General features: G+C 43.2%; 2 protein-coding genes across 4 annotated transcripts in view; one reads left to right on the forward strand and one right to left on the reverse strand.

The window, feature by feature from the left end:
* Positions 1 to 4,850: 4,850 nt before the first annotated feature.
* Positions 4,851 to 77,549, forward strand: sema3b (sema domain, immunoglobulin domain (Ig), short basic domain, secreted, (semaphorin) 3B). Of its 3 annotated transcripts, none has more exons than XM_084553445.1 (18): positions 4,851 to 5,429; positions 54,793 to 55,309; positions 58,391 to 58,548; positions 59,749 to 59,811; positions 67,288 to 67,407; positions 68,184 to 68,277; positions 68,405 to 68,524; positions 68,622 to 68,764; positions 68,859 to 68,973; positions 70,896 to 70,965; positions 71,053 to 71,197; positions 72,234 to 72,453; positions 72,552 to 72,643; positions 72,977 to 73,018; positions 73,339 to 73,496; positions 74,066 to 74,121; positions 75,169 to 75,308; positions 75,844 to 77,549. In XM_084553445.1, the coding sequence occupies exons 2-18, from the start codon at positions 55,111 to 55,113 to the stop codon at positions 76,354 to 76,356; spliced, it is 2,448 nt and encodes an 815-aa protein (XP_084409571.1). In that variant the 5' UTR covers positions 4,851 to 5,429; positions 54,793 to 55,110; the 3' UTR covers positions 76,357 to 77,549. The 3 variants fall into 3 exon arrangements, with proteins under 3 accessions (XP_084409571.1, XP_084409570.1, XP_084409572.1); XM_084553444.1 differs by lacking the exon at positions 4,851 to 5,429 and adding an exon at positions 47,870 to 48,555; XM_084553446.1 differs by lacking the exon at positions 4,851 to 5,429 and adding an exon at positions 49,286 to 49,926.
* Positions 77,550 to 99,916: 22,367 nt separating this feature from the next.
* sema3bl (sema domain, immunoglobulin domain (Ig), short basic domain, secreted, (semaphorin) 3bl) overlaps positions 99,917 to 144,179 on the reverse strand; it is a gene marked incomplete at its 5' end in the record, with an annotated part of 50,895 nt that continues 6,632 nt past the window's right edge. Inside the window, 14 exons of the mRNA XM_084552537.1 lie at positions 99,917 to 101,979; positions 103,764 to 103,894; positions 106,732 to 106,957; positions 107,057 to 107,098; positions 107,404 to 107,495; positions 107,745 to 107,976; positions 113,442 to 113,586; positions 113,879 to 113,948; positions 114,418 to 114,532; positions 116,105 to 116,247; positions 117,214 to 117,330; positions 119,571 to 119,661; positions 131,323 to 131,442; positions 140,579 to 140,641. Of these exons, the coding sequence (XP_084408663.1) occupies positions 101,467 to 101,979; positions 103,764 to 103,894; positions 106,732 to 106,957; positions 107,057 to 107,098; positions 107,404 to 107,495; positions 107,745 to 107,976; positions 113,442 to 113,586; positions 113,879 to 113,948; positions 114,418 to 114,532; positions 116,105 to 116,247; positions 117,214 to 117,330; positions 119,571 to 119,661; positions 131,323 to 131,442; positions 140,579 to 140,641 (2,100 nt within the window). The 3' untranslated portion in view covers positions 99,917 to 101,466. The remainder of the gene's footprint in view (positions 101,980 to 103,763; positions 103,895 to 106,731; positions 106,958 to 107,056; positions 107,099 to 107,403; positions 107,496 to 107,744; positions 107,977 to 113,441; positions 113,587 to 113,878; positions 113,949 to 114,417; positions 114,533 to 116,104; positions 116,248 to 117,213; positions 117,331 to 119,570; positions 119,662 to 131,322; positions 131,443 to 140,578; positions 140,642 to 144,179) is intronic.

Raw genomic sequence — 144,179 nt, forward strand, 5'->3', positions numbered from 1 at the left:
TTGTCAGTGGGGGCCTTTGAGGGGAGGGGCCTCTGTGGATCATCCCACAGATACTTGATCTAGTGAATTTGGAGGCCAGGTCAACACCTTTTGTTGTTCTTCATGTTTTTTTTAGTTGTTCCTAAAGTGTTTTTGAACCGTCCTGCTGGGGATGGCTGCTGCCATCAAGGAGTGTCATTGCTATGGGGTGGGGGTGCCTGGTCTGGTCTAGGTGGGTGCTACATGTCTAAGTAACATCCACACCAATGAATGCCAGGTCCAGAAGTTTCCCGGCAGAACATTGAATTGTCACAAGATAGTCAATGTTATTTACTTCTCCTATCAGTGGTCGTAATGTTGTGGCTGATCGGGTTATGCAATACTCATTTGATAAACATATAGCAGGCTGATATAATTTCATTAACTGTACGGGGCTTTGCACTCTCTGCTGTTCAAACAGTTTGTATGTTCTGGTAGATTTTCATGGTTGCATGACAAGAACAAGGTTTGCTTTTACACATTAAATTGAACTTAATCCTCAAATGAAAAAGAGATGATGTATGTGTCACTAAGTACACCGATACTATGCAGAGGCTCTAACACTGTCTTTAAAATAACTTGTTTGTATCATACTTCATCCACTTGACTACCAAGCTTTACACTTGAATGTTCTTCAGCTGGTTTCCACTCATATCAGCAGGCTGCGAAATCAGACTTCACTCACTTCATATTGTATGCACGTATGCATCAGCATGGATGTTTGCATTTGGGTCTGGGCTGGAGACAAAACTCATCACGAGAAACATCCGTGTTCATAGATCTGCATTATTATCAGTGGGAGCTGTTTGTTCTTTTATTAAATATTTAAAACAAAATGGTAAATAGCCAGCAGGAAATATGCATACTTTTATATGGGGTTGTCATGGGAATGGTATTTAAAAAAAAAAAAAACAACACAGTTTAAACCAGGGTTTTTGCATCATTCGTTTCTTATATCAAATTTTCAAGCTGAAAATGCAAAGACAGACAGAAATGAGTCTAATGAATAAAACACAGATAAGAATTGCATGTCTTTAGAGTGTAATGAGATATGTGAGAAGGACTGGGCTGGTTTCATCTGCAGACAAGTGATGACAAGAAATTAACTAATATTGTAAACACATGCAAAATCATAGAATCGCTCTATAAAAAATCATTAAAGCTCTTTGATAGAAAACCAGTGTCATTCCACATTTGCTTGTTTGATGGACAAGGTGTTACATGGACTTGTCCCAACTCCCATGTCTGACTTTATTAAAAAAAAAAAAAAAAAAAAAAAAAAGGGCTCAGGACCAGGGCCTCCCCTAGAGGGGACTGGGAGGTCCCACAAAGAAAAACAGCCTTTGGACAAAAGTCTTCCACCCTCCATAAGGGAGTGTCCCACATTTACAAACCTTCAAAACTTACCTCAAGCGGTGGTTGAAAGCAAACCAGTCTTGTAACCATTGACTTTCATCTTCATGTTCTGTCTGGTGATGTGCTTTTATTGAGATCTACTGTCCTGTCCTATGCAGAGGTTGCGCTAGACTTTTTCGTTGTCTGTCATTTTGACTGACAGGGTCATAAAAATCCCGTCATAATATATTTTTACCTGTCACTTTAATGACATATTCAGTAGCATTTAATTTTCATTAAATTTTCATTAACTTTAAGTACTTTTTCAGAACAGTACTGACTTTAAATGTTACAAAAAAATGAAAAAAATGAAAAAAGTTTGAGCTGCCAACACATCTTGTCCGTACTCGGACCGGGACTGCTAGCGCTAACAGCTCTTAGATGGCACCGTGGGGTTGGAGTGCTTCGGTGGTATGCAAACTCTTTTATTTTTGCAGAATTTGCACAAAACTCAATTTTTATCAAGGCTTTCATCAGGTAGTTTTTTTAAAATAAAATTTGCCTTCCATCAGTCCTAGCAACGTGCTTTCATCCGATTCCTCCATTTTCGTAGCTGTTAGCCGCATAGACATAGACACATATATATATATACATATATATTGTATATATGTCTATGGTTTAGCCGAGCTCTGACGTGTGCAACAGTGTAATCGGTGTACCAGGAAATTGTGCACTGACAAAAGTTCTGCGATGTTTGGAACGCAAACTGCGATTGGAGACAAGAGCCAATTAATAACGTCACTCGCCACCAAGTGGTCAGGGGTGTGAATTGCAATCTGTCAAAATGACAGATGGCCTACAGATTTTTCCGTCACAGTTTAAAAAAAACGGTCAGTGACGGAAAATATTCGGTTAACGCGACCCCTGGTCCTATGTCTTAGCATGTTTTTGTGTTACCTGCCAAGGGACTGCGGATGAAAATTAGCATTCTTGCTATAATCCGGCATATTTTCGTCTATTGCTGTCTGAATAGATGTTCATTAGTGTGCACTGTCCCTATCAAATAAATAAATAAGTAAATTGCTGCTTAATCTGTTTTATGGAGCTAACGACTCCATAAAGCAGAAACTCTGGCCGGTCCTTGTCTGCTTTATCCAACACAGCTCTGTAAAAACTTGATTACAGCGCGGGAGAGAAAATCAACAGCAGGTAAAAGAGGACATTGTTGCTGATAGCACGTTGCTACAACATTTAAAGTTCAGTCTCGGTTTCCTGCGGTACGTTTGTCTCATTATCGCGAGTTACCCCGCTCCCTTTTGTTCTCTCATTTGTTCAGTTTTATTAAATACAAGCAGCAGCAGCAGCAGATTTCCATTTGAACACATACGCACACACATAAGTGTGCACACTTCTGCTGCTGCAAGTGTGGCGTCTCCAAGGACTTACCCCTGTGTTTGTGATTGGCTACTTCACAGCCTCTAGAGATGGCCGTCTGAACGGTGCCAGCTAGACGCCAGACAGACGACACACAGTGTGTTTGTGTGTTTGTGTGTGTGTGTGTGTTTTCTGTGTGCGAGAGGGCATTACCTTCAGCAGGTGTTTGTCTGATTGTGTGCGTCACTGATACCGCTCTGCGTCCCACAGTCTGGGACCTGATTATAAATACGATAAATATATGTTTGTTTGTTTTTTAATGAGACTATGCAGTAAGGTTTTTTTTACCTCGGTTGCATTTTCTCTCTGCTGTTATTCCTTCTTTCCCTCCGCCTGCCTCACTCACAGATTCATCTTTATATAAATAATTCCATTGCTTCGGTCTGGAATGTGGGAGTTGTATAAGTCAATCAATAACTAGTGTGCAGATAATAAAGTGTCACTATAAGGACTTACCCAGGCATGTATTATTTAGCTTCTGATTCTTGATTTTCCTCCATTCTTTTCCACCTTTCTATAGTTTAGAGCCGACACCGATTCTGTGATTAAAATTAGACACTTCTCGACTAAATTGTATATTATTCTGCACCTATAAGTGCATTTTTTTTGTATTTAGTTGTATTTGTATATGACTTTCTTGGTCTTATTGAATTATTATTGAATAAACTATAAACTAACCTTTATACTAAGCTATTCACAAAGTGGTTGTAGTATGAAGAGCATGCTCTCTACTTCACCGGCCGGACAAGGTGACACAGGTGCCAAATGTAAGAAAACAACTCCTGACGTGCTGACCAAGCGTTTTGTCTCACCTGAACCGCACCACGCCTCGGTTTGTTTGCCACTACCACACTCCCACATGCGAGCGTTAAGGCCTGCGCAAGAAGAGGTCAGCAGCAGAAGAGCGCGAAAGGAAACTGAGGTCGAACGACAGAGAAAGATGCAATAATGTCTGCATCTTTAATGAGTGTAGGCGATCGAAGACGGAGGAGAGGAAGAATGCCCCGGCGTCTGGTTGCCGGTCGTGGGCGAGTTGCACAATCGCAGCGATTTTTATAGAACAGCATCCGACTTGTCTGGTTGAGGAATGAGCGGATTTTGACGGCAGCGGAAAAGCAGAGGGCTAACGGGAATTTCCAAAAAGAATAAGACGCGAGGGAGTGGGTGGGAGATCTTTATTGATGTTTCTTTCTTCAGAATGTCAAAGAGCAGATTCCAAGGTGTTGCAGGATTGTCCAGTTCAGTGCTCTTGTCTGCTGACAGCGCTGGCCGTGGGTGATTTGAATGCATTAAAAGCGTAAGGCAGTTTATCTGGTATTGTTCAACAACAGCTTATCTGGAAAAAGTTGTTTGCATGGTGCTGTAGGTCGCCCTCGATCAGTAGTAGCTGTCTTTTGAGTTACTTTCCATGCATGTAGCACCCAATCTTCTTTAACCGCGTCGGGGCTCGAGCCTATCCCAGCTGTCATTGGGCAAGAGACACAGAGAGACAGACAACCATTCACACTCACACCTATGGCCAATTTAGAATCACCAATGAACCTAACATGTATGTCTTCGGACGCTGGGAGGAAGCCGGAGAACCTGGAGAGAACCCACGCAGACACAGGGAGAACATGCAAACTCCACACAGAAAGGCCCAGAACCCAGAGCCTTCTTGAATGAAGGTTCTGAGTTGCAGAAAAACAGCTAAAAATGTACGGTGGAGGTGGAGTTGACACTTTAAAGAATGTGTGAACTTTGCGGTGGAACTTCAAACTGTAATTAAACCCGAGTTTTTAAGTGCACCCTCATCCAGTCTCACCCTGATCTCCTTATCACGACTAGATCAGCCAAAAACAAAGCAAAAAAAACTTGTGAAGGATCACTGAGAGACACACATGCACCCACACGGAGGTGAACCTGTGAGGGGGAGGAAGCGTGTTTGAACCACAGCAGTCAGAGAGAAGGCAGGGACACGGAGCGACTCTACCTCTGGACTGTGGCAGAGGGAGCGGCGCTGAAAGAAGGAGGAGGAGGAGGAGGGTGTGAGCGTGAGTGTGTGTGTGTGACGGACAGGGCTTTGCTTTTACGCCTTGCCGAGCAGTGAAAGAGTATCTGTCACAGAGGACAAGCAGAAAGACTGAGCGGAAAAAAGTTGGGGAAGGAGAAAGGGACAAAGGGAAAAGGACACGGGAAGGGGAAAACAGAAGGAGGAAGAGCAGATAGAGAAAGAGTTGGCTGAAAGCGGCTTCTGTCTTCCGTCCCACCCCCCTCTCACGGTCTTCCCCTCCTCTCTGCCCGGACGGGAGGAAAAAACAAAAAGGAGTGCACACTGAGAGAGAGAGAGAGAGAGAGAGAGAGAGAGAGAGAGAGAGAGAGAGAGAGCTCAGCCACGCTCGCTCTTTAGCGCAGGACTCAGGAATTCCAGGACCTTTGGAGTTGCAAGCGCACACACACTCACACACACTCAAACACACACACACGTGGCGATACAGCAGGAACTCAGAAAGGGAGTTAAAGAAAAAGAAAGAGAAATTTAGAGAACCGTCCTCTCCAGAACCTTCACTGTGGACTATTTGACCGTGATGGCACCTGCCAAGGGGGAAGTGACTCGGCGGGGCTGAGGACTGAGACGGGACAGCGGGCAGAAGGAGAGCGAGGTGAGATTAAATGACACTCCTGAAGCTCCAGCATCCTTTATTTATTTTTATCCTTTCTAACAGCCACCACTGCCCTCATTGCCACAAATTAAAATGTTTATTAGGGATTTTAATTTGGAGAAGAACTAGGAGTTGTCTCCTAGTTGACCGTGGGGGCAAGTGTGCTCATGTGTTCCTCAACAACTGAATCAGTTCCTTGTATAGTCTTGAAAACTGAAGCTGGAGGGGGATACCACGCGCAGGTGTTTGTGTTGGAACAGATTTTTGAATGTGGGCTCATATCTGTGTTGATCATGAGGGTGATTTCCGTGAGTAACACCAGCCTGGGCTGTATGTATGTGTGTCTAAGTCAGAAGTGTTCAGAAGTGGATTTGATCAGTGGGTGATTCATCGGAGCATAAATAAAGAAAGGAAAAGCTTGCATGTGGGTGCGTGTGTGTGTCTCGGATGGTTTATTTCCTGATTTTTTTGTTATTTTTCTGGGGAATGTAGAAGATATGATTGCTTCTGCAGAAAACCTCTCTTTTTTTCCAGTCGGCATTGGTAATTTATGCTGAAGTTGTGGTTTTGAGCCTGAGAACAGTCTTTGAATATATAATAAAAAAAGCATTAGATGAATTTAAACAGACCATGAATCAGAGGTCCTTTTTACACCTGCTCTTATTCTGTGCCTCATCCGTCCTCTCCTCCCACTAACCTCCATCCCGCCACACTCTGCCACTTTTGTTCTCTAATCTCATTTACTTCTGCCTTTCTGCGGGTTTTTCACTCAAACCCCACAACTAATGACAGTGGCTTATCCCTCTCTCTCATCTTTTCACACAGCCTTCCCCTCTTTCTTCTTCCCCCTCTTTCTAACTATTCATCTGACTTTGTAAATCTTTGTGAAGCCTCTTTTAACTACTTAGCCTCTCTTTCTTATTCTTTCTCGCTCATATGTTTTGTGTGCGAGTGGGCGTGTGCATATTCAAGCTAACAGGTGTGCGTTCTGTCTGTCATTTCACCTATTCAGTCCTGTAATCTATGGTGTCCCAGGTCTTTATAACCCCTCCACCCCAAATCCACAGTAACCCTTCCCTTGCCATGCTGTTGACAACCCACACATTAACTCTTAACGTACCACTGCAGTGAGGGTGCAGCATTGTGCGGTGTGATGTGAACACTGTTGAGTGTAGTCATACAAAGCCTTATTTTTGCTTTTGAGCATGAACGCAGTGTAGGAAGTGGCCACTGGATTCAAAGATGGCACCCACCAACGAAAACTGTGTCTGCTACAGTGTAGCAGATTGTTGAGTAACTGTTTCATGGTTATGAACCTGTTTTGCCCCTAAAGAGTTGTATAAAGCATTTATTTAGAGCATAAATGTATTATGGAATCGAAGATGGCACCCTATAATGAAAACTGCGTGTCTTGGGCGTTAGCCAAAACATTTTTTATTGCTTCCGGGTTTACTTGCACACGCGCCGCCCGCGTTATCGCTAGCGTTAGCGCTATCGCTTGACACAAATTTTATTGGACTGATTGCGTCATTCAAGTTAAACTTGTAAGCTTACGAGAAGGAGAATTGTTTACGTGAAATTCTTGAGATTCATGTTGTTAAGATCAGCTCTAAGTCACGCGTACACCACTGCTAGTGAGATGCTAGCGTCTTGTAGCTTCAGAGGCTAACAGTTTAGCAGACTGTTACGTAACTGTTTCATGATTATGGACCTATTTTGCCCCATTTGCTTATCTAAAAATGAAGGCTTGTATAAAGCCTTTTATTTAGGGCATAAATGTATTATGGAATCATCAATTAAAACTGCGTGTCTGGGGCATTAGCCAAAAGGTTTTATTGTCTCCAAGTTTACAGACAACATGACTGTTAGCGTTATCGCTTGGCACACACATTTTATTGGAATGACTGCGTCATTCAAATGAAACTTGTGAACTTGAGAAATGCTTGCGTTTCATCTGGTACAATCAGCTCTAAGTTGCTTGTCAGTTGTTGGCGTATAGAAGCCATGGAGGCTACCATTTTAACAAGCTAATGAGCTGGTAACTTAATGCAGGAAATACAAAGGCCAAATGAAATGATGTATTTTCAAATGACAAAAAAAAAAAAAACTCTATGCGACTAACTTGCTGTACAAAAAAAACTTCCATGATGTGGTTGTAAACAGTGTTGCCAGATATCCGATAATTAGCGTGTTTGTACGATAGTTTCAGGCCCTATAAGATATAAAAGGCCAAATATACAAAATTTAGCCATTGGACTGACAATGAATAAAGCAGTTGTTTCATTCAAATGGCCAAGCCTCCCTATTTATTGCAGTTACATGCACATAGAATTGCTTTGATTTTAAATGCAGTTTTAGTACATTAGTACAGTTTTAGTTTAGGCCAAAATACGACAGTACCATATTTCTTCATTTCCCATCTGGCAACACTGGTTGTAAATACCACAAGAGGTCAGCATTCAGATGAACTTGAAATGGGAGCATGGTAAACATGGACCCATTTGATGGCTCCAGATGTCATGCAAATATGACACACCTAAAAGAAATGGGGATGTTTTACGAATATGGAGCATCCACAGATTCATAATTTCCAATCAAACATGTTAAAACTGCTTGAAGTTGGAGGCATCTTGTCATTAATTAATTATAATTGTATAATGGTCATCTTTGGGGATTTTTTTGTTGACTGCAGTGAATTTTGTCGTTGAAATACCAACAACCTAAATAAAATGGTGGAACATTAGCAGTAAGGCAGGAAATCTGACAATTAAAGTAATTTGAGTTGAATGTAAAAGCAACAAAAGGAGTAGTTAGGTATAAAACTGAACAGAATGGTTGAGGTTTGATTGAAATGCAAATGGTATTCCCTATCTATAGTTTGTGTTAAATCTGGATTGGTTCCATCTTTCTCCTTCTGTTTGAGTTTCTGTCACTAGATGCATTGTCTGTTCCACATGGTAGCTATTGCTGCTCATGCTAATTACGCCGCCGTCCTCCTGTGCATTACAAACACACTGCTGATGATGTGTCAGAGGATTCTTCCCCAGGACGGACGAGCAGCGTGCGCAGAACAGCAGACGTTGTTTGTGTGATCACTTTCACCACCAGGTCACAGGTTGCATTCGCTCCCGTGTGCCATCATTTTACATCAGAGAGCAGCAAAGTGGACTTTTCATTTAGCTTAACTCTTCCTGCGGGTTCAAGGTGGGTTTGCTGATTGGTTCCTGATGTATGGACCACCGAGGTAACTTTACGTTTAAGGTGGCTATGCACCGAGCCACTGCCACACCTTAAAACCCATTAACCCCATCTCAACCCCTTCCTGAGCGGAAAACACATTAACCCTCCTCTTAACCTTTTTTTCTGAGCCTGGAACATCTACCAGACCAGCAGAAAGTAGGAAACAAATGTTGACGAAGATTTAGAAAACTGTGGAACTAGACCTTATGTGTCCGTGTAGGTCATAAATCCAAATCTTATAGCTTTTATATGTCGTATGTTTATATAGCATGGAGTTAAGAAGGTGAAGACAAGCCATGGCTAGGTGTGCAAGTGTGTGCAAGAGAGAGAGAGAGAGAGAGAAAGAGAGCGAGAGAGCAGGCTGCTATGTCAGTTTTCCTTTGTTTGAAATATTTAATGAGTGTCTCTGCTCTCTTGAAATATTGACTTTTTTCCCATATAGCCAGAGGGGACAGACGGGGGAGTGGAGGTTGTTCTCCCATTCAAATAAAAAGCAAAAGGCTGTTAGCATCAAACTTTCATCAGTTTATTTTTATATATATATATATTTTTATATATTTTTTTCTTTTTCGATCCCTCTCATTAAAAAAACAAACACGATTCTCACCCTTCATTTGCAAGCCACGGCTAATGAGGGGTATGATGTGTTGTGGGTGTGTGTGGGAGTGACAGATGCGCACAACAAGCGAAGAGAGTTTGTGCCCTCTTACAGTATGTGTGGTGCGAATGTGGGAATTTTTGTAACATTTCTATACGAAATCTGTGCAAGATGCGCAAAAAGTCTTCATAGCGGCTGCATATATTGAGATCTGCTCAGAATTTTCTTATGAATACAAAGTGAAGCCAAAATTAAAACATAGATTTTGTAGTATGCTGCAAATGTGCAAGAGAATCTTCCAAGTAATAAACAGATGAATGGTTAAATCAAACAAACTAGTGAGCTGTTTACAGAGGTCCAGTTTTGAGCACACTTTGTCTTTTAAGTAGGATAAGTGTATTAGTGGATAATCTGGGGCCCAAGTGGTTTATCTGCAGGTGTCATCATGCTATTAATATATGATCTTTTTCTGCCGCTGCAGTTAGAGAACACATATATATACCATAGAGGACAATCGATTTCATGTTTTAAAAGTGTTATTCGATACGTATAGGCCGACACAAAAGGATGGATGAATGGATAACAAAGGGGCTGAACCTGAGGTCAGTGAAGTGAAGCTTCTCAAATGTATCACTGAGTTAAAAGGTTAGTTAGAGGATAAAGATAAATTCTTAACTGATCTTCAAGACATTTTTTTTTCACCGTGAAGAGCTCTCAAAAGACAACAAAGAGAGCGTAGGTGAAAATGTGTTGGGGTGGTTCCTCTTTTGAGGATGTTATTGTCATTGAATAAGACAAGGCCTACAGTGGAGGTTAAGGTTGATTTCAGGTGAAGGGGGTTGTAAAGAGAGGGGGAGAGATCATGGATTACAGGACTGAAAAGGTAAAAGACGACGGTTGTTGGCAAACAAACACTGGAATGGTAGAGAAACAGAATATTATACACTTTCCTTACTTGATAGAAAGTAGACTGGGTCCAAATGTGAGCTCAATGTTATGGAGCAGAAACTATTGAAGGTCATAATTAAAAAAAAACAACATATAGATAAAAATATAGATTTTGCATTATTGTAAAGAAAATTTTTTTTTGAATGAGATGTTTTCACATTTTAAGTTGTGATGTCTTGTGACAAAAATCCCCTGACCTTCAGAACATCTAAGGGCCCTTAGTGAAAAGGCAAAATGTGACTGATGAGAGGTTAATTAGGATTCTGTTTCAGCACAGATGTTGGAGATATGGGAAGGCTAATGGGAGCACGGCTGCGTGTCATCAGATAAAAGCAGATCACTTAGATACCCTGATGGCCCTGAAGTAAGGGTTAGTCTGAGGACAGGACGGTCATTCTCAGTTCACTATGAGTGGACTGTTCATGGTGAATGGATGGGTGGGTGACCTGGGCCACTGGGTTAACGGGTCTAACACGTCCCAACCAGCCAAGCTGTTTCCTGGTTGGTCTTGTTCAGTGAGATGTCCTATTACTTTTGCTTTTGTATATACACTGGTATACTGATTACCAATGACTCCCCAAAATATCAGCGTTTGCATACGAGTTGGCAAGCGTGGTGTATTGTGGGAGTGCTGCTTTTCAAAGTGTCCCTAAACTACTTGGTTAGGCAGAAAAAAATAGTGGTTTGATTCAAAATTAACCTTTGTTTACTTTGTTGTTACCTTACTTTACCTTGTTACTAGTCTGGAGGCCAGACCAACTTTACCAGTAACTTATTTTTTCTTCCCTGCTCTGCTGGGAACTGCTCTGGCACATACTGTACCTGCCGGGCCAAATCACATAGTTGGTGCAGTCTTTATTCGGTGATGGACAGAAGAGTGACAGCAAAGTAGGTATACACATCATCTGAGCGCTGTGGAGTTCAATTTGTTAACAACAAAATGGCTCTGTCTACTTGTAGGACTGTCCAGTTCATGTGCAGACATATTTTTCTCTGTATCGGTTGAAACCATAGACAGTATAAAGATGGACGGCATAACTGCTCCTCAAAAGTGAAGCCAAAGCAAGTCGAGCTCCCCCTGGTGGCTGGCTGCAGTATAGGTCATAATAAGCTCCACCCCCTCCATGTTAGTGGATGGGACTTGGATCAACGTAAAACACGAAAATAAATTCTTTAATAAAGGATGGTTTCTGTCATTTTAGGTAGTTAATATAATACTGATGCATATTCAAGTGTCCATTGTTCTGAGAAGTTTCCTTTTAAAAACGTTTAAACGAAAACGGGTCACCAATATCGTGGTTCCACTCTCGGACTGCACAGACTCTAGCTCCAAACTCGCAAGAGGGCGCCGCCCGTATCCCCAGGAAAATAGCGTCACTTTGGCCAATGCAAGGAAGTGGGGACGCATTGTTCATATTTATATACAGTCTATGGTTGAACCACATCTCGTAATGAAATACAAATGGAGTATAACTACAGACAGGCTGGAGACTTACAGGATCCTGTTTCCCTTAACTCTCATTTTAGAACCAACTGAGACTAAAGCAAGTCAAATTTAAAGATGTTACTCTTCGTCATTGCAAGTATCTATCCCTAATATGAGTAAAGATCACTATTACCACCATCTCTACCACACATTGCTAAATGAATGCACTATTCTTTGACACACAAGATGGTCTAAAAGCCTTGTTACCTTCCCCTTCCTTCCACTGCCATCACTTCCACTTCCCACTCTTGCAGAACAGCCTCTCCTCTGCCAGGCTGACCTGTAATTGCACCCTCGAACTTGCGCTGATGCGTTCGGACTCGGGGCCCGTCCCGTCCTATCACCTTGAGCGGTCATGCAGTGTTGAAGGTGAAGGGGAATTAGTGGGCTTTACGCGGGAAGATGGGAAAATAACGCCATCCCCTAACTCCCCTCGCCGTCCCTGTCACACACACCATTATAGTTTACCGTCTCCGCCTCTACACACACACACACGCACACACACACATATACACACACACATGTCCCAGAGGAGTGCTTGAGGGGCTTATGCAGAGGATTTTGCCGTTCTGCAGTGTGCCTGTCAGATAAGGAAGGAGACGCGGGCCTGCCTGGTGACATGCTACTGAGCTGGCGCATTACAGCCTCTTCTCCTTCACCTTCCCTCTTTAGCTTGTCACTCAAGTGCCTGCCACACTCGGCTGCCAGCGGTGATGATACCGCACACAGGGACCGTCTGGCATCTCATTTGTTAAACTCATAAACACACACACACACACAGTAACAATTTTTTTTACCCACTCATACCTCCTTTATCTTTTGACTCGCTGCCTCTGGATCAGCCGGTCCCAGAGACTAGATCAACGAAGAGCACCAGACTTATGTTTTAACATTGCAAACGCTCCTGATGTCAGTATTTGATTAGATGTATTGTAAAAGTGTGTGATTGATATTTTAGACAAAGCCGTTTGCTCTGCCGTCCTTCATTTCACCTGACTGTCTCTTTTTGTTGTGTTCTCATTTTCTTAATCACCTCTGGCTTGGAACATTTCCTCCTCCTTTGCTCCCCTCTCCTGCAAGAACACCCTCCACACGTCTTTGTCCTCCCCCCTCTCTCTTTCCTCACCACCTGTAATCCTGCTTTCCGCTGTTCTGCAGCTGCTCAGGATCCCAGATGGGAAAAGAAGAAGAGTCACAGAAATAAAAAGCACAGTTAGAGAGTCGGCGATGCATATTTGTTTTTAGTGCTGCTACCGATGTTTCAGTGTAATTTTCATTACTGACACTCTTTAGAGGTTCATCTGTGTTGCCAGCAGTGATTTGACACACTGATCTGGTGCGTGGAGCCTTTCGGTAAGAAAGTGGCATTCTGCCATCCATCTACTCCTGTTAGACCCTCCAGTACAGCTGCTGCTACACTTACACCACCAGACTTCTATTCCTATTTATTCTTCATCACTGCTTTATTGTGTCTTCCAGTCAGCCCCAGACTCAACATGAGCTCTCATGGTAATTAGAGCAAGGTTATCATGATGAATTTTCATGGTATATAACGTTACTGAGTAGTGGATTTTCTCCAATGTCAAATAGTTGGAGAAAATCCAAGATCTTTAATCCATAGCTTAAAAGCTAGAGGTGTTTTTCCCTTCCAGTTAAATAATATACACCAATCAGGCACAACATTATGACCACTGACAGTTGAAGTAAATAACATTGACCATCTTGTGACAATTCAATGTTCTTCTGGGAAACTTTTGGACCTGGCATTCATTGGTGTGGAAGTTACTTAGACATGTAGCACCCACCTAGACCAGACAAAGCACCCCCACCCCATAACAATGACACTCCTTGATCCCCAGCAGGATGCAGCCTGACACAGGCACACACACAAAAACACTTTAGGAACAACTCAGGGTAAACAGCACAAGGTGTTGACCTGGCCTTCAAATTCACTAGATCCCAAACTGATCAAGTATCTGTAGGATGATCCACAGGGGACCCTCCCCTCAACCCATAGGATGAAGGGAGGGGACAACTGTTCTGGAGGCACAAGGGAGACCTACACTATATTAGGAAGGTGGTCATAAAGTTGTGGGTTATCATATTTTTTACCTGGTAGCCCAGGCATGTATCTTGTGGGGCTACTCCAAATATTGTTGAAAAAGCCGATGGCTCCATGGATACTAAGGTTATCATATTTTCAAAGGAAAGTAAAGAATAAAGTTGTGACAAAGTTTATATGTCATGTTCAGCCGGGCGTGTGACAAAAATGCCCATCACTGATGCACCTGTGGTTGTGTATAACTGGTCTAATGTTAATGAAAAGAACAAAGGTGATGTCTTCTTCAAGATGTCTCAAAGGGTTCCAGCAGTTGGAAAATGAAGTGCACGTATCCTAAGCTCTGCCATTTGCTCTCTCATGCACACACTGATGGTGAGATATGTGCCGGACCACTGGGAGCAATTTGGAAAACAGTGAGCGACCTGCAGAAACATAAGACAGGCATGATATAGTTGCTCAAGGTGTTTAGACATCCAACTGAAATGAATCCAAAAAGACAAACAAACCCAAACCAGGCAGATTTCTGGTACACTGATCCATCCTTCTGCAGGTATTAACCCCTCATCCTTTCACTTTTACGCCCTTATCCGTTATGTCTTACACAATACCCAACAAGTTACAGAGTGTTCGATTCTGTCAGCATCAGCTCCTTTCCTATCCCCATACGGTCTCCTGTCGACGCCCTTGGCCTTGCCTCGTCTCAGCCCGTCACCCCACCACCATCACCACCACCACTACTACCTTTTTTTTTTTTTTTTTTTTTTTTTTTTTTACCAGCACCATCCCCCAGCCCCAGCCTCTTGGCAGCTCCTCCAGGCAGGCTAATTGACTCAGTCCCAGGAGGGGGGGAGATCATGCCACATTTCTAATTTGGCTTCCCCTCCTCCAGATAAAAGCTATATCCCTCCATCCTTCAACCCCCCACTCTCTATCAAGCTATCACCCTATTGCTTACAGTTCTTATTTTACAGCTGAGACAACTAACATTACAATATGAAAAACATTTGTTTGATTGGTTCCGGGTAGGTCTCATTTGTACTATATTTCTTTCTTTCCGTCTTTCTTCTTTTGGCTTTCTTTAGCTGTGTGTGTACACGTCTGCCAGCCCCAAATACAGACATTATAGACAACTGAATACATGAAAGGACAGACACACACACACACAAACACACACAGAGCACGCCACTGGGTTCACCTTCAGAGAGCCTCCATCTCGACAAACTGCACCTGGGGACTCGGATGGGTGTGCCTCAGTGTGTGTGTGTGTGTGCATATATGTGTGTCTAAAAAACAAGCTTCCTCCCACTAACAAGCAGACAGATGGAGAACAAAGACATTTTGCGACTGATTGTCAGAAATAATCAGAATAAAGGTCGCAAATCTGTAAAAAGTCAAAGTAACCTCAACTTATGCTGCTATTTGAACTACAGTGTACTGTGTGGATGCAGGTGTGGACACTATCGCTGGATGTTTCCATCTGTTCGCGCAAATCCACTTCGTACAATTTAAACGCGTGGCGCTGTGTGTTTGCACGTCCCTGCAACAGAGAGGCGGAGAAAAAAAACCCTCAAGAGCGTTGACCCAAGGCGGGGTTCTAAAAACAGCGGCAGATATTAAACGCTAAATGCGCACACATACCGATAACGCGGCAGCACAGCACAGCACAGCACAGCGGCGCTCTGACAGATTATGTGTAGGAGGCATGATCGGTATGTAGCAGTAGTGGTGGCCGGGCCATTAGGAGAATTTTCAGATGGACAGATAGGTATCTTAGCTGGAGGCCTCGTCTCGGCTGCTGTTGTGGAAAAAAAGATTGGACAAGTAGAGAACTGTTGAATACGGTACAGTGTGCCGAAAGACTTCAGGCCTACATGTTTGCAGAAGAGTGAAGAAATGTAGGAGAGAGCTGGTTGGACCGATAGCTTTGAACTTTTTAAGCAGATCTGCTTTTAATTTTACTAAGAGTTAGAGTAGAGGTACGTGCAATAATGGAAATATAATGGGTCCTAGATGCCTTTACCATGTGATCCATTATAATGAACCGAAATAGGTTGAACTAAATGTCTAAATTTGCCATTAGGTGGTGCTGGAAAATTGACGGAATTAATACTTTAAAACTAATTGGATGGATCATGCCTTTGGAGGGTTAGGGTTAGTGGAAACCACTAGCAACTTTAGCGATTACACTGGAGATATAGTTGCTCTTTAACCACATGCTCGCACAGACAGCTGGCTACGTCTTGAACACACTTGCCTTTCTACTACAGATACTACAGGAGGATTCCACAAGAGAATACACCAAACAGCTCAGACCATACAGAGCAGCTCTTCCGTATTCACTTATTTTATTATTTTAGGGATATAATTGGTCCCAGTGGGCAGGTGTCTTGACAAAATTTCTTAAAGTTCAGGTGTCTGGTGACTAGTGCTGCACATAACACACCACTGGTACGATCCCCCGACACGGATGCAGTATTCTCAGGACTTGTTTACGGGTATTTCTGCAGGTTTCCCTGTTGACCTCCAAAATGGTACCGGCACATATCTCTCGGCAGCTACTTTGACAAGCGCATTGTACTGAACGCTGGCAATCCAATCTCCAGGTCAATGGACCAACCTCCAGGCGCGTTTTGAACCATTATGATATTGGATTTTACTTCTAAGAGATACAATCTGGATTCAGGCTGTAAAGTACTTGTCACCTCCTAATAGCTGATTGGAAAAATGCTTAGGCCACTTCTAAAGGGCTATTTCAAGTCCTGCTTATTTTTCAACCTCAACACGCCATGCCAATCAGTGAAGTGGGTGCGGACGTCTGATTGTTAGTCCTGGAAACTTACAAAAATTGCCTGATGCAGACCCCCGTTTAGGCATTTGAAGAGCTGGAGACTTCGGTCTAACCATTCCACAGTAACTTCTGTTGGAGCATAGTAGCCTGCCCCTGAGGGACACCATTTTAGAGCTTGGACATCTGGAAGGTGCATGCTGAAGAACCCTACTGATAATACTGAGGTGGTTTACCATCTGATTTGGATGGGTCTTGGAGGTCAGCCAGGTCCATAATATTTTATATCCCATGCAAGCTTAAGTAACCATTTCATTGACGTTGCAGATCCATCTTTCTAAACTGTTTATAACAACATAAATTGGCATACAGCATCCAGTATGTGGGATGTTTAGCAGAACAAAAGCGGTTCCTTTCGCTCATACTCCCTTTGTTCCTATAAACGCCTAGAAATGTCATTAAACACCCCAGATGAGCAGCAGTGAATAAATACATGCTGGAATTAGACAGAAAATCACATTCTGCACAGTCTTTAATGTGACCACTGATTATAAAAAATGGAAAAAGAGAGTTGGCAGGTGTCTTATGTGTGGGTGAGGGGGCTTCAAACGTCTGCCTTTCATGTGCCAGACTCCATATGTCTATACGCTGCTCAATGCATCCCTCGTTAGTCGGGGGTTTTCTGCGCCTGAATGTCTTTAGATGAGAGTCTAAAATGTGAATTCTCACGTCGATAAAAGAGGGACACTCTTTTGCAAAACATAGTATCGTGTGCATTTTATTTTTCCTCACGCATAAAACGGCATCCATGTCCATGCACAGCTTTGTGATGTGGAGCGGTACGTTTGACTGATCACTCATGTGTCGAATGTGACAGCGCACAGTTGTACAAGTGGAGGAAGATTTGAAAAGGAGGTGGCGGATGAGAGCTGGAAGAGAAAGAAAAAGAGAGGAATAGATTGTACCAAACAGTGATTGAATTGAGACTTAGACAAACTTAGAAACTGAGAAACTTAGGGTTAGGGTTGCAGGAGGTTGTCTTTGGTCAGGCAGTCCTTCCTATCTACTTCTTTGAGGTAATGACATGCAGTGTAATTAGAACTTCTGATCTGAGGAAAGGGGAGGCAACAGGTTCACCTGATGTGCCAGGTGCTTGGCTACACCATCAGACCATCTGAGAAGATGGCCTTGGAAACTATTTGGAGAAGAGCTGACTGTGGTTTGGTCACAAATGCAAAGCTTGAATACAAATGTACGCTTGATGTGGTGATTTTGCAACCTCGCAAGAATCTAACTGCCTCCAAAGTTAATAAGCAAATCACTCTATTCTCCTTGTTTGGGCCTCTTTAGGTTCTTCTCTTTGTTAGTTTCTCTTTACTCCAAAGGTCCTTCCTCCCGCACCTTAAATCCTTTATTGCTTCTCATTTTCGTTTTACATCTTCCTGTAACCTTTGCCACCTTTTTGATCACATAATGGAGGTGAATTGGATGGTTTGGGAAGAGCTAAAAGAAAAGGAAGGGGCAACCGATGAAGGATGGAAAGAAGAGGTAATGAGGCAGGTACAACCGGGGTCAGAAAATCCACATTTGTTCCTGTTTGTTGATAAGGTCAGAGGCAGAGGTCGGCAGCCCATGGCGACATCCACCTGAGGGCAAAATAAACACACCCATGTCCCTCCCTCCTTCTACCTCCTCTCCTTCATTCACAAACCAAAAGAACTTTTCATTAGTCTAGTCGTCAGAAGCACCACGTGTGCACAAATCAATGCTCGGGCTCGTTGTGTGTTTTTAGGCGTGTCTTCCTTTGTGTGGCTCCGTCTGTCTTTGGACAGCGATGGACATAGATGAAAGCCGGAGACACAATGAGTGACCGGCATTCTGCAGGGGGTTTAGTCTGTGTGCTGAAAATATAAGTGGAAGGGGGTGTAAAAGGAGCGAGCTGTGACATGTTGAACTCCAGTATCTTTAGACTAAATACCTGGACACACATTCACTCTACAGACCAAAATAACATCTGTACACCTCAAACCTCCTTAGTGTCCATGTCCATAATCATTACCCCACTCTTTTTGGGCTTGCAAACTACTTCTACTACTCTACAAAATATGAAGGAGGCAACAGTTTGTGAGGTTATCGGTGGGTGACACTTTGATTTCTGATAGCTTAAACTGGTCACAGCGAGTCAGTGGGAGTCTTTTAAACTAGTACAGGAATATACCTATCACCAATAAAGGAGCCAGTGCTCCGTGTCATCAGTCCTGCAGGGCTGACGTGTTCAAGTGGAGGTTTTAACAGCAGGATCTAACTGCAGGCCGACACACTGATGCTAACTCCCCCCCCCCCCAGAGAAGAAACTGTCAGTCACAATTATTAGCCAAGCAAGCGAGACCTCTCTGAAAGCCACTGAGCTGTAGGGTGTAAATGTAAAACCACGTCCAGCCCGTGCTGTGCTGTCATGATTTCTCAGCGGGCTGCATGTGAGGTCCCGCCGTCCGTCCTCCGCGTGAACGAACGAGTTAGGATTCTGTTCATTTCTACGACTTTAGCTGCAAGATTCTCTGCTCGAACAGCGACTAACAATAGCTTTGTTGGCTTTCATTTGCAAACAACACTTGTTTTTGACATTTTCGCAGCCAAATTGTGCATTAATGAATTTACATGTGCCCCGAAGCACCCATCGACTACTACTAGACAGTTACAATCCGCCAAATGATTAGAGGAATTCTGAAGCTTGAATGTTTGACATTTTAGTCACGGATCAGTGAGTTACGTATGTCAGCTGCTTTAGCACTCTCAAATTCACAACGCTGTGTCTTAAAGCAGGAGTCTTCAACGTTTTCCAGGCCAAGGACCCCCAAACTGATGGAGAGATGCCCCTACTTATGTGTATTTAAAGACATTTAAATTTAAGGAAAAAATTGCAGGGGGGAAAATAAAAAAATGTCTTCTCAACCAAAACTTTCGTGACCCCCCTGCAGTACCTCCGCGGATGCCCTAGGTGTCGCGGACCCCCTGTTGAAGACCTCTGTCTTAAAGTGACTATATATTTGAATTACCCTATAGTATAACATGGTAAAAACAAGAAAAAAAGTAAATGTAATGATACTGTACATAAATTGAAAGCCTACTTTTTAGTTATTTTCATATGTAAACAAACTTGACAGAACTGAGATATTAGGAAGGTGTTCAATATTAGGAAGGTGTTCATAATGTTATGCCTGAGCTCAGACTTTAAGAGGATAGTCAAAAATGTGCAGTGCAGCCCAACTCATCTGCAACAAGGCTGTCAGTTTCCTGCAAAAGACAAAGGCAGAAGGGCAAGAAAAAAAGGAAAGGTAGGAGATCTGCAGTCAAATCTCCTGAACCCCATATTCAGTTTCTCTCGTCCATCTCGCTGCTCTTCTTTCCGTCCTGACATGAAATAGTCATTAGGTGTAGTGGTAATTCAGCCCAGCCGTCTTTCCACATTAGCTAATGTGCATCAGAAAAGTGTGTGCGTGCGGCGGTGTGTGTTCATGTATACAGTATCCGGAAACCTGTACATGTGGGTCTGTGTGCGTCAGCATCCAGAAGCGTGTGGCTCTGTCAGGACGACAGCTTCGGCGTGAGTGTGTGTGTGTTTGTGCGTCAGACAGCTCGCAAGACATGGTTTTTCTGTTCTATGGTCGACAGGTGCTAAATAATAAAAGCGCCAGGAGCAGGCAAGGAGGAGAGGAAAAGACAAGACAGCAGTACAGGAAGACGGGACAAGGGGAGGCAGAAGTGAAGAAGCAAAAACAGAACTGACGAAGAGAAAAGTGCAGTTTGTTCAAGTATAAGCCTCCAAACATCACTTTCTCCTCTGAGTGTCCTGCCTTTGTTTAGGCTGTCTCTCCCCCCGCTCATAAAACACATTCCTCCTCTTCTTTCCTCCTCTCAGCTGCAGTCGGGCGAACCGCGCCAAGCAGCAGATTGTCATTACAGAAGAGCGCAGAGGTTTGGAGAAAGGGGAGGGAAGAGGAGCGCTGTAGGCCACAACTGATGGTTTGTCGGTATTGTGTGTCTTGCGTATGAATAAGGTAATTTCCTCCTTTGAAACGTGACCTCCCGCCCCAAAGAGAGAGAGCAAGAGAGATTGAGTAATGGCAGAAAAATGAAAGAGACACAAAGGAGAGAAAGACAAGTCAAGGTGACATCTGATGTCAGGTTTCTGTGACTGTCGCCACCGTGTCTGCAGTAGCCGTGTGTGTACAGTGTGTTTGTGTGTTTGCGCGAGGCACCAGTATCTTTTACTTACAGGTGCGTTCACACAATCATCCCATTTTAAACGTATGCGCGCGTCTTAAAAGCAATAAAGGCACCTGCGCCCGGCGATGCGGGCGCGTCCTCCGCCCAGCTCTGAGATGAGTGTGTGATGACAGTGTGTCGACCGGGAGTGTCAGCTATCTGCCAGTGTTGCGTTTCATTGATTCGAGCAGATCAGAGACAGCTGTACTCAGGGGCCCCTTGGTAACTCTATACATAGCACACACAGACTCAGAGGCACACACCTGGGCACGGCGAATCCGGCCCCAAGGGCAGCTTTGAGTGGGACGGACGAGCAGGGAAAGAGGGCAAGATGAACCACAGCAAAATATTACTGCAGCTCAACGGTATGAATATGAATATGTGTGTGTGTGTGTCTGTGTGTGTGTGTGTGTGTGTGCTGTTTGATTCACGAATACATCAAGGCTGCTGATTAAAGATGCTAAGTGAAAACTAAGGGTGCTCCAATCAGCATTTCTGCAGCCAATACCAATCACCGATTCCAGAGTCTGTCTGAAGCCCCTTCAAAAAATACTTACTCATTTCAGTGAGTGTGGTTCCATTAAGGGCTTCATCATTTCCTCAGGAACACTGAACCTGGATGGGTGATAGAAAGTAGAACAGCATGCACATTTGTAACGTGTGAAAGCAGAACACGTATACCTCTGCTTTCAAGTGGAATAAAATAAATTCAACATGAAACAGTCTTCTTCGGCTGGAAAGTCCATCGCACCCGCGCAATGCGCATGGGCCTTTTATTGTCCCGATTGTGAGCCTATCCCAGCTGTCATTGGGCGAGAGGCGGGGTACACTCTGGACAGGCTGCCAGTCTATCGCAGGGCACAGAGTGACAGACAACCATTCACACCTACAGCCAATTTAGAATCACCAATGAACCTAACCAGCATGTCTTTGGATGGTGAGAGGAAGCTGGAGTACCTGGAGAGAACCCACACAGACACAGGGAGAACATGTGAACTCCACACAGAAAGGCCCCAGTCGGCCCATGGATTCGAACCCAGGACCTTCTTGCTGTGAGGCATTAGTGCTAACCACCTTTCCACTTTGCCGCCCGCACCAGGAAATTATCTCACAATTCTTGACTCATTTGATCGCCTGTTTAAGATACTATTTAGGTGGAATACTGGCCAATAACGCTAGGTGGCCAATTGATCGGACCACAACTGATACCCTCTAATCATTTAGTGAAGCATGCCGACTGCTTGCTTTCCTCCACACTGGACAAATAACACACTACTTCCTATAAATGGTTCGTGCCGAACAGACAGACGGCTTTGCGTCCTCCGATCACCCGCCGCCTCCACAGGCTTAAGAGGGAAGACCAGGACAGAGCCGGCCTTCTTCACCAATCTGTTGAGCCTCTTTTTCCCTGGCGCTGAGATGCTGCTGCTCTGGCAGAGCACTCCGTAGTAGATGGCTGATGCTACCACAGAGTCATAAAAGGTCCTCAGTAGTGCTCACTGTACGCCGAAGGACCTAAATAAGTAACTGGCACTGCAGTTTTTTGAAAAATCAGACTAATATATAATGGAATTTGGACTATTTCTTGTAGTGTGGGTGCAAGATTTAGAAAAAGACACACAAACCGTTTGTCAGTTACTAAACAATCGCTGAAGAAACTGGATTTACTTCTAAAACATCCGTAACATTGCAAGAAATGTTGTCTTTCTGTGACAACTCAGTTTTACATAAAAGAACGGCAGCGAGCTGAAAACCAAAAATGAAGTCAAAATTCTGTCCTCTTTCCTGTGTTTTATGACGAGCAATGCGGTGTGAGCGGGGTCCCGTAAATCAGTTCGACCAGACTTTGGAGAAGGCCTCGGAAAAAATATTTCATCCAGTCATTTTTCTGTCCCCTAGCTGAGAGCGCAGGTCGGCCAGGGGATCGGAGAGACTGCCGGAGGCGGCCAGTGGAGGAGCACTGTGCAGACAGAATGACTGGTATGTGCATGTATGCATGTATGTGCAGTGTTTATGTGTGTGTGCGTGTGTATGTCAGGATGGGTGAGCAGGCTGAGCACTGAGGCGGAGTTTGGACAATTAAAAGAATTCCTAGCTGCATTCCTTCTCCCATGAAGAAACTCCCGTAAGCATTAGCAGCGGCGCGCATGGGACACTCTCTCTCTTTCACACTCTCCCCGTCTCTCGGCCAATTAAACTGTCAGCTTGTCTCATGATCTGGTTCCCTGTCTTCCTTGTCTCAAGCTTCTTTTTAGCTTGTTTTACCATCTCAGTAACCACATCTACTACCTCCCTACTTCTACTACGACAGGGCGAGAGTGCACAAGTGACACTCAATATCTCCTAATCCGTCCCCCCGTGTGTGTTTGAATCCTTTTACCATGACGGAGCCACACACGGTGAAGCTTATTACCTTCTTGCTGCGTTCCTCTCTTTGCATTCCTCAGCGACTGTTTGTCCAAATGCATTTTCCCGCTCTGCGTTCACGTACGCAACAGCTCCACGAGTGTTTGCGTCTTAGCAGCCTGGGGGGGGGGGGGAGATTTCAGATCCCTTTACAGTCCAAGCGCTAAGGTGACTTTATCTTTTAAACACATGCTCATCTGGACACAGGATATTCCCAAACTGCTGACAGCAAACACCCTCTGCTGCTGCTGCTGCCGTTGCTGAATTTCGTTGCAACGCAGCGTGAATATTCCAGCGTGCAGGGCTGGCTGATCGTCAGTAAAGGCACAGGGGGGGACGCGTATTTCTTGTCTGATTCAGAAAACTCCTGCGTCGAATCTTTTTTCTGCTATAACTTCCTGTCACTCTACAATATTCCAGACATGTTGACACTTATGGAAATGAAGCGAGCTGAGGATAAGGGGATTTGTTACCAATCCCATCTGTCATCTTCCTAAGTGGTCTCAAATCCCAGCTTGCACTGTTGGATTATTAAGTGGTTCTTCTGAGAGGATAATAAGCTGCAGAATGACTGAAGCCTTTTACAGGTTTCACTTTTTACTGCTTATACGAGCAAAACTATTACTGGAACCTGGCTCCTTCCCTTTAACAGCTGTTGCAATGGCTTGCTACGGATTGGTTTTAAACTACCACACCTGTTCATTATACAAATTGTGCTCATTTTTTGGCATAAAATAAAAATTTCACCCCCAAAGCTGAATGTTGCAGTGCTCTTAACACACACACGGTTGTGTTTTTGCTCCTAATTCATCACCCTCCTAGGTCAGATCCCACGTGGTGCAGCTTCTCAGAAGACGACCACACTTCAGACATGTTGTCACTTTAGGAAATGAAAGGAGCCAGAGCTGCCTCGGATTTGTAACCAATCCCATATGTCGTCTTCTTAAGTGTCTTCATATCCAAATCTGTTGATCCTCGCTGAAGCAATTTTTTTTTCATTTTTTTTTTTCCCCTTCAGTTTTAATCTTGGTTTTTATTGTTGGTGTTGATTTTATTGACAGATTCATGGAGTCGCCATGAGACACTTCTTAGCTTCCCTGCCGAGTGAACTTCTTGAACGCTGCACAGGTTTTTACAAAGAGAAAATCTTTGAAATCTTCACATGCACATAACTTCTCTCATCAGTTGGTAAGATCTGAGAACTTAAAAGTAGTGAATGCACACAAAATACCAGTCTGTCGTTTGCATTTTGGAACCGTATACTACACCAATTAGCCACAACATTATGACCACTGACAGGTAAAGTAAATAACATTTAAACCATCTTGTGACACACAAAAACGGTTTAGGAACAACTAAAAAAAAACATGAAGAACAGCACAAGGTGTTGACCTGGCCTCCAAATTCACTAGATCCCAAACTAATCAAGTATCTGTGGAATGATCCACAGAGGCCCCTCCCCTCAAAGGCCCCCCCACTAACAACATACTGTCGCCAGACACCCTCAGAAGTTCCCATGACTATTCTCTGATGAGTCACAACTGTTTTGGAGGCACAAGAGAGACCTACTGGTCATAATGTTATGCCTGATTGGTGTATAGTTTAATTCATTATGGAATCATGCTTTAAAATCAACCACATAAAGAGAAAGATCTAAAGGATTCCCAACTGGGGTGTGTTCTGTGTATTTGGGACTGGACACATTTCACAATGTGTTTCCACACCGTGGCACTTGCTGGCCACAAGTAGCCGCAGATGACCTTCAGTTTGTCTATAAAGGCTTGCACTCATTGTTAGCATTCCTCATGGGAAGCCAAAGTGACAGCCGTGCTATGTTAGCGTCTGGCTGTCCCGTTTGGTTTCAGTGAGGCATCTTGACAATACTTATGGGGAAATGTGAGAACAAACGGATTTAAACCTTGCAGAAGAAGAACTTAAAGAACTTCTCTAACCCTTTCACCCCTTTTATTGCATATCATCCCTCTCCCGCACATAATTAAACGTTCTCATTTCAGCCAGCGAAATCCGAGCTCCTTCTCCCGCTGTTCCCGTTTTCTCTCGGCGAAGCGGCGTCGTTTCCAGCCTTTTTTTTTTTTTGCACCAGCGTCTGATCCGCCCAAAATCAGGGACATAAGCCACGGCGAGGTGGAGCTGGCAGACTGAAGTGGTAAATTGGCTAATTAACTCAACGAAGCCCCAATCAAAGAGCCAATTAGCATGGGACACACGCAGTTTGACATGGCCAATTAGTGGCAGTGTTCGGGCTGAACTCGCGGAGTATGAACTCGTTAAGTGTGTTAATTAATTAGGCAGGGTGATTGAGGGGAGCGGCGAGGATGGTGCACTCCCACTGCTTTGTCTTAGGAGTCTCTCGGAGAAGCAGATGCTACGGAGGCCTCTGGGTGTATGTGTGGGTTAATTTTAGACTGCTAGATGACTGTTAGTTAGGATTTCAGCTTAAATACAGTGTAAAGATGTATATTATATAAAATATTCTTGCCTCTGTGCTGTGAATCTTATACGTCAAGAGCTACAGGTGCAGGTATCTACTCTAAAAGTAGGAAAAATAAAGTAGGAAACTGCAAATACATGGATCAGATATAACATTATGACCACCGTCCTGATATTGCGTAGGTCTCCCATGTTGTTAGTGGGGGGTCTTTGGGTCCTATGGGTTGAGGGGAGGGGCCTCTGTGGATCATCCCAAAGATACTTTATCAGTTTGGGATCTAGTGAATTTGGAGGCCAGGTCATTTTCATATTTTTCGTGTAAGTGCACTTTTCTGTAATGTGAGCTGAGTGGAGGTTGCAGGGCATTCAACTGTAGTAAATTGGTAGCTTATGTATGGGAAAAGGTGAAGAATATCATATCATATGCTGTAAATGTGTCCTATTTTTATAGACCTGGCAGAAGCTGACAGATTCAAATTTCTGGTCTGTGAATCTCCTTGTGAACTACTCATGTGAGAAAAATGTGAGTGAGTTGTCTTTAGTTCGTCAGTTTAAAGACGACGTCATCCCTTCAACCATGCCAGGTTATGTTGGGGTTTCTCCTCTCTGTGCTTGGCACCGGCATTGAACTGGTGGTGCAGTACTGACATCTAAGAAATAACACTCTCACACAAGGAAGTGAATGAGTTCAGGATGTAGTTGTTTTTTTTTTTTTTTTAATCCGAGCCCTCATTTGTCCGTCACCTGTCTAGAAAATACTGGCCAATATTTTCAGAAGGACAATCCTCCCTTAAGCCTATCAGACCCACAACACTCCAGCAGACCACTGCACTAATTACGCATCCGGGTGCAAATGTTGGAATCTGAACTCAGAGTCTCAAAGAGCAGCTCACTGCCCGTGTACCAGCTGGTGAAAGAAAACAGAAATCCGGTTCAGTCCTCAGTATAATGTCACAGATCGTTACTTTAACTGGTGCAATTATGCGACGTTCCAAGTGGGACTCTGGTATTTGGCAGGCCCGGGAGCGGCAGTGTGGCAGAGGAGTGAGAGGTGTCGTCAGGAGGGAAGGGAAAGAAGAAATGATTTATGAGCCGGCGGTATTATTCTTTCCTCGGTTATTCCTCCGGGTCTCCCTCTTCATGTTATTCTGCTGTTTTTATCATCCGTCCCTCTCCTCTCTGTCTCTTCTTTCTGCATCCAACGCCTCTCTCCGTCTACAGTCCGTGTGATGTTTGACTAACCCGATTAGCTGTGCCAAACTTCTGTTAAAATACACTCTCTAGTCAGTGTTCATCCTAGTTCCATCACATCCCACCATTTAAAAAAAAAAAAAGCATGAGTAATCAAATTACAGAGAACAGCAATGATCAGTATTTCGTGACAGGCTGCCACAGAGAGGAAATAATTATAGCGTACAGTGGATTGTCTTGCTCCGGTTTCTGTGGCCTTTGGTGAAAGAAGTGACTCAGAGTCCTGGGAAATGATTAATTGCACCAATTTGGTGTAATTATAGTGCACTTACAGGTTGAGGTGATTCTCGTGGCAGCTTTCTGCCGCAATCCTGGTACTCCTGAGGTTCCTAAATATTAAACGTTTTGACACGCAGATGAGGACTTTGGGTCAACCTTAGAGAGCTGCTTAAAAAGCTAACCAAGCTAATTATCTCATGAGCAACAATCAAAAATAAAGTCAAAGTCACGGAGATCTGAGGGCATACAGAAAGGTTTCTCAGGGCAGAGACCTGAGTTGTTGTAATAGCCAACTTTAAGCTTTAAGTCTGGTGCAAACAGTGGAACGAGTTTCCACCCAAAGAAGAAATAGTCTGTTCAAACAGAGTCAGCCGAGTGGTTGCTAAAAGGTTTCTAAAAGCCTGTTTAATCTGAATTTCGACTCGAGCTCTAGTGCCGATAGCTTGCGCATACGTAAAGTTAGCTTAATGCGGTGGTCAGAGAAATAGTTTGCAGCCGTGCACAAACAAGAACAGCCACAAAAATGATTCCCTGTTTAAGCAGCAGTGACCAGATTCATGTCAGCATGTGCATTGCTTTGTGACAGAACGCACCACTACCCTGGGTTTCAGTGCCAACACGAATGGCTCCCGTGTCTTTTCTGTAGTATGAAAAAAAAATCTAATTTTGTAAGAAAATAGTATCTTAGGTAATGCGATAAATGGGGAAAACTAATGAAACCATATAATCATGAAAATAAAAATTTGATTATAAAAAATTCCAAATATTTGCCAGTGCTCAGAATCCATGGGCCTACTGGTTCCTTTCTGTGAGGAGTTTGCATGTTCTCCCTGTGTCTGCGTGGGTTCTCTCCAGGTTCTCCAGCTTCCTCCCACCGTCCAAAGACATGCTGGTTAGGTTCATTGGTGATTCTAAACTGGCCGTAGGTGTGAGTGTGAATGGTTGTCTGTCTCTCTGTGTTAACCCTGCGATAGACTCGAGACCTGTCCAGGGTGTACCCCGCCTCTTGCCTGATTACAGCTGGGATAGGCTCCAGCAGACCCCCGCGACCCTTAACAGGAACAAGCGGTTACAGAAGATGAATGAATGAATGAATGCCAATGCTCAATTACCACATAACGTGCAATATGGTCAATGTGCAATCATGCGATCTGCTAACACTCTCTTTATGGAGTGTGTTTCAAATGATAGAGATAAAAATCCTTGGTGCACAAATTTAATAGCCCTAAAAAAGATTCATTGTTAAATTATCACAGATAATTGTTCGTTCTTTAAAGTTATTTGCTGTCAGTATCTTTAATAACAGACAAGACAGTGGAGTCTATACAGCTTACTTCTTCAAATTCAACCCAACGGAGCTCAGATGACACGTAACACCACATAAGGCCCACCCAAATGATTTGAGCGGTCTGGCAGAGCGTAGTCGGTTCCCAACTGTGGGGGTTCCAGACCAACTTTCCACCATATACTGTACTTCCATCTCCCTTCTTGGTCGGTATACATGCGAGAGATGCGAAAGACCTTGCTTGCTCCTTACCCTCCTACTAACCCTATCTTATCATGATCTGATTCACTTGTTTGATTCGACTTTTTAAACTAATTTCTAGTTTTTCTAAGTAGAACCAGTTGGGAATTGAGGAAGTCACAAAATCTAAAGCTTACGTTACCTTGATCATTTCTAAGCTCTGAGATCTTTCTATCCCATGTCGATTCCTCAGACAGATCTTTGTTGCAGGTGTGGTGTATTTATCCAGCTTTAGACGGAGCCCAGATACAACTGGTTGCCAGTGCAAGCAGATCTTATGCTGTCTGATGCGTTTCCCATCTGAGGGATATCGAGTGCACGGCCAGAAGCTGCACACGGGGAAATCCGCAGCAATAAAAAAAAAAAAAAAAAAAAAGGCAAAAATAATTAACCGCAACGGATAGGGGCTGCAGTTGCAGTTAGTTTAATTTAGACTTATTTTATTTCATTTTATTTTATTAACTCTAAAAGAGGAAAAAAAAATAACAAGGAGGAGAAGACACAGGTCATGGAGGATGGAAAGATGATCCGTCCAGGCAGAGGAAAAACGGAGGCGGAGGACGGATGAAGGGGGAAAAAGTGAGAGGGAGAAAATAAATTGAATGATTTGTGCAGAAGAGGTAGCAAAGGGACGATATAGTGCATCAGGACATAAAAAAATAACAGAAAGGCAAGGAGAGGAGAAGAAGGGCGGCAGTCCCAGTCAGAGCTTCTTTATGGCATCACGCTCTTGTGGTTGTGGATCTCCGCCAAACTCTGCATGTGCGTGTGCGGCTTCCCTGACCAGCGAACAACTTATTCACAAGTTCGCTCCCTCATTTTTTCCTCTAAGCAGCGCTTTGCCGAAGCCCTGACCACATATTTACAATGCTGAAAGGCACAACCTATTTTACAATCTTCCCTCAAAAGAGAGGCCGCTCACTGTCGTGCGGTTCCGCCGACGGACCGCGGTGTAGGGTGGCCTCGACACGTGGGACGAACCGTGTGACATCTCCCATCGTGCATCTGTCTCGCGTTAAGAATAAGACCACGGTGTGTGATTTATTTCGCACTGATCTTAAGGCGCGGGGAAGGGTGGGAGAAGACATTAACACGCTAACATTATAGCTTACTTTTTCACTGTTTATAAGTCTCTTTAGCAGCCAAACCACTTGTTTCTGCTGGCAGACCGAACGTAAACCCTCGTGCATCTATAAAAGTGGAAGCAAAGCTCCAAATTACCGAGCTCCAACGAGACCTGAGCGAGTAAAATAATCACAGAGCTTTGCATTACACAAAGAGTTTGAAGGCGAAAAAGAATAAGAACATGCCCAGGATTCAGACTCTCAGTATTTCTTTCTTTCGGTGATTCGGGCCAAGCTTTGGTAAACCACAGGCAATGTTCTTTCAATATCCCAATACATCCACTGGATAAAACACTCAGCCAATGCTGGGGTCATGCGAGGTCGCATGCAACACGAACTCTGTTGGTCACTGGAAATTTCAGTTCATGTGTATGTGTTTGATCCTCAGAGCTGCACGTACACCCACACTCATTTTATGGTAGAATAAGATTTGTGAAAACTGAAGGTCCACTTTAATGTAATGATATCCTGAAAAGCTTGAGCATAAACCCACATTTGGGTTTATGCCAAATATATATCAACTGAAAAAAAAAAACTGAAAGGAAAATAACATCTTATTCATCATATTTGCTCCTCTGTGTGATTCCCGCGTCAGGCGGCTTTAAGATGGTAAGCCTCTGGTTACTGGTCGTCAGCAAAAAGTCTTTGCATTAGATATTATATTCTTTATTAAATATTTTCTTTGGGACAGTTCACACTTGTCGCTTTTAATCCTTCCTTAAATTCGTCACAACAAATTGTGGTCTCGGAGAGAGCGGGGGATCCGAGGGAAAACCGAAAGGAGAAGAGAAAAGGTTTAAATATGACATCACCCATTAAAGTGTTTTAAATGTGATGAATGCTACGGAGACTAAAGGGGAAAATGAGGATAAAGAAAACTGAAGCAAGCAGAGGAACGTGCAGCGAGACAAAAAGCAGGACAGAGAAAGTTTCAGAGGGAGAATCCCACTAATGATTAACAGATGCATGAGAGGAATCACACATGTCTCCGTTCAGTCTTTCACTCTCAGCTGTACACACACACACACACACTGGAAAAACTTAACAAGTGATCGTCATTTTGCTACGGAGGTACCCCCCAAAAGCCTTTGATAACCCATGAAGCTTTGATTTGAAGGTCTCAGTTTTCTTCTCTTTGGCGACACCTGTGGCAATGATTAGTAATTGATTTTTTCCTCCTTGTTTCCCAGAGATCTAAACAGTGTGATGTTGTTAATCTATAAGGCTGCTGGCGCCTGGGTGATGCCTCCGTAACGGCAGCACAACAGCAAACGCTCTTTTCTTTGCTCGGCCGCAGTAACGTTTACTTGCGACTTCAGCAGAGGAAAAGCACCACGCCTCTTCACACACACGTGAACAGAGAGTCTGTTCCTGCGTTAGCTGTGCTTAGCCTCCCTGGCAGACATACAGTATAAATGCTGTGTGATGGAACACGTGTTACTCACTGCGTGCAGCTTGTGATTCTGCACGGAAATACTCTCATCCCTAGGCCACAGGCTCAGTCACTACCTTGTTGCCTCACTTGGCAACAGTGACTTCTTTAACTTTTGTTTAATTGAAATGAGTGGTGACGTGTCCAGCCATGCCTGATTAAGTCAATCAAGCCTGTGCAAAAGATACTTGCACTTTCGAAAGATCAGTGGGGGTGCAGAGAGGCAGATTTTTGTGAACTGGTGCTAGCCTGGAGGCCAGATGAACTTCCCCACCTATGTATTTTTTGTGGCACAGAGTTGCTTTTTTTAGTTGCTGTTTATTGGCACAGGACATGGGGGGGCAGGACGATGAAAAAAAATAACTTTGATGAAAACGTACAAACTCTGGAACAAAAAGCGCTGCAGGGCAGGCACAAAATCAAAAACACAAATTCAGAAATGGGTGAAATTAAGTCAGAAAAAAAGCAAAAACCAAGGTACGAAGAACAGAGTGGAACAAATAGGAAACAAACAGGCTGCTGAACAGAAGACTTGACAAGAGACAAAGAGAAAGACTGGACAATATACTCACACGGGACACGGGTGAAACTAATGAGGGAGGAACACGCAAGGAGAACCCAATACTGCAATCACAGACAGGAAGTAAAGAACATCAAGGAAGAGGATTACAAAATAAAATCAGGAAACACTAGAAAAACCAAACAGAAACTATAACATGGTATATACCCATGTTTTTATAGGAACTGACTCTGGCTACACCAGGCCAAGTTGGCAGACAATTTGGATTGATTGTACTCGTTGTTCTTTAAAAAGGTGGAATGCAAAGAGAGTCTGTGTTTCAGATGTGGATTCAGGCGGAAGACTGTCCCAGAGGCAGGGAACTGAGCAACTCTGAAACTCATGGTAGACAGTCGGCAGGGGGTTTAACGAGGTGAATGTAGAGGAGGATCTGAGAGTGCTGGAGGGTTTGTATAATTGGAGAAGATCAGGCAGATATGACGGAGCTCGACTGTAAAGAGCCTTAAAGGTAAGAAGGATCTTCTACTAAATTCTACTGGACCTATGGAGGGGGTTTAGGTTATGATGGAAGCTGTGTCGTTTTGAACCAGTTGTTTTTGAACCAGTTTATTATAACTCACCTCGGCGACAAACAACAAAGTGCAGTTAGAAACTAGCTAATGAATGCAGTAAAGCATTTAGAAGTTGAAGAGGCTGCTGCTTCCCCACCTCTCGCCCAATGACAGCTGGGATAGCCCCCCCCCAAACCCTAACCCTAACTGTGACAGTTACCAATCCAACTAAATCCAAAACATTGCCAGTGTTGCTGAAGTTGTCCATATGAACATCAATGGCAATAATATCCTGATGTGTTGGGAGTCAAAGCATCGATGTACACACATGACCCTTAATACTATTATTAACTTCATGTACACACTACCTTTAACTGAAATAATGGTTAACGTTATCGACACCAACTTTATTGACAAATGGAAGATGATCCTCTCAGTGTGACTGAACAGCTTTACCCTAAAACCAAACCTCAACCTCCCTTTCCAACGGTGCCATCAGAAGTCTTTAGACAACCTACCACCACCGAGACGCCACCCACTGTTATCGCTTTTTTTAATTCAGATTGTTTGCCCCACTTTGGAAGTGTTAAATGCGATTTAGCCAACATGGCAGTTAATATTTAAGCTAATAGAAGTACTGCACTGTTCTGTTTTTTTTTTTTTATTGGAACGGGCGTGCTTCGGTTGCAGCAGGCTGCGTATTTAATATGTTCCGGGAGTAGTCACATCGGCCAAGTTGGCTGCGGTGCGTCGGCGTAAATGGCCTTGTGGTTTTCGTTTACACAGATAGAGGGACCGTGTGCCTATTTATCTGCCATACGAGGCACATCAACACTGCTGGAAGGCGTCTCGGTTCACAGTGATGGGTGACACATGCTCGCATTACTTCATAAGTGAGGAAGGGGGGGCTTGTGTGTGAAGGAGATTTAGAAGGAAACAACCATTTAACGGATAAGAAAAAAAGTTTATTTTGCTACGGTGCAACTCACCTGACAGACTCAAGCTATGGTGCTAAATCAAAAACAGCTGCTGCCGCAGGATGAAACAAAGCCTCGGTACGCGTCCTCAGAGACAGAACAATTAATACAGAACAGTGGCCTACAAGTTCCACATGTTTACCCCGCAGAGAGTAAGCTGACTGATGAAGTCATAACAACTGTGCAATGAATCTTTTTAAGAGCTAAAAGAAAAGAGGGAACAGTGTGTGTGTGTGTGTATGTGTGTGTGTCAGACTTAGCCGAGGTTTATAGAGCATTAGCTTGATCCATCATGTCAGCAACAGTGAGTGTGTGCGTGCTTTGTGTCCCATCCCAGTGTGTACTGTACTTCCTTATCAGAACTAGCTTTGATCAGGGCCTTCAGTTATTATTCTGTTTTTGTTTCATCTGGACCGCAGCTTTCCGCTCTCCTATTACTTTCACCGTCTTATACATGCACGTCCAAGATATTGCTCTAGGACTGCTTAATAAAAATCAACCGAAGTGCAGACCAAACTCACTAGCTGGGAATGCCAGAGAGAAGTGGAAATAGTCAAAACAAGGTGCTGCAGACTGTTAGGCAACACTTAATGTGGCTGTTTTGTCAGGTTTGTGGAAAGTTATGAAGTAATACTGTTAAAACGTGTGTATAACTGCTGCTTTCTGTGTCACCCCAGAATAATGAAGATAGTTTAGTGTACACTGATCAGCCACAACATTAAAACCACTGACAGGAGAAGTAAATAACATTGAACCATGTTGTGACAATACAATGTTCTGCTGGGAAACTTCCAGACCTGGCATTCATTGGTGTGGATGTTACTTAGACATGTAGCACCCACCTAGACCAGACCAGACACCCCCACCCCATAGCAACGACACTCCGCAGGATGACAGCAGCCATCCCTGGCAGGATGCAGCCTGACACGGGCACACATACAAAAAAACTTTTTGAACAACTCAAAAAAACATGAAGGACATGTGAAGGTGTTGACCTGGCCTCCAAATTCACTAGATCCCAAACTGATCAAGTATCTGTGGAGGCATCTCCCCTCAAAAGCCCCCGCTAATAAAAACAGAACACCCTCAGAAGGCCAATGTCCATTCTCTGATGAGTTACAACTGTTTTGGAGGCACAAGGGAGACCCACACAATATTAGGAAGGTGGTCATAATGTTATGCCTGATGGGTGTATATTGTCATGTCATATCAACATCAGTACATCGAGTCATTTCATACCCAGGTTTAACATTAATCATTATATTAAAGCACCATTATTTCAGGCTCTGGGTTATGTAAAACCTCTTGAGGCAATTTGGATTGTTATTGAAGCTATAAAAATAAAATTGAATTGAAATTGTGTTCTTAAAGAGGTTCTTCTTCTGGAGACACGATGCCAAGTACAGGCATCAAACATCAATTTGGATCAATTTGATTCTGGCTTTCATAATAATAGACTGGGCCATGCATGGACGTAGAGTTCCTTGGGATGACTTTGTTGTTTACCTATTTAGCTGCAGGACGTCACTACTGGAGATTAACAAATTTGCAGGAACATGCGTTTCTTTCACGGGATCCGTAAGTTCTTACTGTTTGTCTCTCCGTCGCTGCCTCCCTCTGTCTCTCACTCCTCTCGTGCCGCTCGGTTGAAACAGCTTTGTTTTTTTTTCCCCCCGCTCCTTGACACGTTGGCTCCGCAAAAGCAGGGAGGAGTGGAAGGAGGGAAGCCGAGGACGGGTGGAAAGAGAGGATGAGTTGAGCCAAAACAGAGGGAAATGACAGTTTGTTTGGTCAAGGCAGCCTATTACTTAGAACACTCTAATCTTCCTCCACTTGGCCGACTACCTGTAACCTCAAACAGGACGGCTGAAGGGAGTGTGGAGACGAGAGGCTGAGCTGTAGGAATGACTTCACTGTATTTGTGGACTAACTTGTATATTTGGCCCAGTTTAAGACCATAAATAGAATAAACTAAAGGACCGGCTTGAAATAGGCACGCCGCACTGTTTCCATCCTTTTTAGTCTTAAAATAGGTGAGCTAGTTTTTTATGAGCTAGTCTAATGCAGGAGAACAGATACTTGAATCTGATATTAAAGACACACCAGGTTGCTGTGTGATATCTTAATAGCATCTGCTGTTATCCAGCTGTGACTGTACATCTTGGGTTGACGTCCTGGTCTAAAGCAGAGCGGGTTTTCCTATCTTCATCTGAGGTTGGCATCAGATGAAAACAAATCTGTGCACATTTCTGGAAGGATGCATTGTTTCCAGATTTTATTTTAAGGGCTTTGGGACATTTTTATTTGATTTGTGAAGTGTGTGTGTTTGTTCTCTGTGATTTGGGGGCTATGTTAATGACAGCTGTTGCCTCTGTGATATAAAGAGGTGGTTTCCCATGTTTCCCTGGTAACCCAAAATCATGCCCCATGTCATCTGCTGTTAGTGTGTGTGTGTGTGTGTGTGTGTTGCGTGTTTGTATGTGTGTGTGTCTGGCTGACACTCAGACTCCCATTTGCCCTGCTTTGTGTCTGGAATAAATATGGACCCAATTGTTCCTCAATGGCCCTTCCATTCGGCTGCCTGTGTGCTGTTGTTAAAAAGGCTTTGTTCTCCAATCAGGATTTGTGAAAGGTCATTAAAATTTAGAGGCCTTCAAATCCTAAACGAGGTAAAATGTTGTGCTTGGGAGCCAAATTCGCATTATGACCCCAAAGCAAAACTCTCATTGTTTCTGTGAGAAGTAGGTCTTTGCACCTCGTTCCAGGTCAAGAACATTAGCAGATTTTAATTTCAGTAGGATTTAAAAGGAAATGTTAAAGGTATTTTGCAGACTTACCAAACTTATCTAAATCATGTACCAACAATTCCTATCAGAATACACCACTCAGCCACAACATTAAAACCACTGACAGGACAAGTAAATAACGTTGAACATCTTGTGACAATCCAGTGTCCTGCTGGGAAAGTTTTGGACCTGGCATTCGTGTGGATGTTACTTAGACATGTAGCACCCACCTAGACCAGACCAGGCACCCCCACCCCATTGCAATGACACTCCTTGATGGCAGCAGCCATCCCCAGCAGGATGCAGCCTGACACAGGCACACGCACAAAAACGCTTTAGGAACAAGAACAGCACAAGGTGTTGACCTGGCCTCCAAATTCACTAGATCCTAAACTGATCAAGTATCTGTGGGATGATCCACAGAGCCCCCTCCCCTCAACTCATAGGACCCAAAGCCCCCCCCCCCTACATAACTACATTCTGTTGCCAGACACCACAGGACACTCTCAGAAGTTCCCATGTCCGTTCTTTGACAGGTCACAACTGTTTTGGAGGCTCAAGAGAGGCCTACACAACATTAGGAAGGTGGTCATAATGTTATGCCCGATCGATGTATGAATCTGGTAACACACCATTTAGATTTCATTATGGGGCATATTTCAGCCAATACAGAGACATAAATATATCTCTGCATGTAATTGGATAGTCCTACAAAACAATCAGAGCAATTTTTGTTGTAAACAAATTCAACTCCACTGTGCTCAGTTCCCAATGGAGCAACTGCAGACCGACTTTCTGCCCCGAAAATTTTGCGGCCCCGGGAAAGTTCAGACTGACCTCCAGGCCACAGCAAAACATCAAGACTCTTGATATCATAACAACACTCTTGTTGATTAAAGGTTTTGTTATTTTTGTATAGTACAGTACCTTGGTTTGTTCCCTGATTTAGGAATGTGGCACCTTAATATTTCATGCTGCTCTTAAATACAACATATCTGACTGCTGTCGGGTCCAGCCACAGGCAGAAGTTTATCGGCCTTTGTATAGCCTTTCAAAGTGTGGTCTGTATTGAGTGTGTGGTTACACTGCAGTAGTATTTGGAGTCAAGTCATAACCCTAACCCTAACCACAATAAAATGATTCATTCTAAATAATGAGGAACAATTTCCTATTTACAAAATGCCTTTGTTTTTCTTAGTTCAACCAAACAAGGAGCTAATGTTTGAAGACCTTATGCATCATTTTGCAGCTTCTGTTGAAAGCAAGGATCAAGTGTTGCACTGCTGTGTGAACAAGAAGGCCTTCTGAACTCCACAGCTAACACACAAGGAGACTTTAAAGTAGTCCGAAGTGCAAGACTTAGAGAATTTACTTTAAACTTAAACGCACCTCTTTCCACATCGTCAGCTTGGACTTGCTACACAGTCCTGGTTCATTTTTTGGGAGTGGAAAAGAACAGTGTCATCTGCATACATGAGGTAAGGCTGTACAAAGCATTTGGAAAACACGATCAGGATGCCCTAGAATTTAAGTGATTTCACTAGCTGGATCCTTGCGAGATTTGTGAGATCACAAGATCACAGGACAATACGTCTTACCTGGCTTCAAGCTATGGATATAGTGTTTAAGTTTGACTGACGGCAGTAGTAGTATTTTTCTGCACCATTTTCACCAAAAGTTCACCAAAACTTGCAAGTTTTGTGCTACCTCTTTAGCACTCTCCGACTGTGACCTGGTTGTTTAAAACCAACTCACGACAGACAGATGGTTCATCCAATCACCTCCAATCCAATAAGCGCCTTCCCTTTCAAAGCAGTTTCTAAAGACTCCTCCCCAGATGGTTCTCCGCAACAAAGCATCTGTTGCACGAGGTTAACATTGTCAGTCGCTTTATGAAGTGCAGACCCTCTCTGAACCAATTTAGTCTGGCAGAAGGATGGACGGTAATTTGCTGCCTTAAAAGGTTCACCTGATACTGATTTGATTATCCTGGTGGAATAAAATAAATAGAAACTGAAGTGTTCTAGCTTTTGAAACTCTCCAGACGAGGTTAAGTCCATGACCGCCATTGCTGAGAACTGGGAAGTGATTTCCTGTGTAACCTGGCTGATTGCCTGTATAACCATACGCACAACAAAGCTAGTTGTGTCATCCGAATAAACACAATGGCCCGTGTGTATGTATGTGAGATGAAAACAATCAAGGACAGTCCATGTATCATCGAGCAACGACGCACTTGCAACCTTTTGCATTAGAGGTAGCAGTGCAAACGAAAACTGTTACTATCACTATCCTTAGTTTTGCCTCAACTTTTGAATAATTGAAATTTCTTTCTAGGTTCCTTATGAGAGGGGAATCAAATGTTAAACTGGCAGTATTTCTATCCTTGTCTAACAAGAGATATACAAGGAGATTAACCCAAAATACTATCATCCGTCTTTCCAGTCAAATGTTCCTGCACCTCTCCTCTTCTGAGACGTTATTCATCCATTCATCCCCCTTTTCTCCTCTCCCCTGTAACTATACTCAATTACTGGTTGGCGGTGGGGATTTCTGCCCCGCCAGACACAGACAGACAGTTGTTGGTACACCTGAGAAATATGTACGTTTGTGCATGTGCCTGGGAGCTAAGCGTTTGTCTGCGTGAGCACCTGTTTTGGCAGCCTCAGTCTAAAAAAAAAGTGAAATCGCAATTATGGGGAGGCTGAAGGTGCTCCGGTGCCGAGCCGCATTTTTTGGATGCCTCACTTTGGGAAAGTTATTGTAAGTGAAGCTTTGTGCAGTCTTTGAGGTTTTGTTAACTGTTCTTTGCAAAGATCCCAAACTGGCAGATATATTCACAAACATTTCAAAATGACGGAGACTTTCGTGCAGAGGTTCATTCAACAGCTGCTTTTGCAATGTGTGACTCACTACTAGGATTATTTCTGCCTCCAAAGCAGCTTAGCAGAAATATGATGTGAAGTGACTTGAGAAATTCCTACAGTGCTTACGCCCTGTGTGACAAGTTTCATTTTTTTCCTTTTAAATTTTGCTCAAATGCTCAACAGAAAAATGCGAAATGGCAGCAAATGAAACCGAGCGAGGACTAAATAATACACTTTTGTATAACGTGATGTACAACTCAGTGTGCTCGTGTTGCAGCAGGTAGTGTCAGACAGTGTGTGTGTGCATGTACGATACGTATTGTGATAAGCAGAATCGCGGGTGAGAGCCAGCACCACCAGTGCTCTCGTGAAATCTGTTTCGATGCCGAGCTCGTCTCAGATTTCCCCCGGGGGGCGTGTGTGCGTGCGTACTCGCACACTAATAACTGCACAATCTACTGTTTCAACAGCGCCTTGAGGAAGTGTGCATTTCCGCGCGGCCGCGTGTGTGTGTGTTTGCGAGAGTGTGATATTAATCCTCGATGGTGCTGAGAGCAGCCTGTCTGGTTGGATCAGTGCCCATCAGGATCAGGAATCATTTTGTCGGGTCGGCTCGCTGCTATCACGTCTCAGGCCTTAATGAGGCAGCTCGGTGGTGTGCAGCGCCTGTGTGCATATGTGTTTTTTAGTGACTTTAGATGCGGCTTATGCAGCACATATATCTCATTTTTAGCAAAAGCCTATCCAAGTGCAAATATTTTGAAGACGATCCCACGATTGTGGTAAGAAAATATCTGACATTACACTTTTCCAATGCATTCAGCTGTTGTTTTTGATGTATTCAGTCCAGCATTACTGTAGAGAAAGTGTAGAGTCAGCCATATTTGCAAAGGACGTGCTGACAGATATTCTTGTTCAACAACTAATGGTCTACAGAGCTGCTTTTGTCCACATTGTACTACACAACTTGCACATAATAATGACTCGTTAGAGATCAATCTCTATCCTACTTCTAAGTAGAGATAAAACATGAACCATGTTTTGGAATACACCGATCAGCCACAACATTAAAACCACTGACAAGAGAAGTGATTAACATTGACCATCTTGTGACAATTCAACGTTCTGCTGGGAAACTTTTGGACCTGGCATTCATTGGTGTGGCTGTTACTTAGACATGTAGCACCCACCTAGACCAGACCAGGCACCCCCACCCCATAGCAATGACACTCCTTGATGGCAGCAGCCATCCCCAGCAGGATGCAGCCTGACACAGGCACACACACAAAAGCGGTTTAGGAACAACTAAAAAAAACCATGAAGAACAGCACAAGGTGTTGACCTGGCCTCCAAATTCACTTGATCCCAAACTGATCAAGTATCTGTGGGATGATCCACAGAGCCCCCTCCCCTCAACCCATAGGACCCAAAGGTCCCAACTAACAACATCCTGTTGCCAGACACCACAGGACACCCTCAGAAGGCCCATGTCCATTCTCTGATGAGTCAAAAGGCAAAAGGGAGACCTACACAGCACAAATCACAGGAAATGGAGCTTATGAGATGGACCAGTGTGGCTGGGGTGCAAGCCAAATTTCGTGCAACGTGTCCATAACACTAAGGAAATAACTTGAAATCTGCCACATAGATAAAAATCAAGAACTCGGCTGATGTGGTGGCATGGAGGAACTGACGTGTGTGGGCTTTTTAAAAAACTGTACATTTAAGTGTGCTGTCTGTGTGCGGGCTGAAGGTTTAAAGGTTGAGTTTTACAAGGTGATTTCCCTGGTTTTTGTCTTTTATCAGCCCTCGCTGTGATGTGTGCTGAATTCCCTGGGAGATAGCAACGGTGCACCGACGGCAAAGGTTTGATTAAAGCGAGGCTCAGAATTACAGGGGCCTTGGCAGTGCACCAGCCTATGCCTGCTTTCTGAGCACACTAAATTTGATAAAAAAAAGGTGTGGTGTTCTGCCGGAGTGACAAACGCAGTCAAAACTTAAGAAATAGTTAAAACGAAAACAACAAAGCTGCAAAAAATGCTTGCAGAAGAATAGCAGCTGTCAGGGTAAGAATATAATCTCAACACACTCATTTTTGGTTTAAATGCATTATCATTCTTTTTGCTTCTGACCACAGCCAGTGGAAGCATGCCTTCATTATCTGCTGACCAGTCAGCTAGATTTAATTGCGGTGGGAACTAGTGCAGCAGTGTGCATTCCACCAAGAAATACTGCCATTGCAAGTGTGTGTGCAAATGCATGTTTGTGTGAAAGAGACAAAGCCGCGGTCATGCAAGGTGCTGCAATCCACTCGGTGAACCTGCTCTCCGTCTGCGTGTGTGTGCGTGTGTGAAAATGCGTCATTAAGGCCTGTGCTTATGTTTGAAGGTGGTCCTATCCGCCCGACGACCCTCTCTGAACCAGATCGCGTGTGACTGCATGCCTGCGAGAGTGTGTGAGAGTGTGCGTCCCATCTCTGGGCCGCCTGGCACCGCGGTCTGTCCCCTGCACCCGCTCACACCAGTCCACCCCCCAACTCCCCCCACTCCCTCCTCCATCCTTTCAGTTGGGTGTGATCACATCAAAGTGAAACAGGGAGGATTACAGGTTTCTGTGCCTCGGGGGGATCCCAAGTAAGACCCCTCTCCCCCTCTCTAACTGTAACTCCCTCTCTCTCTCGCTTTTCCATTCTTGCCACTTTCCACTGGGGCCCCTATAATCCCTTCGGTGTCAGGAGGTCAGGGGACGATGTCGTGGACGCCACATCAGGACACATGCAATAAAGATAGATGCGATATGTAAAGCTAGCTGGAGAGAAACAAGGAAAGACTACATGACTATCTTTTCTATTTTTTTGGTTTATTTCAAGCTGCAGCTTCAGCACCAAAACCATCCAAATGGCTCTAAAAAGGCATAAATGAGATTAGTGCAATTTCACAGCTGCCAAAATAGGCTGCGTAGCTCGATGCTAATGACCACTTAGTGCCGGAATTCTTTTTAAGTTCGGGTCAGCGTGCAACACCCACAGAGGCCTCGACACACTCGGAGAAGGGGAAAGGTTCTCGGCTGTGGTCAGCGCTATTTCATGCGGCTAATTTTACGGGCATGGCATCCAGGCCCGCGTGGAAATTTCTGCATCTGTCGAGCAAATGTTAATAATGCAGCTCTGCTGGCAGGTCTCCTCGCCCCGATGTCAGAATGGTTTTATGGGTATGGAGGGCCTGCTGTAGCCGCATGTCATTTGAATCCATTGTTCCTCCCTTGCTTTTTTTTTTTTTTTTTTTTTTTCGGGGGCGCTCGCCTGGCTCGGCATCTGTCCTCCAGGACTTTGCAGGCATTCCTCATTAGGGTGTAGCAACAGTGTAATGCGCTTGTGCAGATTCATCACCGCGATCCGGCTAAATCGGAAGAGACGTTATGAATAGCATATCTATGCATGAGATTCTAATAACTAAATAGGATTGAGGCATGGGTTTAACAAAGCCAGGAGTGGATGCCAAAAAAGTACTCTATGGTGCATTCAGGGAACTTAATTCTATTAAAGCGATAGCTCACCTTGAAATCATTTTTTTTTTCCCCCCTCTGACCTGTAGAGCTTTTATCCAGGCATGTTTTTGGTGTGGATTGGACATCATCATCTCTAGAGCTTTCTGCCTTCTCTCAGATATAATGGAACTAATTGGTTCTCTGTGCTGAAAGTGCCAATAAGTAAGTAAGTAAACTCAATAGCAGTGTCTCTTTCCAGAAACCCTGACCTGCAGAACTTGTTGTGAGCAGTTTTGTGCTGGAACTGTTAACCTAACTGCACCCGCCAAGTGTATCACTGCACAGGAATCTTAAATCTCCACGAACTATCCCTGTAATCAGTCCTGTGGTTTGACAATTTCCGTATGACAAAGCCATGTCCAAATTGTGGCCGAGCGTTCAATGTAGCTGTGTGCAAAACATTACTCAGCACAATGCTGAAAGACTCGTATCCAGTTTGCGTTTCCTTTGCAGGAGTCTACATGAATCTCCATGTAGCTACGGTGTGCACTCCTTCAGCAGTCAGTCCGAAATCCAGACTGGATGCAGCTGCTTAAAATGCGTGCATGTTGTGCGAAGACTTGTAAAATAACCGCTTGGATTCAACATTTTACCGAGGGAGTTCTCCTCCAAAGGCAACACCCTGCCTCCACAGTGCTCGTGTTAGCGGGCGCAGTTTTCAAAGTCAACACGGTCTCGTTAACGCCAATGAAGCGTGAACTTTCGACACTGAAGCACCAGTGTTTTCCTTTTATTCGGGGTATTTTGTTTAAACGGGGCCTGCCATCTGAAATGATTCACCGCTACATTAATATTAGTGTACGGTAATACGCGCACACTGGGCATGTCTAACGTCACTAAATAATCAAAATACCTGATACAATTATTCCAGGGTGTGGACTGAGGAAGCCTGACTGTGTTTTTCTAATAGCACCAGAAGCAGCAGCTGCCTTTGAACAGTTATACTTGAACAGTTGGTGTTACTGAAGCTGCAGACTAATGCACTGATCAGGCATAACATTATGACCACCTGCCTATCACTGGGTTGGTCTCCCTTGTGCCTCCAAAACAGTTGTGACACATCAGAGAATGGACATGGGCCTTCTGAGGGTGTCCTGTGGTGTCTGGTTACAGGATGTTGCAGGTGGGGGGCCTTTGGGTCCTATGGGTTGAGGGGAGGGGCCTCTGTGGATCATCCCACAGATATTTGATGAGTTTGGGATCTAGTGGAGGGATCTTTGGAGGCCAGGTCAACACCTTCATGTTTTTTTTTTAGTTGTTCCTAAAGCCTTTTTGTGTGTGTTCCTGTGTCAGGCTGCATCCTGCTGGGGGTGGCTGCTGCCATCAAGGAGTGTCATTGTTATGGGGTGGGGGTGCCTGGTCTGGTCTAGGTGGGTGCTACATGCCTAAGTAACAGCCACACAAATGCCAGGTCCAACACTTTACCAGCAGAACACTGGATTGTCACAAGATGGTCAATGTTATTTACTCTCAGTGGTCATAATGTTATGCATGATCATTGTAACTGCTACAAGCATGTCTTAATGCAATGAAACCAACCGAGGTATTTTTGCCTGACGTAATACAGAGAGTCTTTGGTGGTGTACGTTGTTGTGTATAATACATACCGGCATTACATAATGCAGGGTCAGTACATGTGTTAAGTTAAGTTAATCATCTTATTGCTCCAATAATCTCTGGAGTCCCTTTTACAAATCCCACCCTCAACAGCAGCAGAATGACTTAATTCAATGTAAAAAGAGCAAACTCTTGTACTCACATGTTTCCATTGCTTAAATAATCTTGTACAGTGATTAGTGCTGCCATGTGAGCATTCCTGGTCTTCTGGTTACACAAAATAAAATCCCACCTTCTGTTTTTGAAACACAACCCACTTAATACACTTCAACAACAAACCCATTGGTTGTAGTCAAGTTATTTAATGTTTAAGGTTGGTATGCATTGTGTATGACCATATTCAACTATTTCTGGAATGTTTACATGAATAATGAATAGATTAGATGACCACAGGGGAGATTGCTATACGGGAGACTCTGGTCTGATGTGGACCCCGTCACAATATAAAGATCATTTCGGTTCATTGACTCAGAATAAAACAAAGATTCACCAAGACGCTATTAGGAAACTGAGCCCTCATCTGTTTCAGTAGGGTTTAGGTGAGACAAAAGCCTTTGTCAGGATCTCAGAGCCCACTCTGCAGCCTGTAGAGACATCAGACTGGTTTATGACAGACAGGTCAGCAGGGGGCGGGCCGTAGGCTGAAAACATACACATAGGGCTAGCTTTAATTGTGCACATGCCCGAGAGTTAAAGCGCTGAAGATAAGTGTGCATTGTGAGTAAAACCGAGGGCGAGCTCGGAGACAACACACACACAGACTTCGGTGAACCCCCTAATGTGAGACCCTTGACCTGGTGAGAGTGGGTTTCTAGGTGTGTGTGTGTGTGTGAATGTGAGTCTGGGTTGCCGGGCGCAGTGCCACACCTGCTACTGGAATGAAGACCATTGGAGGAGGACAATGGGAGAAGGACACAGCACAATATGACACAGATTTTGCGAGCGCTACAGAACACATTTTGTACGAGTGACGGACAGATCTAGACCTCCGGCCACAGTCCACATGCAAACCAATAGCTGCACTGTAAAACTTACTGTGTGTTAGATTAAGGCAGAAGCACAAAAGTACACCAATCGGCCACGACATTAAAACCACTGACAGGAGATGTAAATCAAACATTGACCATCTTGTGACAATACAATGTTCTCCTGGGAAACTTTTGGACCTGGCATTCATTTGTGTGGATGTTACTTAGACATGTAGCACCCACCTAGACCAGACCAGGCACCCCCACCCCATAGCAATGACTCTCCTTGATGGCAGCAGCCATCCCCAGCAGGATGCAGCCTAAATGGTTTAGGAACAAGAACAGCACAAGGTGTTGACCTGGCCTTCAAATTCACTAGATCCCAAACTGATCAAGTACCTATGGGATGATCCAGAGGCCCCTCCCCTCAACCCATAGGACCCAAAGGCCCCCACTAACATTGCCAGACACCACAGGATAGCCTCAGATGGCCCATGTCCACTTCCTGTCAAACTGTTTTGGAGGCGCAAAGGTCATAATGCTATGCCTGATCGGTGTAAATTTTGTCATAATCCGGATAAATCACTAGAAACCCTTCCAAAATTTTGCAACCATTACAATCTGTTTATAGTTTGCTCCCCGACAGGCCGCCGCGAAGTAGCAACACCATGTAACCCTATCACCCTCTACAAAGCTCTTAAAGTCCCTCAATGAAACTAGTGTTTGTGGTGTACTGAGTGTCCTGTTTTAATAGACGGCGGAGGAGTGCATCATGCTGCAGGAGTTGTTTAACACATTGAATGGAAGCTTTCATACTTTCCTTTCACCTCGTGAAAACATATCATCAAAGGACTACACTGCAGCTGACTTACAAACAAATAAAAAAAAAAAAACAAGCTTTCAGAGCCAAACCTTACATAATTTTGTGTCCATGTGTCCGTTCTCTCCCTCCTCCCCGTGCTTCTTGTGTATTCAGAGGCTGGGTATCATGAATAGCTGACCCATACTTCAACTCTGATATGTGCACAGGATGATGTAAACCCTCATGTGCTATAAATGTACCTCAATTACCCTCTTACAGTAGATACGGTAGCTTATCTGGCTTCAGGTCATTCTTATGTATCTGGAAATCTTTCCGTCTGTTTGTGGTGATTTTTATCCAAACTGCCGTGCTATCTAAATACATCAGTATAATAAGTCTTCTGAGGTGAGGCATGAGTCAGTAAATTGGCGTACGCACAGGATGACACTCGCAGCCACGAGAGTGATCATAAAACCTTGGAGCTGTAGCAATGATAGGTGAAAAAAAACCTCAGTGACACAAAGTGGGCAAGTACCAAGTAATCCGAACTTTAAAGTAACAGAATTAATGCAACAAGAGGGTCTTATAAAGTTTATTGACATGTGACGCACACATAGAGTTGCCCGACTTTTACCTCAAGGAAACACCATCCAAGACTTTGGTTCCCACCACCTAATTTGCCATGCCGACACCAGACTTGGAGCATTGTGTGAAACCAAATGGAGTGGCGGCGCTGATGGCATTTTCTTTTCACACAGAGAGCACTGACAGTAGCTTTATGTCGGACGGAAGCAATCATAGTCATACGCGTCTTGTGAACACTGTGAATTTGTTGAACTATAACTTCAAAACTAGAAGCTTGAGTGACGTTAATGCCACATGATTTTTTCTATATACACGGATCAGCCGCAGCTTTAAAACCACTACCAGGAGAAGCAAATAACATTGACCATCTTGTGACAATTCAGTGTTCTGCTGCATGGGAAACTTTTGGACCTGGCATTCATTCATGTGGATGTAGCACCCACCTAGACCAGACCAGTCACCCCCACCCCTTGATGGCAGCAGCCATCCCCAGCAGGACGTAGCCTCACACAGGCACACGCACAAAAACACTTTAGGAACAACTAAAAAAAAAAAGCATGAAGAACAGCACAAGGTGTTGACCTGGCCTCCAAAATCAGCAGATCCCTAACTGATCAAGTATCTGTGGGATGATCCACAGAGGCTCCTCCCCTTAACCCATAGGACCCAAAGGCCCAAACAACAACATTCTGTTGCCAGACACCACAGGACACCCTCAGAAGGCCCATGTCCATTCTCTGATGAGTCACAACTTTTTTGGAGGCACAAGAGAGACCTACACCATATTAGGAAGGTGGTCATAATGTTATGCCTGATCGGTGTATGTCAGCCTAATTCATTCTAATGTTTCAGTTCTCTTGGTCATATTTTGCTTTCACTGGCACGCAGACTTTTCAGCCTCAGCTAAGATCATTTTAAGTGTTTAATGGGCAGCAGCAGTCACATTATGATCATTTGATCCTTGACACGGGCCGCCTCCGTCACCAGAATCACACAGCGAGTGCCGGGTTTTCAACAGTGACTTCAAGTCCAAGTCACAAATGTGGACTGTGTTCGTCTGTTCTGCTGAACCAAGGTTTAGTGTTCTCAACAACAGCGTCGGACTCCGCGGAAGAAAAACAGTTTCACCCGAGCACCGACACACAGACTGTAAATACAGTAGCATGCACACACATTCTGACAATACCACAGTGCGTGTCTCAGCCCCTTTCCACGCCTCTGTTCTCACCTCCCACCTCTTCCCTCCTCCCTCCAACCCCTCCCTCCCTGCCTCTCTCTTTCTCTCCCCCTTCTTGAATTAAGTCCATTATTCCAGCCTGCTCTCCCTCTGAGCACATCTACTCCGCTCGGCTCCTGTGAAAACTCTCCGTGTGTGCGTGTGTGTGTGCGAACTCCTTGCGCTTGTGTGTTAAGAAGAGTTTTATGTGTGTGCATAGGGTTTGTGTGTTTTTCTAAGTGGAGCTGAAGTGCAGCCGTTCATCAGTGGAGCTGACGGCAGACGGGGGAATACTCAGATCTGACTGCGCTGCGCTACTAACACACCAGCTGCTTTTTTTGACTTTAAGACTCACTGGACTTTTATTTTATTTTTTTTTATTCTTACTTGCACCAAAGTGGGACTCTGCTACTGCTACTGCTGCTGCTGCTGCTCTCCTTTTGCCCTCCAGGCACCATTCCCATCACTGGAATTACGGATTTTCACAGGAATTTCTACCTGCCTCAAACTTTTATTTACTACTACTACTAGTTTTTTTTTGGACTGTGAAACTGAACATTACTCCCAAACTTTTCCACGCTTCCGCCTTGAATTCGGACATGCCCCGGCTTAATAATGGGTATTTCGGAAGCACACGGCAAGAGCCCGGTGATCGTGAGTAGATGTGCATGCGACACTCTCTGTCCTGCGAGTGAGTGAAGCGAGAAGGGTCGTCTTTCGTATTGGCGACGAGAAGATCATGAGAAGTTGAAGGAGAACAAAACCGTGCTGTAACGATGGAAACCGCCGGTGCTGTCAGAGGCATGTTGGGCTCAGGTGGATGCTGATCCCGGAATAATCTGAACTCTTGTGGAATTTGGGTCGCCTAGATAAAAAAAAAAAAAAACGGATGGTGCAGGTGAGTTTGCGTGGACTAGGATCACTGCTTACATCCCTAGAGTTTGCCCAACTATAATAAGATACATGTAACTCATTTGTGAAGGTGAACAAGAGAGCATAAGATGACAAGATGATGAAATAATGACTTCTGGTGATCCGTGAAGTTCATGCTGTCCCCGTCCTGCTGTGTTTGTGACCCGATCTCATGTAGCCGTGCTGCTCCCGAGCCATTAAAAGCCCACATATCTCATTTTAAAAGTCATGCCGACGACATGTGGGCTTCTCCCTTCAGAGAACCGGGTTGAGATTTTGCTCTGTTGATTCATTTAGGAGAGTCGAGTGAGTTGTCTTTCCTCAGAGAGCAGTTTGGAGCAGATCCAGGCAGGAGACCCGAGGCTTCTCTGTTAGGTCCTGACTTACTGCTGCTTCTGGGCCTCGCAGCCAAATGGCCGGACACCAGCATGCTGCCCTCGCCCGAGTGGCTCCTGCATTGTCTCTTATTGACAGAGTTTCTAGCGACAGACGACAAGTTCATTGACACACAGCGAGGCGATATTTTTATATCACTTCATCTTGAGCAGCCTCGTCACCTCTCTCTGGCCTGACTATGCTTGCAGAACTTCTAAAAAAGATTCAGAAGATATCCGTCCTCATGAGTAGGACTTCTAGAAGCTCAAGCTTGGAGTCATTTTCCTGGCATTACGGACACCAGCTGAGCAGGATCCGCTGTATTTCTTTGCACCGTCTTGAATAGTGAGAATAGTCTTAAACAAATGGTTGGTCGGCTGGGAAACTTTCTCCTCACGATGCTGGCCCACTCCCAGCAACCAGCAGAGCGCTGCAGCCTCCCTGGCTCCTTCATTCAATCGGCCCCTTTCAGAACGGCCGGTGTCTCTGCCTCGGGTTGTCTCGCTTGTTTCTTTCCCACTGTTTTCTCAACTTAAATCCTATAAAGACTGGTTGTCACTTCTGGCTTTGCTTGTTTTGTGTGTGTGTGTGAGAAACGTAAATTTTCTCTTTCATTGTCCCAAGACTCAACTGAAAATAAGACTCTACTTAGGCTGCTTTACACAGGGGATACAGAGTCTGCTTTTAATGTCTTTGTACCTTGTATTTCTGTGTAAATCACTCTCAAGGCTTTTGTGTAAGTGTTAATTTCACTTCAGTTCTCCTACAAAACCTTTTAACATCTATCTAAATAACATGCACGGGTCATTTGACTTACAGTTGTAGCAGAAGAACAGTTTTTAACCGACTTCTTGCTCACCATTGGTGGTCTTGTCTTCATCAATGCCTGTTTATTTTTCCATGCTTTTCAGGGTTAATGAGGCAACGCTCACCTGGTTGTTCCTCTCGGGCACAAAGCGAAATTCTCTCGAGCTATAATCCGGTAACCCTGCAGCTGCAGTTGCTGTAAATATCACACTTTTTTCTTTTTTTTTTTTTGCATTCTCCTGCCTCCTCTCGACTCATGTGCAGCCATGCTCCCCTGCATCACCTGCTTCTCTTTGCACATCTGAGATTTTCTCGCCTTCGTACTTGTTCCTTTTTTTCCCCCTCTCCGGGAGCGAAACAGTCAGATGCACGAGCCAAGCATTTCTTTATCTGAAGAATCATCTGAGCTAAATCAAAACACGGCAACTCTTTCCACGGCGCGATCGCGGTTGGATTTTCTTCAGCAGCCGAGGCGGGAATGTTGTTATACTCGAGGTCCAGCTTTTTTCATGCTCTCTGCGCTTGTACTACGCTGTGCTTGTGAAGACACATTCGGCCTGTGGATGCTCTCCCTTCACTGTAACCATCACAATTACATGGCGAACAACCAAGCGTAAAAAACAAGATGTGATTTCCACCCTTCACCCTGAAGCCGAGTCTCAAGATAAATGATTAAACTTCATATCTGTACTGTTGTCTCACGGTATTAGGTCTTTGGTTTATGGCAAGGAACTTATGAACTGCTGTAGATTACAAGAAGGAAGGCGGGAGGTGGTATAAAACTTCCAATTCAGATGTGTTTTGGCAGAACTGAAATGATAATTAACTCTTTGTTAGTTAGGTAAAGTGTTTCCCAACAACTGGCATTTAAAGGAAAGCATTTGGTTTATAGATCTTCCTCTTCTCTTTCTGTTTCACTCTGCTTCCTCATCTTAAAACTTGGTTCACTAACAAACGCCACGCCTTCATTGATGCAAGGAAGTTTACTGGTAGACAGGAAGTGAGGGAAATGGACGGACGGACGAGAGAGGTCGAGTGGATGGATGAAAGGGGTCAAAAAGAAGAGATGGGATGGATGATGGTAGAGGAACCCAACTAGAGAAACGCAGGGCGGGGGTACATCTCGGGAAGCCTCAGCTCCCGGTTCCTCCGGTTTTGTAGTGAAACATGGAAGAAGAGACAGGGATGGGGATGGTAGGGGTTAAGAGAAATCATTATAGGGAAGCATGGGAAATGGAATGACATCGGGGAGTGGTCATTTTTGTACTGGATGTATCGCTGCAACTGGTCTACACAAGCGTCCAACGATAGCAACTTGGGAAGAACTGAGAGGCTCGTGTTGGAGTTGGACCTGATAAAAGTTGAACAGTTACTTGTACTGAAAGCACTGCAGTGCAGAAAAGAGAAGAGAAGCCGGAGTAGATGGTGTGCAACATAGCCATAGACTAAAGACATATCAAGTCCTACTCAAGTCTTACCCCCCCCCCCCCAATCAAATGAACTGGTGCAAAAGCCACCAGTTACCTGCTGTTTCCAGTCATTTTGCTCTGCAGCCCTCCCTCATTCTTCCCCTTCATCCATCCATCCCTCCCGCCTTTCATTTCTCAGTTGCAGGGAGGCTTAGACTTGTTGGTCACAGGCCAGGGAAATGCTTTTCTCCGCGCAGGCGAAAACAATTGACTCCTTTCTCTCCATCACCTCTCGCCTCGTTTTCTTCTCCCCCTTCCCCTCCCTCACTCCCTCCCTTCCTCCCTCCATCGAATTCTCTTTTTTTTCTTCCGTGGGACTTTATGCATGCAGCATGCCTGCTGAATGTCTATATTTTGTCCTTTCATTCATTCCCTCCACTTATACTTTCACTCCCTCCTTTTGTCTTTCCCCTTCCCCTTCAGCGTCCCCCTCCTTCCTGTTGGATTTCTAATACCTCTTTCTTTCCATCCTTTCAGATTTTCTCTGCGCTTCATCCGCAGTTCATCTTCAAACTTTATCCACATTTTGTACTTTTGTGTCCCCCCTTTCCCCCCTTCTTCTTCCATCCCATCTTCTCCTGACTTTTCTCACCTTCAGTGACTGCACGTTAAAACGGCTGACATCTCATTCATTCATTATCGCTCGCGGTACTGTATAGCTGCACTCTAACCTCGCTCTGAAAAGCCCGTCTCACCCCGGAGGTGGGCCGCTTTGTGCGCCCGTCTCTATTTAGGCTGGTTTCTGACAGGACGGCTTGCCCCCTGCCTCCCCCACCAGGATCTCTCCCTCTGTCTTTCTCTTTAATTTTAATCCACTCCCTCTTGGCACGCTGCTGCTCCATGTCTATTGAAGCTGAACTGAATGCAAGTGTCAGCGGCCCCAATGGCTTTTTTATTAAGATGCATTATGGAACATGCACGAAGTTTGTGTATTTGTGTGTGTGTGTGTGAAAGAGAGAGTGAGTTTGCAGATGTAAGTGCTGAGAAGGACGGGCTTGTAGACGAGGATATATGCTCCTGCATCCATGTATACGAAAGTGTATGGTCCCTGCTCAGGGCCTTGTTGTAAGATGAGGATGTGCAAGGGACAATAACGCTCTCTTAGGCTCATGATGGCAATTGAGAAGACACTCACATTGGAGACACTGCAACACACACACACACACATATACACACAGCCCAGAGAGACCCGGGAGGAACAATGGGACCGGTGGTTCCTTTTATAGCAGCGGACAGGAGTGCGAGGGCTTCACTGCAGCCACTGTCATACCCGGGAACTGTGATGTGAATCATGCTCATGTGTTTCTGTTTGCGTGTCACAGAGCTGCAGCTGACGAGAAAACTGATAACTGATTCCCATAAAAATACCGCAGCGTCCCAGGAAGACACGCAGAGTTACTTTTTTTTTTGTTTAGCCCTAAACCTGAACCAGGACACCATGGTAAAAGCACCCTGTGCCACGGTCCATTCACGAATGTGTGTGTGTGCACTTGTCAACCAGCATAACAGGGGACTTTGGCGTCGTTACACATTCACAAACAGGGGACTCCACGTTGAACAGGGGACATTTTTAAGTCCTCTGTTAGGTATGCTTTAAATCAAGCTAAAATCATTGTGTGTGTGTGTGTGTGTGTGTATGTGTGTGTGTGTTTACATACTGCAGGGTATGCAGGAGTTTATGTTCCTGTTAAGCTCCGTCCTGTTGTGTTGTGGCCTCGGAGCCATGAGCTTATGAGAGCTCTCCTGTCTCCACGCCTCAATAGCTCCATTATTCATAAACCACTGTGCCAACAGCCTAGATGGGTCTGTGTGTGTGTGTGTGTGTGTGGAGTCTTTGTGCAATTTCTCATCTTAGCGTGTTTTGGCATTCATATTTGGACTTTAAAGTGGTTGAACCAGAAACTTAGAGAGTAATATTAAGTTTTACCAAGGAATGAGAAGGATTTTGGAGGATTTATCTGAAAGCTTGGCGTGCTTTAAAGAGGGCTGAGACCACACTTTCCCCAGTCATTCTCTCTGACCTTAGTAAAGCAGAAGAAGTCCATCACATGTCAGTTGAGGACACTGATCATCAATCTGAGTTCCTAAATGAACTGCAGAGATTCAGCATAACTTGATAAACAAACCAAATCTATGGCATCTTTTCTGGCGGAGCATCATTCTGAAGCTTTTCATATAAAACAGATGTCACATTAACATAGCGCACTGAGTTGAGCCGAGCGTTGGGGTTCTCCTGTCACATGCACATCGGGCGTGTCCCACATATGGCTTCAACGTTTCTAAGGTCTAGGGGCCCCGTTATAGCTGAACGGTTTGAACGATTCATCTGAGAATCAGCTACGGAATCAGTTGAGGACGTTTGGCCGACATTTAGAATGCGCTCACATGTTCCTCTTTAGGCACGTGAAGCCTCTGATTTGGAAGAAATTGCTCCTTTCATCAATAGACAGATCCAGTCGCTAAGAAACCAGAGCACCGCTGATTTCTCTCCAAGACACAAGAGAGTTTTTTTTTTTTTTTTTTTTTTTTTAGGCTAATAGATGAAGTGATTGTTGCTGAAGATTGAAAATGCGAAGTGGGGGAAAAGCCGACTGTCTGCCTGTTAATGAGTGCCAACTGTGAGGTGCAACATAATAAAAGGAGACTGTTGCTAGTGAAAGGCTTTATTGTTTATGGTCCGACCACAGGGTCCAAAGTGCTGAATGAGAGGTGTGTGTGTGTCCCATGCACACTTTTTACAACATTCATACATACGTGGGCTTACGAACCTGTGACCTCACTCCTGCTCCGGTGCAGCGGTGGAGTTGCTCTCCGCTTGCAACCTGAGCGTCAACTTATTGGGGAGAATCTGTAGGGTTAAATCGAACTCACCAGCTCTCTAATATTTGGTTCTACTGACAGGAAGCCTTCATACACTAAAGCAACTGAAATAAGATCATAATTAACGGTTGTACCTGCGTATTCAACTATGCAACTGTGCCAAAAGTCCGTCCCGCTGTGCCGCTCAAGCGACTTTCAAGTCGAGCCCCGGTGCGCCCATGCGCTCATCCATTCAGCCGTCCATCCATCCACGTCACCGTCGGCTCATTAGACCTCAGCGACGCAGAGATCTCACGGTGACACGGTCTGCCAGGGCGGGGGTGGGGGAGCGAGGAAGGGAGGGGGTGGCGGCGGCACTCTCAGCTGGCAGGGCCACAGACGTGGAGATTGTGCTTGGCAGCGGGCGTATCTCTATCACACACACACACACACACACACACACACACACAAAGTCTTCATCACCATGGTCAGTGTGTGTGTGTGTGTGTGTGTGTTTTGGATACTGTCCCCGAGTCTCGCTGTAATGTGAAGAGATTATAGTGTTGTTGCCATAATGGAAGCTGGCATTAACAGAGCCTGGCAGGGGCATCAATCTGACTCTGACTAAATATACCTCAGACGCCAGTGTTTGTGTGTCGTGGTGTGTGTGTGTGTGTGTGTGTGTGCATGGGGGCATCCCTGGCACAAGCAAACCGTTTTATGCTTGCAGTGCATATTTCTAAATCCTCTCCTCTTTCTGTCTCTATTTTTAGTGCTTTGATGTCCTTGTGTGACTGTCCTGGAAGTGACAAGTGAACTTCACAAGAGGAGCGGCGGATACACCGAGAGAGGACGTTTCAAAAAGGTTACCCTCATCCTTACGACCTTAAAAGGAAGACTGGGAGAGGCATGAACTAGAAGCCGCAGAGCTTACAGAGGATCCTTCATAAAATCCTTAAAAGGCAGGATACGTCTTTTAATACAACACATTCGGCTGAATCAGAGCAGGACTATTTAAAAATAACGCCGGGCAGTAAAACTCCCCACAAAAGTTCCTTCACGGATTCCACTTCTGAAATAAAGGAGTCAAGATGATGACCATGATGATGATGATGGCGGCCATGATGGTCACCTGCAGCTCGCTGTTCCTGCTGGGGCTGGCTGCTGCCCACGCGTCGTCCAGCAACATGCCGCGCGCCGCCGCTCCATCCTCCTCCTCCTCCTCCTCCTCCTCCCCCTCCCCCTCCTCCTCGTCTTCCTCCTCGCCGCGCATGAAGCTTTCATACAAAGGTAAGCTGCAAAGGCTTTGAGGATACGATTCGCAACATTGCAGAAAACTTTCTGAGAGGGTGTTAGCCTGCGTCTGCTCCAGTGAACCACAATACCTAGAAACACACACTTTCCTTTCCTTTCTTTATTTCATTTCGTGTGATATTCAGCCATATCGTTTGCAAAGCAAACACACCTGAACAGGAGCCAGCAGTAATTTGCGGTCGCCGTGATTCACCGCCACACTCGAACAGATGCACACACACACTCACAGGGGGCTTAAAACACAACGGCCCGGTTTTGTGTTTCATCCCGAGCATGGCACGTCAAAGAAAGGAGGCAATGCCCAACACAACCACATAAACCAGGGATGTGTTCCATCACCAAAAGCTGGCAATTACAGGCTGAACTAACTCAGCAAGGACGCGAGGCTCGCTGAGGGCCGTCTGCCCCGCTGAGATATGTGCTCAAGGTAATGCGTTGTAGCCTACACTGTGGGAAGACGTATAAACATTTTGGTTTCATTTGCCCCCCGAAGAACGAGAAGAGAGAGCTCTGCACCGACCTGTAAGAAGTGAGCAGTTAGCAGCTGCCGGTTCCAAATTTAACTGTTGAGTTGCAAGAGGAGGTCATTAAAATAGTTCTTTGATGTGGTCAGAGCCGATGCTAGGTTCTTGGGAGTCCACGGCGCAGACATACGCGTGCTCCCCAGTCCAAACTTGCGGAATCCGTCATAGGGTAGACAGAAGGAGGCAACCATGGTGAGTGCCTGGTTTGTCTGTCCTGACAGTGGATGTAATATTTGAAGTCATAGAGAGAAACAGCTTCGTCGCTAAAGCTCGACTGGTTTATTTGTTGATTAGTTAACATCAACTTGATTTACATGCTAATATAATACACCGATCAGGCATAACATTATGACCACCTTCCTAATATTGTGCAGGTCTCCCTTGTGCCTCCCAAACAGTTGTGACTCAGAATGGACATGGGAACTTCTGAGGGTGTCCTGTGGTGTCTGGTAACAGAATGTTGGTAGTGGGGGCCTTTGGGTCCTATGGGTTGAGGGGAGGGGTCTCTGTGGATCATCCCACAGATACTTGATCAGTTTGGGATCTAGTGAATTTGGAGGCCAGGTCAACACCTTGTGCTGTTCTTCATGTTTTTTTTTTTTTTAAGTTGTTCCTAAACCGTTTTTGTGTGTGTGTCTGTGTCAGGCTGCATCCTGCTGGGGATGGCTGCTGCCATCAAGGAGTGTCATTGCTATGGGGTGGGGGTGTCTGGTCTGGTCTAGGTGGGTGCTACATGTCTAAGTAACATCCACAACCACACATTTACTTCTGCTGTCAGTGGTTTTAATGTTGTGGTTGATCAGTGTATGCTAAGCAGATTACAATAGGCATTAGTTCATGTACAGTATGTTGCATGTGTGAGTGGAACTTAGTTTTACAATATGTCTGAGGAAAATGAACTTCTGAACTCAGAGATACCAACAGCTGCCCAGCAACGAAGCTCTCATGTGTTACAGCTGATTTAATTTTATTTCCTTTACTGATCCCTCATGTGGAAAGTCTTTCTTTTTCATTTAACTCATCCATCCATTCAACACCGCTCTGTGTGGCTCGCAGGGAGTGGTTTGAGTGTTGCACTAGGGGGATGTGGACCTGTGATCTTACAGTACCAAAGGTCCACTGCACAAAAAGTTCAATTTTCCCTCCCGAAACAAACCTGGGATCAAACCAAGGACCTTTATATCTTGAGCGTAACTCCCTCCCACCTGAGATATTTCAGCATGACGCGATGACTAGAACACTGAGCATTTTGTCTACACGACTTCCCACAGACCAGTGAAGCACAGTTTATCTTAGGTGCAGCTGGAAGGTCGATTTAGGCCGGTGAAATGTGATTTCTGGTGCGTAGTAGGCATCACTGGGCAACTAGAGAGTCTAGAGGGAGAGCCCTTTGTATTTATACCCAGGAAATAACAGCAGACATCACTAACACAGAGACACTTGGATTTTTAACTGTCAACTCTGTGATTTACTAGACATTAATTACCTTCACCATGTCTGTTTTTTTAATTGGCTTCATTAGGAATCTTCTTTCGGCCCAGAGTTACTGTCACCATAGTACGCTCGGACAGCAAAAAAAAGTCCCTGATGTCATGCAGGCGGCTGCCGGGTGGCGTCAGAGTCCTAATTAAAGTTATAAATTCACATTAGAACAATGGCAGACTAATAAAGCCGATTTAATGTGTGAGCGAAGAGGGCCTTGGTTTTGTTTTCTTAAGCTCCTGGTTTAAGCCGGGCCAGCAGGGGAGGATGCAGCGACTTGATTTTTTTTTATGCTTTCTGGGCCAAGAACACTGTTTTTTAGTTTTTTATTCCATTGGCTTGGGGTAACTATATTATAGCTTAAATTTACAAATACAAGCTGAACTTTCCTAGGCACTGTTCCCTTCCGAATTTGCTCTTGCCAGTTTGGAAAAAAAATAAAGCAAGGACGCTCAATTTTTCCATTAAAACCAATACGGTATCATTACTGTCAGAGGATTTTTTTATTTTTTTTTTACCCTGCCTGTTCACAAGTAAACTGGCCCTAGGAAACAGAAACACAGAAAATGTTTTTTAAATACACTCAAATGACGTGGTAATCTTCTTTATCAACCGCATGACTCATTGTAGGCCCCGTAGCGAACTTGCTGATTTGGATCGGATGGCTGTGATGGTTCAAGTTTGCTTTGGCATCGATACTTGGAGTGTTTTGAGGTCATTCGCAACACTTAAGAATATGAAGAATAACCATATAATAGGTGTTTACAGCACAATGTGTGTGGACATGACTTGATTTGGGATGCAGCGAGAAGATGGCATCTTCTGCTCGTTTGAAGACACTGAAGGACTTCCACTTTCCAACCATGAACTTAACTCGGCCGGGTCAATTTCTCCAACTATCACGTACAGAAACTTTATTTTCAACACAAAGGCACGTGCGCATTATCTCAAATTTGTGCACGCAGGCACACCTACACACAGTTTATTTTTTTCTCCCCTGCAGAGATACATTAGCAATACATCTAAAGCGATCAAACTTCCCATTTTTCAGAGCTGCAGCAGTTCCACGGGGTGCGCCGCTTCGAGCTGGAGCGCTCCTGCTGCTTCAGCGCCCTGCTGCTGGACGAGGAGAGGGGACGCCTGTTCGTGGGGGCCAAGAACTTCCTGCTGTCGCTGTCGTTGGACAACATCGCCAAGCAGGAACACAAGGTCGGGCCAGAAACGCTGCCCCGGCCGAACTCGTAGAGCTGTAAACTGTGTCGGGGCTGTGTGAGGGGTTTGTTGATCGATTCTAATTTACTGCTGCTGAGGTTTCAACACTTTCAGCACTCCCTGTTATTGGACTGGAGGACATGTTTGAAATTCCCAAGAGCTCAGTTGTTTTTTTTGTCTTCCAATAAGAGAAGTAGTATTATATTAACTATATCCTCTGTGGCACAATGCTGCATCCAATACAAGATATACAACCTTATATGCAATCTTATGTAATTTAAAATATTACTGTGGGTTGTGTTCGTATTGCAGCAATAATATACTGGCAACAGATACATGTCAAGAGGGGGGTCTTATTTACGACCAGTGCCTCACTGTTTGGTTCCTAAGATTCATTTACCACCGTTGTTATTAAAGTTGGACCACAAGTAGATTGCATGTTTCAATTCGGACCTTAAGAAATTATAGAAATAGGGAATTTCAGAATATGGAAAATCCTCGCACACATGAGTCTAGTCAAGTTTGTGACCTTGGAGAAAAAAGGAAAAGAAATGTGGGATGAATAGAGAAAGGTAGGGCGTCAAAGAGCTGGCCGGAGATGAAAATGGTTTTGACTGAATCCTTTCATTAGAGTATGTGATAGTCCACTCTTTTGGGATGAAGAGGTGCACCTCCACTGGCCTGAAGGTCCGCACAGGAGTACAGAGTATATACACGCAAGTGCAAATGCACGGAGACGGAGATAAAACTGCACAAGCGAACGAGCGCTCCACCGAAAAACATCTGTGCACAGCTGTTTGTAGTAAATTACATGTTTGCTGCGTTAGATCTGAAACCTCTGTTGGTTTTTAGATATACGGCGGAGTTTGATTTATTACTTGGGTGTGCAAGATTCACCGTAGTAGAAGCTGTTTTTCCAATGTGGTCGGTGGGTGGGGGAGGGGGTGGGGGTGGGGTGGGATGAAGAGGTTAGAACAGAAGGGGGAGAACAGACAGAAGTAGAAGAAAGAGAAGCAAGTGAGTTGAGTGAAAGAATCAGATTCTTGTGTTATGTGAAGCACAGTGCCTTGCCCAAGAGCTTTAAATTGTGATATTCTCATTGTTTTTAGGATCGTGAAGGATTAATATCTTTTGGGGAGATTTATATGAACCAAACTTTGACTAAATGCTAAATGCTAACAGGATTTCTTGTTTCAGATCTACTGGCCTGCTCCAGTCGACTGGAGGGAGGAGTGCAACTGGGCTGGAAAGGATATCACTGTGAGTCTCTTTACACCTTATCTCGTGTTTTCTTTCCCATTTCCTTTTTCACTTTTGTTATAAAATGATACAGTTCTATGGAAGTCCTGTATAAAAAAAAAATATACGAATTAAACCCCAGCCAAATATTTTGTCCCAGAAAAAGATGGCCCCATGACCCCAGATGACCCCAAGTTATCACCCAAACAGACCTACAGCATAATTACTTCCTGTTTCAAACCCGTTTAAGCCTCAAATAAACTTCTAATCAGCCCTCAGACATGATCATACTCTGAAATGAAAGGGCCCCAGAGGTAACCGTCCACTCCCGCCCAGCCCGACACAATGGTACCTTTTGATCCACTGCAGTCATGGGAGTCATCACAAGGCAGGAACACCACATTCAAACAGACAGCGTGTAATAATAGGTGCAGTGCTCCCACTTTTTGGGACCTGCCGTGCGGTGAGATCACTTCCTCAGAAATCTGCTGTCTTATAATTCCCATCTGGCCGGGGACGTTCATTTCATTATTTTATTTTGTCCCTTCGTGCGCCGTTATAACCGGATTTCTTTTGGCTTTATGCAATAATTTAATTTCTTTTTAAAAAGGTCATATAAATTTAAAGAAATTGAACCCAATGAGCACATGATGGCCCCAGAGGAAACGTATTAGTTATATTGAACCTTTGACATGATAGAAGCACTTTAAAATGGTGCATTGTTTAATACTTTAACTGCTTACAGTAATTGCACTGTAAAACATTACAGCCCCATTAAGTTATGTGAACGTTTTTCTTCTTTAACTCCAGTCGTAATGACAAGTTTTTGATATTGAACCCAATTTAATAAGTTTTCTCAACTTAAACTTAACTTAATCCATTGTCTTGACTTCTTGTGAGTTTTGTCTGTGTGGTCAATGTTTGCATTGAACTCACCTTTACGTTTTGAGTCGGAAAAAGTAATGGAGGAGGAAGAGGAAGGGTGACATGATTTGAATACTGGGAAATATAGAGACTGACGGAATTTTCTCGTTTTTTTAATTAGACAGAACTATTACGATAAAATGGCAAAAGCTTTGAAACAAGGCTCTACAACCACGGCATTACAATGCCAACATAAATATTGGCACCATAAGTGTAATGGATGGGTGGATCTTAGAAGCCATTTCTCTGCCAGGAATGAATCTCAAAGTGTCTGTTTTTGGTGGATCGGATTTTAATTTCCTCGTCTCTAAGCGACCTAAATAAAATAAATGTTAAATTTCTGAACGAACAAGGTGTGAGCTGAATCTGTCTGCAGTTTAAGTTAACATTAAAACGTGCCATTAGTCGCCAAGATGAGAAATCTAAGCAGAAACTAAAGCGTTAGGGAATCGTAAGTTCATTTGACAAGATAAAATGAGTTTTATTCGATGGATAATTTAACCTAATAAGTTGTTTTAACTCATAGAATCAAGTTGAAACAAGAAATTATCATTAGTTATATGATATGTGAGTTCACTCACATTTTTAAGGCAGCAGGTGCACTTTCCTTTTCCAAGTTTTACTGAACTTAAATGTTTTACAGTGTACTTCCAATAGAAGATGGGAAAATGTAATCACTGACGTGCTGTAAACAAATGTGTGTACGTCGCATTAGGCTGCAGAACATGTCAATTAACTTTATTAATAGAGAACGCCTGTCTGAGGTTTAATGAGAGTATTGTGGCCGCGGTGAATGGCTAAAACAATGAGCTACAGACCGGAATATAAAAAAGTCTCAAACAGTTTGATTAAATTCTGTTTCGATTTGGATTTGATTCCATACGCACATTCTACATAAATGAACTTGTGATGCTCACAGGACAAACGTAAGACATAAGGAACCCTCATTGCTCCCTTGGTCTTAATTCCTGACTGCCAAAAAGAGTTTCAAAATAAAGATCTTCTATTTTGATGAGCAGTAGTGCCTTTAGTTTCTAAGAATACGCTGGGTAAATACTGTATGTGGTGATTATGTGTCTAAATGCGATGTTGTGAATGAAGCCTGGCCGGTGTAGGCTCAGCCTCACTGACCGACATGTAAAGGGCCACCGAGAGCCTGCAGACCACCCAGACTCACGCACGATCAGCGATTTACGTTGGTGTGTATTAGCAAAACGTCCCACTACGCGCGCAGACGTGCCACTAATTTGTCTGCATATACTGTATTTAATCTCATGTGTTTGACAGTGAGCATGTACATTTATTCGTGTTTATGTACGTAGCCAGTGTGTGTGTGTATAAAACAAACCCTTCATCAGTGTGATTACACAGCTGTAGCAGACAGACAACGAGCTCCATTCATACAAAAGGCCCGGAGCTCCGGTTTCACCTGACCGGCAGACTGTCTGCATGTGTGTGTTCAGGTTTCTGTGTGTGAGAGTGACAGTGGAGACGGTGAGCGGTGACGAGAGTTACTGAAACTGCTCCAAAGGAAAGAGAAAGATAAGAAAAGAAAGGAAAATTTTTGAGTTTTGAAGTATTTTCTTTCCTTCTGCTCAGTTGTTATTCCTGTATCCCTGGCCTTGGAAATGTTATTTTTAGCCTTTGTTAAACACTCTTACTCTCACTTTTCTTTCCTGGGTGAAATCTCAACCCACACACTGAGAACTGAGCTGACCCTCACACAGTTGACCCTAATTACAGAGGTGTGTTTCTACAGAGGGATGAGGCTGATCGCTCGCCCCCCACCCTCTGGATCTGCTAATCTTCCTCTCCCCTCTCTTTCAGTTTCTATACCCTACACCGCTTCTTCCCTGGGAACCAGAAGTTTCTTGTGATATATTTACGACCACCTCAGCCCTTTCATTGTCTTTAAGCACGTTTTTTTTTCGCACCGTTTTTCAGCTTTGTCTTTTAAATCTAAATAGAACAATTACACATCTCCCTCTTTGCACTCTCATGCAAAGCATACTGGACACAGTGCTGCCATGACTTCACATCATATTAATTGCCTTTAAAACATGGATGAATTTCCTAGAAGCTTCTGGTTTGCCTACACCGATCAGCCACAACATTAAAACCACAAAGTAAATAAAACTGACCATCTTGTGACAATTCAGTGTTCTGCTGGGAAACTTTTGTACCTGGCATTCATTCATGTGGATGTAACTTGGACCAGACCAGGCACCCTTCCCCAGATGGCACACACAAAAACACTTTAGGAACAACTCAAAAAACACGAAGAACAGCACAAGGTGTTGACCTGGCATCCAAATCCATACATCCTAAACTGATCAAGTATCTGTGGGATGATCCACAGCGGAGGCCCCTCCCCTCAAAGGCCCCCCACTAACAATATTGTGTTGCCAGACACCACAGGACACCCTCAGAAGAACCATGTCCATTCTCTGATGAGTCACAACTGTGGTCATAATGTTATGCCTGATCGGTGCATATGCTCCAGTGTGCAAAGTTTTGAAGTGGGAAGCCATAATGAGTTGTAGTTTGCCAGATATTCAAATAGTCCAGATATTCAAACAACATGGCTCTAGATGCTTCCAAATACACTCTGCGTGCTGCATTTTCAAGTGTAAGTCAAATAAATTAATCGCTTCGCTACCTCTCGCAAAAAAAAAAAAAAAATCAGTTCTCCGGTAAAGTTGACCACATCACAGGAACTCAACAAATATACATACAAGGCAGGTGATGCATGGGCTTAACAAAGCAACCGCATAAGTGGCCAGCAGTAAACACCTCATCGCTCACACGGGCGCGCACACGCCACAGGAAAGCCAGAAAACATGCACACGGACACACCAAGACAAACACAGACACATGCACATAAACACAGTCAGACAGTGGCGGTAAACAGTCCACAGTTCACCCAGACGCTCTGTCTGACTCAGCATCGAGGCGTCACCGTAAAACGAAATGATAGATAGCGAGTTTGTGCTGTCATCTAAAGCGCCCTGTTTCCTGGTTGAAAGACGGAAAAAGTGCTGAATCATCATGTCGAAATGATTAATACGAATTATTTTTGGTACAATCTGTCAAAATCCTTTTGTAACTTTGAAACAACTCTCAAGTATCAGGCGTGATTTACAGTTTTATGATCCATCCATCAGCCAATAATTGTGTTTGCAGAGTATCTTAAAAGCAGAATTCTACATGCTAGACAATGAAACATAAATATAACTACTGGCTGATAAAAAAAAAAAAAAAGTGACTTTGGAAGACGTTTAAGGTTTCAGTTGATGATTTACCTCTAAAATCGGGCTGTAAAGATAATTTATTCAGTAGAACATACCAATATTGTGAAAGCCTCGTGGAAAGCTGTACGAATAACTTGACAGGAGCCATTTGTGTCTGGCGCAGCCCTAACCCTAACCCTAACGTACAACCACACCAGAACTTTGCGATAAATGCTAAAATGTGCACAGTGACTACATGCTTGGGTTGATCGGGTACAATATTTACTATCTGCAGTGTCTCAGCATAGCGTTAGCATGCTAATATTCGCTAATTAGCACTAAATGGTGTAGCTGTGACCGATGGATTACATTTATAAAGTCTGTTTGGTCTTAAAATAAATGAATGGAAACAAAAATGAAATGTGGACCTACTGCTGGAGTTTGGTAATAAATGAATGAGGTTATTAAGTGATTATATATAATTTTGCCACTTGGGTTCATGACTGAATAAATTTCATGCTAATCCAGCCAAGTCTCAGACTAACCAACCAACATATCACCATTTATAGATTTATAATGTGTGGATCAGATGCACATCTACTCTCTTCACCTACTCCCAGTAAATGTGTAGGCCTACATTATAAAAAGAAATAGTCACATTGGAGAGAACAGAATGATTTAATTAGTTTTAATTAACTAAACCTTCACTGGCCACTAAGTAAATGCAGTAATAAGGAACGGGACGCGGTTGAAAATCAAGTGTAATCACTGTGTAGATATCTCAGTTCTTGTCAGTGTATAAGTCTGTAACACTCCACTTGGATTTTCATTTGTGTATCAACCAATGAATGGAAGCAAATCGGGCTTCTAGGCTATAGATGTATGGTAATTCGCTTTTGCACATAGGAACTCAACGCCATCTGTACAATTTGTAGAAGGACAGAGTCCAGGAATTAGGTGCTTCTATACATCCTGCTAAGCACAACTAATCAAAGGCATTCCTGAGCTATTACACTGTGCTGTGTTGTGTATCTAATGGACATCTACTGTGTACCTCCATTCCAGTCCAGTCAAACCCTGTCAGCCATTAACTTTAATAAAGTCTGAGAGCAAAGAGTCATTCGCAACCTTTGCTCCGAGACATGAAAAATACCACTGTAATGATGCAATATATGTCAGGTCAAAGCAAAGCTTTATAAATCTCTGCAAAGCTAAATAAATCGTATTTTCATTTTTGCTTTGGTATTAGAACATATTTCTTGACATAAAATCCTTGAAGTGTATGCGAGAAAGAAAGACGTGGCTGCAGTGGGTGGTGAAGTAGCTAAAGGAGATGACAGACAGTGGCCGAAAAACCAAACAGTTAGATCAGGTTAATCATCTCCAGAATAGAAAAAGAACTAAGAGGAAAAAGGGGAGAAGGACGTCAGCATCAGAACAATGCAGCTTTATAGAATGAGATGGCAAGACGTAAAGCTCGGGCGGCACTGAGGTCACAGCCTGTGTTTTGCTCTCACTGTTTCGACTAATGAGTCAGTAGTAGGTCATAGGTCGGCCGGTGAACCCTTAAACACCCCAACAGCAACACACTGACACACACACACACACACACACACACACTCTGAGGAAGTGTGATTGCCGGCGTAATTCAGCTTCCTTGTTCTCCTCGTTCCTTTCAAGGTCTTTCAAGCATCCTTTCCGTACCCTCCCAGCTCTCTTTTGTCACATCAAAGAATTTACTTTGTCAAACTGTGACTCCTTCACCTTTATCTGACCCCTGACACACACACACACACATTCCTAACCTCACCAACAGTCCATCATTGTAGACTGACCAAAAATGGACTAATGTTTCTGGTCATTTGGAAGACACAAGACTCCAATAAAGCGTGTTCTTCAATTTAGAAAATGCCAAAAAGGGGCCAGTCCAAACATCAAACAGGGAACCTCTGTAGCCTGCAGCTGTGAATTAGAACTTCCTTCATGAGTATAAGAATATCTAAATGTTATGGAAAAATACTGTATATAGAAGTGGAGTTTGTGATAATGAATTTTAAACTGTCTAGATGATCCAAACACAGTCCGTGACAGATTGCGATAATGAACAAGTGTATCTTCCTAAACCTCCTGTGACCTTCAGGGGGTCCAACAACATTTGTAACTTAATCAACAGACAGATGTTAGTCTGGCTTCTCTGGGGACAATAGAGAAAGGGAGGGATCCTGAGGCTGTACTGATCAGGTGATGGGCCATAATGTAAACGCAGCACAGACAGTCAACTCCATTAGTCCATCTTTTATTATAACACCCTAGGAAAGATGCTAAGCTGCCAATTATGGCGTCCACTCTCACTTAAAGGGGCCAGTCGCCTCAAAGCCATGCATCTGGAGATCAGACAGAAAGTGTGCTATCGGCTCTCTTAGTGTACAGTAAATCTTTTTCCAGCAGTCTCTCGAGATGCTGCTTACTGTAACCCGACTCCCAGATGGACAGATGTGTCTGTGGGTCAATAACAGGCTGTCCTGATGAAGCAGATAGGGAAGAGAAAGAGGCCAGGAAGCTGAAAACAAACCGTGAAGGAGTACAAAGTAATAGAATACGTTGATTAAATGCTTTAGTTTGTATTTGTACAGAACAGGTCAAAAGCAAATTTCCAAAGTACTTCATGGAAATTAAATTACATTGAATAAAAGACAATGAAATGTAATTAAATAGGATAGTGGTGTAGCTTAGTCTTGATATTTCACAGTTGTGGAGCTTTTGCACAAAGGCCCCCCACCACCATCTTTCTCAATCTTGGCCCCTGGGACCGGAGAGCAACAGCTGGTCTGCAGATCAATAAGATAATCTAAGACGGGACAAAGATGCTGGATTTAAAAATGAGCTCTAAATGCATCTCAGGTTCAACTTATCATCATAAAGCAAATACTCTAAGGAAATGTTCAGTCGGTTGTTGTTGCAGAAGCAGTTTGACATGTTGGGGAAAGAGGCCCCCGTGCTCATGGAGGTTCACATCATCATTTTATGTCCCTACGAACACAAAAACCTCAGGCATGTGTGTGCTCAGCCAGGACACAAAGGCTGTCACAACAGTGTGCCGGGAATGGAGCTCAGGATTTGACAGAGGAGCCATGTGTGGAATGTACCATCACCAGACCAAAAGACTGAAAGTCAACGATTGGCATAACATAGTTAACAGTAAACAGAACAGATCTGAATATGCAGCAGATGCATTTTTCATGCAACGATTGTATTCCTGCAGGGTGAAGCATGAGTTACATCATGCATTGTTTAGTTTTTTCCATTCTTTAACCGACACTGTGCCACTGTGTGTTTCTTTCAGTCCGACTGTGTGAACTATGTGAAGATTGTGCACCACTTCAACCGCACCCACTTATACGCCTGCGGAACCGGAGCCTTCCATCCCACCTGTGCTTTTGTAGAGGTGGGACACAGGATGGAGGTGAGGAACGTGCAAAACAAGTCCAACACAAACACACTGTTTGTATAGTTCTCTAGCAAGACCACACCTCAGTACCTGCAAAGAAGTTTATTTTGGCCAGGTTAAGGGGAGGGAAATGTAGGGGATGGGATGAGAGGGGTTGAGGGAATGGGATGAAGGTGTCGAGGGGATGGGATGAAGGAAGCTGTGGAAGGAGTTCTGATGGATGAAGATCTCTGGAAGCTTTGGCTCTGGACTTGAACCTAAGTTATATAACTTATTCATGTGCATTGAAGGCACAACTTATTTTGCATGATTGCAATAACAATGATTTAAAAAAATACATGTTATTCAAAGTCAGACATGCACAAACTGTGTCCCACTGACTAGCAATTTACATTCTGTTTAATATAAATGAGAACATAGCAAGATGGCATCGACAAGAAAGAACCTCCACACTCGAAGTTTAATTTGTACAAAGAGGTGAACGTCGACATCTGATATCCAGCTGTTACTCTGTTACGCTTTGAAACCTTAGCAAAACAAACCTGACTCGAGTCAATCTGTAGTCTGGACCGCTGCTGCGCCAAAAGGTAAAGGTGAAGGTAAATTAGTCCCAGAGAAAGCCATCGTGCTTAGCTCAGCTTCCTGCTCTTTAAATTAGTCTGGAGTTCCTCGTGCTGCCAAAAATCTCCAACCTCAGATTTCAACCCCCGAAATCACCGACCGTGACGGGACACGGGGCGATATTCGATCTCACATTTCATCCGTTTCTTTCCGTCCTCGCTCTCCATCAGGACCATGTGTTCAGGATTGACCCCTCGAAGGTGGAGGACGGGAAAGGGAAGAGCCCGTATGATCCCCGACACAATGCTGCGTCTGTTCTCGTCGGTAACTGAACTCCTGATTTGGAAGTGCATAATTACAAATGTATTGCTGTTGTGTTTATTTTGTGCTCTACTTTAATCTTTATACTAATCATTACCAATCAGAGTCACTGATTAAATCTGTCTCACAGGTGATGAGCTATACGCAGGGGTGGCTACAGACCTGATGGGACGGGACTTCACTATTTTTAGAAGCCTGGGGAAGCGGCCCTCCATCCGTACAGAACAGCACGACTCACGCTGGCTCAACGGTGAGGTTAAACACGATAATAAGTCCTGTCCACTCCTTACAGGAGAAAAGGCCTTTACTTACAACCGACGCTGTTCTTCTTTGACTCTATCCACCAGAACCAAAGTTTGTTGGTTCCTTTTGGGTCCCTGAAAGCGAGAACCCCGACGATGACAAGGTCTTTTTCTTCTTCCGGGAGACGGCGGTCGAGGCTCAAGGGTTGGGAAAGTCCACCTACTCCAGGATCGGACAGCTGTGCAGGGTGAAAGATTGTTTAATCTCTAGACAAACCGACAGTGTTTCCAACAGGTATTCGAAGTGCTTTAATGTCCTGGTAATGTTCTGTCTCGAATCAGAATGACATGGGTGGTCAGCGGAGTCTGGTGAACAAGTGGACAACATTCCTTAAGACCCGTCTGATCTGTTCGGTGCCTGGAGCCGATGGGAGCGACACGTACTTTGACGAGCTGCGTAAGTCCTGTAGACTGAGTTAGTGGCTCAAATACTGTACTGTATCAGCTGATTTATGACTGAAAATAATAAATGTAATGCCAGAAAAGCAATGGACGAAATGAAGGCCCTCCGGGAAACTCAAGTAAATCTTAAAAAGTTGACTTTTTACCGCATCCTTGCTCTACTTTCCCATCAATGCCGTCCCGATTTCCGACACTGTCGCTCCAAAATATTCTGCTGTATGATTTTACTTTTTGGAAAACAGAAAAATATTGGTTTCCCCCAACCCTTAGTTATGAGACAGAGACTTATTCTGTTGGAGCACATGGTGAGAAGAAGTGGAGGAAAGCATAATAAATGAACCAGGATTTCTGACCTCAGTTGTAGATTACCATTCAGTCCCACATTCCTGCAGACCTGGAGCGAGCATGACTGAGAGATTAATCGGAAATACATTCTGGCCTTATCCTAAGTCGCTGTTTTTGCTGTGAGGTTATATGTTGCAGTCTCGTCTCTGTTGAGTCCTCGCACGACAAAAATAAATAATGTGTTTTCGTTAGCAAGAGTCCTGAAGTGAGGCGGGATTTATGAAAGCGTGGCTGGCGGTAGACACAGATTCACATAAATTTAACTAAAAGATTGTCCAGAGTCAACATTTTCACACATAAATACACCAATTAAGAAATGAAACTGTTGAAAAGTCTACAACAATAATTGTAAATCATATTTCTTTGGCTCTGCACAAAAAGGACCGTTTGATGACCCTGAACAGTTGGTGTCCTTGATTAGCACCTACAACAAGGCATGGTGTGTTCACCAAGCTGCTGAGTTTGCTCAATGGAGCAATGGCAGGGAAGTAAAAAGATACTGTGTTATTTTAGCCTTTCATAAACCACAACACAGAGCATTTCATTAGCTAGATAAAGTTTGCGAGGCTAAACAAGACCAGTAACAGGCCTTTACTCATCCATTGTGTATTGCCCCGCTATGCAGAAGCGCACCGATGCCTCACAGCAAGAAGGTTCTGGGTTCTAATCCATCGGCCTTTCTATGTGGAGTTTGCATGTTCTCCCTGTGTCTGCGCGGGTTCTCTCCAGGTACTCCAGCTTCCTCCCACCGTCCAAAGACATGTTCGTTAGGTTGATTGGTGATTCTAAATTGTCCGAGTGTGTATGATTGTCTGTCTCTCTGTGTTAGCCCCGCGATAGACTGGAGACCTGTCCAGGGTGTACCCCGCCTCTCGCCCCAATGACATCTGGGATAGGCTCCAGCGGTAGAGCTATTATTAATGAATCATGAAATGAACGGAGGATGCCTGGTTTGAACGCCTTCCAGTGCTGTGGAGTCATGTGGTTTGCACAGCAGCTGCAACTGCTGTTCCAGCTCTGTGTCAAGATGTTTCCGATAGACCTCCCTCGACCATTTCATTCATATCCGTCGGCCACAACGTGATCCGTCTTTGTGCTCTTCTCACGACGCAGCGAAAGGTTAACTAAGTAGAAGAATTTGTCCAAACTCCAAGCCCACCTTAGGCTACATCTGTCCGTCCCTACATTGTCCCTCCGGTGGACAATGAGTCTTTTATCTCGACCATGAGTTTTCCAATCACACCTGAGGCCAAATGTGTTGTCATTTGAACCAGTTATTCATCCAAAATACATGCACTTTTTAGCAGGCTAGTACTAGTGAGCCTTCTTTTCATTACGCATCAAGACTTCAATCTGACAGGTGAAACTAAGTATTATGAGATTAACTTTTGTTAAAAATGTATTTAACCAAGATGCAGGGTTTTTAGTTACATGTCATGACCCCTAGTTATCAGAAACATGTCTCTTTAAAGTAGTTAGACATGGCTGTAGGGCTTTGTTTATCTTTCTCTCAACCTTTGACCTCTGGACTACCACCACCTGACTCGAGTGCGTATGTGTGTCCGTCCTCAGGCGACGTGTTCCTGCTACAGACGAGAGACAGAAAGAACCCTCTGGTCTATACCGTCTTCTCTACTTCCAGGTCAGAGCGTGTTCACATTATGTGTGTGTGTGTTTATGATATGCTTGGGTTTGCCTGATCTAACCAGCACTTCCTGTCCCCCAGCAGCAGTGTATTTAAAGGCTCAGCTGTGTGTCTCTACTCCATGAATGACATCCGGAGGGCCTTCCTGGGGCCCTTCGCTCACAAAGAGGGTCCCAACTACCAGTGGGTCCCCTTCCAGGGAAAAGTCCCCTATCCACGCCCAGGAATGGTATGTTAATGACCTTAACGGCTCATCAATAGAGCAGTGTCAAGACTTTCTAAGTGAAATGCAACCTAGTAAATGTACACAAGTAGACAATTTGTGTACATTTTCCACTTTTTACTACCAATTAATACCCATTTTTTCCACACGGAGTACCACATTTATTTAATTCTTAAGCAAGTTCAGAAAGTAAAGTCTGAAGAAAAAGAAAACAAATCTGTGATTCAAATAAAACGTAATGGACTACTCTAACACCACAGTAATCTCACGTAATATCCTTGTGATCCAGGTCTTACAGACGCTTCCTAGGAGTACTCAGACCTCATTTTCCTTTCGTAAAACCTCTCCTCAGTCCTCCCAATCAATAGGTGCTTACATTCCGCTAAGCACACAAGTGTAGCGTCAGCAGGATTCGTCATGCAGAGCTTCGGCTGTTACTGCCACGGCAGAACAATCCCCATTGTATGGCTGCAGAATAGTTAATTGTATTTAGCCTACAGTAAACTCTCCCTCACGCCATCCTCACCTCACTGGCTTGTAAAATTAGCAGAACGAATCAGGGTTTTAAGAAAGCGGCCGGCCGTGCAGGAAATTATGCAAAACTGCACATCATGCAGATTCAACATAAAATGCATAAACCAGATGGAACTTCATGAATACATAGACTGAACTACTTTACATTAATAAAAAGAAAACTTGCAATGATTTTTTTTATAGTATAGATACCACTTAATTTTAAAGTACATTTTGCTATTCTTTAAATCCATGCATGGCATTTTAATTAGAGAGAAATGCACAAAGACACAAGTAATTTACTCATCAGAGCCATTATGGTACGACTAAATCCAGACAAAGTAAAGAGTCTTTACTTAGTTGGCAACTTTGCAGTATTACAGCTGCAAAGTCCTTATATCCACAAAGTCTCAAAGTGTGTTATTAAACTAGTTTTAGTTTGTACAGTTTGTGTTTTAATGTTTTAAGTTGACTTGCTTCGCCAAAGTTCCCCTAAACTGAGTACCAAAACTCAACTGCCCTCCATTAGTGTCCCAGCAAGACATTCGGCAGCTTCGAGTCCACAAAGGGCTTCCCAGACGACGTGATCCAGTTCGCCCGTCACCACCCGCTCATGTACAACCCGGTCTACCCCATGAGCCGGCGGCCCATCTTCGTCAGGACCAACGTGGACTACAGCTTCACGCAGATCGCCGTGGACAGGGTCAACGCTGCAGACGGACAATATGATGTCATGTTCATTGGCACAGGTGAATGGGCCGTTTTCACTTTAAACTCCCAGACTCAGGTTTACATTTAATACTGATGCAGTAATGGAAAATTACATTCTAAAAATGTAATATTTCAGACAAAGGGACAGTACTGAAGGTGATCAATGTCCCCAAGGAGAGCTGGAACAACATGGAGGAACTTTTGCTTGAAGAGCTGGAGGTTTTCAAAGTAAGATTATCGTAATGCTAATTTCTTGTAGATGAAATCACTCTTTATACTGTAAATCTGTTTCAGATACACAGCAGTATGGGCATTCAAAACTGCAAAGTCAGAATCACGGGACTCTTCAGTTTTATAATCAATTAGCCTTCTGACACAAGTAATTGAGCAGTCAAAAGATGATCACCAAGCATAAAATCTGCAAGATCATCTCCCAGCAGCTAGGCCTCAAGGGCAAAATTGAACTGAAGGATGTTTGAACTGAAGAAAGCTGAGATACATCTTGACCAATCTGGATGTTAATACATGTCAATTAAATGCTGCATCTCCTCTGCTTTTCAGGATGCCTCGTCCATCATCAACATGCAGATCTCCTCAAAACGGGTAAGTTTGCTTTACATGTTAAAAACATGCAATATTCTTTAAGAGATTCTTGATATTTGCAGCTCTAGGTATCTGGATCTGTATAGGTCTGGATTACTTCCAAAATGCATCTGCATATTTATTTGCACAGAAATATATTGAGTTGACCAACAGGAAAATATGTCGTTGTGCGCTCAATGGAATCAAAATGTCGTATTGCATACTTGTCACAGTCACAGTTGGATGGTTAGAGTCATCGTGCAGAAATATCCCAGCTGTTTTTTAACTCGAGCGCATTCCTGAAGCTGAACTATTTCCCTCCACTCTCTGTGTTATCACAGCAACAGCTGTACATTGGCTCCAACACAGGCCTCGCTCAGGTTCCCCTTCACCGTTGCAGTGTGTACGGGAAGGCCTGCGCTGAGTGCTGCCTGGCCCGGGACCCGTACTGCGCCTGGGATGGAACTTCCTGTACTCGCTACCTGCCAAACACAAAGAGGTCTGCGACACAAACAATATGAGACACGCCAGACAACCGCTTGTTACGGGAAAATATGCTAAAACTTTGTCATGCACTGATCAGCCACAACATTATGACCAGGAGAAGTGAATAACATTGACTTTGTTGTGACAAAATAATAGTGTTCCGCCGGGAATGTTTTGGTCCTGGCATTAGACATGTAGCACCCACCTAGACCTAGACCAGGCACCCCTACCCCATAGCAATGACACTCCTTGATGGCAGCAGCCATCCCCAGCAGGATGCAGCCTGACACAGACACACACAGCACAAGGTGTTGACCTGGCCTCCAAATTCACTAGATCCCAAATTGATCAAGTATCCGTGGGATGATAGACAAAGGCCCCTCCCCTCAAAGGCCCCCACTAACAACATTCTGTTGCCAGACACCACAGGACACCCTCAGAAGGCCCATGTCCATTCTCTGATGAGTCACAACTGTTTTGGAGGCACAAGGGAGACCTACAAAATATTAGGAAGGTGGTCATAATGTTATGCCTGATCGGTCTACCTCCTAATCTTATACTAAACTGCATAACTCTTCACAGGCGTTTCCGCCGGCAGGACGTAAGGAACGGAGACCCCAACACCCTTTGCTCTGGAGGTAAAATTGCTCTGTATTCAAAACATTTTTGCAGCGTGACGATGTGTCAGGGAAACTTCACTAGGCATGGTTGTTATAAATAAACCGCGCGAGCTCTGCAGGCTGCACATGTATATTTAAGTAATAAGAACAAAGTCTCAGTCCGATCCTGCTCTAACTCACTTGGGACTCTTGGCATCCGAAAACCCACTGTCCACATGCCAAAAAATTCAAACTACCCCCTTCTTCACCCCGGATGACCTCTGTCCTGCCAGACTACAATGCCAGCTTTCTGCTGCTACTGCTGCTATCTGTCTTTCTGCCACATAACTGAATCAGGCTAATCGCTAACACTGAAAGAGCTCCTGGTTAATACGATTACATCATGTGGCATGCAAGCCCAGTTGTGTAAAACTAATAAAGGTCAGAGTAATTGTCTCTGATGAGACTGGCATTGCCCCAGAGTGCTGATCGGTGGTCCGTTTGGCAGTTTCGATACCATTGTTCTTCTTGTATTACGTGTAGTGCGGGAGGTTAGGAAATTAATCTCCGCTGGTCTTGATCTTAACAAGTACTTTAATACACATTTGTTGCTAAGATTAAGATTTAGAACAGATATTAATCCTGTTAGCAATGTGTACGACTGCCAAGGCAACGTATTATTGAAATGCAACTTCTATCATGTGATGAAATGGTCACTTCAACTCCTTTTTATTGACAAGTAGTTATCTAGGAGTCATCATTATGAGTGGCTGTCGTGAATTGTCATTAGTGTCGACTACGGCACCATTAAAAAATGTGGTTTACAGTCTTCTTGTGATGCCAGCGCATAAATGACCTACTCACAAGCCTAGGAGATGCAAACTCAATAGCATCAACCTAAATTTGTCTATTCTATCCTTGTCCAATCCCTGTCTTCTGTCGCCGACCATTTCTACCCTTTTGTTTCTCTCCTGACATCTTTGCCCTGTCTTGCCATTTTCTGCACTTCCCAATCTTGCTCCGTCTTCCCTCACATCCAGAGATAAAGTCGACCTTTAATATCTTTGTCTCTGCTGCCCCCTGCAGACCACCACAAGCACCGCGTTACAGAGAGGAAGCTGTATGGAGTGGAGGGAAGCAGCACTTTCTTGGAGTGCATCCCCAAATCCCTTCAGGCCAGAGTCACCTGGACCTTCCAGAAACATCCACAGAACCCAAGAGAGGAGGTGAGACACCAGAGAGAGTAATAGAAGAGTAATTTGGCAAAGATGTAGTCCAAAGACACTAATAATGGTTTACCATTATAAACCATCTATTTTTTTTTTTTTTTACTTTTTATGACTAGAGTGAGCATTGCATAATACGATTTTCATTCAGATCAATAACTGATAGGGAAGAAAGGAAGAATGTAAGTTTCAAAATCTGATTAAAAATCATTTCTGTTGCTCTACAATGGAAACCTAAGTAGACAGAGTTGCCAGCCATGAAAAGTCAAGTTTTAAATGCAAGTCACTCTTGTATTTACAGCATATAGTATGGTTTACACCAATCAGCCACAACATTATGACAGGAGAAGTGAATAACGTTGACCATCTTGTGAAAATTCTGCTGTGTGTCAGTGTTGCTACATATACAGCACTTCCTTATGTTCCTTCATTTTATCAGGGTCTGAATCATCTTATATGGAGAGCTAAAATCCTATCCTACAGAAAGTGAAGTGAGAGGGGTGTCTGAGACTAAAATCATGTTTTTATCTTCCAGGTACGTCTCGATGACCGCATCCTCCAGACGGACAGAGGCCTCCTGATCCGTCGTGTCCTAAAGAGAGACGTCGGCATCTACCAGTGCCACGCCATGGAACACGGCTTCACCCAAACATTGCTCGGCATCACCTTGGAAGTTGTACCCTCAACATCCTCCTCCACTTCCAACATGCCCTCCGACGGCCCCGTTCGATTAGAACCCCGCAGCGGAGGCGGGTCCCCGATGACCAATCAAAAGCTTTGGTACCGGGACTTCATGCAGCTGGTGGACCACCCTAACCTGAGCACCGTTGACCAGATTTGCGAGCAAGTTTGGGCGCGCAAGAACGGCGGCAGCGATCAGGCGGAGAAGAGTTTTCCCGCTCAGGCAAAGGACCTCCCGCCTCTGGGCCCCGCCGCCCGCCCGCCCAACAAGAAGTGGAAGCATCTTCAGGAGATAAGGAAGGGGAGAAACCGCCGGACCCACGACGGGAAACCGAACCCTCGGGCGCCGCGCAGCGCGGGGGAGTAATGTAGACAAAAGGATGGAGGGAGAAAAGAATGACTGATACGAGAAGAAAGGGTGGGAGGAGGGTGATAGAAAGAGACCGAGAGACCAAGAACTCATGGAGGTGTTCACACACACACACACACACACACAGATGCACACATGTACATGAATACACAGACACATGCACACAAACACACACCTCCTCTATTGTGTATATTTACCTATGGATGCCCCCACTATATGGTACCCCCAACCCTGATCCCACTGGCCAGCCCCTGCATGTGCTGCCTTACTGCCCAAATTGATTCTGCACGATCCCTTTACACTGTTCCACTAGAGTAGTCGAGTGTACTAGCAGATATATGTGGTGGAAACCCACTTTTTATCTGTGGGCAATAAACTCACACTCACACGTCATTCCCTTTGCCACTCACTGTATAGTAGTCGGAAGGTGGCCTCATAGCGCAGGACAGCCACATCTTAAACTTTACACGTGGTTAGTGGGTCACAATATGCACACCTACTCTCGGGACCGCACCACTCAGTAACAAAAAAAAAACAAACCACAAAGTTTTGGATCGACTCTCCTCGCGGCTTTTCTTACCCGATTTCACGCCGCTGTAGCGAAACGGATGGACTCAAGCGTGCACAGTGCAAAGACAATGGAGCGACAATACAACTGGAACCCAGTGAAAGTAACGGTCGAACTGGAAACACGTGACTATTTATGATTAATTGCACAAGCATGCAGTTTTTTTTGTTTTTTTTTTTCTTCCGACACAAATTTACTAAATGAATTGGTCCTGTGGTGCCGTGGGTCGGTGGAGAGATTTTGATTAACCTCGCTTTTCATGGGTTTTCTTGTGCATATTAAAATGCAATCACTAAAGAGATAACGATGCCAGCAGATTTGGGGAACCTGTGGAACAGATCAGCATGTTGCAAAACTGGTTATACTGTAATGTGTTTTTTTTTTTTTTCCTGATAGGCACATGAGGCATGTCGCAACAAAATCAGTCACACGGCAAAATGCCAGAGGTCATAGTTAGAGAGCAGTCATATGTGGCCAGATGTGATTATATCGCTTTACTGGTCCAAACCACTCTCTTTCCATGATGCAATAGAAAAATTAGATGTTTACAGCACACAGAAAAAAAAATGCTGGAGCACGAAGAAGTCCATCTCTGAAAGCAAATAAAGGCCCAAATAAGACATTAAGACCTAAATGACATCTTTTACACATATCATGAAGTGCTAGAAGCACATGATTCAAGGTCTCTCTTCTAAAATTGGTCTAAAATTTGCTGCGTTTGATGTTTTGTGCGTTGACATCAAGGGGAAATCGCGATCGCGGTGGTTTGGGTGACGAGCGTTATTAATAAAGTGGAAAGATTTTAGTGAACCAAGTATGACAACCCATGTTCCTGGGCTACAGTACAGTACAGTATATATATTAGCATGATATTTATGAGTGAGACTGATTTTTTTTTTTTATATTCTAAACGGTACTTCATTTCTTTTACACTGTTCTTGCATATACATTGTTTGTGACAAATAGATATGCAAATAATAATAATGAAATGTCGCAGAGAATGCACAGAAAGCTGCTCTTCTGCTATTCTACCCACAATGCATTTTCACAGTTTGCAAAAAAAAACTAAATACAAAAAAAAAGCAAAGAAAATCCAGCCTGACTTCACACACTGTTGTAATCACTTCTCAGTGTAGTGTCACGAATCTCATCGACTTCTGCTGCTTTATGATGTCATCTCTACATAACGGACGGTTAGTACTATAAGGTCTTCCTTCTCATGTCTTAGTCCAATCTTTGTGTGTATTAAATGTAAAAAACAAAAACAAAAAAAAACATGTTTGTTGGTTGTCTGTGCTAACATTGTGTTGTCTTGACTGCCCCCTAGTGTCCATCTGTGTGTACAGCCTCCCTGTGGTACAATAATATATCATAGCCCATCCCCCGTGAAAGAAAGCAACTGGCCTGCCTTGTAAGATAAACGTGCGTTTATGTTTTGCATTCATGAAATCTCGGTATGATTTTTATGATAAATGTCGAGTCTGATTTGCGCCGCTTCCTTCAAAAGAATCTTGGTTTTAAAGGTAAACACTAAAATGCGTTTTTTGGTGAGTTGATGACACACTCACACAGGCCTGGCTGAAAGGAGGCAGCACAAACTAGACCCGTTAGTGGATTTTAGATGTATGGAATCATTGTCGTTATTTATATACCTTCTTTATAGAGATGTAATTAACTCTTTAAAATGAACTGACTGACGCTGTATAAAAAGGGGCACTCCGTAATTTTGGCATCACGTCGAGGAAGAGAGAGTTCGCCAGCTAAAAAGGTGAAAAATCTGATCTAAGCTGCAGGAAGATGTTGTTAGTGCCACTGCCCGCATTTAAACCACATAACTTTACATTTTAGAATTATCTTCCCAATGATAAAACTAATAATTTACATTGGGAGTGATGTCAAACTTGCCAGAGTGTCCCCTTTTTTTAAGCCAGCTGTTGTTTTGTGCTTGAAACTGCATGACCAATGTTGGTGGCTGACGCGTTTGACAATGGTTTAGTGGCAAGAAAGAGCTAGAGAGAGAAAGCACAATGTTTAATATTATTATTACTATTATTATTATTATTCCTCCTCCTCCTATGTATTTATGTGCAAAGATAAGCTGATATGTTGTGGTGGATTTTTATTTTTCTTATAAATGTAGATTTACATCTGTATCGTTCATGCTCTGCTGATAAGGTTTCATCCTCAACGTGTTTTTTTTTTTTTTTTGTACATCGCAGCCAATGGTTAAACTCTTCCCGAAGCCAGTGTCCAGTTCAAAGTCTTCGTCGTTCTATCAGTCCCGTTGTATCCCGTGCCCGTGTGACGCACCCCCTGTTCAGCAGCTCACAACGAGACGCTTGTGTGCGAGTGTGAGTGTGTGTGAGTTGAATGCATGTCTGTGTCTGGGTGTGTGTGTGAGTGTTTCGGGGACAGCAGAGCTCTGTATATAATGGCAAAGGAGCATTTGAGGTGTGTAGAGGCGGTCTGGGGCTGAAAGTTCAAAGGTCGAAGGCCAAAGTTAACGTGGTGCACTGTAATACTCCCAGGTCTTTGTGAAATGTCATGTCAGATTGTTTTTGATTAACACAATAAAAAAATATGCAGTTACTTCATTAGGCGTGTCGTCTCTGCTGAATTTCTTGGAACTCTTGTCGGTATACATGTCAGGAGTTAGCTGCTTAGGTGTAAAATATTAAATCAGTATCAGTAGTTGCAGTAACAAAGTACAGATGCATCTCACAGGGGAAACTATTTATTTCCAGCACATTTACTTGACATGTAGTTAATAGCTTAGTAAATGCTGAGGATTAATGCAAAACCATACTGTACGATGCATTGCTACAAATGCAGCTACACAGCAATATACACTGATCAGGCATAACATTATGACCTAATGTGGTGTAGGTCTCCCTTGTGCCTCCAAAACAGTTGTGACTCATCAGAGAATGGACATGGGTCTTCTGAGGGTGTCCTGTGGTGTCTGGCAACATAATGTTAGTGGGGAGCCTTTGAGGTTAGGGGCCTCTGTGGATCATCCCACAGATACTTGATCAGTTTGGGATCTAGTGAATTTGGAGGCCAGGTCGACACCTTGTGCTGTTCTTCATGTTTTTTGAGTTGTTCCTGCTGCCATCAAGGAGTGTCATTGCTATGGGGTGGGGGTGCCTGGTCTGGTCTGGTCTAGGTGGGTGGTACATGTCTAAGTAGCATTCCCATGAGTGAATGTCAGGTCCAAAATTTTCCTAGCAGAACATTGAACTGTCACAAGATGGTCAATGTTATTCACTTCTACCGACAGTGGTTTTAATGTTGTGGCTGACTGGTGTACCTGTAAAGTTTCTTATCTAAAAAGGAGCTATAAGATCGAATCAGTGCTTACGTATTAATGCTTCAAGTTTTTAAATTTAATTCAGCTTTGAATCTACTTCGTCCCAGCCCTGGATGGTACATCCATGTTTTAACCACATGGTGGCAGTGTGAGAGCAACCATGTATTAAAGCTATTGGTACAGATTCATTAAAACATTAAACTTGGATCTGAAGTAAAGGGAAATAAACCAAACTGTTCTGTGTCTTTTTTAGATGCATTTGTATAATACATAAAAACATATTATGGTGTTTACAGAATCAACTCAGTGACTTGATAGTAAACCGTGCAGAAAGCACAACTTGCAGAAAAAGGGAACTGAAAGGGAACCACCCTTTGCGTTACTCGCAACTTTGACCCCATGCTTTTGTTTTCTATAACAGTAACTGCATGAGCACACCGTATACCCACTATACGACTAGATTGTTGAATGAAAAACACCATAAAACACCATAAAAGTATTTTAGCTCCCCCAAAAAAATCATGCAACGCAAAACGAGAACACAGGTACGTATTCTGTTACTCCATCCCCCTCTGTTCCATGTTTCTATCAGTGTCTCAATCTTTGACATCAGGACCTATACATTCTTCACACTAATATCATCGTGACCAGCCTGTCAGCACTGGCAAAGCACACGCACATGCAGAAATAAGTGACACCACTCGCATTCCTTTATTCCTGAAAAACATTCACACATGTTTAAGTTTCCACTTATGCTGACACACACACATATACACACCCATATGCAGTGTGTAGTCAGCAGTAATAAACACATAGGAAATGAAATTGGGTCCGTATTACTCAAACTGGCAACCCATAAGTTCCCCAGTGTTTTCAGTGGCCTTCAGTATTCTGCTTGTGTGCTAAATAGGGCTGCAGGGGTCCGTGGGGTCCTAATTGAGGCCTCATTTCCGTGCACTGATTTTATTGGGTTATAACTTGCCATACACAGAGTGTTCTCGGACATATGTCATTGCGAGGACTGAGTGTCAGACGTTAAGAGTGAGGACAGTTTTGAAAAACTGCTATTGTGCCCCATCAAAAAGGTTAAGACTTGGATTAAGTGCTACACACAGGGACTTTTGTCTAAACTTGGGACTGAAATACCACATCTTGTCCTAGTTTCCTTTCACAATTACAGGGTTCTATACAGTGAGTGTACTTGTGAACTTGTGCGTCTATGGATACGTATTGTATCTTCCTGTGCGTGCGCCATGCAGGTGCCTCTGGGCCTCTCTCAAACAAAGTCAAACAAAGACGCTTCCATATATAAACCACTGCATCATGATACGGTGAATGCAAGTTGGCACACAGTGGCCGCTATATGAAACATGATAGGAGTCAGACCCGTCTACTTGTACCGCCGTGTTTACGTTCAATTTGACGCACCAATAAACGAGAATAAAGAAGCTTTTCTATGTCATTCCGTTGCCTTTCAAAACCATGTTAAACATAGACATATATGGAATAAGTGAAGTCCAGTGCTTCAGTGAGCTCATAGCAAACGTAAAAAGAAAAAAACAACACATTGCGACCTGAAAGTTATTAAATTGATGATATTTTAAGACACAGCTTTTGAGCACTGAGGGAAAAAAAAATTGACTATGGAATCATTGTTGGAACATCATACACTTTGTACAATCTTATAGTGTAACTAGCAAAGAAATTTTACTCCAATAGTGGGAAACATCCAAAAAGATATTCAGTTTTTAGCATGGTCTAAATGTGAGGTCCAGTCCTTGTTGTTATATTTCAAGTCCATAACAATTATGCTCATAGCTTAATATATTTTACTTTTCTAAAGGGTTTCTTCTTTTGTGGACATATGTAACGTCCAGTTGTTCTCATGTTAATTTGAAGTTATATCCGTGGAACCTTTTGCACTATTAGCATTTCACAGCAAAAATTATGAGGTTTCGTAATTTCATGGTATCACAGCATCAGAAAAGTACAAATTCTGACTGTGTGTGTTAACTCACTGAGCCATTCCTGACTACACATGTGATGTTACACTTCGGAGAAATTAAGTCACATTAAAGCTACATTTACTGAAACTGAACTGAACTAAAACAACCCACTTCTCTGCCAGAGACATTAAATAATAATTTCATTATTATACATTTCCTGTTCATTGCTACAACTAATTATCAAAATATTGCTTTAGTTTGACTGGCATGCTATCTTTCTGACTTTTACTGCATAATTTACAATTCTGTTGATAAAGTAAAATTAGCCCTTCCTCACCAATCTTTCCATACAGATTAAACATACAGAGTGAACTCTCTCTCAGTCAGTCAGTCCCACACACACACACACACTAGCAGGCAGTACAGCAGCAGCAGACTGACACGTTTCATGATTAATGAGCCTAATTTAATGTAATTACTTTGGTGATTAGCCTCATGTTGACACAAAGGAGACAGGCCTCGCACTAACTAACCGCGTTCGCTCACACAGACCCAGAGTCAGCACTGGATTTGCAGTGATAGAAGTCTACCACCTTGACAGTCTAAACACGCAGCTAATTGTTTCTGTCTATAGGGCCCAAGTGGTTGAGACACAAGGAGAAAGAAAGGAAAGCAAGCAAACACTTAGAAACGAGAAAGGATGGGGAAGGAAGCAAAAACCTCCCGAAGAAAGTTCCTATACGGGTGGGTTTATGCTTCTCAGATATAAGCATAAATAAACTCCAGATAATATCTACCACCAGCCAAGTCATTGCATTACACTTAATGTAATTACTGAAGAACTTGGTGGACAGGGAGCTCATTCCACCGTAAAATATGTTTTAGCCAGAAGAATGAACTTCGCTGTAACAGATTCCAGTAGTTGATTTCAATAAAATTTTTTATCTTATTTACAGATACACAAATGAGCAGACCACCTGCACCTGGAGGACAAGGGACACTCTTTTGAGGACAACAATGCCCACATTTTAGCCAGAGAAGACTGATGGTTTGAAAGAAGAGTAAAGGAAGCCATCTATGTAAAACCTGAAAGCCCTCTCTGTACAGAGGAGGTGAACGGAGACATGATCTGCCATGAATTTATAACAGTACATATTGTTAATGGTTGGTTCTTTTTTTTTGAAACATTTCTCTACAGTGGGAGACTATTCATGGAATGAGTGCATTTCACTCATGGTTATCGTTGTTTTACCTCAACAACAAGCCACAGCTTTGGGTATTATTATGTCAATGGATATTTGAACATTCATTCATTCATCTTCTGTAATCGCTTGTCCTCTGGAGGGTTGCAGGGGGCTGGAGCCTATCCCAGATGTCATCGAGCGAGGGGTGGATTACGCCCTGGACAGGTCTATCGCAGGGCTAGCACAGATCCAACACAGAGGTGCACGGGTTCAAGTTTATCAGCCTGTACCATTTTCAAGAAAGAAACATCAGACTGGGCTCTGTAAGGTGTGTGGACTAGTAATACGCATGTCCTGCCAAAGTGAAGTGTCCCCTGAGCAAAATCATGTTGTTTAATCACCTGTGCCAGTGTAGGGTTGGCTTTGTCCCTGCATCACACCTCATTTGGTCACCTCTTTAGCAAGGAAAATGGGGTTAAGTGAAGAGTTTGTACTTCATACCAAAAGGGTGAAATAGGTGGTTTGTCGGAGCTTTCCGAATTGGCACGAAACAGCTCCAAAAATGACTCATCTACCTCTATGGTAGAGAAAAGTGTAGACTATTGAAGCTTCTCAGTTTGTGTTTGGCAAAATTTATCAGCATAAAAAAACTGAACATCACTCGAAACTGGGTGAAACCAAAGATCTGGGGTTTACCAAAGCTAGTAGGGTTCGTCTTTTAAGGGATAAAGTAAAGCGGCGGCATAGTCAAGGATCATGAAGGTCTGTGAGGATTATTCTCTCGGTTGACTATCATCTAATAGCTTAATAGACTTTTTGCACAGAGGGAGGGAGAAACTGAAACTAAGATCATTGAAATAATTATTTGAAGAAACATGGTACGCATCCCATACACTGTTCACGGTGGACACATGGACAGCTCTGTATAAACAGGACACCACAAGGAACAGACATTAATGGAGTTGGACAGTCTTTTGCTCCAGGATGTCCGTGTTCAACTACCAGCATCTGACTCGGATCAAAGTGCACAGGAAATGCATCTCTTGTTCTGAATAAAAGGTGAATTGCATTCAGGAAATCACAATAAAGGTTAAAACTAAAATAACAATGCAACAATGCACTTTGTAAGTCAACAAACAACTGTTGACAATGCTTCCTACAAAGGCTTGTGACTACCATGGCTTCCTGCTGCTTAAGGTATGACCCGACCTTTAGGAAGGAAGCAGCAGAGTGACCACTGTGTTTCATACAAGACACTTCCCGATGACAAACACACAGAGCATGAATTATCCCGAGTGTGCAAAGCAAGTGAAGAAGTAAATAACATTGACCATCTTGTGACAGTTCAGTGTTCTGCTGGGAAACTTTTGGACCTGGCATTCATTGGTGTGGATGTTACTTAGACATGTAGCACCCAGCTAGACCAGACCAGGCACCCCCACCTAATAGCAATGACACTCCTTGATGGCAGCAGCCATCCCCAGCAGGATGCAGCCTGACAGACACACACACAAAAACGCTTTAGGAACAACTAAAAAAAAAACAAAAACATGAAGAAGTGTTGACCTGGCCTCCAAATTCACTAGATCCCAAACTGATCAAGTATCTGTGGGATGATCCACAGAGGCCCCTCCCCTCAACCCATAGGACCCAGAGGCCCCCACTAACAACATTAGTTATACACCACAGGACACCCTCAGAAGGCCCATGTCCATTCTCTGATGAGCCACAACTGCTTTGGAGGCACAAGGGAGACCTACACAATATTAGGAAGGTGGTCATAATGTTATGCCTGATTGTTCTATACACACACATATAGGGATATATGGAGTTGATTTTTACGTGCATACTTTGGAAACATGTTCTCGATCAAAACGCCATACCAGTAAAGTTTCATTGAATCGAAAGAGAAGGGGGGGAAGGGAGAGGTAAATTGGCTTTTTTACAACATTAGCTATATTGTTTGGAGGAGTGTTTGAAAAGCTTCGGTCCCAGGTGGGCAGTTCCAAAAGTGACTGGCCTGCTCTGTTGCCACGTACAGCTGCTGCGGTCATCAGATATATAGCCAGTCGTCTCATTACCTCTGGCATAATCAAGACAATCTGGAAAAGGGCCAGTTTCAACTCTGATCCTAAACAGGAAAAGGAAGTGAGGCGTAAGTGTGTGTGAAGATAAACAATCGGTGGTGTGTGAGTCACTCACCGGGACTCCCAGCGATATTCAATTAACATCTGACATGTTTGTGTGTTACTATGCAGTTCAATTTTTAACATAACTAGGTGTTTTTTTCTTTTCTTATTACTCTCAGTTATTTAATCCACTCTAGCTAAAAAAATAACCCTATTTCCATTCAATCCAATACATACAGGATGATGGTTCCAGCAAGGCCACATAAACACATGTTTCTTCAAAGCATTCCAACAAACATCTGCTTACAGTCAAATAATGTCCCTGTATTTGTTGAAGGATCTTGATAATGCCAGGAAATTAAAACTGAACCGAAAAATAAAAAGAACTGGAACTTCCAAACCTACACTGTACGCAACGTTATAAGAAACAACTGGAAAGCTAATAACCATTTGCATCATCATCCCAAAAACATGCTTAAACAAGGGCGACTGGTCTTGTTGGGTTTCTTGAAGACGTTTCATCCAAGTAGCTTCTTCAGTTCTAAATGACTCGTGGGGCGATGGGGTTTAAGCAACATTTTTATGTGTTGCCCACTTGAAAATCACATGACTAGGGTGTGTTCGTGATCAGATGGAAATGGCAGCAACCTATTATTGGCTGAAGACTGTGGAAGCCAGAGGGAGGTTTGGAAGAGAAATAATAAGGAAAAATCCCAGTCTGAATGGGCTCTTCAGATCACCTTATCATACATACCTAAGTCTGGCAGTTCTATTTTGTAAAGACTTCACCCTTTAAGGCTATTGCTACTTGGTTTAGCTCTTGCTCATCTGCCTAGTCCTGAAAAAACTTTACACCCACTTGCTTTGGTGTGGGCCTCACCTTGGTCTAATATGGGGGTATAAATTACCCCCATATTAATCCAGACAACTGGCTCCTCTGTCTTAGGGGATACATTATGGCTCTTACCCCCTTGGCCGAAATAACCAATTCATACTACAAGCTCCTTCATCAAGCAAAACATCACAGAGCAGATGCCTGTGCTGCCAAGGAAGTGTTTCCTGTCCCTAACACCTATCAGCTTGATAAAGCTCTTCCCTTTTTCCACCCTGAAGAGGCTGGAGCCCTACAATCTGCTGGGTGCACACTCAGGAATGCCTCCTCCTACAAGTGCCTTGCTAGGAATACGTGCACTTCTCCATGAGGTCCCTGGTATCATTGAGAAGGCGGCGGCCTTCCCCCACCACAAGCATGACTACCTGTCGATGACATGGCAGAAAGCTTCGCCTCAGTGCAGGAGTCTCAATGTGATCCTGTCTGGACTCACTTTCCAGCCGTTAAGCCTCATCAGTCTGGGAAATTAATTCCAGTCTCCACTTATGGTCCCATTACCAGCGTGAGAGGGTTATACGGACAAAGGTTTTCCTCCTGTCCCGCTTCTGGACTTAAACTTGACATCCGTTTTTGGGGTGAAGTCCAATGTGCTCAGTGTCGCTCTAGAGCAGGGATCAAGTTCACACACTGAGCACCCCCATCAGTGTGTGTTCTAGGTTTCAGCTTCAGCCAACAACAACGCTCTGCTCTCCTTTTCTATCATTAAAAAAAAAAAAAAAAAACCTTGCTGAACCTGAGCATCTGCCTTAAGGGGTACAGGAGCCTGGCAATGCTACCAGACAGAGAGGATTTGTCTGAACGTCTGGATCAGATTCAGCGGAAATTTCTTTCCATCAAAACAGCTCTGCTGTTGGCATTGACATCTGAAAAGGGATTTAGTGATTTATCTGCCCTCTGCATGGTCCCTTCACATCTCAGAATTCAAGGAGATGGTAGCTCATTTATTTGCGTTTTAACCTGGCTTTTATGTCAGAGAATGTCAAGAATCAAGAATATTTTCAAAAATTGTTTAAATCCATAAAAACACACATCCACTATACACATCTTACTGTCCTTTATAAGTAAAGTACAGGCAAGTTTTCTTGAAAAATTACCTGTTGATAACTGAAAATAGACCAAAAATATCATCAAAACATTTCTACATGTTTCCTTTTTTACAGTTACTTCAGAAATTAACGCACAAATGCATTTTCTGAATAACAACCCACATAAGCACAAATAAGTTACATGCATGTATGCACATTAGCAACCTTACACTGTATGTGTACAAATATGATCACTATATCGATGAAAAACAATATAAATACAATGTTTAAACAATTAAGAATACATGTATTGTTTGTACATATGTTTACTCTAAAACAGGGGGGAATATCACTTAAGAGGGCTGATGCTTTCCCTTTGATAGCTTTATCAAGAATGAGGCATCATGGCAGAGAGCTGGCCCTTCAAGCTTCAGCAGGCACGACTAATCAATCATAGGAGACTCAGTAGGGAGATCAAAGATGAACTCAGAGCAGATTTTGGCCATATTTAAACCTTTTTTAACCATGTTAACCTTATTTTAAAGTTTTACATTTGCACATGAATTAACAAATGTTATACATCTTTTTTTTCAATAACATTGTTTGTCCATTTAATTGATGAATCTCATTTCTGTCCATTTTCATTTTCTGATAAACTAACCAAATGATAAAAAGGACAAACAAAATCAGTCTATCACACATGGTCCTGCTATGTCATGCACACAGACGCATTTTTTAAAAAACAAAGATCTTGGACAATCAGAAACATCACCGACGGCTGTGACTATTTTTATCAAATCATGTGAACTTGTGAACCAGACTTGCAAGTCCTTAAATACAGTTCCAGGCTTGATGGGATGATTGGAAGCAGGTGAGCCGGCAGCCCAGCCCCACGCCCAGCGGCAACTCCAATTAGCAGACATGAGGCAGAGAGGAAACAAAGACAGATGATGGAGGCCAACAGAGGGCGACAAGTTTCCTCTTGACAATTCATACGTATAAAACATGAAAGGTATTGGGAATTTCATCATAACCAAATCTGTTGGTTAATAAATTGGGAAATATTTCAATAATTACTAAATGGATTTTTCTTTTTCCCTCCGGTAGCAATCATGTCATTTGGAAAAGAAGTGAAGCATTTAATGGAGATTGTGGTTGTGTTATGGAGCCAATACATACTCCACATTCATCATTTTTAATATAACAAGTTTGTGCAACTTTTGACGAACTAATCTTACCACATGGAGGAGCATGTGTTTTCCTACTTTCTGTATTAATTTCACTTGGGAAGAAGTTTATAAACTGACTGAACATTAATAATTGCACAGGGAAGGATGCAACAGTGTATTTCTTGGCCAACAGCTCCTTTCCACCGTTGCAAGTTGCACAGGAACAAAGCTAGAGCCTTTTTCCTGTTATGAACTTTACAGCTAACATCAGATCTTGAACTCTAATTGTCTACGGGACAGACTGAATACATTTGGGAAAACCTCCTGCAGAGTGCCGTCTTATTTTCCTAAGAAAGTCCTCGTTGGATTTAAACATTTTCCACACTATTTTAACCAAGCGCCGTTTCAATCTGCAGCGGTGAACTCTTCTGCGGTTTGTGTAAAGGAAGCGTGAAGGAAAAGCACATCCAGCCCTTCAACATGACGGAGGGTGAGGTTTCTGTGGTTGTGTGGAACATAAAGGAGGGTCAGCGAGTGATAGATGGTGCTGGTCTGAATACTGAAAGATTAATAATATATATAGTTCTGCTGAAAGTGGGTCATATGTTTAATCTCGCGCATGGACTGTGTTTTCCTGTGAGATTGTGTCGTAATGACACTAATGAATAATGGGTTTTTATTATTAGGAGGCCTCAACTACCCCAGTTCAGACTCTTAACAGGTTTTGACACACCAAGAAATGTCTTTATTTTTCTACTTTTTTGTTCCCCCTTGAGAATTATTGGAATGAACAGATAAAAGATTAATGCCCAGACTCCACTCTTCCCAGGAGACCTCTCTCTACCTCCAGCCATTACTTTGTTTCTTTACGCTCCTCTTTTCCACCCTTCATCAGCGCTTTCGGTCCACTGTGCAATCTTGTCCTTCTCCCCCCCTTTTTTTTTTTTCTACTTTCTGCCATTTGTCTCTTCAGGTCTCAGTCCACCACCTGCACCATGACGCTCTCTGTTCGACCTACCATCCTCCACACTTCAGTATTTCCATTCCTCTTCTCACATCCTGCCCCCATTCTCATTTGTTTCCCCTACACTAGATAGATAGAAATGCCATAAACCCATACTGCATGCTGTTGGTTGTGTTAATGACAGTAATCTGTAATATTAATGCTATTTATATTTCTAGGTTGTAGAAGATTTTTGCCTAACCCTAACCCTAACCTTTCATTTCAGGTCAAGCTTATTTTATCAGACCATAATTATGATGATGTACCAGTTTGCGCAGAAGAATCTGGGTTTTTTGCAGTTTTACATTCTAGAAAAATGTAAACTTTCCAGAGACACTATACTGGCTAATGTCATGGTTTTGACTTTTAAACACTTCTTTTTGTATCCTCTTTGGTTTTCTTTCTGTTTTAATAGTTTCTTCCTAGGCATTCTGTGTCTTGCTTTACTTCCAGTGATTTCTTTACCCCCTTGATTGTTTGATTGGTTCCTCCTTGTGTGCTCTGTCCTCATTAGTTTCACCTGTGTGTTTGTGTGTCAAGGTATGTATATATACCCTTGCCTTTCCCTTTGTCAGGTTTTCTGTTGAGTACCCTGCTTGTTTCCCAGTTGTTCCAGCTTGTGCCTTTATCTGTTCTCTTATCTTGGCTTTAACTGCTCATATACCCTCATTTTTCTCTTCAGCTTCTTGCGATTCCTTCTTTTCCAAGTTTTGTCTTGCTTTTGGTTCGTTTGATTTCACACTTTGTTGGCCTTGCAGCTTTTGTTTCCTTTACTGTAGATCTTCATTCATTTTGAGTTGCTAACCCTGCCTCTCTGGACTGTTTGTGTTGTGTTTGGGTTCTACCTCCTTGCTACACCTTGTGTCCACTAACGGCTCAATAGGTAGAACAGGTTGTCCACAAACCAGACGGTTAGCACATGGAACAGTTGACCAGTACTTGCCACTGGGAATGTGGGTGTGCTTGTTTGAGCGACTGGTAGATGTGTCACTGTGACTGTAAAACACTATATAAATGCAAGACCATCTACTGTTTTTAAATAAATAAAATTAGTAAAAATTTAAGAAAAAGCCTAATGCTTTTTCATTTTTTTATTTTTAAATCATCAACCTAGGAATCTGACTAGGGGCATGTGGATATCTGCACAACCTTGGCAATTTGAGATTGAATTAAGCTTTTTAATATATAAATAGTGACTTCAAGAAGTATGAATAGTACAGACAATAATAGTTTTATTTGTTTGTGGGTCTTCTTAAGGTCTAACTGTGAAAATTCATTTTAAAAAGATTATTACAGTAGTAGGAGAATCAATTCAATGAAATCTCTCATCCTTTCAAAATAAAGCAATGTTAAGCTGCTTGTTGAGATACTGAGACATTTACGTCGACTACACAATGAGTGCAAAGGCTTAGAATGAAGACAGACTGAGAAAAATGTCATCCACTTCAGCCGACAAATACACGTGGATGTGGATTTCAGACTCGGTTTTTATAAGTGCCACTGACTTTCAGGTCCCCAGGGCAGCCTGGTTGAGTGGTCGACTGCAGATGTTTTCCTTTTGAGGGAAGTTCTACAGAAACTGGAATGTTCTAAAGTGAATTACCACTTCAGCATCGCTCCATCACAGCCAGTACCGTCTCTGTAGATTAATCTTCATCACTCAGTGTGGAGCCTTTACATCTACAGCCAAGTCCCTGTGGATTGCTTAGTCATGCCTGTCTCTTACACATTTGCGTGTGCACATGCTCCAATCTTTCCTGCTTTGAAAACTTAATCAATACCAGTCTTATTGGACCTTAAAATACCCTCTGATCTGCTTTTAACAAATTGCAATCAATGTAATGTTTCTAGTACTATACTCTGAATACTTAGTTCAAATATCAAAGGCTAAGAGTTGGGCCTTCAAGTCAGGAAATTAGGAAGACCTGAAGACTGTGCAGAGGGAGCTGAAGAGGAGGTTCAGAGAGGGCAAAAGTGTCTAAAAGATGAAGCTTGTGAACCAGGTGCAACAAAACAACTTCAGCAGAGACTGGAAGGACTTGGAAATCATCTCTGATATCTCATAATGTGAGCAACTCTCAGCCTGTGGGGGACCAAAAGTGGACAAATGACCTGAAGGCTGGGAGCACTGTGAGAATCGTACAGCCTGTTATGCTGAGGGACAAGCTGGTGCTCACATTAGTGGACCACCACCTCAAATCAGATGTGGCAACGTGGGTCTGACATGGTCGTCCACAGCCCAGAAGTTCCACAAGGAACTGTCTTGGCTCCCCCTTGTTTTCTCCATTTACATCTTCTTACGACTTCTGGCACCTTTCGGCCAGCTGTCATCTACAACGATTTGTAGACTGGTGCCAGGGAAACTGCCTTCAACTAAATCTGGGAAAAACCAAGGAGCTAGTGGTAGCTTTCCGCAGGCACAAACACACACTGGTGAACATCCAGGGATTGCACATTCAGATAGTGGATCTGTGTTAACGTAAACCAGAAAATGGAATAGACAAAGGGCTAGAGCAGACTCTACCTGCTAAGGAGACCTTTGGAATGCAGGCATTCACTCCTGAGGACCTTCTATGACTCTGCGGTGGCGTCGGCCATCTTTTGCAAAGATTGTGTCAGTGACTCGGCACATGTTGAAACTGATGGAAGAGCAAAGATCTAGATGCGAATGCTGATAAGTTCTCAGACTCAGAAAAAGTTTTAAAAGAATGATAATTTTCTTTTGTTCGGGTTTGGTCTGCAGCAGTTGGATCAGGCTGAGAGAGCTGTGAAGTTTGATGCTGCAGATGTTTCCCTTTCTTCACAACTGTCGACATTGTTATGAGATCAGTGGTTCGGTTTTTGACCAGACTTGACTTTAAAAGTCTAAAAACATGTAGATTGTCAGTTTTAGAGACACAGCTGTGTGTAGTATTTGAGGCAGAAATGTTATTTCACAAACCAAAATAATGATGAAATTGTGTCTAGGTTAAATAGATTTTGTCGGTGGGCATTCAGTGTGAGACTGAGACTGTCCCGCACTCAGACATGAATAGAAACCTCATGTCTACAATCAATGGGAAATAGTTCCGACAGTTCCAGAAGGTGAACAAGAAATTGAACAAAAATAAGTGGAACAAGAAGAAACTTGTTTGTAGGCCACCAGAATGAAAAGTACAGCATTTACCAACAGAGGCCAACACACTGGAACCACCTTTGAGCAATAAAGTTGTGAGGTGTTGTAATAAACTTAAATCAGAGGCCATAAAGTTTCTCTATCCCACAACTCTAAATGTAAAACCTGTATGGACACACTTAAACACATGACTGTGGCTTCATGCGTCTTGGGAAAGTAGCAGAGACAGGGAACACTGTGCATTTCTGGCCTTTCCTAAATAAAAGCGTGGAAACAACAGTGAACCAAAAACACACTTTCCTAGACATGCAACAGCTGGAATCTTTAAAAAAAACAAAAAAAAAACAACACTCACTTTGCCTTCCCATGCTCACTTTAACCACCTCCAGAGGATGTTTATTGTCCTGGGAACAGCAGCTATCAGCAACAATCTTTCCGGTTGCAACAAATTTCTCCGTTGCTTTGGAGACGGTTCCATTCATGGAACAGATAGACGTACCAGACAACATATTTGGTCTAGTAATAAAACTGTCAATGATTTTAAACAAAAGGGACACTTATGTAAACCCTGTAGTCACTAGATCATGTTGTGCTGTAGTTGCAAAGCTGATGAAAATTATACATTTCCAAAACCAAAATCAGTTTGGTGTTTGGAATTTTTCAAGCTACATTGCAGGGAGGTTGTGGCAGAACCTTGGCGAACGTACGGATAAGATCGGGACTCTGTTGGGGTCAGACAGTCTTTTTTTCTACTTGTACAGGGACAAGCCTTACAATGTACAGACCCTCATGTGGGTGCTTCCCAGAACAGTTTCCTGGCTCTAATCCATGAGTCGATATTAAACACAATTATAAGCATTTAACCACTGTTGCTGTCCAATTTTGTTCTCTAAACAATTGTTCACCTTATTCCTTATCAGGCTTTTTATTGGCTGAAGTCCCACGTCAAATTAAGTGCTAAACAATGGACATTAAAGCAATTAAAGTCCTTTCAGTTTGGGCCATTATGACTAATAAATGCATCCAAATGGACTAATTTAATACCATTAGACCAATTAAATGAGCATTACTCTGATGGCTTTTAGTTGCGGTCATACATGTTTAAGAATCACTATATCTAATCACTGTAAACATGTCATGGGTATTTCCATATGGTTACTTGTATAAGCTATATACACACACCTCTGGGTCTTATCTGTACTGGAGGCACAGCTAATATTCATGTATTTTTCAAATAAGCCCAAATGCCTGAAGGTAGTTTTAGCGTCTGTCCCTGCAGATGCAATTTTAGCGGAAGTCGTGGTCATTTTCTGGAAACGGGGCTGGAGAGGAATTCTTCCTTTTAACCCAAGCTGGTCTCTAATCAGCATCTGAAACGTGGTTCCTGGACTTATAATAATAGTTTACAGTCTGGGTTTGTGATAAGTGCATGTAACGCAAGCAATCACCAAAAGCATTTTTACCATTGGGCGTGTTTGTGAAATCTGTTGCAAGTCATTACGAACATTTAATACTATACTGCGGTTGTGCACTTGGGTTGTATTAAAAAACAAAAACATTTCGACGGTTGATTGTGGGAAAGTGTCTTTTCATGCTTGAAAACGGAGACTGCTCCTTAGAGTCCATTTCATTCCTCATAAACACCGAAGACATGAGCGTGTTGTTTGTTTCAATGAGTGCTGACGGTGACCAGTGCTTAATGTACTGATGAAATGAAGTGATAAGGGAACAAAGGAGGACAACATGTGAAAGAGGTCAAATTTTTAAATTTTGTACGTAGCGGACTCTGGATTCCCCTCTACGATCAGTCCACTTCCTAAACCGATAAGATAATCCTTTATTTATCCCACAGTGGGGAGATTTGCAGCACCAGACAGTTTAAAGATGGAGGAGGTGTATAAACAAAAGTTACTGCAGATAGCAAGGATATTACAGTTTGTGTTGCGATGGTCCACTGTGTGTGTGGTCTACTGGCATCAGGCTTGATTGCACGGCCTTGCAGCAGCATGAAGGAAGGACCATGGGTGAAGCTTCTGCACAGTGATTTGCCATGCAGAGGTTTGGACTTGTTTTCCATCAGGATGATGGAGTAGCTTTGCTACTTCTACTGGTTCAAGGGGGCAGCCCAAACCAGAGCTGGACTTCTTAACCAGTCTGTTCTATCTCCTCTTGTCTGCTACCCCGGCAGTCCACTTTATAAAAGAGTCTGAGTCATAGGAGTGCTCTCAGTACATCAAAGGACCTAAGTTTCCATAGCATGTAGAGTCAGCTCTTGCCTTTCTTGTAAAGTCCCTCAGTATGGTCTGTATGGTCAATATTCTTAAGTGTACATCCAGGTACTTATGAATCTACTATTAGGATGTCCACTGGACGTTCACCAGTGTGTGTATATATGGAAATTCACCTCCAGCTCCTTGGTTTTACCCACATACTGCTGAAGGCAGTTTCCCTGGGACCAATCTACAAAGCCCCAGACGAGTCCTCTGATGATTCCCTTTGTGACGTCATGTTAGACGAATTAGATCAGTCTGATGGGCAGTTATAAACTCATTTACTAAAGAGGTTTGCAACTTACTGCCAGGATGTTTGACATTTGTTCTTTTCAAACGGTCAGACTGATTCAATCTAAATGAAAAGCATTGCTAAATTCAGATGCTTGAGACTTTAATTGAAAGATTTCAATGTTGAAACAATTTCAGATAGCACTGAAGTCAAGGACAAAAAACAAAGGTTGGCTGTAGTCAGGACCAAAATTAGGACCCTGTATAGTGAGGCAACCACATTAAGCATTGACCCACAGCCAAATGGTTTGCACAGACAGACACTCTTCTGCAGAGCTGTCCGATTAACCACACCTATGTGAACCAGATAATCAGAAGTTGAGAGACATGCTGTATGCTAAACACGTCTTATTAAATTGCCTGAAAAGTACAAAAGATTGGCACACTTTAGTGGCAGCAATACTCCATATTCATGCATAATTTAATGGACAAATGGAGAGACTATTATTCAAGAGCTGTCCTCAGAGTGTAGAGGTCCAATCAGATAAACCTCAGCATTTGAGAGAAATCACGCAATCTTGATTAAAGCAACCCTAATCTCAAAAGTAGGGCTTTTTAATTGTGGGCCTTATTGAGGGCTTATTGACGCAAATTTCTTTTTAATTCCAAATTCAAATTCCACATTCTTTTATGACCTCAGCCAGCTCTGCCGTTTGGGGAAATCAGCAAATACTTGGTGCAGCGGTAATGCTGTGGAAAGCAAGCACAATCCGAAGTGCGGTTGTAGTAACGTTTTAAAAAAAATCTCTAAAGAAGGAGAAAAAGAAAGCAAGCAGAAAGTTTAGCTTCAAAGCCCTGCCAGATGATTCTTCCGACAAGATACAAGAACTCCTTGGCATTTAAGGTCAATGTGAACTGTGCAGGGAGCGCATATCAGAAGGATCCTCATGAACCCCTCCATTGCACTTCTGTTGATTTCCGTAGCTTCAGTAGATACTCGAACTTCAAAACTGAGGCAACTTTAGAGCCTTACACACATCAGAATCGGTATTTTGAGTCTGCAAATGCATTACAGTGTCTTTGTTGGCCTGCCTGTTTGCCCTTCTGCGTAAAAGAGCATGTGCAAACAGTCATCCTGCATTTATGTGTGTGTGTGTGTGTGTGCTTTGTGGTTGCAGTAATTGCCAGAGTGTGAAGTCGTTTAGTGGGTTCAGTTGCAGGTTTGATTTTTATTAGATGGTCTGTTTGCTGTGGCGACAAGCAGCCATTGTTCCTCCACATCTCCGCAGACGTTACAGCCCAATTACCTTCCAATCACATGCATGGCCAGACACAGCAACTGGGTAATGGAACGGGCCAGCACCAGGCCTGTAAAGCTCCAGCCACGAGTACACACACGTCGTCCTGCTACCAGGAAGACGTTTAAATACTCGTGCAAAGTTTAGATACCAGCAGAACTTATGCACATGTCAATATAGGCACAGTACTGTGTTGGAACCCCCATTACCTGCATGTGTTTTGTATTCACAAGGTTAGGTTTCTCTAAACATATGATAACATTTGCCCTTAAAAGTCTTATTTTTTTTAGCAAAATATATCTTGGCCTTCACTTATTGTGGAAAAAATAATAATTCCCACATATGTGGAAATAGATAAATGAAAGCAGGCATGACTAATTATGTCAAGAAAGAAGAGACTACTTGCACGTGCCAAATAGCCTTATTGCAGGTGTTTAACTGGAGCATGGATTGGTTTCAGTGAACCCCACAAAAATAAAAGTAGCTTGTTTCGGGGCTCTGCTCGTTTCCGTTTAGGTCATCGCCGCCATCATTTCGCAAAACACAATACACAGTTCGACACCATCCTTTCTGCAAGAGCTGCAAATTAGGTTTCGGAAACTACCCAGTCAGGGATCAGCTTTATGTTACAAAGACCAACTTTTAATTGTGTTAAATAGCATACAAGTTCATAGCATGCACGAAAGAAAGAAAGAAAGACACTTAAATAAAACATAAATACACATTTAAACCAGGCTCTTTATGTCGGAGACCCCACGGCACAGGTTTTTACAGGTGATCCATACACGAAAATGTTTAAAATTGCTGTTTTCTATGGTTCATAAAAAATAAAACATGAAATATTTATGTGCTACTCGGACTCCTGACAAGTTTGAGGATTCAATATTCAATGTTCTAATGGCACATACATATAGCTTTTGATCTGACTCAACCTCCTGTCTACTTAATGGAGTGTTTTGGGGAATCTGTGGAGCTCTGCACATGTGCAGGGATCTATAAAGATGCTCACCACCAATCAGGAGGAGCAGCGAATCCGAGAAACACTCTGCTGCAGTTGAGTTTAAGTCAAAACCTCATGGCACAGATTTTTAAAAGGCATCGCAATATGAGTGTTTGAATCATTGTCGAGCTTTTTATACACATCGTAAATTACATTACAACAGTCGGACACCAAGGCGACGAACGCTCTGCATCCAGACTGTGTTTTTAGAAAAAACTGCATTGAACGTGACTAGCTGTAGAAAGGAGGACGTCATGAGATAATGTGAAAAATATAAAATATCACGTGCAGCACAACCGCAAACGACAAACTCTGTACAAAAGCTGAAATGCATTTGAAGGATTTACATTGTTTGTGAACATGCAAAAATAAACTGCATTTAGTCAGGCATGGCACATGTTTGTCTGCAACTATAATTTCCATATTTGTTAAAATTCACTAAATGTTAAGTGCAATGGCACTGTGACATTACACATTACTTACAATTGTAGTAAAGTGTTTTTTCTGATGACAGTAAGTCACAATTTAGGAAAAACAGAAGCTTAAACAAGTAAAAGATACCACTGCAACATGAGAACTGCTTAATTTTGCCAGCTTCACACACCACAGCTATTTCCACCACATTCATAAGACATCAAAATATAAAATCAGACAGAATAAAATTGGTTAATCAATGTAGTCTTTACCAGCCATCTGTGCTTCTGTTTCACACCTACCTACCGTCCTCTTGCCATACTCATTTTCTGTTGTCACATCAGAAGCACTGTTTTTACAGAAAACATCATAAGTGTAGTCTAATAACCAGTCCGCACAATCCTCAAACTAAGAAAACAAACTCTGAAAGAGTAAAACGTGTTTAACTGCTCCATAAACTGGGATAAAAATGTGTCACTCGTTAAATAAAATACTCACTATATGATAAACTGTGGTAAATTAGTATATTTTTTAAAACATTAAATACAGCCTTCATAAGATGCCTGCAGTACCTTTTTTTTTTTCTCTAATAATAAAAACCTGACTTCCTTCCTCTGCCCATCTCCACTCCCCTGTTATCATTTCTCCTCTTAGAAGTCATTCACACGCCATGGATGTCACAAGAGGTCACGAAGTTTATTGGTGTTAGCGTTGCGTCTCGTTTAATTCCAAACAATGAGAGGGCTTCCAGAATAGAAACACCATCTTTCACACGAAGGAACAAACCCTCTGCCACCCAAATTGGACGTCCTTTAGGTCTGCGCCGTTGTCTTTTATTTTAACAGGTATGCCACATATATTACAGCGATAACTCTTCTTGCGCTAGAGTGTGAAGGGAGTTTACCTAAAACAATTTATGCCAGAAAAGAGAATTCCATCACCTTGCGTTCATTATGCACGGTGGATTCTACACGTATGCTTCGGTCAGATGTATGTATGCATGACAGATGTATGCCTATCTCGTTCCTCCTGCTGCTCTCTTCTCCTTTCTCTTTCTGTCTCCACCCGGCTGGTCTCAAGCAGATATTTCCCTCCATATGAGCTGGGTTCTGCTCAAGGTTTCTTAAAAGTTTCTTTTTTCTTGCCATCATTGTCTTGGTGCTGCTCTGGGGGTTTCAGGCTCTGGGTTCTGGAAAGCATCTTTAGACAATTTGTACTGTCTCTTGATGGTAGATAAATGAAACTGAAGAATTGAATTAAACAGAATTTATATTTAAAGTGTGATTGAATTCAGTATAAAACGATGGTAATCATTTTGCTGATATTCAGTTTTTGGTGGTTTTGAGGCTCAGTGTGATGGCCCTGGATTCTGTCACAAAGATGCGGTTAAGATTTGGTTGCCATGACTGGGAAAATAAGCTATAGAGGCAGACTATGAACACTTATGTCTTGATTTATTTCTGCTGTAAAGTTGGACTTTGACGTGGATGCGTATGGGGATCGACTCGCTTTTCGGAGCCAGCCTCAAGTGGCCGTTTGAGGAACTGCTGTTTTACAATTCCACTTCGGTTTTCAGTCCTTGTGGTTGCCCCATGTCTAGTAACTAAGTCCACAGTTGGTGGACTCAGGGTGGATGATTTGGACAACGATGAACACGAATCCACTGTTAACCCAGATGTTAGTGTTGTTACAGTGATGACGAAAATCCCAAAGAAATTATTTTAACTGAAACTAATCTTTTCTTTTCCTGGCAATTATTTGGCCGACCCGGCAGATAGATCTTTGTCGGAGATAACCAGTCCTCAACGGCTTCCAGGCCACACGTTCCCTAGACCAAACAAGTTGATTTCTAGCCAAAACTTAATCACACCTTAACCAACAGATCTCAACAGACCTCCCCCCTATATATGAACCCAAATCCGACCTTGCTTTTTGAAGGAATACCCTTTTTGGAATCGGTTCTATTTTAACAACAAAGCTGGAGACAACGACGAAGTGAATTAATCTGTTTTCAAACCATGAAATGTCTTAAAACTACTATATACAAAGCAGAAGCTACAAGAGGAGGCCGCCTTTTCATTTGACCCCTTCCATTGTTCCCTCTGTAGGCTTACGGTCCCCACAAAGAGGTCAGCTTATGTAATTTGCCCTGCAAAAGTTTTTTGACTAACGGTTGCAAAGGAAAAGTTTGAAAATGTGTCCTCATAAATCATTTATTTTTCAGTATTCTGACATTTCAAGGGATTCTACTAATACAAAGAAACGAACTGTTCATTAAAATAATGATTATTTGCTGGCTTTCTTGTTTGATTTGTTTTAATGCTGCTGCCGTGCACAAGGTTCCTCACAGAAGTCTCTTGATGTCTAGATTATCCTCGACCTAAGCACATTTCAGTGCACCCAAAAAGCAGGAATCTAGGCTTTCGTGAAATGTCCTTTTAAGGCTCGGTGTGTCTGGATTTGATCTCCAGCTGTTGTGTAATGGAAGGTTCAACACACAGGATTAAAAATAAAGCAATGTGCCTTTAATCTGTTGAACCGTCAACAGTCGTCTTGGAGCGAGCTGAGCTTATGTCTTCAGTGTGATGGCTGAGTGAGATTTATGCTAACGTAAGATCGCGTGTGCGCCCGTGTTGCGCTGGCAAGATCAGATACAGTAATTACGTAAAACCTGAAAACCTGCGTGCTTCACTTGTTCCTGACAAATGTGCTGCAAAGTGAGCTGAAAAATAAGAGACTATTAGATGCAAAGCGAGAGTGAATGAATGAATCCAGTGACTGTACTGTGCGAAACGCATTCAGAAAAGAACTGGCGTAGAAGTGTGTGCAGAAATTAGCCAACACAAGTTGTTCCAGAAAAGAGTGAGCCGGGGCTGAAAAGCAAACACAGAACGTCGTCAGCTGTCAGTAAAGTCAGCCCACAGAAGTGCATATGGTTTATAAATCTGAGGTTGAAACACATTGAGGGCGGGAAACTTGATGAAATGAAAGAAGTGCCTGTCATGTCAGAATACAAAGACAGAAGTGCGAGTGGAGGAGGAGGAGGAGGAGTCCTGTGTATGCAAGGTTTTAAGAAGCATCCTCAGAGTGTATTTGAAAGTGTCTCGTCTCTTTTTCTCAAAAACACATTGTCTACGTCATCCAACAGCCACTTCAGTTCAGTATTGCAGTCTCTTGCTGTGCTGCATTTCCTGACAAGTGAGCACATCTGTCTTTTCTAGAGCGACAGCCAAGACCATAGCCAATGCATTTCATACACTAACTTTACGACTGAAAACCTCCCACGCACTGCCTCGCTTATTACTGAATACGTTAAGAAGACAGCAGGAAGAAGCTTTTCAGTTCAACTTTAGATTTTTCATATAATTTTTTTTTAATGCACTAATTCAAAGACCAAAACAGACACAGGGTTCAGATCTTCTATATTCTTATAAATGAGAGAAAGAATGTTTCGGTGATTAGACTGGTCTTTTACGCTGATCTTCACCAGTCTTCTTCCACTTTCATTTTGTCCTTCCATTGTCCCCTTCCTCTTTTTTTTTTTTTCTTTTCCTTACTCCTCCCATGCCTTTAGATCCCGCGGCGTCCGGTTGCGCTCCCCGGAGCTTTTGCTACGAGACTTCCTCGCGCTCTCCTGCGCCTGGCGGTATTTCTCCAGCATGCTCTTGTGCTTCCTCCTCAGCTTGTCGTTGCACCACATCCTCTCGCAGTACTCCTCCACGTGCGGCAGGTTCGACGGCCCGATGAGCTGCATGATGTCCTTGAACCACGTGCGCGACTGGCCGATTTGGCTGGACGAGCCGCCCCGGCTGTACGCGCTGCAGGGCATCCAGGGCCTGAAGCTTCCCGTGGACCGGTCTTTGAACGACTCGGAGAGGCCGGTGTTGTCACGTGACATGAGCTCGTCCACCGTGTCCCCCTGGAGGACTTCGAGGGTGAGGCGGGTCAGCGTCTGCGTGAAGCCATGCTCTCTGGAGCGGCATATGTACACCCCTTCGTCCTGACGGAAGAGACGACGGAACAGGAGACCCTGCTCTGTGGACATCACACGATCGTCCAGCTTCACCTGAGTGTCGAAGAGGGAGAAATGTGACGTGTGCTTACACCGATCAGCCACAACATTAAAACATTTGGTGAAGTAAATAAAATTGACCATCTTGTGACAATTTAATGTTCTGCTGGGAAACTTTTGGACCTGGCATTCGTGTAGATGTTACTTAGATCTTGTACCACCCGCCTAGACCAGACCAGGCCCCCCCAATGACACTCCTTGATGGCAGCAGCCATCCCCAGGAGGTGTTGGTTGCAAAAACGGTTTAGGAACAACTCAAAAAAACATGAAAACCAGCACAAGGTGTTGACCTGGCCTCCAAATTCAATAGAAACCAATCAAGTATCTGTCGGCTGATCCACAGAGGCCCCTCCCCTCCCCTCAACCTATTGGACCCAAAGGCCCTCCACTAACAATGCCCTCAGAAGGCCCAAGTCAATCCTTTGATGAGTTAGAACTGCTTTGGAAGCACAAGGGAGACCTACACAATATTAGGAAGGTGGTCATAATGTTATGCTTGATCAGTGTACATTTATAGCTAAAACTGCAAGTCGACCATCAGTGACTTTCACTGGACGCTGGGCTGAGATTTGACCAACCACATTTCTGCAATGCAGTATAAAGAAAAGAAGACACAATTGAACTTGGAAATGTTCGTCTGCAAAGTTTCAAGCTGAGTTATTCTTAAAATTCAAACTACATCCATTTAAATTTTGTTTTTGGTTCGTGAACGCTACAGTATTTTTACTGTAACTTGGAACTTTGGAAAAACACAAATTAAACCGTTGCTTTCCGTCTTTGCTGCGGTCTTACAAAAAGAAACATTTAAATCTGACTGTGAGTCGACCTGAATTAGCACATGCTCCTTGGGATTATTTGAACCTCTGCCATGCCCGGAGAAGGAAAACACTGAAAACTGCCCATCAAAGTGTGAAAGCGGTACAAAGGGTTCAATATAATTTGGGCAAACAGCATTTAATCTTCGCTTCATAGCGTGAGAAAAGAAAAAAAGGGGAGGCTGGGGGCTGTTTGTGTTGTTTTCTCAGCTTGAACTGCAACAGCAAGAATGTACCATGAAATCATGTCAATGTTAGTTTTTATTCTTTTTTCTTATAATTCTCCTTTTCTTTAGCCTCCACCCAAAGTCTCTGTGCCGTCCCTATTCATCTATGGACTTTTCTCTGCAGAGTCTATCCCTCAGCTTCTCTAACTGTCCTTCGGTGCCAACACAAACATGGCAGCTCCGTCAGCTGGAGTGGCAGCCAAATGTTTATTTGCAGGGAAATGGAGAGGGGTGGTAATGCCTTAATACTTGCATGGCTGACCGAGGCATTCAGTTGGGCTTGGAGGGAACATAACCTCAAACAGATGAAGGGCAGCTGTGGGTGTGGGCACACACAGCGGCATCATTTCATAAGTAGCCCCTTTGAACCACTTTGCAGCTCCGTGTTTAAGTCACAATGACCAGTAGACGCTGAGTGACGCTTAAGCTTTCAGTGGCATGTGGTCGGGGGTTTGCAGGGAATTCACTGTTTATTCAAGAGAAAGAGCGATTGTGCGTTTTGCTTTGAAAAAACTGCTTAATTTCAACCATATGTCGAATGACTGTCAAATGTGTCAACCACGTGCCAAATTCACACTCCGCTCTCACATTTAAAGGCAGTTGCTCAGGCCGTCAACTGCCAGAAGTTCCCTTCCACAACCTAAACTGTCCCCTGAAGCTTTTCTCCACCTTCTTCTCCCTCCTTGATATGTCCAGATTGGACGGCATTGATCTGATAAGTCACTAATCGTCTCACCTCTTCCTTGCGGTCGTCACGCTGCACTAGCCAGGTGACGGTGGCTTGCGGAGAACGAGGAACACACTCTAGGAAGGTGCTGTTGTTCTCAGTCCCGTATACCATCCTCTCCTCCGTCACGTCGAGGTCTTCTGGTTGAGGAATGGAAAGGTTGTGAAAGGATGACAATGAGGTAAACAATTGAACTGTTAACTTGGGATTAGATAGTCTTTAAGGGTAAATGTACATTCCAGAATTGGTGTAAAAGCACAATTTAGCATCAAGCTAGTATTGTAAGGCTGCAACAACATGTAATCCATGATGTTTCAGGCAAGAACTGAACACTCACAAGAGCAGGTGCTAATGGCTAGTATTGATTTGGAAAATTTACTCAGTTTTTATTCACATAGATTGAAACAACCTAGATTTCCACTGACATTACACACAAAAGTTTGCGTAACCTTGTGCAGATTAACAGTACGGCTGTATTTGTAATTAGTCAGTCATCACTATCTGAGTTGATAAAGTAGTAAAGAACGTATTTTCTAAATAGGATGCATAGTATCAGCGGGTACAAGTTGAAGTTGGTCTGGAGTCACTCCGTTGGGAACTGATTATGCTCTGGCAAAGATCTGCAGAGGCCAGTACAGTTGTTTAGGCAGGGCTTCATGCACAAAATCTGAGCCCAATAGAGTTGAATTTTCAAAATTGTATTAAAAATGGCTCTGATTGGTCGTAGAACCACCCAATTCTGTCCTTTGACTTTTTCACCGTCTGTATTGGTTGAAATACGTCAATCCAAATCAAACAGCCACATTCTGATAAGAATGGAATCTAAAATGAAATCAAAATGCTAAATGCTAAAATGGATTATGAAAAAAAAAAAAGTTAGAATACAATTTTGATTAATTAGGATTAATGGTAGAAATTATAAATTGACTTTTACTTGACTATTCAAAAATGATTGGAAGATTAATAGAAAAGAATGATCATTGGATTATGACAAATGGCAAAAAAATAAATGAATTAATTGAAAATATAATTGTTCGTCACAACCCTACTATATTTAAGTTCACTGCTGAAATGTATAAATGATGGGAAGAGGAAGAGACCTATAAAGTACTGTCAACACTTTCCCTTAAAAATGCATTGGCATATTGCATATTACACTTGTCAGCTATTATGACAGCCCCGCAGAATGAGAAGTGAACCACTTAGAGTGCCTTTTCCATGTGTTTTTGTTGTGTGGCTTATCTTATCTTGTGTGTGTATATACAGATATTTAGGTATTTAAACAAGTCATTTTGCATTTGCCATACAGTCATTGTTCTAATGGGTTGAATGATGAGAATTAGATCAGAGGGCTGATACCACCCCTTATCTGTTTGTTCAGTGTGAAGCTGGGGCCAGTAGTCCAAGAGCTTAGTTTATAGTAAAGACTGGAAACAGTAGAAACAGCACTTTGTCACAAATTCTGCTTATCACTGCTGCAACACCTAGAAATAGCCTTGCAGAAAAAAAAAAAACATGCAACAACTGCTACTTATTATTTTTTATATGGATATAATATGGTAAATTGTTCATTTTCACAGGTTCTGTTATGTGCATTTTGTCAAATCAACCCTCAAGCTAGCAAAAGAATATCAATCCTAGAAAAAAAAACAAAAAAACACGCCACCTGGAGACGAAGTTTGACACTTATTGTGCACGAACAGTGAACTTCAGCATTTAGGGGGGAAATTTTAGCCACAGCGGATCAACTTGTCAAACAAATGACTCACGTAATCTCACTTTAAGAACAACATAACGCCTCCTTTTATTAAACATGACACGCGTGACAACGCCACAAAGAGACCTTGTCAGAGTTGGGTTCACCCGGAGGCTTAGAGGGAAGCATCTTTCACCACCTCAGCTCTATACACTCAGGTGAGCAAACACATTCATACGCTCTCTTTTCCCTGCCGCTCAATGGCCTAATTTCACTTCTCTTGTCTGTATTTACATTTTTCCTCTACATCACCTTTATCCACTTTCTCTAGGTCTCTTGTCTTTTTCAGTGTGCCAGCTGACCTTCGTGGAAGCTTGTGTGACAGTCTTTTGACTCCTCTATTAACACAAGAACAAAATAAAAACTCTCAAATACAATACTAACATGTGTTGGTTGAGTTAATCTGCCTCAGACAACTGGAGGATCTGCAAAAGAGGAGTCTTGGTGTTTATCTTCCTTTCTACAGCTATAGCTTAGAGTAAATGCCCTTGTAGTGATGGTACAAGTATGAACAAAGGCAGAAAGATACCTCAGAGTTTAGAGCCCAAAATAACGTATTACCCGGCTAATTACCAATCTACTCTCTAAGGAGTGTCAGTCATCCAGGTGCAGCATCGGATAGCTTTGTTGTTAGTCATATTCTTATTACTTGTCTACTTCAGTCTTCAACCTGTCTCAATATGGGACGTGTTTCAACCAATACACAGGGGGGAAAAAAGCCTCTGCACACAACTGGATGGTTCTCCAACCAATCAGAGCCGTTTTCTTGTAAACAAATTAAATTCCATGGCTCCCAGACAACGTGTACGACTATGTTGCTGTTACTCGTCTGTCCATTGCAACACGAAGCCAGACCAAGCAAAATTTGATTGGTCTGGCTGATCTTTACAGGCGCATAATAGGCTAAAAATCTGTGTACCAGCCAACATGATGTTTTGGCCTAGTTGTTAGTGAAGCCACTACTCGAGTGTGCTCCTTTTCTCATTTTGTGGCCCAGTGGCCTAATGGATAAGGCATCAGCCTCCGGAGCTGGAGATTGTGGGTTCAAGTCCCACCTGGGTCGGCACACGTAATTCATTAAATTATATAAATCAAATTTAAAACTTTGTAAAAGAGAATGAATCTTAAGAATTCATTGACAGATTCTCAGTTATCCGGTTCATGTTACTGAACACTAAAAGGCAATTGGAGTCTTTTGGATAAGGCCCAAGCAATACTTACCACTCAGATTCTGATCCACACACTGCAGCGCGGGGTTTCCATGCCTGATGTCCTGCCTGCGGAAGCGGCGTTTGCTGTTGGGAAGGAATCGTGAGCAGGAAGAGCCGTCCCAGGCGCAGTAAGGGTCTCTAGCTAGACAGCACTCGGCGCAGGCTTTCCCGTAAGTCTCGCAGCGATGCAGTTTCACCTGCACCATGCCCGCTGGAGAGCCCACGTACAAGGCTTGCTGTTTGAAGAGAGAGAGAGAGGCGTGATGAAGATAACATTTTACTTAGTTTGACAGACGTGGGCATTAATGTTAATAAGTAAAGTCAGACCAACTCACCCTTTTTACTGAAATGTCCATTGATGTAATCGGAGTTGGCACCTGCAATAAGAAAAAACATATCTTATGGTTATGTCACCGTCTGTAGAAGGGCGTACAATGAAAACAGATGTGAAGGGAATCAAAGAAGAGAATATTTTAAAAGAGATTTTTTTTCTAGAGTTTAAGGATTCCATTTAGGTTCTTATCGGTTGACTGCAAACAAGGTATTAAGAGACATAGTGAATGTGATGTTATCTAAAACAATGAATGGCCTGCTGTGTAAAATAAGGAAAACAAAAGACTGAGGATGGAGTAGGCAGTTCCTCGGAGAGAAATATTACCAGAGCAGACGGAATAAAACTTACCTTAAAGACTTGTAGCTCCTCCAGTGTGACTTCCTCTGTCTCTAAACTGTTCCCACTGTGCAGGGCAATGACCTTCAGTACTGTACCGCTGTCTGGAATCAAGCACAAACTGAATGTTTTGCAGAACATGAATCAAAGTCCTGCATTTCACCTCGTAGCGTTCTAAGCCACAACGATTTTGTTTCTTAACCGAGTTGAAAGTTTAATTGTTCACAGTATAAACATAATTCATCATTCGACCAGTGGAAAAGCTGCCGTCCTGCCTAAAACGTCTAATTCAAAAATGATCTAATGCGCGGAGGTTTCTAAGTTTGGAAAGGCAATGAATCACTCAAACGTACCTGTTCCTATGAACATGACGTCATACCGCCCATCCTCCGCCTCAACCCGGTCCACCACAATTTGTTTCAGCTTGTAAGGAATGTTCGCCTTCACGAGCACAGGTCGGCGCAGGGCTGGATGCACCGGCCGCCACATCAGCGGGTGGCTGCGAGCAAACTGCAGCACCGAATCAGGGAAGTCCTTCGTGCTGCCGAACTCTCTGCCGGGCTGGTTGGTGATTTTGCTGGGGCACTGGAGACGCAGAAAGACGGGGTGGAGGACAATGGTTAGGAGAAACAAAAGATAAAGGCAGAGAAACTTGTATAAATCCTAGGCTGGCTGAACAAGTGCACGCTGGAAGTGGGGGAAATGGAAGGAGGTAAGCACTGATAAACAGAAGCAAGACTTGAAAGCAACGCTCTGCTGCCCATTTTCCACATTGACTCCACATTCCCACCATTTTCAACCATACTCTGGGTGTGCTTTCCAGAACTGTGGCCTAATCGCGGTCTTAAAATCTTGTCAAAGAGCCCTCATTAGCAGTTTTATTGTGCCTGAAAACTTTGGACGAAAGTTCACAGCCACGGTTTTAATGTTGTGTGCTTGGAAGCGTCTCTATAGAAGCAGAGTTTGTTAGCAAGAACCCCTCTCATGTTACGTGAAACAATGAGAAAATGAATGTGCTCGTATTTGGCAAAGATGCATAATTGAGGGAGCTAAAGACATGAACTATATGAACTCCATTTTGGCCAAGATCTTCTTGAAGCGTCAAAAGTCTTTGTCACAATAAGCTACTCCTTTTTATTTTCTACAGTGCAACTGTTGCAGACATGTTTGACACAACTATGGGTAAGAACATGACAACTGGCAATGAACTGGCTCCATTGAGTCTGCCGGTGGCAAAACACATCATGAATGACGGCTTGATGTTCCTCCAAAGATGATTCACCCTCTGCAGAGGCTCCTGTCACAATAAAGGCATGATGCAGTCTGCAGGGCGTCTTATTAAGATCAATGAATTCATCATTAAGGGAGGAGGGTCAGGATTTGTCTTTGCAGAACACTGCTCTGGGTTCACAATATTTCAGTTTGGTTTATATTCCAATGGCAACCAAAAACAAAATGAGTGCTTTAGGGTACATTTTCTGAGTCATTTGGAGTACTGAAGCCAGATTAAAATGACGACAAATGAGACAGTCGGCTAGATGATCAGATCCTTGCCAGTCCACATTTGGCTCCCAGCTCCAATTTGTTTGCCTCGTGTGATCGCTCTGGATAGACAGTGTTGGACCGTGCATCTGGTGAGCTAATGCCAAGCTTGAGCGCGCTAACCACGGCGAAGCTTGGAAGCCGAACACTGGGACGTCAAAATGAACCCTTTGTCGGGCGAGGAACCGTATCTGGGAACTTCCACACACATTTCAGGTCGAGAAGCATGTGGTTTTCACCCAGCCAATCAGAGAAGATCAAGGAAACCTTCTCAGGTCTAACCAGGGTGGTCTGAAAGGTCCACCTCTGCATGAATGCAGAGCGTATCTGCTTTATTAGGTACCACGAAGAAGTGGCCTTATTTTGTCTAATGTGATTATGTGTATGTTGAATCAGCACATATGTTCTAATGGTATAAATACTTGTTTTATACCACTTAAAGGCAAAGAACCACAAATGGTAACTTCATTTACCTTGATACCTTGAAACGAAAAAAAATAAATAAAAATACAAAAGTAAAAGTCTTCTTACGCCCTAAGATTACACTCTAAGGTTGAAATTTTGAATTTCCAAGTATTTCAATGGGTGCACTATAAAGAGTCAAGAAACATATATCCTTCCTTTGTACTGCAATAGTGTCCGTTTCATTCGAGAACATTCGGGTAAGCAGCCAGTCCTTCGAATGCCAGCTGCCTCTGTTAAATCTTATGCGTTCAGCACAATTAACAAAATGGTTTAGCATTGCGTTAGTCATAAATATAAATATGTGAACTCCACAGCACTGTGTCAGAGCCAAGTTCAGTGCGAGCGCAGGCCAATGAAGGGATGGGACACGACGGGGGTGAGGGGGATCATACTTGGGCACGTTACAAGGCGATCAGGCGCAAACCTCGGAGCGCAAGCAACCCCAACAAACTGAGAAATCTCTGATTCCACAGGGACGGCGTGTTCCATTTAATCACCATTTGGATGAGGGAAGCGCCGTCGATAAATAGAAGTAATGTTGCAGCCCTGAGTGACAAAAATGAAAGATGAGGCTGACAGGTTTGCCAAAACTCCACGTCTGACAAAAGCAAAGAAAGTGAAGTGAGATTGATGCTCTTACGCAAGAAAGATCCACGAGAGAGCAGTTAGTCATTCGATCGCCTTATTACAGAAGGTAAGGTAATCCTGTAATATTGCGAATCCGAGCTGTAGCTCCGAATGGAAGAAATATTGTTACTCCTGCTTATCACAACAGTAACTGATCTGCAGCGGTCTGGATTCAATTTCAGAAGGGGGATTTCAACTGTGCTGGGAGGTTACATTCAAATATGCACACGCAACTTTTGATGGTTTTATAATGTAATGAGAAAGTGCAGCATGTCTAAGCAAACCCAAGGCCAGTTCTCCAACTCAACTCTGTATTTGTTTTACAATAAGAAATGCGTGAATTGTGAATCCCAGCATATAGTTTTTAGCAAAGTTTACAATTTTTCTAGATATTATTGATCTAAATCATCTTTAAGACAATCAACTAGTGACACAAGTTTATGTAAATGTATGTTTGAGGTACTTGAAACGTGCGTTCATTCTGTATTTGCTCAACTGGCCGTACTTACACATTCATAATTGTGCAGCCCCCTCATTACACGTCCTGGCTGCGTGGGCCTGCTTTGTAAAGCTCACGCAACCGCTCATTTGTTTGTACTGCACATAAAACCTAAACCGAAGGAGCTTCCAATTGGATTCTCAACTTATCAAAACTACGCTGCGGCAGGTCGACTGCTTTCAATCTCCGGCTGAGAGCCAAGAGAGAATTAATGAGGGGGGAGAGGAGGTATGTTTGGCAGCCGGTTCATTTCTATTATCACTGTGTATGTGTTTTGCATAAATGTGTATTCAGCACAGTATATATTGTGTAAGCCTCTCAGGGCTACAGAAAGGAAATAGATCCACTATATCAAAGAGATCTCAGCTTCAGTTTAAGCCCTGAAAGCTTTTTGTGGTTTTATACATTTGCACAATTCCACATATTGTTTTTATTGGCTTTAATGAGTTCAAGACATTTCTGAGTAAACTTTGTTCAGGTAACTAAACATTAAAACCTCTGTGATGATAAACAAGGACAACAGACATACAACTAAGTTAGCAAAGTGCATGGCAACATACACCGCTCAGCCACAACGTTTAAAACCACTGTCAAGAGAAGTAAATAACATTGACCATCTTGTGACAATTCAATGTTCTGCTGGGAAACTTTTGGACCTGGTATTCATTTGTATGGATGTTACTTAGACATGTAGCACCCACCTAGACCAGACCAGGCACCCCCACCCCATAGCAATGACACTCCTTGATGGCAGCAGCCATCCCCAGCAGGAAGAACGGCACAAGGTGTTGACCTGGCCTCCAAATTCACTAGATCCCAAACTGATCAAGTATCTGTGGGATGATCCACAGAGGCAACTCCCCTCAACCCATAGGACCCAAAGGACCCCCACTACCAACATACTGTTGCCAGACACCACAGGACAACTCTGATTCTCTGAGTCACAGCTGTTTTGGAGGCCTACACAATATTGGGAAAGTGGTCATAATGTTATGCATGATCGGTGTATATTTTGTAATCTCCAACCACAGCAATAACTTAACTTAAACACATCAGTCTGTGTAAAACTGACACTTTAAATGCAAGCTAGATCAGCGTAGAGAGTTTGTGTTTCAGACATGATCTTTAACGCTGGACGATGGATGTCAGTCAAGATGTCGGAGACATGCAGACAAAGTTAAGTTTATATGTTCATAAAACTCCACACCACATGCCCAGCGAGGATCACCACAAAAGCTGCAGTAACTCTCCAATGATCACTCTGTCTGCTGCAAGATCAGTCCTGACACAAACTTTAATGATGTCCAGAACCGTATTCAATCCGACGAATATCCAGGGAGGATAAATCCACTGAACCGCTCTCAAATTAATTTTTAAATTTCAGACCTTTTTGTTTTGCAACTCTGGGCGTTTTTCGACAGGCGGCTTAAACCTGTCACAGAGAGAAATAAAAATGAAGTCCTATCTGGTGCAAGCGAGGCAGAAAAATCTGGGTTACTGTTATTGATTCAATAAGAGGAGGGGTGAATATCCTAGCTCGAGGCAAATATCCAGCTAGGATAAACAGCCCCTTTCTTCCCACATCTGCGCTCCCTCACTGCTGCGAGTCGTCACCTTTTTCCTCCTTCTCTCTCTTCCCCTTAATTTCAGGCCGATGCATTCCTTCTAATCAGAGAGTCGCTGGAGTGAAACCACAGAGGTGTCTGCTCTGTTCTCACATTCTTTGTAAGTTCCTTCTACCTCCGCGCGCTCTCGTTCACTCTGGTAATGACGTGAAATTACATCCGCGATTATAACTGTGTGCGCTGCAGACACGCGCGTGTGTGTGTGTGTGCAACCGGACTTAGAGTTACAGTGACGTGGCTGACAGAACATGACAGAGGTCCGCCGAGAGTGCGGATGTAAACCAGGAGAAGGGTCTGTACTGTATACAGTCACCACTGCTGCACTACTGCACAGAGTAGTTTACTTTACTCATGTGGAAACTTTCTACACTTCATCGTTAACGTTTTTATAGTATTTCTATCCACTATTATTTTTCCTCCTCTGTTTCTGCACACAGTTGGACCTGAGTAACTGCTTCTGAAACTATTATCGCACACGACTACTAGACAGACTCACAGTCTTCTATGTTTCTGCTTATAGGCGTAAGGAAGGCATCCAGTTATTCTTTGTGTTGTTTAGTTTTGCTTTAAAAGGTCCTTACATTTCTGCTTGACTTCCTGCCCTTGCCCCCTTTTTTCCTCCCTCCCTTGTGATCATCTGATTGCTTTCACCTGCATCTTGTTACCCCTGCCTTCCATGTGTGTTTAGTGTGTGTGTGTGTGTGTGTGTGCTCCTCCTGGGCATTTATCAGTACCGGGTACGCAAATTTCCGACTTGCATACTTGGTACTTGACATTTTCGATTCTGAAGTACAGACTCTGGAGGACATTTATTCTGGAATTGGAACAGCGGCGTACTTATATCTGGCTGTACCAAGTCCACACAAAGTTATCCAAAAAAGTGTTAACAAAGGCAATTGGACTTGTAGAGTTTTTTGAGAAGATGTTTCAGCACTCATCCAAATAGCTTCTTCAGCTCTAGGGGACTGGTGGGAAGTTTGAGGTTTAAATTAAGTTCTGTATTTGGGTCCTCCTTTTGCAAACATGGATATTTTGGAGAGGGCAGCTGACTGACTCTTTTGGAGTTGGTTTGATATGTTGGAGTTTGATTTCATTGATACAGTTCACCAGCTTGTCTATATACAGAGAACTGTGAAACTGTGTGTCATCACCATATGAAGGACAGGACATGTTTCTCTGTAATATAGCCAGGTAGTAGCATGATTTACAGTATGCACGATTTACAGTATGCACAAGGTACAGTACAGGGTACAGTTAAGACTGGATTTAGCATCAGACAAACAATCACTCACCACGCCTGGTCTTGGATAGGGGACCCTGCCTTCATAAACACCCCACTGATAGTCGGGACCCTCTTTATGAGCGAAGGGACCGTTGAAGGCTTCTCTGATGTCGGCCATGCGGTAAACACACACAGCAAAGCCCTGGAACACGTTGCTACGGAGGGAGGAAGGGAAGCACAGGAGGTTAAACATGTCCAAGTAATGCTGTATGGATGCACACTTTACACATCTAAATCACTAGTCGCCTCTTCACCAGATCATTGCAATGTATTCTGTGCTAACGGGTTTATGAGTTAAGATGGCACATTAGATGTTTTCATCTGGAAGAAACTGATCTGACAACCAATGAACCAGGGAAAAAGCACAAACTATTACATCCAGAGACAATACAAGGTAGTCTAATGTAAGGTAGATAATGTGTAAAAGCATTAAACATGCGGATTTACCTGATGGTGCTGAAGATTGCGTAGACGTCAGGGTTCCTCTCATCCTTGGTCCTCAACAAGAAAACATCCTCTGTTTTGTATAATGAAAGTGCCAGTTATTGAACCAATATTTCTGTGAACAGATGTCTGTGAAGGTTCTCAGTCATCCAGGTCATTAATTCGTTCATTCATTTTCTGTAACTTGTCCTCTTGAGCCTATCCCACCTGTCATTGGGCAAGAGGTGGGGTACACCCTGGACAGGTCTCCAGTCTATCACAGGGCTAACACAGAGAGACAGACAACCATTCACACTCACACCTACGGCCAATTTAGAATCACCAATGAACCTAACCAGCATGTCTTTGGACGGTGGGAGGAAGCCGGAGTACCTGGAGAGAACCCACGTAGAGATAGGGAGAACATGCAAACTCCACACAGAAAGGTCCCAGTGTCATCTAGGTCATGGTATATCCAAAACAAGCTTGTCTCAGCTTGCTTTTTGGACGTACAGTACAAATAACCCAAACTCTCATACAAAGAGTGTTATGATGTATCTCACCAAGTTGGTTGAAGTGTGTGTCAATGCCATGAGGTCCCGGTACGGAACAGACCAGCCTGGCTTTGATAAAGGTGCTCCACTTATTGACCAGCACTCTCTGGCCTCCCACATCGTTCTGGTGTAAAAATACAGAGATCTATATGAAACACATCTGCATATTTATCTCCAAACACACTCTTTGCTCTTTGATGTATATGTCCCTAGTTTTAGGGCAATGAGGCAGTGATCCTTAACATGCAGACAAGGCAATCAAGGAGGTTTTAGAGCCAAACAGTGGAATGTTCTTGGATCGGTTGTTAAAAACCAAATTGCAACAAGCAAGAAACAGTACCGCCTTTCCAGAACAACAGCAAAGAGGCTATAAAGTGTCTGCAGATGTGTCTGTGTGGCCTAGATCTGGATATTTAATAAATATCAGACTTCTTTAGGTTTATCCTCCCCAACTATCCGATTTCCTTGAAGGTAAACCTCAGTTTATATCTTGCGCATTTGAAAAATGAATAAATATGCAATGGTGCAAACACCCACATTTTCATATCCAGGGCAAAAATAAAGTATGCCTTGTTTGAATTATTTGAAATAAATAAAAAAGGAACCTGCTTTATTGGACACAACACATAATGCAGAAACAGTTTTCATTTTTCTTCTTTTCACTAACATTTGGGAAGGGATGTACGTGTGTGCAAATCTATTATGCATGGCTGCATGTGTCCAATGTAAATCAGCGGCGATAATTGGCGTCTTGGTGAGAAGCTCCAGAAGTGTGTGTGTGTGTGAGAGTGAGAGAGAGAGACAGAAAGAGGGAGAGAGGTAATGACAACTTTTCAGATTTGCCTGAGGGAAGTAAAACAGGGCTGTGGAAGAATATGTATATGAGTGAGAGACAGGGAAAAAGAAGAGAAGCAAAGACGGAGCTGTATGTTCGAATCTGGACGTTTACATGGGACTTTGTTTGAGAAGTTTGTTCAAACTCTTTTGGCATAGTCTCTGAGCAAACCCTACAGCTGCATGTGTGTATGTGTTTTTTTTTTTGTGTGTGTGTGTGCGTGTTATGCATACCTGTGTTTGCGTGTGGTTCACATAGCACATATGGTTTTCTAAAGGCAAATCAATGCGTGAAAGAATGTTACAGAGCGTGCAGAGCAGATGGAGATCACAGTTGGGAAAATTTGACAGCTGTGTGCATTTTGGAAGGGCGAAAATGAGTCATGATGCCTACATAGTCATTTGGGGAAAGTGAACATCTGATTGCCCCAAAAGACATTCGTCTTTTCTACAAGAGGGTTTGCAACGCTAGGCGCATAAAAGCCATAAAACCATTACCACCTGTTATGAGAAGTTAATTTTTATGTGACCATGCAGAAAATGGACTCTAAATCAAATTCTTCTTCTTCTTCTAGCTCAGTGGCCTAAGCTCAAAAGCCCCCTCATTCTTCAAGTGAAACACCCCTACAAATGTCTTTCTTGCATGCATCCCTGCATGCAAAAAGTGCATTGTGTAGGTCATCTGATCTGATCAGGTCCTGCCTACTATCAGAAATTCTTTCAGTTTTATGTGTGCATACCTGAGATATTTGGGAAGACAACTTTCTGTGGACCATGCACTTAAGTATCGTTTATCAACGCAAGTCATATCTCAAAAACGCAACAACAAGGTAGTTGATGATATTGCCAGAATCATTCTTACCGCGCACACCCGTCCGACTCTTGTGTGTATGGCCCCCTCCCGGTCGCCCGCCTCTGTGGCTTTCTCAGTGAAAAAGAAATACACTTTATCGTTGTCTCTGTCGTCGTTGTCTGGGATGAGGTGGGCTGCGATGAACTTGGGGTCTGCGATGGGAGATGGGAGAATGGAGAGGACAGGGGAAACGATTTGAATCAAATTTTATAGCAGCAGCGGTGCTCTTTATACGGAAGGATTTTGTGCTTTTAAAACGTAACACATGTCGGATAACCCCACCCCTAACGTGCCACTTCATCCTCGGCATCATGGCTAAGCAACATGGTTAAATAAAAACCCAAAATCTACACTGTTAGATGATACCAGGCTGCATGGTGTGCACTAATCTTGTTTTACTCATATAAAGAGAATAAAGATGCTACAATCGTGTTCATTCTTCACAAGAACCCAAAACACTTCTGATGATTCCCTGGAAATATGACCAGGTACATTCACAATGCAAAAATAAAGGTGGACAGATGCTGGCAGTACTTCTTTCATAATCATACCAGTATCAATAACCCTAACTCTAACCCTAGATTCTTCCAACTTTCGGCTCACCAGTCATGCGTACAGTTATTTGCCATTTAATTATGTACAAACCTTAAAGGAATCCGTTCTCTGCTTTTAACAAATCCAGACAAACATGCAAGGAGCAATGGGCAGCCATGCAAAGTGCCCAGTTTTGGGGTTTCAGGTGCTTAGCCATGGCCATAGAGGGTATTGGACCAGTGACCTCACTGTCCCAAAGCTGCTCTCTAACTACTACTTTACAGTTCTGCTTTTCTACTTTGGTGGTACTCAGAGCACTCATTCGCCCATTCACTCACTAACACACCAATGGTGGAAGCTTTCATGCAACTGCGGGTTCATTGTCTTTCCTCTGGACATTTTGGCCAGACTTTGGGTGGTTAGGGATTGGACCGTCAACCCTGCAATCAGGGGGACAACCATCTACCATCTCAGCCGCAGCCACCCGCATGCCATCTTATCATTTGACTCTAAATGTACCCAATTATGCATTTAACTGCTTAAATCTAAAGTTCACTCAATAAACAACAACAGTGCAATGTTACCGTGTAGGAGTTTCTGGTCAGTCTCTGTCCTCATGGTGGAGCGACCGCCCATACTCCTGAAGATCACCGAGTCTCTTCCCAAGAAATCTGCAGTCAGTCCTGTGTACAACTCGCCACCTACACGGAGGCAGGGGACAGAGGCGCACGGAAAAAGAGACGACAATTTTAAAATGAGCGGCTGGAGAGGAAAAGAACAGAGGAGTGCCAGCAGCAGTGTCTGCAAACATGTGTTTCAGTGCAGCGAATGAACACCAGCAATAAAGGGAAAGAGATTAGGGAAGATAAAAGCCAAGTTAGTCACAGAGGAACTTTAAGGAAATCATGGGTGACGGGGAAAATATCTGTGGTTTAGGCAAATGAGCAGGAGCATGGCAGGAAAGAGGGAATTAAACAAATCCAATACAAAACACACTAGAAGAGCAATATAATACCGAAACTCAAGTACACTTCATAAGCACATCCTCCACTGAGACCATCAGTGTTCAAATACTCAGGAAATTCTTCCAACTGGAAATAAAATGCCAAATCTTTCCTGTGGCATGTTTTCTTCTTTGGAAAAGCGGTCAGGGTTATCTGACATTAAACATGAGTCAACTGACTTGGAAATCACTCAGGGGAAAATCACTCCTGTCAAATAATGAACTTTAAAACATAGCTGTTCACAATAATTCTATTTGTTTTTAAAAAAAATCTTATTAGTTTTTATTGTCTGTGAGCTATCGTAGAAACTGAATCTGGTCACACACTGCTCCCCTGTGAGCTCACAGATGAGATTATTTTATTTGGCTGGAGCAACGATATTAGAAACCCACACATTTCCTTCTTAAAATCACAAACAGACACACATCCAGTCACCCTCCTCTAACTTATGCGGTATGACATAATCTCACAAGCAAACATAAAGAGAGGCATCGTAACGAGTGCTGACAGGGGCCAGGGAGTTGATGCTTTGTGTAATTTTGGGTGAAAAGAGGGAAGGATTGTTGAGCCGATAATCGATTAAGAGGATTCTCATCCAAGTTTCCAGCTTCAGTCATCATAATGAGCTGAAATGCATCAATTTGGAGTTTGTTTAGAAGGCTTGCAAAATTTTGAGCCATCTGGTCATTTGACACAACCTCGCTGACCTGGAGAAAGCCAGGATATGTGTTGACTCAACCTTTTAATTTTTCATGATGTAAATTGAACATAGTGAACAAATTTTAAAGGGGGCGCACATATGAGATGTAGAGGCTAGCAGCGACAAGAGACCATGGTATGTTGATGAAATCTATTAATAAACTTTGTCATGCCACAGTCTGGGGTCTGGTCTATAAAATGACCCTTATTGAACATTGTCTCCTGCTTCTTTAAACTTGACTCAGTTTGTGACCTGCAGATTTCTGGTTTAAACTTATTATAAAAGGTGGCTGCACCCAGATTGAGCTGCGCCATAGTTTACAGTAAGTCCTTTTCAAAAATGGTGTTCCACCTGGTACTGTACTGGGCCCATTCGGCTAAAGAAACTAAGAGAAAACTGGGTCAGTTATCACTGTGGAATAATATGCTAGCTTCATCCAAACACTAGTGCTATTTTAATGTTCTTCTTGGTTCACTCAGAAACATTTGGGGTGGGAAATGTATAGTACAAGGGGGTTACCTAGGCAACCAGAGCCTGAAACGTCCACAAGCGACAAACTATCAGCTACAAGGAGATGGTCTCCATCTTCTCCTAGCATGTACGATTCATTATACCGTTACTTTCTGCTCATATTGACCAGTCTTTATTTGACATTTTGTTCTTCCATTAGCATCTGCTGAATAGTTTTGTGCATATTGTTCTGTATCTACCACTGTGAACAGTGTACATCACTGCTGAGGTATAAACTCTACTAAATATCTGGCCCTAATTCGAAATGTTCCTGCCAAACATAGCACACTCTGGGATCATTTCTGATGCTGAAAAGCGTCCAGCTGCAGAGAGAGGAAGGGACATGCGGTGTCTGTCTACGCGCTCACAAATGCACCATTCATGCCTCCGCCCTCGGAGGCTCCCAGGATTGTCCGTCACCGTCATAAATCAGCGTTATTTCACAAGCTACATTAAATACCTAATGACATTCAGAGAGAAACACCCAGAACTATTTAACCTAGTCACCAGAAGTCCAGAAAATATGCGCGTGTTGTTGCCTTTAAAGAGGCAGACGGTACACTAAGGAAGTGGAAGCTGTATGACCTGTACCAGACCACTTTGTAGCATGCATCAGTGTTATTGATTTTAGACAAATCAGCTGATTAAACTGCAACTAAAACCATATTTTCTCCATAAACTACTTGAGAAATTGTTTAAAATGTGGGCCAGGGAGTATCGGACGTACCATTGAAGGTGCTGGCGAAGGGGAAGCTGGGATCATGTGGAACCTTCCCTCGTCCATTCTCCACATTCATAGGGTCCATGGTGAACACATGCTGGGGAAGAAAGAGTCATTAATTCTATGACGGGATCTTTCAACTTCAGTTCGAAAAGGTTACAAACATCAACATGCTTTGATTGATCATGCAGGATTTTAGTCTTTGCAGACTCAGAATGAATAACTGAACCAAGGTTACATATGGAAAACTGCTTCAACTTCTGCTTCAGGTCAGCCCACTGAGTAATTGCCTTGGTCAAGGAAATTTCAACAGGTACCCAGACCTTTTATAAAGGGTTAACTTATCTATCTGAAAAGCTATTCTTTTTCCTTTGTCCCCCATTGCCTATATAGGACAACAGAGAAAAAGTTTCTTTCTGGTTTTAGTTTCACTCAGTGTTTTCAGATTTATATGTCCTTTTGCCGAACTCTGCATCCGTCTGGGAATGAAGGCGCTGTCTGAGATAAGAGGAAATGCAAGATCAGTGTAGTTTCCAGAGTTCAGACAAGCTTCCCACCCGGTTCTCAGTTCAGATTAGTCTTTAGAGCCGTGGATGCTGAGGAGTCGGCCGGGTGATAGAAAGAAAATAGAAAGAGCATAACACTGTTAAAAGTTCAGTTTTTAAACTTTCAAACTTTATCAATGATAAAAAGAATGCTAATTGTTGTAGATGTCATGACGAATGGGGTCAGAAAACTCAGTGAACACACACTCTTTGAGCAGAAATATCAAGACATAATCCATGGGATTTACAGAAAAACCTACTGCTCAGTTATTGACGTGTTTCCTGCAGCAACAACAATAGATAGTTTGAAGTTTCAAACCACTAACCACGAGCTATCTACCTCAAAAACTAATATATATATATATATATATATATATATATTTTCACTGATTCCATTTTACATCAAACCAGCGTAGAAGTAAGGAAGCAATTAATACAACAGAGGGGTTCTTTATTCGCCACTTAGTCAAGTTCACCTGCCGAACGCCGGCCATATCCTTGGATTGTGTGACTTGTTGGGTCAAAAAAGGGTCAGTGTGGATAAAAAGCCTTTTGTTTTTCTGCTTCCCACTTCAAAGCCACCAATGTACCAGGCTGGTTCTGCCACAGCCGCCTGATCCATGCGAGTCCAAAAGGCAGTGAACCTCCAGGACGAAAGGGGGAATAGAAAGTGACAAGACCCTACAAACACCGCAAACCCCCTGTTTGAAGTCCATATTACCAATTTAAGTGTCCTTACAGTGAACTCTGTGTGTCTCAGTCTGAGTTCCTCTAATAGACAATGGGGTATTGTTAGTAAGGGGCGAGTCTTTGACTGAGCACAGATCACAGGGGAGATGATGACATTGAAGTCGGCTGGACAAGAAACACGGCGGCCAATGACACGCCCACGTGTTGGAAGTTTGGTACGTGCAACAACACATAGTCAATAACACAATACAGAAATTATAGCTTCAAATTCGTTCGACAAATCTTGGAAAATAACTTCTTTATCTAGCACTTTGAAAGTTCTCACACAAGCACACACTTTAAATTTGAGACGATGTGGGATGATGATGTGTTTTAAAAGCAAAATCTGTGTGGTTTCTTTCCATGCATAATAAAAAAAAAGAGGACTATTTCTGGTTCAGGATCAGTGTGATTTTCATTTGTCAATTTCTCAAGACTTTAAACACCGATCAGCCACAACATTATGACTACTGATGAGAGAAGTAAATAACATTGACCATCATGTGACAATTCAATATTCTGCTGGGAAACTTTTGGACCTGGCATTCGTGTGGATGTTACTTAGACATGTAGCACCCACCTAGACCAGACCAGGCACCCCCACCCCATAGCAATGACGCAGGATGCAGCCTGACACAGGCACACACACAAAAACAGCACAAGGCGTTGACCTGGCCTCCAAATTCACTAGACCCCAAACTGATCAAGTATCTGTGGGATGATCCACAGAGACCCCTCCCCTCAACCCATAGGACCAATAGGACCCAAAGACCCCCACTAACAACATTGTGTCGCCAGACACCACAGGACACCCTCAGAAGGCCCGTGTCCATTCTCTGAGGAGTCGGAACAAAGGAGACCTACACAATATTACCACAGGAAGGTAGTCATAATGTTATGCGTGATCGGTGTGCACTGTATGATGATGATAACGATAATGATTTACTTGCGTCATGTGTAAATAGAAGATCAAAACTTTGGAGAAAACATGATTGTGTACATCATAGAAATACTTAACAGTAAAAGAAATGTTTCAGATTTAATGCACTTCATTTCGTGTTTTCCAGTTTTTAGGCAGAAAACACTTCTTGCTATTTCATTAACTCTTTATCTTAAATGTCTTCTGCTGTATCCGGCTGCTTTCTGCTCTCTGCTTCTTTTAGCCCTCTCGTTAGTCATTGTTAGTCTTTCAGCACCTATTTGCTCTCTTGTTTAAGAGCGTCATTGAGTCTACATATACATATAATATGCGACAGACTGTGTAGTTTTCCGTGAGTTTCCGCCTGAATGCCCAGGTCAGTCTGTGATATCTCATTGTGATCCAGAGGAATGCTACGACTGCCTGTGCGTCTGATTAGACCGTCAGCGTCACTTTGGTCGAACTGTGCCAGAACAAATACACACAAGGGCTGTGAAACACACACAGAGAAACATCCAGGCCACTCCGTACTCTGCTGTGCCAAGGAAAATACATCGGACCCCCGCTACGACGCCATTGAGACGAGTGACTACTGACACACTTTTGAAAACCTTACTTTGTTTATAAATTAGCCTCTGTCTTATCCATTATTTAACCTTGCACCTTGCCAAAATAGAAAAAAAAGACTCCATTAAGAGAAGAAATGTTACACCTTCTCTCTTGCACATGAACTGCAGCATTTAATGAGTAATTAAACACAACCTTACATGGTGTACTATAGTCGGAAGCTTTTCTTACTGGATCAGGTATGACTACTAGTTTATGGTGGTTGATGTTCTGTAATGTGATATACACTCATCAGCCATTTCATTAGGCACACTATTGAAAACGAATGCATATAGGCCTGCACTAAATCTTCCTTCATGACTGTTCTAATGTTCAGTTGATGTTGAAACACCGTCAGACAGGTGGTAATTCAAGATGACAATCTAGTTTGTGGTGCTGTTAAACTGTTTCTCTTATTTTGTCCGGGGCTAACACAGAGAGACAGACAACCATTTGTGCTCACATGCTCAACTATGGCCAATTTAGAACCCAGAACCTTCTTGCTGTGAGGCATCAGTGTAAACCGCCACACCACTGTGCCGCCCTATTTACATACTCACTATTTCACAATGCGTTTTGTCATAGATTAACTTTTAACAGACCACCGATAAGTACAGCAACAAGATACACGACCACACCTCAGTATGTACAAAGATGTTTATTTTGACCAGGTTAAGGGGATGGAAAGGTAGGGGAAGGGATGAGAGAGGTCGGGTGAAAGGATGAAGGAGTCGAGGGGATGGGATGGACTGGTCGAGGGGAAGGGATGGACTGGTCGAGGGGAAGGGATGGAATGGAGAGGTCGAGGACATGGGACGGACTGGTCAAGGGGATGGGATGGACTGGTTGAGGGGATGGGATGAAGAATGATGAGGGACCGAAGGTGGTCCTCTGAAGTCCGGATGGAGGAACCCAGGAATTGAGATCTAGTGTGAGGAATCTAGCTGGAAGCATATGAAAGGAAGTGAACGGAAGAGAAGGATCTGGGATGATTGGTGGGAAATTGAATGATTTGCTGTCAGACACGGCCCATGGTAGTCGATTTTGGTGAGTCGTGTTAGTGCTAACGAATGCTTGTGAGAACTAAGTCAAATGGGCGAGGAGAGGTTAGATGCGCCTATATAGGCAAGTATGGGTAATTGGATGTTTGAGGTGTGGACTTGTTCCTGAACCTAAGTTATATAACTTCATAAGTTGTATTTATACAGTGGCAGTAACTTGCCCTGTTGCTAGCTACAGCTCAGGAATGAAACCAGTGAATGCTCAAGACCAGTTCAGGAGTTTCCTTAAAAAAAGGTACGGGACACAAGAAAATACCATTAGAGGAGTAAGAATATGAAATATTAGTGTGAGTAGATCCACCTTTCGTATCCCCAGCTTCTTCTAGTCATCCTCTTCTTCCTCTTATTTCCTCGCTCCCTAATTAACATTTTGATGAAGTACAGGTTGCCGCCACATGGATGTAGAAAATAGTTAAAACAAACCGCGTCTGCTCTTTGGTAATCTGGATCATCTGTTTTATTTCTGAATCCTCATGTTTCTGTGTTCTTTAACACTGGATAACCTTCATCCACACATTCAGTCATGTAGTCTGATTGTGCAGCTGTCTAAAGTTTCAGTACTGTATACAGTACCCCTCAAGCTCTATGGCTTGGATTCACTTCAGGCATCTTAAAGTCAACTTAGACGGCCAACAAACCTCATTGGACTGTGTGTTGTACTTGGCTTTTTCCTCACTGTCCAGTCAAATAATGACTGCGCTCCGTCTCCGACCGTACAGCTCTCGTTCTTTCAAACGCATGGGAAGCTCGGTTTCTCGTGTTTTCTTTGCCTTTCATTCTGATCTGTTCTCTAATTTATTTTCTTCTTTTTATTTGTTTTAATCTTCTTCTGTGTCCTTGGAGCTCATTTGTTTTTTTGGAAGGAAGATTCTGAAAATTCTTACGCTAAAAAGAGAGCACAGAAGATCTAGAGAACTTTATTAAGTTCGAACCTGGACGTCATACCGTCATTGGACGTCACTGGACGTCATTTTTTGTAGTGGAAAGTTGGTCTGCAGTTGCCCCATTGGGAAATTAATAAGTTCTTTAAAAGATCTTCTGGTCAATCAGTGCAGTTGTGGACAGAAGAGTAACAGCGACGTACAATGTTTCACGAGTTTCCCGGCCAATGAGATGAAGATTTATGCTGGTTTGGGATCATTCCGGAGGTTTTTCTAATGACTTTTTAATGCTGATTTGAAACAAAACCTAAGTGCATTTACTCTTCCCGAGACGGTGTATGTGAATGTGCGGTTGTGCCACTTTCTAGAGGCCAGCGAACCGCTCCATCACCTTGTTAGTGGACATCATGATCATCATCATCAAACGTCTTAATAGCCAGATGTGAGTTGTTACGGTGGTTGGCTTCTGCCGTTTGCTGCTGGATAACTTCTACGCCTCGACTGCGTTGCTTTTTATGAAAGGCTACACGAGTGCAGGAAATGTGGGAGGTTAAAATACTAAACAAAGTCTAATACTTTGTGTGCGTATTGGCAGCTTTTGAACAGCTTTTGAACTGAAGACCATCAGCTGTGTCTGGCAGCTCTGCTAACATAGTCATACCTGCCACCTGACTGCCGTTGGGTTTAATTAGTTTACAACGAAATGACAATCTGATTGGTTGTGGGACTAGTCAGTAGAACAGTAGAACAGAATGTTGTTAGTGGGGGTCTTTGGGTCCTATGGGTTGAGGGGAGGGGCCTCTGTGGATCAGCCCAGAGATATTCCATCAGCTTGGGATCTAGTGAATTTGGAGGCCAGGTCAACACCAAGTGCTGTTCTTCATGTTTTTTGTTTTTTTTTTAGTTGTTCCTAAAGCGTTTTTGTGTGTGTTCCTGTGTCAGGCTGCATCCTGCTGGGGATGGCTGCTGCCATCAAGGAGTGTCATTGCTATGGGGTGGGGGTGCCTGGTCTGGTCTAGGTGGGTGCTACATGCCTAAGTAACATCCACACTAATGACAGGTCCAGAATTTTCCCAGCAGAACAATGAATTGTCCCAAGATGGTCAATGTTATTTACTTCTCCTGTCAGTGGTCATAATGTTATGCCTGATTGGTGTGTATATATATATATACATTTCTAAGAGCTGCAGCCATGGATAGGGAGAATGACTTCACATGGTGCTATTAAAGCAAGTTTCATTTCCATGAACTAAAAGTTTGTTGTATTTTATATCCCGTTTTTCCCCATGTATTTATCTTTATGTTTGAATGTGCATTGCCCTTTATCGTGTTTGTGTGTGTTTCTGTCTGTGTCTCTGCATATTTATATGTTCAAGTTGGTGTCATTTGTTTTTGTTTGACTGTGCGTGTGTGTCTGTGTGGTCTTTTGTGTCGTCGCTGTAACGCGGTGGTTTATTTTCATATCTACGTGTGTGACGTTGCTCAGGCCGGGGGGTGTCACTCACCGCGGGGACCCCGGGTTTATGTGAGTGTATGAGAGCGAGTGAGAGACGAGGAGGGAAAAACACACACGAGACAAAGACTACAGGCCCAGATTTTCTAAAGAAAAGACACATTTGTTCAGTACTGTAAGTTCTTCCCGAATGGCCAGATGAACTGACCTCCCAGAAAGTGTGGAAAACAGCATTTGCTTGGAAAATGGCGAAATACATTTCTTAGCTTTTATCTTTGGACCAAAGAATGAACAAAGCTGGGGTTAGCTGACACTGAAGAACACTGACAGTATGTCCAATTTTAATGAAATGTGTCAAAGCATTGTTTGACAGTTGAACCAAATCCATAGCTCTAAAGGTGTTGTAAAAGCTTTGTGCGAAACTTGCGTGACATGTAGACGACAAACATAATACAAGACATGGGGGAGATAGAAAGTGAATGTCTATGTCTGCCCCTAACGGAGATGAAACACCTAGGAGGTCAAAGGTCATCCCACCCAGAGTCCAGTCCGAGGGCTCGCGGCCTCGTTTCCTGGGAGAGGTCAGACAAACAGACGGGCTTCTCCACCAGTTAACGTTTGGTTAAATAAATGGACAGGCTCCCTTTGGTGTCGTCCATTCAAACAGGCGCAGGAAGAGTGATGGTGGGACGCGCACTCATACACTCAAGCTGGAGAGCAGCTGGTGTCTTAATATCATTGGGGACAGCTGAGGGTCTTTTGGAGTTTTGACAGCCGTACAGCTGACAAAACCATTTTCAGTCTTTTTATAGATGCATAGACACACACACAAACCACTTTGTGAGGACGTTCCCGGGCTGTCAGAACTAATGATTTAATTCAGATTCCTTTTAATGTTACAATTATTATTATTTCTTTTTTTATGCACAAATAACCCACACACATTGTGTTATTATAACCTCGGCCAGCCCTGTAGTTCGGGAAATCTGGATGAATCTGAAGTGTCAGAATCTGTGGTCGTAGGAATAAATTAACCTGCGGTCACTGGCTTTATGCTGGGGTATGAAACTTCTTCTGACAATGTACTATTTTTATTATAACCAGTAACCCTCTACAAAGGACAATGAACAAAGCCCTACAAATCACATAGGTCAAACAAAACACACGCTGTATTGAGCAATGCTGCTCGCTTTTACAAATGCAGTGCAAACTATAATGATGATCAAATCAGCGAACCTTGCAGCCTCCCCGACTCTGTTTCTGAGTTCATATAGTTTCATTTTAACAGAAGCAGCAGTCCAAACTGTCTTTTGGTCTGGCCAGGTAGTTTCCAGGGTGAAAGGGTCAGTCAGTTCTTCTCCCGATGTCACACAGCGACATACACTACAGGGGACTGGCGGCTATGCTGCCAATGGTCTGGTCGCTTCAGTGCATGGTGCTCCCCACCTGGTGAAGCCTTCAAGCTATTCAATCCTGCATTTGGTGTGTGAGTTCTTAAAGTTGTGGCCGCTACAATCTGTTAAATTGCCAAAAATCCGCCAAATAAACTGATGAAGAAAGCAGAAATTAATTAAAAACTTCTTTTGAATGACAAGTCCCGCATACAAAGTCCTGTCAGATAATTCTCTTGACAAGAACAAAGTTATCTGCATTTACTGTCAGTGTGAAATGAGTTACGATCAGATCAGGCAGCGTAATAAACTTGAAAAAGATCCCTTCATGGTACATTTAAAACAAAAATGTACATTAATTTGCATCAGTCACAACTATGGAAATCATGAGATTAATCGCGATTAAATATTGTAATCTATTTATCGCTTCCATTGCTTCATATCATGAATGTACACATATATACATGCTGATAATCCAAATTAAGGCTTTTTTCCAGCTGTAACATTTTCCAGTTAAGACATGTGGGATTTGCTGGTATCTGGAACATTTCTTTTGCGTGTGTTTTTTTTCCACGTTTTGCATGGCCTCACATGGCCTCACATGGCCTCTTTCCGGCTTACAGCCAGCTCTGTGTGTAAAATGAGATAAATGCCCAAATGATAAGCCCACATTTCCAGTGGGAAGATGAAACTCACCTACTTTTGAACATTATGAAAAGGTTTCATCAACGGGTGTTGGGAGGTACGCAAACATGGCAATGGAAATCTTTTCCAGAAAGCGGTTGAAGGACTAATTTGCTCATGGGTACCTACATGTAAATAGGGACATTATTGGAATTCATTTCACTTAGCAATCAACATATCGAAAGCATGGTGGTGATATTTTCTTTTTTGGAATAAAGTGTTGTTGCACTACCCACATCCTTTTAAACTATTCAACAACATCTTTTCACTCTGTAAAACACAATACTGTATTTTCATAAACTTAGATTTGATTTTTTCCTTGGCAAGCTGAATCAAACTGAAACAATGCACTGCACTGTCCTGGGACGCTCGGTTGAGGATCCAAACAAGTGGCCTACTTTTCACAACGTCTCTGTTTCATTCTAAAATGAAGCGATTTTCTTCCTCTGATTGTTGTTCGGCTTTTCTGTCACTGCACTGAGGTGATTCAGCATGAGAAAGATGTGTTCTGTTTTTCATGGTATGCCATAAAACAAAACAGTCCAAACCACCGAGAGGATGACGGATCGAGAGGGAGACAGAAAACGGCACCACAAGGGGAACACACACTGCGCCGAGCACCTAGATTCATAAGAAGGAACTGAAACATGCTGTAACGCACTTTCTGTGCTTTCTATATGCACACAGAAGCCACACAAACCACCACACACACTCTCTCAAAGGTTGGCACTCTCCCATCCCACTGTCTCATTTCCTTTACACAGCTATTTGCCAGTATCAAGCCTTTCTCTTCGCTCATGTCCACTTTGACCCCCTCCTGCTGGGCCAGGCAGGGCAGCGCGCCGGGCAACCCATCTACTGAATCGCGGCGAAACACAGAGCTAGAAGCCTGCCTTAATGGCTCCATTCATAGATGCTTGTCCTTTTTAAATGGCTTCGAGTGTGAGACTCTGCAGAGGGTCTCAGAGCTGAGTGGATGTGTGGAGAGCCAGTTGAAAAGATGTATAGAGGGCCGGACGCTGCAGCTGAGCAGCCCAACAGAAAAACTCACGGCAGAGCAGGCCCACAGAGACTTAACCTCGAACCTCGGGGATCTGTGAACAGACCCCAGCCAGTCTCAGCTGCGATTTTTTTATTTATTTTCCCCAAAAAAAGCTCCTTGGCACCAACCATATATATTCCATTAGCCTGGTTTCCTCCACAGGATCGCTTGGAGGCCACCCAGTGATTTCTCATTTCGTCACATCATCTCATATGTTTAGAATTGTGAAGATAAAGTAACGTATGTGTAAAAAAAAATACAACATACAGTACTTATAGTCTTATAGCCAGTACTCCTCTTTGTATTGTTGGCTGAAATTAACCCAATAAATTCCATTTAGTCAGTGTCGATTATTCCTATCTGACACTGGGTCAGTGTTATGGGAATTGCTCGTTTTGCCGACCCTCCAGAAAAGCACCACCCAGCTTACAGCATCCTCTAACTCACTGTTTCAACTCCACGTCTCTACGGTTGGATCTCCAAGCTTTCAGCAACGGCCGCCATGCACATAACTCCACAGACTGCTACTCCAGGGCAGTGAAAGCTAGCGGTGCACTGAAGCTGGCCAGCAGCAAAAAAGGCGCACAGAGGAAACGGAGACATTTAGTTATTAATGAGAAAGGTATTTTTTCTCAAGAGAGTGAGGCCAAACCAGAGCTAAAGTGTGAGTGAGTACATATTTCACCATATCTGCTGTATACAGTACGTGAGCTAATTGGCTAATGGTGTACGCGGCAGCACGGTGTTTCTGCGAGTTTGTTTTATAGGAGCGAAGGAGCAGCGTTGAAGGGTCAGTATGTACGCTCTATGTTTCTCGGGGTGGTTGAATAGCTCAGGAAACCCCCTCCCCTCCAGCCTACACATCTCAGAAGATTTGATTAGCCAGCTGGGGTGCGGTGAGAAGTTCTTATTACGTTGTCATCTGAAATTTATATCGTTTCTAAAGGCAACTAAAGGTAAAAACCGCAGAACCAACCAATCAGTACTCCAAATGAGTACACAGTTCATAAAAAAAAAAAAAACATGCGCAATTTACATTTCCGAAAACACTGTACTGGAAATTGACAAATGAAATTTTGGGTCTTGCACAACCTCAAAAATACCAACCGGTTATTATGTTTTGCAAACAGAAAGAGTCTGTGTGAGCTGCAGAAAACGTGAGCGGATGGTTTGTACATGTGTGGTTCCATGGAGGTAAAGCATGGAGGAGGAGGAGGTGTGATGGTGTGGGGGTGTTTTGCAGGTTGCACTGTTGGTGATGCATTCACAACTGAAGGCACGCTAAAGCAGCACGGCTAGCACATGCCATCCCATCTGGTTTGCTCTCAGTGGTTTGCTCATCAATTGACCCCAAACACACCTCCAGGCTACGTAAAGGGGCTATTTGACCAAAAAGTAGAGTGATGGAGTGCTGCTTCAGATGACCTGGCCAACACAATTACCCAACCCAAACCCAGCTGAGATGGTTTGGGGCGAGTTGGACCGCGGAGTTAAAGTAAAGCAGCCAACAAGCTCTGATCAACACCTCTGGGAACAAGACTGTTGGAAAACATTTCCAAGTGACTACATCAAGAAGCTGACTGAGAGAATGCAGAGAGTGTATGAAGCAAAAGTCATTAAAGCAAAAGTAGAAGAATCTAAAATATGATTCTGATTTGGTGAACACGTTTTTTTGTGTACTACATAATATGGTAAATGGTCTATAAATATATACTTTCTATAAATACTTGTTTTATCTAGTGGTAGCATAGGCTGTATATAAACATGGAGGCAGAAGTGCTCCTCAAAAGTGAAGCCAACGCAAGTAGAGCTCCCCCTGGTGTCTAGCTGCAGTATAGGTCATAAGCTCCACCTCCTCCACGTTGATGGATGAGACTTTGGCCGAACTAAAACACTTAAATACATGTCAAATAATTTGGAATAAACAGGATGTGACATAATGCCGACTACCAGTTGCCATGCCAAGCACTCTGTAAAGCGGTCCCGTGGGACTGTGAGAGTTTAAAAAGTAAGTATATATAACCCAACATTTCTTTGTAACTAAACACGAGTGAGTCTGGAGGAAGTGTGGTCGGGTCATCGATATCGCGGCTATGCGTGGCTCCACTCTCGGGCTGCACTCGGAAGATGGAGCTGCCCGTGTCACAGGGAAAATAGCATCAGTTTGGCCAATGCAAGGAAGTGGGGACACGTTGTCCATATTATATACAGCCAATGATTGGTACTCTCGTGTGGCATATTCCAGTGATCGTGCCGCTAACCCTCTAGTTCGTGGACAAACCACTCTACCTACCGAACCACAGCCATTGTTGAAGAAGTGACCAACAATGGTTGATCATAGTAAAAGAATACACATAGTTTTCAGTTTCTGACAGTTTGAGACATTCCCTTCCCGAGACCCTCAGTAGGCCCCACAATCACACAGCCCATCTCGGCCCCTAGCTTACCTCTCCTCTGTGCCCCACGTAGATGAAGGCACACATGGGCTGGAAGGCACCGGTGCCACAGGCCAGGAGGTGTGTGCGGTTGTAGGGCTGCAGGAGCCGGACAAAGTTGGCGCACTCGGTCTGCAAAACACACACACGCAGATTAAAACTCTGAAATGTAATTTCAACTTTTAATTAAACATTTTATTTATTCATCATGAGTGCAACAGTGAGATTAGAGTCAAAGCAGTCTAGCTAACAAACTTTCCATTTAAAAACAAAACAGTCCTTAGTTTCTGCACAGAATAACAGTCACTGTTGCACACATGTTCCGCTCACATGAAATAAATCAAATCACAGTAACTGTCATCCAAATGCAGATAAGCTGGTTTTCAGTATACTGAAGAGAACCGTAATGATTTCTTAACAAGCCCTATTGAACCCACATGTTGTAATGAGGGCCAAGGAACGAGACTTATTAGATGAAATGAAATGTAATAGCCCCCCGCAGGACTCCTATCTCCGATGACTGGATGTCAGCCAAAGCCAAAGCTTCATCACATTCAGGTCAAAGCGTTGTCACTAACATAACTGAACTGATTACTTAATTGTTTTGGCATGACATGGTAGCTTTGCGGAGAGGACACAGATAAATAACAATAAATCTGAATTTAAAAACTGAGCTTTTGCAGTGAGGCAAAGATGCATTTCCGTAGACGAGCCAAATTTAGAAAAATAACAGTTGCAGCTGCGTCACCGGGCTCTCGAGTAACAAGTGAAGAAGAAACGTGAGCGAGATATCGGTAACATATGAGAACGAGGACAAAAGATGAGGTGGCTCAGGAAACAAGTGTAAAGACATTTGTATGCGCCGAGGTCCAGAGGAAGCAGAGGGCACGACTCCTTCCTTCTTCCTGTCTATAACAACAGCGGCCGACTGAAAGGGGTAACAGCCAAGAAGGAAGGAATCGGCTGGTTGTCATTCCCTCAAGGTAACCGGGTCAAACTCATATCTGCACAATGACCACCAAGACTGTGTGTGCACAAAAGTGCGTGTTTCATATGCAAAAACTGAATAAAATAAACTAATTTAGATCTTTTCCTTGTAACTGCGTCTGTGTATTGTCAGTCTGCACGTCTAATCTGAAGCTCCACATGAGGCTTTGTGTTTTTCCGAGTTTGCGGGTCTGGCAAATCTGTTATTTTGTTTGTGGCCCGCGTCCCTGCTCGGCGTCGCAGCCAGAAACTCAACCGCTGTTGATCATTTCTTTGAGTGCTCTGCGATGCTGCAGACCTTATGTAAACCGGTTTACAACCCTCCCCTCCGCTGGCTCGTCTCTACGCCCCAAACAAAAACCAGGACACGAATAAACAGAAACACGTTGAATGTTTTCAGTAAATCACTTTCAACCAGAAATTAATCAACACGCAAGTATGTCAAACATGTGCGTTCCCGCCGATAAAGAGGGGACGCCACGGAGCAAATTAGTTTTTTGAAGGATTTTCTGCATGTGCTTCCCTCTAATTTGTCGTCTTGAATCGGTCCTTTTGACAAACAAGTGCAGAGTTTATCTCCGGACGACTTTAATCACATTACAGAGGGATAAAAGTAGAAACTTTAGCACTTCCACTTGTGTCTCTATGCTCTTAAAGAACGTGTACAAGGGCTAGCAAAGCCTAAACGTGGAGAATTGATAGAAATATCTCTCTTCTTTGTTTCCGCTCTACTGCTCAGGGAGTCGTCTCGGAGAGCTATGCGGCCTTGGAGAGCACAGAAAGGAATGAGACGCCGAAAAGAGGAAATATATCTCCGCTTTCCCACTCTGGGATTTTGGGTTTTACAATTCTGTGTGGTCTAATGGAGATTAAGTGGCAATAAAGGGGGCGGAGTGAAACAGAAAATGAAGTGGTTTGATTACTGAATCTGGTTCTCTCTCACTGGGAGTCACTGTCAGGGAGTGGCCCTAACTCGTAGCCAGGATTGAAAAATCACCGGGGTCAGGGCAACGTGATGAAAACAAAAGCTCGCAGTATTCATTTATTAACCTTTGATTATCAAGGGAAGGTTGGACAGCTGCAGAAATTCCTTTCTCAGCAATCACACAGTTCAAACCTTGAGATCGTCCACAAAAGCCACAGTTGTGTGTCTTTGGGGTTAAACATGCACATGTAGCATTTTAAATTACCTCTCAACTCTGAGATATATATTTTTTTTATGTATATCATTAACATAAACAAACAGGAACGCTGCCAAGTCGTCTGGCAGCTCCTCTTAGTCTTTACAGTTCATAATACTATTCTGTGACTGATTATTCAGTGACTGTGGTTCAGTAGTTCAGTAATTTAATAGCAGAAAAATTATTTCACACTGTCAAACAATTCTGTACTGCTACTGTTTAAAAAAAAAAAAAAAAAAAAAGCACCCTGGGTTCTTTGACACCTCTTAAAGTTTCATTTAAAATCTACTGTGTGTTTGGATAGTAAATCTAGACTTTTCCGAGATCGGCTTTTCAATCATTTGAAAGTGAAAAACTTGGGCAGAATGAAGCAGATGTGACTCCAGGTCTAGAATATAGAGAAAAGTATTGGAACAAATGAAAGAAAGAAACAGCATTTTTTACAGTTAAAAAAAACAAAAAAAACACAGCATTGCTTTTGGCTAAAAAAATCTAGCTCTCTATTTCTTATCTCCACATAGTCACCTGTACTTTATATATATCTATCTATATATATATATATATATATATATATATATATATTATGACAACAAACTCTTTAAACTGCTGCCGTCAGGTGGACAGTAGTGGAGCATCAAAAGCAGGTCCAACAGACTGCTCAACGGTTTTCTCCCTGCTGATCTGACCCGGGTCTTTTAGTATTATAACTAAGTCTTTTAACTTATTTTAGCTGAGTCTTGGGTGGTGGTGGTTAGCACTGATGCCTCACACCAAGAAGGTTCTGGGTTCGAATCTATTGGCCGACTGGGGCCTTTCTGTGTGTAGTTTGCATGTTCTCCCTGCTTCCTCCCACCGTCCAAAGACATGCTCTTTAGGTTCATTGGTTACTTTAAAATTAGCGTTAGGTGTGCAAGTGAGTGTGAATTGTTGTCTGTCTCTCTGTGTTACCCCGGGGTTAGACTGGGGACCTGTCCAGGGTGTACCCCGCCTCTCGCTTGATGACAGCTGGGATAGGCTCCAGCCCCGCCCCCGCAACCCTTCACAGGACAAGCGGTTACAGAAGATGAATGAATGACTGAACTTCTAGTCTTGCTTTGGGGGAATGTGTCATGTTTAAAAATCTAAACAGGGTTGAAAAGTGAAGCCAATGCAAAATGCTATTGCCCTACAGTTTCCTAAACCGTCCACTTGAGGCTGCTTCCAAAGCTCAGTCTCCATAAAGCTGCATGTGAAATGTCCAGCTTTACATCAGAAATAAATATCTTTACAGCCTGATACAAAACATTTTTGTTCTCTTTCTATTTCAATTCGTGACAATTCATCACCTCTCTGTCCGTCTTTGAATTAGCCAGTGGTTGACTCCACCTAACTTCGCATTAAAAATATTTTTACACAGTCCATGGGAAATACGCTGAATATCTGAGCCACCAGAGAGATGCTGCTCGGAGGAATTGACTTTTAACATTGAGCTAACAGCAAAGGAAGCTCCTCTGCCAGATATGTTTTATGAGGTCTGACCTGGGTGGAGAGGCAGGTTTGGACACACAGAGCAATTTCCAGTATAAACAGGCAGTGCTCAGCAGAGAAGACTCTGTAATACTAACAGGAAACGGGGACCAACACAGTACGGGACGGGACCACAGCGAACAGGACCTCACGCACAAGCACAATCACAATCACAGACGCGCATAAACATCATGGAGACAAGTTCAAAGCTGGATGTACTGGTCCGTCCAAGTCTTTGGTCTCAGCTGCTGTTTGATCCTCAAAGACACCAGCTTTCCTGAGTGCCTCCCAGACGGCACTGAAAACATTCAGTCATGGCAGGAAACTCTGGCCAAAGTGCATGCGAGGATTTTTCCAAATATCTACCGACAACGCCGGCCTTGTAACCAATTGAATATTAATCTCCACTGAGCAAACCGCAGGCACCTACTCAGCTTCTTCCTGGCAGGCCTGAGAGTCGCGGTGGACATTTACCAACATCTGCAGCATCTTTTTCTCATTAATATTCAACAAAACAGTCAAGGACTACAAAGAGAGGCTCTCTGTGAAGTGCCAGATCTGGAGCACAAATGGTTTACTAATAGCCCAGCATTATTGCTAACTCTAATCACATTTATCACATTGCGCTTCAAACATACAGATGGATGCATGAGTCAGTGCAGAAATAAACTGATTCTTCAGTTCCATCGAGGACTGAATGAGTCAAGGAACTATTAATTACATTTGTTAAGCAGACGTTGTGCTTATACTGCAGGAATACTGATGTTGCACTGATGTACGAATGATTACGGGACCTGTTGACTATTTAGTAGATAAAACCTTACAATATTTAGACGGAATAAAGTGCACATGCACAATTTTACTTTTAAAGCCAAACTTGGCCTCCGTGCTACAAAGTTTGCTCACCGCGTGCGCTTAATTTACGGCGCGCCACAAACATGTCAGCCCCGATGCGGAGGCTGATTTGATAATCAGTCCAACTGGCAAAGCAAGCAAGAAGATGCAGATAGATGAGCCAGAAAAAATGTGTTAACAGCCAGAGCAGGACAGCACACGCTCAGCTGAAGTCACCCAGCGCCTCCCTCCTGCCTGCCTGCCCGCTATTTATTTGCCTGAGCCGTGATTAATGACGGCGGGGGTCACGAGGTGGTGACTCGGGGAGGAAGCGCTATCGTTTCGTGTCTCTTGCGCATGAGACGGACAAAAAGAGAGGGAGAGTTCTTGCAAAGGGAAACAAAAAACTATGCACTTGTCCTTGTCTCAACGCTATGCAGCTGCATGTCTGTCTACAATACTGAGGACATTTTTTTTAAACGTGTCAAAAACATGCCGAAGGTGGTAGACACTCGTCAGACTTTTATTAGGGAGATTAAACGGACATGCCTGAATTTATTTCTTCTTTCCCTTCTTTTTAATATCAGATGTCCTTAGACAGACTTTGGGAAGGATTAATAAGGTGCCATAATATGGATGGAGGAGCACTGACGTGGATAACATGGAGTTATCTGTTACGGAAAGGTGAGTTGTTGTACAGCTGGATAAAGTAGGGTATGAATAACGTCCTGTAGCGTTCACTGTGGGGGCGTCTGTTTTAGAATGAGCTCTGCTGTCCCTCTATAGTCCGGTGAAGTGGGTGTGACGGGCTGTCCACGATGGAGAGCAGATTGTCTAGTGTCCTCCTGTCTCTCACTGACGCACACGTCTCCCAACTCACTGCCTATAAGGTGTGCAGCCTACTTACGTCCCTTTTGCTGGCACTTTGCAAAAAGGCTGGACTCTCTTTTTGTGTCTGTATCGTGTGAGATGAGACAGAAAATGTCTCACCGTCGAGTCGCCGAACACGCAAGAAGAAGAAGAAAAAAAGAACAATGTGAGGACCTTTCACCTTCCAACCTTTACCACTTTTTGTCAAACTGTGTTTAACCGATGCAAACTCATGAGATATAACATATGCAGCTGTGTGTGTGTGTGCGTCTCTGTCTTTTGGTTCGTCGATGCCACGGGATACAGCAGCAATCCATCTCATCTGACACCGAGAAACTCACGGAACACAAGAGGCGTGAAGGAATGCACAGAGACGTCTGCGTAGTTTAACGAAAGCTGACAAACATCTCGATCCGCCCCGCGCGTCCAGCAGCACACGCTCTTTATGACTCCTCTGGCACAAGCGGGGTAGAGTTACACGCAGCTTGTTATGAGAAGCCTCCTAATGATGCACGGTGACTTCTCCACTTGCATATAGACAGTAGCGCGCACACACACACACACAGACTCTGAGAGCTGTGTTCGCCCTGTGAGGGTGTAGAGGAAACACCTAATAAAACTGATATAAGACACCCAAGACACACCTGCCACTTCAAACGCAAGGAACTTCTACCCACTCACAACATCTAACCTGTTCCAGATGGAGGTGGCTGTCAGGCTTCGAGAAGTGAAAAAATTACAGGGCTCATACAACTCTTACAGCATGCATTGTGCGTGTGTGTGTGTGTGTAATTAGTGCCAGTTTATGCATTCTGGGCACCACTAAAGCCACCGAGAGCTGCGTCTCCAACTGGGACCAACATTAACAGTGTCTCAGTGCATCAAAGGAGAGAGGCTCATTACAAAAATCTCCTCATCCTTCCTCCCTTCCTTCATTTATTTCTTTCATTCCTTCAGGCTCTTCTCATCTATTTCAGTGATCCCTCCGTTTCTTTTTGATTTCATATTTGCGTTAGCAGGACTGCGGCAATCAAAAAAATAGATCAAAATATGCAGAGGAATACGAGCGAAAGTTTAAACTGGAGACAGCGACGCCTGAAACTGATTTAAAGTCAGCAGAACCCACATTTTGAAACATAGACTGTATAAATATGGACGGCGGCGGAACTGCTCCTCAAAAGTGAAGCCAAAGCAAGTAGAGCTCCCCCTGGTGGCTGGCTGCAGTATAGGTCATAAGCTCCACCCCCTCCAAGTTAGTGGATGGGACTTGGGCCGAACTTAAGCATTAAAATACACGTCAAATAATTTTTTAAAGCATAATTTCAGTCATTTTAAGTAGTTAATATAATTTTGATGCACGTTCCAGTGTTATTTTTTTGGATAGGTTTTGTTTTAGCAAGTTATTTGACACTATAGAAACAAGATGTGACATAATGGCAACCACCTGTTGCCATCCCAACCGTCTCGTGAGACTGTGAGAGTTGTAAAAACAACTTTTAAAAATAAGGCTCCACGTGGCTCCAGTCTGGTACCGTACTGCGCACACTCTGGCTCCAAAGTCGCAAGATGGCGCTACCCGTATCCCCGGGAAAATAGCGTCAGTTTGGCCAATGCAAGGAAGTGGGGACGCATTGTGCATATTTATATACAGTCTATGTTTTGAACGCATAAAACTATGGAAAAACAAAACTTTTTCTGAAATAATGTGGAGGTGAGTTATATTAGGCACATTTTTAACTTGCATAACATTTTTAGATCCATTAAATTGTGCCCGGATCAGCTCTGATTCAGCACGGCAGTCATTATTCCTCCGTCTTTTCATTCTCGCCCCCCGAAATTCAAATCAGATTCTTTTACCAAAACAGAGCATGTTCGCTTTGAAAAGAAAACATTAACCTTTTCAAGAGAAATCCTGTGCTGCGCACCTTTGTTTGAAAGGTTCGTGCTCCATTTTGGATGGTTGCTGGGGGAAAAAGAGTAACACCTACGATTAAAAGCTTGGCGTATTTGTGAAGCGGCAAATGATTCGAGGCGCTGACATATTTTCCTGGGTGCTGGGTTCATTTTATGTTGCGGTCTTTCAAAATTCTGAAATAGTTGACTGCAGCTTTCACACTTAATTGGATGAACATAGCCCAGTGTTTCTCTCTCCTTCTCCCCCCTCTCACCTTGTATGTAAAACTTCACACTTAACCTTCCTATCTCTATTATTTTCCTTCTCTCTCCTCTTCCCTGCGTCTGTTTTTAAGACATCATTAAGTGACACAGTCCCGCCTCCCCTCCCTCCTTAACAGAACCAAAACAAGTCTTCATTTGGAGCTGCAATGGTGGACAGAAATATGGCCACAGGGTAGGAAACTGCAGTGTCAGCACAACACAACACACTGCCAGCATCCCAGGAACACTCTCCTATTCCCATTACAACATGCGCCACCTGGGGACTGCTTTTGATGTGATGGCCCTGCTGAGTAGTAAAAGCAGAGATGCATACATATTTTTGCATCACAGTTTATAAAGCACATAAAATGTTTCTGCTGGTCGAATTTCAGGAATCCAGGATTCAGCTGGTGAGCTGCCAAAATGTTTCAAAGCCTAAAGCTTAATTTATAGTCGCGCAGAAATTTAAGACCGTAACAGATGCGATTGGGCCAAAATAGTGATCCCTTTTCAAAGATTCGTCTCTTTTGGCTCGGCTCTCGTTGAGGAGTCAGCTCTTGTGGCTCCCAAATGGCTCGCAAATGGCTCTTCATTTAGTTTCATTTGAAGCCTTCTATTTTATCCTAATTTAGCGATTATGAATTGTTTGAAGTAGCTGAAGGATTGGCTCTCCCCAATGGGAATCGGATCTTTTTGTTTGCTATAAAAAATCGGTTCTTAGAGCTGGCTAGTTTGTGAACGACTCATCACTAGCCCAAAATGCGTTTCCTTTTCCACGCGTCTCAGTGGCAGGACAAACACATAAAGTTCTTACGTCATCTAATCAGATTTGTGCTCTTATTTCAGTGATTTCAGTGAAAGTACCGGTCGATCCACATTTATTATCTTCATCATGAGCCGCTCAGTTCCACTCGCCAATGTGTGAAGTAAAGAACTGAGAAGTCACAGTCGAACATTTTATGCCGTAATTTCAGAACACTGTTGGCACACCAGTGCACAAGACGAAATTCTTTCACCGGCGTACCCCCCTACGGCGTAGGCACCATTTAGACTGGTCGCAAGAATATAAATCAGTCTTATGGACCAACTTGAGAGGCTAGCGTCATGACGACAGAGCGGCCTCTGCACCTGCATGGAGAACATTTTGAGGCAAACAGAGAGCTATTCAGCAGAGTCAATTTTCTTTCTTTCTGTTGGGTTTGTTTTTGGCAACGTTATAAAGTTACAAGTCAAGTTGCTGGAATGACGTTCCAAAAGTAGAATCCAAGACTCAGTTGTCATTAGAAAAAGGCTCATGAAATATAGGCACAATGACAAGACAGACAAGCCAATGAAAAAATCAGTAGACTGGCAGGACGCAAAAAAAAAAAGAGGGGGATAACTGGCATTCAGGGACCGGGTCTTGAAGGCTGCAACAGCAAAGCAACATCAAAAAACCTTGGACAAGGCTTCAGCATGGAAACTTCAGGGACATGAGAGGGGTATGGAAATATTGAGAACGGACTGGAAGTTGGAAGAGAGAGAGTTTTCTCTGGGTGTGCTCAGACTGATTTTTTCAAGCAACGAGAAAAAAGGAACAGGAAAACACAAGTTGCAGTTGCATGAGTTGAGTGATAGTGGCAGGTGTTTCAACTTCTAAGCAATTGAGTTGAACATAAAATGAATCAACATCAGCTCTAATTTAAGAAAAATATATATTAAAAAAAAGAAGGGATTTACTCTGAAAAGCTTACCTGTGGGTCCTTCCCTGTTTGAATACAGTCGTCTCTGTTGCCAGGTAACGGGGGCCAGTAGATCTGTGAGGGTGGGGACAGCAGAAGAAGAAGAAGAAAACACTGTGATGATTAACGGCCTCATAACTTTGAAATAGTCCAAACAGCCACCATATTAGATCACACTGCGAAATGTAATTGCTTTGTGGGAGACGCACACATGTTCTGGGAATCTGTTAATGCAATCCAAACACGACAATAACCCTTTGTGTGATCAAACCTGAATTGTTTTAAACACAAATTAGGCGTTCAGCAATTAGAGGCAAACCGAGCTGAGCGGATCCTCCACACACGATGAAGTAAATGCATCGCAGCACGCAGCCAAAGACTACAGCCTTGGAACAGGGAAAACTTCTGACACAAGGCAGATGTGATTAAAAATAAAATACGCTGTCTTGCAGAGCTTTATGGAGTTACTCAACCAAGCTGATAATGTTGTAGGTATTGGCCCAAGTTTATGAGGTGTGACGGTGAAAGGAAATCGCTTTGCAGCGCTCATGGTTAAAACGATAACATTGCAATTAATGGTGACTTCCTTTCAGAGGAAATGGAAGATGTGGCTGTTAAATTTTATAAATAATGTAATGATTTAAACCCCTCAAACATCCGTCCCCTCTTTTTTTGGAAGTGTCCGTGTGTGAGAGAGAGGAATTTGACATATTCAGAAACCAATCTTCTTGAGAATTCAATTAAAGATGTTTTAATACTGAAATCAGATTGTTGGCTTCATGTAAGCAGGGAGAATCTGCTGAGCTTCCTTTAGAGTATCATTCAAGCCCAGCTGGAGCTTAATATGGAAAAATAAAATGTTCCCATAAATTTTCTCATAGTATAGATCCAAGATTGCCTGATTAGGAAAGTCCCAAAGTCTAGCTCTCATTCTTTATTAAATGAGGTGAATCTCAGATAACCGTGAAATGAAATTAGGACCTGAAACAACGAGGCCAGTTTTTAACCTGCTCTCTGCAAATGAAAAATGAACTCAGACCGCCACTGAGGAGGGAAGCCCAAGTCGGCCTCAGCCGAGCTTCAGTGACGTGTGTGCTGTAATTGCGTGCAGACTACTAGGGTTTGTCAGGACAATAAGGCTTTGTCTGGTCTAGTAGGAAGCTGACTTTGTGTTAGCTAACGGGGAGAACAGAAACCAGAGGGGGAAAAGAAAACAAATGGCCCCGACTTGCTTTACTAAGCCTGATTGTGTTTTCTGTGTTTGTGGAGAGTGTGTGTGTATGTGTGTGGTAGTTCAAGGGTTATCAAAGTGTTTGTCTGGATTACAAGTGATGAAGTGATAGAGAAACGGAGAGACAACGTGAATTAAGTTAGAAGACGTGAACGTCTGTTTCTGCCTCGCTGGCTCCAGACCGAACCGCATTCTCTCCTTCTGCTGATCAAAGCGTGGTTTTCGTATCGGCAGTAAAACCTTGAGACCGATCCTCTGCCATAAATCTGCAGGCATCACAGCCAAGCACGGTGCAAATCAAGATGACGAGAACCTGGCTCCTGAAATTACAATTCTCTGACACGTAGTCATCTTAATCTGAGGTTATATATGAACAATAATCTGGAGCTACTTTAACCACTCTATTATGATAGTTTAATCGGGAAGTATGGACAAAGAATGTGTGGAAACCCATGAAGTTTACCTATCTGTGAAATTAAATGCAGTGTGTTGCAAATAAAAATGGTAAAGAAACTGCCTATTGCTTTGATAGATGTGTTTCATTCATTATTACTCTTAGCCAGGGGTCTTCCTCTTCCTCTGGTCCTGGACAAAAGTTTGGGATGCAACGTTGGAGATGTTCTTTGGAGTTCTTACCTACACAATCAAAATGATCCGGTCTAGTAATTGGTGACCTCGAGAAGTATGTTGTGCTACCTCAACTAGCTTAAAGAAGAGTCTATCTACAGTCTTAAAAATCCATGGAACACCTTAAAAATTCATGGTGACCTTAAAATGTAATGCTTTATACAAAGTGAGCGTGCCAAGAGCTTGCCGTGTCTTGTTTGCAACACGCCAACCACAGAAAAACTGAGTTAGCAACCCCATCTCCTAGATATGACCTGCCTATACAACAAAAATGAAACGGCAAACACATTTTGAAGGGAGGGTTATTGAAACCAGATTACATTTTTCTGTCAGTGTAATGAGGAAGCAAGCGGCACTGACGCCTCACGACGAGAAGGTTCTTGGTTCCAACCTGCCGGCCAACTAGGACGTTTCTTGTCACGTTCTCCCCTGTGCCTGCATGGGTTTTCTCCTCCCCCGAGTCCAAATACATGCATGTTAATTGGTGATCTTAAAGTTCATAGGTGTGAATGGTTTTGTTTCTTTCTGTGTTAGCTCTGTGGTTTTTGGTGTTGACCTGTTCAGGGCGTGCCCTGCTTCTCAACCAATGACAGCTGGGATAGGCTCCAGGCCTCCTCAAGACCTCTAGAGGATAAGAAGATAAAGGTAATGAATGAGGAATGAATGTAATGAGGAAGCATGGTTAATTAACCCATTTTGCAAGCCGCAACTACCCTGAGGCTAATCTTCATCAGTCTTGCGTCATTAACAATGTGTTTTTAATCTTTTTTCCATCATTCAACAATCTAATGAAACCACAGCAAATTCCAGCGCTCAGTGTTTGGTCAAGGTCAGTGGAAGTTTTGTTTAATTCTGACAACCCTGGTCTCTGGTTTGACGGTTGAGCGTTTCATGTGCTGGCCATCCAACCCCAAGCACCCCCTGGCAAGTCCAGTGCAGTTTATAACTGTGCTTCTTTGTTCCAAATAATATGTTGCCTCTGCAACATATTATTCATTCATCCAGTGATTACATTGCATCTAAACTAAACAGAACTGGGATTTTGAAGGAACAAGGAGACAGGCTTGACATTATGCTTGTTACTGTATGGAAATGAGAGCAGTACTGAGCTTCTAACCTCATTCTTGACAGGAATGTAAGTAAGTGTACTTCCCAAAACATCAACTGTTCCTTAGTATTTACAAGAACACTTCAAAAGAAAAGCAAAAGTGAATAAAAACCAAATGTAAGCTTTCATTCTAGCTCTAGTCCAGCTCAATTCAGACCATCTGACCGGAGGGTCTGTCTAACACCTGAGCTGCTTTTGTCCACCATCTGGCTTGCAATGATTGGAATCCATCAGATAAAATGATTTGTTTCATGCCTGACTGAAATGAGCACATAAATTACGAGTGTAAAACTTGGCTTCAAGATATCTAGATCGCTGAAACGGTTTCTTTGGCACGATCCTAGACTCAGTGAATGTGTTGCTGTCAAAACACTTGGCTCACACTAAAGTCTGACCAAAGCAGCTTGATAGCACGCCTGACAGATACTGATATCGTGTGAAATCAGCCCTGCCCAAAACCTGGACCGGCAGTGGTCTGAGTCAGTGTCTTGTGATATTCCATACATCGTCCAAGAGTCTCACTCTGAACGCTTTAGGAAACATGGCCGACATCCACCAGCCACCATCGGTTCTTGCCTCTGTTCTGACTGTTAGACACTTCATCACTGTGACCCTACATCTTCAAAGTGTTCTTTCATTTTGATCCC

Source organism: Chelon labrosus (genome assembly GCF_963514085.1).
Source record: "Chelon labrosus genome assembly, chromosome: 10".
In the NCBI taxonomy this organism is placed as follows: Eukaryota; Metazoa; Chordata; class Actinopteri; order Mugiliformes; family Mugilidae; genus Chelon; species Chelon labrosus.

Coding starts and splice junctions, on each gene's coding strand:
- sema3b (XM_084553445.1), top strand. CDS start 55,111: ATGATGACCATGATGATGATGATGGCGGCCATGATGGTCACCTGCAGC. Junction 68,278..68,404: donor TGCTGCGTCTGTTCTCGTCG/GTAACTGAACTC, acceptor TCTGTCTCACAG/GTGATGAGCTATACGCAGGG. Junction 68,525..68,621: donor CGACTCACGCTGGCTCAACG/GTGAGGTTAAAC, acceptor TCTATCCACCAG/AACCAAAGTTTGTTGGTTCC.